Raw genomic sequence first — 121,896 nt, 5'->3', positions numbered from 1 at the left:
TCATTGTGCAATATATGAACAAGGCATTTCCAGTATTGTATCTGATGAAGCCTGTTCTGGTTATCAGTGTATATCAGTGACGTGCGGTGAGGTCATTGCCTGGGGAGGCACTGATCTCCCCGCACGGGACCCCCGACCCCCCCCCGCCCGCATACCATGCTATATGGTATATGCAGCGGCCGGGCACAGGCAGCAGGGCGTACATGCGCCCCCGGCGGACTCACCTCTCCTCGGCGGTGACAGCGGCGCCGGACTCCACGCTGTCGCGCTGCTGCATCCTACGCTGCTGCATGTGTGTGATTGGACAGCGGATCCATCACTGGATCCGCTGACCCAATCACATCTGGGGGCGTGCATTAATACTGGTGCCCCTGTCATTGCGGCACCAGTATGAGTGCCGCTTCCCCATTTATTTTCAATGGGCTTTTACAGCCCATTGCTGCACCCTTCCCCCTGCCGACCCCTACCCGCCCCCCCGCTGCCCGGTGTTTTAATGTTAACAGCGGGAGGCACCTCTCCCGCTGCCTCCCACCCTCACATGCAGCAGTGTAGGATGGTAGGAGGCAGGAAGAGAGGTAGAAATGATGAAAATAATAAAAGAAGATATATAAATATATCTTCTTTTTATTATTCACATCATTATGTCAGGGGAGGCACTGCCTCCCCTGACTGCACGTCCCTGGTGTATATGTTTGCTCTATGCTTCCTGTTATACAGTAAGGTACCTCTGCAGCCATTGTTCAGCATGTACAGTGAGTAAAGTCCCACTTCTGCAGTTCTCCAGAGTCCTGTTGTGATTTGCACACAGACCACTTTGCATGGTGTCAGAACACTGATGTCATGTTCGGGCTGATTCAGACTTGCTTGTAGAGCAGCGAATTTATGTGTAGACCCATAGGGCGAATTTTTCACTTGCCCAGACGCTCGCACAGTGATTGACATCCAGGGGGGCAATCCGGGGTGGACACCCAGTGTTTCATGGGCGGGCAAACAAAAACGGCGGGTATTCCCCAGGGAACGGAGGGTGTCAGTGCTGTGTGTGCGGGGGTATGGTGTCCCTGTATTAGGAGGGTGTCAGTGCTGTGTGTGCTGGGTCCCTGTACTAGGCGGTGCCAGTGCTGTGGGGTCCCTGTATTGGAGGGTGTCAGTGCTGTGTGCGGGAGTGTGGGGTCCCTGTATTGGGGGTTGTCAGTGCTGTGTGTGTGAGGTCCCTGTATTGGGGGTGTCAGTGCTGTGTGTGCGGGGTCCCTGTATTGGGGGGTGTCAGTGCTGTGTGTGCGGGGTCCCTGTATTGGGGGGTGTCAGTGCTGTGTGTGCGGTCCCTGTATTGGGGGGTGTCAGTGCTGTGTGTGCGGGGTCCCTGTATTGGAGGGTGTCAGTGCTGTGTGTGCGGGGTCCCTGTATTGGAGGGTGTCAGTGCTGTGTGTGCGGGGTCCCTGTATTGGAGGGTGTCAGTGCTGTGTGCGGGGGTATGGGGTCCCTGTATTGGGGGTTGTCAGTGCTGTGTGTGTGAGGTCCCTGTATTGGGGGGTGTCAGTGCTGTGTGTGTGAGGTCCCTGTATTGGGGGGTGTCAATGCTGTGAGTGCGGGACCCTGTATTGGGGGGGTGTCAGTGCTGTGGGGTCCCTGTATTGGAGGGTGTCAGTGCTGTGTGCGGGGGTATGGGGTCCCTGTATTGGGGGTTGTCAGTGCTGTGTGTGTGAGGTCCCTGTATTGGGGGGTGTCAGTGCTGTGTGTGTGTGGTCCCTGTATTGGGGGTGTCAGTGCTGTGTGTGCGGGGTCCCTGTATTGGGGGGTGTCAGTGCTGTGTGTACTGGGGTGCCAGTGCTGTGTGTGCGTTGTTGTGGGGTTGCTGTATTGGGGGGTGTCAATGCTGTGTGTGTGAGGTCCCTGTATTGGGGGTGTCAGTGCTGTGAGTGCGGGACCCTGTATTGAGGGGGTCAGTGCTGTGTGTGCGGGGGTATGGTGTCCCTGTATTAGGAGTGTGTCAGTGCTGTGTGTGCTGGGTCCCTGTATTGGGGGGTTTTAGTGCTGTGGGGTCCCTGTATTAGGGTTGTCAGTGCTGTGTGTGTGTGGGGATATGGGGTCCCTGTATTGGGTGTGTGTGGTCCCTGTATTGGGGGTGTCAGTGCTGTGTGTGCGGGGGTATGGGGTCCCTGTATTGGGGGGTGTCAGTGCTGTGTGTGCTGGGTCCCTGTATATGGGAGTGTCAATGCTGTGTGTGCGGGGTCCCTGTATTGGGGGGTGTCAGTGCTGTGTGCGTTGTTGTGGGGTTGCTGTATTGGGGGGTGTCAATGCTGTGTGTGTGAGGTCCCTGTATTGGGGGTGTCAGTGCTGTGAGTGCGGGACCCTGTATTGGGGGGGTGTCAGTGCTGTGGGGTCCCTGTATTGAGGGGGTCAGTGCTGTGTGTGCGGGGGTATGGTGTCCCTGTATTAGGAGGGTGTCAGTGCTGTGTGTGCTGGGTCCCTGTATTGGGGGGTTTCAGTGCTGTGGGGTCCCTGTATTAGGGTTGTCAGTGCTGTGTGTGTGGGGATATGGGGTCCCTGTATTGGGGGTGTGTGTGTGTGGTCCCTGTATTGGGGGTGTCAGTGCTGTGTGTGCGGGGGTATGGGGTCCCTGTATTGGGGGGTGGCGGTGCTGGGTGTGTGGGGTCCCTGTATTGGGGGGTGTTAGTGCTGTGGGGTCCCTGTATTGGGAATGTCAGTGCTGTGTGTGTGGGGGTATGGGGTCCCTGTATTGGGGGGTGTCAGTGCTGTGTGTGCGGGGGGTATGGGGTCCCTGTATTGGGGAGTGTTAGTGCTGTGTGTGCGGGGGCTCTTATTGAGGGGTGTCAGTGTTGTGTGTTCGGGGGTATGGAGTCCCTGTATTGGGGGGGGGGGGGGGGGTGTCAGTGCTGTGTGTGCGGGGTCCCTGTACTGGGAGTTGCCAGTGCTGTGGGGTCCCCGTGTTGGGGGGTGTAAGTGCTGTGGAGTGTGGGGTCCCTGTATTGGGGGTGTCAGTGCTGTGTGCGGGGGTATGGGGTCCCTGTATTGGGGGTTGTCAGTGCTGTGTGTGCGTGAGGTCCCTGTATTGGGGGTGTCAGTGCTGTGTGTGCGGGGTCCCTGTATTGGGGTGTGTCAGTGCTGTGTGTGTGTGGGGTCCCTGTATTGGGGGATGTGAGTGCTGTGAGGGTTTCCCTGTATTGGGAATGTCAGTGCTGTGTGTGTGGGGGGTCCCTGTATTGGGGGATTTGAGTGCTGTGAGGGTTTCCCTGTATTGGGAATGTCAGTGCTGTGTGTGCGGGAGTGTGGGGTCCCTGTATTGGGGGTGTCAGTGCTGTGTGTGAGGGGTCCCTGTATTGGGGGGTGTCAGTGCTGTGTGTGAGGGGTCCCTGTATATGGGAGTGTCAGTGCTGTGTGTGCGGGGTCCCTGTATTGGGGGGTGTCAGTGCTGTGTGTGCGGGGTCCCTGTATTGGGGGGTGTCAGTGCTGAGATGTGCCAGGAGAGGCACCAGTAGCACCAGCCAGGGCTGCCGGCTGCAGCGTAGCCGTACTGGGAGCACTGGGAGGAGGAGGGAGCTGCTGCTGGGATAATTCCGCTTCCGCTGGCGGCAGAGAGAGAGCAGCCTCCTCCCTGCACACACCCCGAAGCCATGGCTACGTCCCCCCAGAAGTCCCCTTCCACCCCAAAATCCCCGACCCCAAAATCTCCTCCCTCCAGGAAGAAAGATGACTCCTTCCTCGGGAAGCTCGGGGGAACCCTGGCCCGGAGGAAGAAGGCGAAGGAAGGTAACAGGCAGCCCCCACCCATCCCCACTAGATGTGTGTGTGTGTGTGTATATATATATATATATATATATATATATATATATGTATGTATATTTATAAATGCGTCACCCATCACCACTATAAGTGTGTATATATATATATATATATATATATGTTCCCTATGCCGATTGTATGTATGTATGTATGTATGTATGTATGTATGTATGTATGTGTGTGACCCCTCCGTAATTTATATACAACCTGTATGTATGTATATAAATATATATATATATATATATATTACACCAGCACTATCTATCTATCAGGATGCTGGGGTAGGGCGGTATATATAATATATAGTGTATATCAGAGAAATACTGCAGAGTTTATGGTCCCTGATGATCCCATGACAGGGAACACAGGTGTCACAGGTAACAACACCTGTAGGGCACTACACAGATGATGCACAGGAATGTGCTGCTCTGTATCCTCTCCCTGCATATGTGTGTGTTTATAAAGTATATATAGGGTTGTGCTGCTGTGGTATTACTGGGGTACCGGGTATATATAATATATAGTGTATTTCAAAGAAATACTGCAGACTTTATGTTCCCTGCTGATCCCATGATATTGTAGGTACCACAGGTAACAACAGCTGTAGGGCACTACACAGAGGATGCACAGGAATGTGCTGCTCTGTATCCTCTCCCTGTCTTCAGATCCTGCCCCCGGGGACATTGCACAGCGTGGGGTCTGTCCTGACCTGGCTGCCTCATTCTTTGCATCAGAACCCAGTGCCCGGTATACACTGTAGTGCCATGTGTGTGTGTGTGATGGGCACTCCCTCCCTCCTGGTATCCTGCTGTCTAGGGTTCCTGTGACTGATGTCACGTACCGCTGGATCTTCTGCTATGTTTGGGTGGGTGCAGTGACGCGCACTCTGTTCTGCATCACATCACCGTGCAGGAATGCTGGCTGAGAGCAGGGATCCCAGCTGCAGCCCGTCCCATTATAGAGGTCTGATCTGTGAGCAGAGTGCGAGCAGGACCCTCCTACCTCTCTGCCTGTTATTACTCAGTCTTGTTCTATCACTGTTATGTTCTCAGTTGTACAGCGCAACGGAATGTGCTGGCGCCACAGAAGTAACTGTTAATTATGTGGCTGAATAAGTGTTACACCAAAGTCCTGCACATACCGAGTGCCATGTGCCGTCACGGGCACCACCGATGGCATTGGTGTGGCAGCCGTGTGCAGTCATTAGGTCAGCCGTCTCTAGGTCGACAGTCAAACGGTGCACCACTATTGCTCGACACAAGCAAAAGGTTTTTCATGACCTTTTCCCATGTCAACATTTTGCTCTTGTCGGCCGTTTCACGATGTAGGTTTATGGCATGTCGACCTTCTACCTGTCAGCCTATGCTCTGTCAACCAAAAGATCCACACCTGTTGCACCAAGGTGCCCTCCTAGGTTCTGCTCATTGTAGATGAGTGCCAGCCATTGTGTGGAGGTGGTTACACGCGTTACATTACTGCCCTGGTTTGTGGACATTTCGCTCAGTCTGATCGCGCAGTGGCCCTTATTCAGATCTGATCACATTTGTTCTCAAAAACATGTGCACTGCAGGTGCGGCAGATGTAACCTGTATAGAGAGAGTTAGATTTGTGTGAGGTAGGCTGTGTACACACGGGGGGCGATTTTGTCTAATATCACGGGCAATATGGTCGCTGAGCGACCAAATTGCCCACGATGGGAGTGTGCACCGGCGATATATCGCCGGGTGTGCACTCCCGTTATATCCCCGTAGTGACCGCTGGTCGCAGGAACATGCTGATTTCCACTGCCGGGCTCCCCCGGCAGTTTCTTTTTCATCAGCGACCATCTCTGGTCGCTGATGCAAACGAGACACTGAGCGATATATCGCTTTTTATACGGGGCTTTATTTTGTTTCTGTGCAGGGTAAATACTAGCTGCATTATTTTTACACTGCAATTTAGATTTCAGTTTCAACACACCCCACCCAAATTTAACTCTCTCTGCACATGTTACATCTGCCCCACCTGCAGTGCACATGGTTTTGAGAACAAATTTGTACTGCGATCAGATCTGAATAAGGGCCAGTGGCCAGCTCTCATTCACATGTTGCTTCAAATTGGGCTCTGGGTTACCACATCACTACCCTGCAGGTCCTGCTTACCTACGTTGATAAGTTCCACTCTGGGAGAAAATCGGAGAGAAGCTGGTGGCCAGTTATTAAGGGAAATGATGGGGCTAATTGCATCAATAGGCTCCACCTCCTCGTGGGGAAAAAGCTGCGATTGGAGCTTATGTACATGGGGGTGGGGCTACAAGCTCGGAATCAGGATTTTCGCACTTCTGCGATGTCTACTGAATTAGGCCCATAGTTCCATCTGGAACTGGATCACTGGACACAGGATTTTTGGGGGGAGCTAAGTTAACTCTGCAATAACCTGGGTTGGATTGGCTATGTACGGGCTATGAGTGTCAGCTTTGCGGGTGACCCTCGCCTTCTCGTAAGCAAGTACCTCTGCCCTTCTCTGCTATTTATCCTGCGCTCACCTTGTATACTAGCACACCGATATCTGTGAATTCCCCCCAGTACATCAGTTATACTGAATAACCGTCACCCATAGGTCCCCAAAAGGGAGCCCTATCTGCTCCCCACTAGAGCCCCATGCACAATACCTACTGGTACCTTTTATTACTGGTATTAATTTTGAACATTATTAGAACATTCTCTTTAAGGCAGGGTGTAAAATTGTCGGGGAGCCCTGTGTCACATTGTACCTCTGTGCCTTTGTGTGCGTCAGGGAATCTGCGTTACTTGTCGCGTTTCTGCGTACACCCCTAATGGGGGTATTACACATGCATTTCACGCTCGGAGGATGCCGAGTGCGCTAGTACAACATGATTCTCCAAGGTGATGGCTTCTGTATAATATATATATTTGCAGAAGATATTTTAATGTCACACATGTTGACGTGCGGCCAGGTTGCTGAGAATTGGTGGCAGACACCTTTGGGCATTGGAGAGCTGTAAGGATTAGACGCAGTCTGGTCTGATGGGGAGGGGGGGGAGTGTAAGGGAAAGTGACACCTTGGCACAGCAATGTCGCACACCTCTAACTTCAGTAATTGGTGTCACATCAGATGGGGCGATGTCTATGCCCGGGACGGTGACGGACGTACAATTGTCCAGGTGACAAATATTTCTGATTACATTCTGAGTGACAATATGCTGGTCATCGTAATATCAGAGATTGGTCCGAGGTAGGCACAGGTGTTCCCATCCACATCGATTACTGATAACTGCGCCTGCCCTATTAAGCTGTCAATCAGCGCCAGCTCCTGCGTCAGCACAATGTGCCGATATATCTGTAGATGTATCGGCAGTCGGCTCCGCTGCACAGCCGACACGAGATGCCTGTAAACAATGTTGTTCACCGGCATATTGCTGACATACTGGCCGCCGGACCAGCGTTATATTGGCAGTTTAATTGAACCTCCGATATATATCGGTCAGTGTGTACTTGTTCTTCCTTCACGATTCAAGTAGACATAAAGGCAGAATATAATGTTGTGCCGAGTGCGGTGAGCCATATAAGCTCCATCTGACAGAATGGAGTGGATGATGCGGGGCGGCGATTGGCGATTCTATCAACATTGGGAGCTGCTCCATCTGTTGAGACACCAAAAGCCATGAAAAACTTGTGTCAACATTTTCCTGCGTTGGCCATTTCCATGTCAAGCTTTTCCATGTGTTGACTGTTGACCTAGACACAGACGAACTAAAGCTGTGTAACCACGGGGCGAATCTTCCAGGCGAATTTGAGTAGATCGTCAAAATCGGCTAGAAGGCTTGACAGCGGATGATATTGATACGCAGCCCCGAAGCAACATTACCGCCCGGCCAAATAGACTGTGCCATCCAGAACACTGTGACTAGATGCTACCTGTGTATTTGGCCGCAGCTCCCGGGGCTGGCAGGATGTAGTTCGACGTCTCTCTGACGGCTTAACGACATCTTGATACATACCGAGTAATTTTTCCTCTGTTCGTTCTAAAAAGTAACCAGGACTAACTCTTCACCAGGACTTACCTGTTCAGCCGATTTGGGGGCGGGCGCTGTTGTCATGTGACGTGATCCGCCTACCCTGGGGTGCATTTTGAAGGGTCTGCATTTTCATTTTTGTGGGCACGCCCATTAAATGCTGGGGGGGGGGGGGTGTCGTAATGCCCCCTGCCTGTCACTAAGGCAGAGAGCACCCCGGTGTCGAATTCAGACCACAGCGTTCCCCTTTGTTCCCAGTGCGGCCGCTGCCATCAATTACACCATACATCCCCTGTACAGCTCGGAGAAGATAGTAATACGTACCTTTATTGTTCTGTGTAAAATTCGGAGTATATTGTCTCTTTAACAAGCCTTTGGTTTTGTCTATCATGAAATAAGTGGCGAGGTGATTGCATCGCGCTCCCAAGCTCTGGCGTTCCATTGTGACACGTCTGATACATAAACGCACTTTGTGTAAAATGCCATTTGTGCCTTTGTTGAGGCTGCACTGAATGTTCATTGACTTTGTATTATTCCTGATTGAGAACAGAAAATTCTGTCTTTGTGTGTGAAACAACATTTAGAGGTGTCTGATAACCCCCCAGCCTTGCACAGGGGGGGGGGGGGGGGGGTGTCTGTTGCTAGAAAATAAAGGTAGTGCGCGCTTCCATTGTGTTGAGACCACCGTCCTTTGTGTGTGTGTGTGCGCGTGCACGCGAGCGGCATCTACTCCAAGGCTTCGTGTCATCGGGGGCAATAGAATAAATATTTTAAAAGCAGTATTGTTCCCTGTGCAGATTTGCGGGGGGAAGAGCGCGTCTGAAAGGGATCAATTAGCGATTGACAGGAGTCATGGACACCGGTCCAGAGAAAAGTGTAAACCGGCTCTGTGTTCGCTGCCTTGACAAACGACGGGTACGGTGAACTTCAGCAACTTTATTCTGTCATTGAACAAAGTTGGCAGTTCTTTGTTTTTTGCTTTTTTTTGTTTCCTTCACATTCTGTGTTTCTATACCTCTTGACAGTGGCGGATTCAGGGGAGGGGGTGGCGGCGGTGACTGAAACGCACATTATTTCAAATATATATATATATTTTTTTTTTACTTTTGTTCTCATTGTAGCTGGGTGGCACCAAACCAACATGAAGCCGATGCTGTCAACTCTCCCCTATGAGTGGTTTCAGCCCAGCTAAGCCTCATGCTTTCAGTGGTTGGCATGAAGTAGTGGTGTCCAGGGTGGCCCACGCCCAGCTACATACCTTTTAGGCTCCTTGTGGTACCTGGTCTCTCTGTGACATGTGGAAGCAGCCGAGCGGGTCTACCTCTCCGTTAGATCCCCTCTCTTTAAGAAAGTCAGCAGTCCCCATCGGAGGCAGCGGGGACCCCCGTTGCCACGGGGCGTGCGAGCATCTCGTGCACGCGTGCCCCCCTGATGGGAGCTGGGGATAGTTTTGCCAGCCCCTGCCTGAATGAGTGCCGCTCCATCTGTATACTACGCTATATAGGAAACTGTTAATAAAATAAAGGGGTTGTGGTCTCCTGATGCTCCCATAGAAATCTATAGAGCTGGGAAAGGTCCACACCCCTTGTTATGAAGCCACGCCCTGTTTCCCGGAGGGCACACGCAAAATTAACCCACAACCTTCGCCCATCATTTTGCCACCCCCATCATTTTGTTCTGCTGCTTAGTTTCACCCATTGATCTGTCCTTGGCCCTCTCATAATCTCCCGTTCCACCTCCTCTCTGGGAAACCCCCTCAGCTCCTGTTCAGTCTCCAGTTCCGCCTCTGCGCTGATGACATAACACCTCCCCTCCCCCTTTCAGGGCATTGCAGGGCTTTCTCCTCTACTGTCTTGTGTTCATTGACCGCCATCCTTTATTCCTCCCTCTTCCAAATATTTCCAGCTCCTCATCCAACATCTCTAGGATCAGGCCCAGTTTCCACCAAGAGCCTCATTGCCGCTCTCACCACCACCCACCTTGTCTACTGTAACCTGCCCCTCTCATGCCTTGCCAAGTTTCCATCGTGAACTCTACTGCTCGCTCTGCTGTCCTCTTGCATCATCAACACCACCAATGCTCCTACACATACCTCTATCCTGTCCCTCTTCCTCCGCCAACTCTTCGCCCCTTCCCTAGTAGTGTATAAGTTGTCCCGCAGGCTCCAGGGAACTGGTCAGTATATGGGGATCCCCCAGACACTCCACAAGCATAAGGGGGCATGCTGTAGCTGCCCTGGGTTTTGGTGTTAGGTCTTCAGGATTTAGCTGTTGCCTTCCTGAATTAGGTGAGGCCCATCCCTTATGTGTGCCTACTGGGTTTACTTACTGGTGTTGGGCCATCCTGAATATATTCATAGAAAAAAATGCTTTATTTAAAGCTTCCTTTATTTTATATTTTATTTCTGACCTTTCTATAACAAGTATATTTATTATTATAATATGCAAAACTGCTGCTCATTAACTTCATCTTTCCACCGCTGCACGTTCTGTGTCGGCTGCCCTCTCTGTGACCCGGGGAGGTGACGGTTACCTGCTAGTATGGGATTTCCATATGGTTTAAGAAAACCCTGTAAAAGTTTCTAGAGAAGCCATAAAACTCGATGCGAGGAAATGTTCCTGATGATTCACTTCCTGGTTATATGCAAATGTCTGTATAATTATTCTGTTCGTAAGAGGACTTGGGACACTCATTGTCATGCTGACATACTGCCATAAGATAATCAAGCAATTATCTTAATATATGAAAATAATATTGTTATAATATACAAGTAACTGGTAATAATTTATCAATAAAAATGTAAAATAAACATGTCACATAGCAATAATAATAAATAATCACAGCCACAATTCAGTGATTTTATTATCCAGTATATAAGCAGAGGCCCCTCCCCCTCACAGCTCTCATTGGCTGCCTGACATGAGGCAGCCTCACTTCTTCCTCAGCGAGCCAGCGCTGTGTCAGTACCTGTATCCAGCACCCCTAGTTCCCCATGCCATCCATTCACCTCACCTCCACTCATGGCACGAACCCACTCGCTGGAGAGCCACGGTTGGAGGGAGGCTGGAGAGACATGGGGGGGGGGCATGAGGCCGGAGAGACATGGGGGGGGGAAGAGGCCGGAGAGACATGGGGGGGCACGAGGCCGGAGAGACATGGGGGGGGCACGAGGCCGGAGAGACATGGGGGGGGGGACGAGGCCAGAGAGACATGGGGGGGGGCACGAGGCCGGAGAGACATGGAAGGGGCATGAGGCTGGAGAGACATGGAAGGGACATGAGGCTGGAAAGACATGGAAGGGGCATGAGGCTGGAGAGACATGGAAGGGGCATGAGGCTGGAGAGACATGGAAGGGTCCTGAGGCTGGAGAGACATGGAAGGGGCCTGAGGCTGGAGAGACATGGAAGGGGCCTGAGGCTGGAGAGAAATGGATGAAATGTGACTGAATAGACAAGAGGACATACTTGCCTACCTGACCCTCTCCATGCGGGAGAAAATGCTCTGTTTCTGGACTTCCCTGGTAATGTATGAATGCCAGCACCTGTGGGGCAACACCTTTACCCAGCTCCCCACAGGTGATGGCAATCATACATTACCAGGGAAGTCCAGAAACAGAGCATTTTCTCCCGCATGGAGGGGGTCAGGCAGGCAAGTATGCAAGAGGGGATTGAGGCTGGAGGAACATGGAGAGCATGTGGCTGGAGAGTTGAGGCATTTTGTAATATGAGGCTGGAGGAGTGTGAGGATGGAGAGATTTATAGGGGTGCATAAAGCTACAGAGACACAGGTGAAGGGAGGCTGGAGGGACATGGATGGCATGAGCCTGGAGAAGCATGGGTAGGCATGAGGCTGGAGGGACACGGGAGGCATGAGGCTAGAGGGACATGGAAGGGGGGTGGGGCGTGAGATTGGTGAGACACAGGTGGGGGGGTGAGCCTGTAGAGCACAATGAGGGATAGAACTGGAGAGACACAGAAGGGGTAAGTCTATATGGCGACCTCACTTTTAGCGACCCAGCGAATGACAAATACATTGTTATGTATACTAGGGCTTGGGCGTTCCCCTACTGTAGATTAAAGGTAGCGTATCGGTGGTCATTACTTGGTTAAGACCCAATGGGCTTGTAACACGTTGTTCGGGATTGGCTGTAGAAAGAACATGACGTACCCCCAGCTTCCTGAAGATGGTGCTAGATACTGTATTATGGAGAGCGCCTACAGTACTACAATATAGCACTCTTTCTCCAATAGATAAGGGTTATGTCTATGTGAGGATATGGCCCGTACAGATTCCATGTGCACCCTGCACAATTATTACCACAACCGCGGCGCAGGATGCTGCCTGATCGCCTGGGGTCTGTGGCATCATCATGGCAATGATTTGGTCTGCTTACTCTCATCTCACAGCACCACGCCGACGCCTGTTTTTTCGTTTTTGTAACATAAAACTGATTTTCTTTTCCCCCTTGTGCCATGAAGTCATTTCTCCTGGAAGTTTTCCTGTAACTGTTGCAAAATCCATCAGTGACGGGGAATTCTAGTCATTTGCATATAAAGTCTGACGTCCATTTCCAGTAGAGGCTGGAGTGACCCATTTCTACGCAGATCTACCAGAATTCCTGGCTCACCTTAAAACTCCTGTTCATGCAAAATAAAGCTCCATACACTATAAGGTAATGGGCCTTATTCTGGTTCACTCTCAGAGGCAAATTCCTTCTCAAATGGACAAAAACATATGCACTGCCGGGGGGCAGGTGTATCATGTGCAGAGAGTTAGATTTGGGTGAGTTATTTTGTTTCTGTGCAGGGAAAATACTGACTACTTTATTTCTACACTGCAATATAGATCTCACTTTGAAGTAAAAATCTAACTCTCTCTGCACATGTTATATCTGCCCCACCTGCAGTGCACATGGTTTTGTCCATTTGAGAAGGAATTTGCCTCTGAGAGTGAACCAGGAATAAGGCCCTCTCTGTCCAACCTGGCTGGTTGGAATGAAAAGCTGGAAATTTTGGGGAGCAAATGACAATTTACTATTTGCTCCTAAACATGGAAAAAAAGACTAAAATGGTCATTCCGCCCAATTTAGTTAAATCGATTTACACAAATGACTGCTTTCGTCCATTTTTCAGATTTTGGGAGCAAATGGTTGATTGTAATTTGTTCCCAGAAATTTTCAGATTTTCATTCCAGCCAGCCAGATCGGACAGATAATCTTATAATATTTATGGGCCTTAATTAAAACAAACAGACGCGTTTCATGCAGATTTCCTGTTATTTCCGCCCCCTTTCAGCATCCATAAATGGATGTTATTTGGAGCTATATTAAAAATAATTGGCTATCTGAAAAGCTCTCTCTCCTTACTTCAGTGTTATGATGCGTTCCCAGTGGTCAACGGATGATGGTGTTAATGTGCATTCTGAGACTAGGGGTGTGCTGAAGCCTTTTTGCTCATTACATGATTTGTCATGTGGCTGTGGTTGCCAATGGCAATCATCTGATGCTGAATTTATTGTTGTTAGCAGCTGGATTTACAACTACTTTCTTTAGCTGTTTTATGGGGATTAATACGAAATCCCGGCGGTCGGAATCCCCGGCGGTCAACATCCCAACGCCGAAATCCTGACAAGGGGGGGACGTGGAATGCCCCCCCTTGCGCACTCGCTGCTTTCACCACACAGCGGGCCCAGTGCCTCGCTACGCTCGGCACACTAATTTATTCTCCCTCTATGGGTGTTGTGGACACCCACAGTGGAACAAAGTGCCGGGATTTCAGTGGTCAGGATTCTGGCGTCGGGATCTTGACCGCTGGGATTCTGACCGCCGGGATTTCAACTGCATCCCGTTTTATGGGTGATGGTGTTCCTTTTGGCATCCAGCAGCTATCACAACCCATTCAGTTCCTCTTTCCTGCATGGGGTGTCGCTCTCTGCTCTGGTCTGAGATACAGGCCAGAGTGTGCTAGAAGCACCAGAACAGAGCGCAACATCCCAGGCAGGAAAGAGCAACAGCATCGGTTGTAAAAGGTGCTGGGTTCTAGAATGAATGTTGACATACTGGGGGAAATTTACTAAAGGAAATTTGTAAAAATATAGGTGTATTTGTATACAGAAATACACTTATTTTTGACATTTACTATCTCGAAAATACGGCAATTCGTAGTCGCATTGATGTGCTATCAATACGAATATGAATTGCCGTATTTTCGGGATAGTAAATGTCAAAAATAAGTGTATTTCTGGATACAAATACACCTATTTTTTACAAATTTCCTTTAGTAAATTTCCCCCACTGTATTAATGGTGACATCTGAAAATTGGCGACATCAAAAATGCCAACTTTGTTTTAATGTTTGTATTTGCTGTAGATAGAATTCAGTGTCGTCAGGTTAAATATCACCATTATAACCGTCGGCATAATGAATGACAACATTGTGAACATTGACAAAATATACCTCACCATTGAACTCTTTTGCAATGAACTGACCTGTCAGCTGACCTCTTCAGCTCATAAGTAGGTAGTTAGAATGATGCGGGACAGTAATCACAAGTATGTAGCAGATCATCTTACCATAAATTTTAAAAACAAGCAAATATATAAAAAATGTATGCGTGGTTTTATGGTGTATTTATGTACTAAGCATTGGCGAGAGATAACGTGCAAGAAGATAAAGTAGTAACCAGTCAGCTCCTATTTGTCATTTTTGTCATTTTTCAAAGACGCCCTATAACATGCCAGTTAGGAGCTGATAGGCTCCTGCTTTATCGCTGTGCACTTTATCTTTTACCGAAGCTTAGTACATAGACCCCAATGTCTGTGTGTCCATAGCAGTCTTGCACAGAAGTGGGCCGCTCTGGCTTTCAGACTTGCAAAAACATCCCGGGTTTTTGCACATGAACGCGCATCAACCCGGGATTTTGTGCAGTGTGAAAGGGTCTTGGTTGAATATCCCATGTTCAGTATTCCGGGATCTCTACCCAGGTCCTGACACGGGATGCGTGTGAACGGGTATTCCGGGTCAGCGTGACCCAGATCCCGTTCACTGCAGTGAAAATGCGTCGCTGGGAGGTGCTGACACCTCCCAGCGCCGCCCCGGCCAAGCCTCCAGATGATGCCACCCGCCCGACTTCATTCCGGGTCTGGTGACCAGTGTGAATTGGTACATTCCCGGGTAGTGTCTCGGGTTGCACCTGGGAACACAGTCCCGGGTATGACCCGGGACTGCGAATGTGAAAGGGGTATTACAGCTGTCGTTGAGACCCACATCAGATGTCACCAGTAGGCATTCTGGAAACTCTAGTTCGGCCACAGACGGCCCAGCCCTGGTATTATACTGTATCTGTAGTAATGCACCCCATCTGTGCCGCTTCCATGTGCTCCTGTTCCAGTTCCAGGAACTATGGGGAACAGCACCACCTCCTGCATTTACTGCTTTAGTGCAGCCTGGGGCCCAGTAACCCGAAACCCTTATCTGCAGGTCTGGGTCCTCGTCAGGGACTGGAATAATTCTCCCTCCCAGGCTGCACGCTATGGGAAATCTCCAGGTGACGTCCAGACATTGGCAGCGAGGGGTTAATAGCCTGGGAGTGTGCACTGTGTTCCAGATGGTGCATTACAGTAACACAGCTCATATTGTTTAGATTATCCCACTGCAAACACAGATCCTCCATTACCATTTATGGAAGTGAGTGCGGAAAATTGAGTGCAGATGTGAGTTCGCAGGATGACTGCTGGCTGGCCATCAAACCGGCCTCATCCACATGCAACGATCTTCCGAGATAAAAATAAATATTCCGGGCTGGGATGTCAGAAGGAAAACACAATAACAGCGTTTAAAGGAGAATTTCAGCTATTTTATGGAGTTTACTGTTTTTTATTTTTTGTTTGAGTTTTTTTTTTCCTCATTTTCAATTACGGCTGAATTCAGCTGTTTTGTTAAAGGAAAATGTTATCCTCGTCTGCAAATACTGTGTACTAAGAATAGCCGAATTCAGACCCGAGCACATAGCACATTTTGTTTGCAAATGGGCAAAACGATGCTGCACTGCAGGTGGGGCAGATGTAACATGTGCGGAGAGAGTTAAGGCTGGGCGATTTTTTTTTTTTCCACTTAAGCTGCTTTCAGCTCAAAAGCCGCCCAGTGTGTACGGCCCAGCGATGATGCAGATGAGCAAAGGGGTGGACGGCTTTACCTAGTGTCCTGCTATGGAAAGTTGTCCACCCCTGGGATATTCGCTTAGATGGGCAAAAATGGCTCTGTGTGTATGCGCTCCATCATCGCTGCCCAAAAACCCCCAGTGTGTATGCACCTTTAGATTTGGATGGGTTATTTTGTTTGTGTGCAGGGTAAATACTGGCTCCCTTATTTATACACTGCAATTTAGATATCAGTTTGAACACCCCTCTCCCAAATCTAATGGGGCATACAGACAGGGCGATTTCAGCATTTCTAAGCAATCTGAGTAGATTGCTTAGAAATGGAGCACGGATCACTCTGTGTGTATGCCCCTCAGCGATGGTGATGGTCGGTCCTGTGAGCCGTCGTATGCGCTGTCTTTTCTGCTAAACTCGCTGCATTTTTCCTATTCGCATAGGAAAAACGCTGATCCACGCGGAACGCTCAGCACTCCCTGCAGTTGCATCCCAGTTGTGCAGCGATGCCTGCTGAGCTATCAATGCGTTAGCATGTCACTCAGCACCGGCTCCCCCAAACCCTCGTGTTTGCAGGGCTTAACACTCCCTGCACATGTTGCATCTGCCCCACCTGCAAACTAAATGTGCCCTAAATAACCCCTTACAACCATATGATAGTAATGCACATTTGTTTATTAACGGACTAATGCCACAATTATATGGCAGCAGAGATTGGCCTTGAACTAACTACAAATATGAGAGGTGCTATCCTGCTGAGACTTGTAGTTCCACACAGAAAAAAAATCACTCTGTATTGTAAAGTACTGCTTCTAATTATAATAATTATAATGAACTCTAAAAGTAACATGGGGCACAATCAGCGTACTTGGTTTTGGTTACAAAATATTGCTCTCCGTTCCCCTCACCAGCGGCCGACGCCTCTGTGTCCCCTACCCGCCTCGCATCGTCCCCTGCCCGCCTCGCAGTGTCCCCCGCCTGCCTCGCAGCTTCCCCCGCCGGAAGGCTGCACATAAGATTTAGCAGTACTTGTCTAGTTTCACAGCGCCGTGCGTCTGAGTCCCCTTGCGGGGCTCCCTTCGCTCGCCCACACTGCGGGCTCGGTGGCTCGCTACGCTCGCCACGCTATTTAAAATCAACTCCATGCCAACATGGATAGTGGAGGTATGAACTATCCATGTTGGCATGGAGTTAAGTTACTTTTTTTAACATAGATTGTGGCGAGCGTAGAACCCGGAAGTAGCCTGGCGCCGTGAAACTACACAAGTACCGATTTAGCAAATCTTATGTGCAGCCGGTCCTACCTCCCGACTCCAATTCAATGCGCACGTGACCGCACATCGGGTCGGATGGGGTGTCTAGACATGCTATTTGGGTACACGCCTCAGCATCGATATCTTTCATATACACGGAGCTATTGAGCGATTGGTCGTATTAATCGCTCAGGAACGCCCAAATCTTTTGCCAAATCTATCTGTGTGCATGCATCTTATGGTCTTTCCTGCATGCAGATAGATCATAGACCATTTGTGTCATGTGTATGCACGATGAACAGTTCGGTAAAGCTGATTGGCTGGCTCCCACTCCCCTCCACCATCATTAAAGATCAATCGTTCAGGTATAATTGTTTGCACAGGAGTTGTGCGGAAATCGTTAACGAGATTGGATCATTTGCTAAATCTTTCTGTGTGTATGCATCTTAGCTGCACAATAAGAACTGATAATTCCTGTACTAAGGGCTTAAGGTGGATACAGACTGGGTGCCTAGATCAGATCTGATCGCTGGGTGGCTAATTGTATGAGCCCATCGAAATTATAAGTATACACCACCCGAACAGAGCGGAATCCCACCCTGTGCAAATCCTGCGATTTCCTTAGCACACCTTGTAAAAATTAGCTGGATTGATAATTAGCTGCAAATCCATACGCAAGCTGCTCGCCATGTAATGATTCCCCAGTGTGCGCAGTCTGTGTGTAGCCCAGGACTTACTCAGCAGCTGCCATAGAATCAGGCTAATCAAGGGCGGAGCTTATGTCACATGACTTCCCCTCACACACCTGGCCACGCCTGCATTATCCCTGACACTCCCAGATAACAGCCGCTCACCATGTAATGATTCCCCAGTGTGTGCAGTCTGTGGGTAGCCCAGGACTTACTCAGCGGCTGTGACAGAATCAGGCTGATCGGGGGCGGGGCTGACATCACATGACTTCCCCTCATACACCTGGGCACACCTGCATATTCCCTGACACTCCCAGATAACAGCCGCTCACCATGTAATGATTCCCCAGTGTGCGCAGTCTGTGCGTAGCCCAGGACTTAAGGTGGCCATACATCAGAAAGATATTGTACCCAATCATACAATCTCAATTGATTGTAAGATGGATTGTATGCAGATTGTGCGCACATCTTGTGTACAAAAATCATACAATCAATCATCAGATGGATTGTATGACTAATTGTATGATGGATTGTATGCAGATTGTGTGCACATCTTGTGTACACAATCATACAGCAGATGGATTGTATGACTGATTGTAAGATGGATTGTGTGTAGATTCGGTGTCCAAAAACCACCAAGGACTGCCGGGGATTTCAAGGGAAATTGTACACAATCATGAGCGCAATCGATCTTAAGATCGATCTTTCTGATGTATGGCCAGCTTTACTCAGCAGCTGTGATAGAATCAGGCTGATCAGGGGGCGGAGCTAACAACACATGACTTCCCCTCATACACCTGGCCACGCCTGCATATTCCCTGACACTCCCAGATAACAGCCGCTCACCATGTAATGATTCCCCAGTGTGCGCTGTCTGTGCGTAGCCCAGGACTTACTCAGCGGCTGTGATAGAATCAGGCTGATCGGGGGCGGGGCTGACATCACATGACTTCCCCTCACACACCTGGGCACACCTGCATATTCCCTGACACTCCCATATAACAGCCGCTCACCATGTAATGATCCCCCAGTGTGTGCAATCTGTGCGTAGCCCAGGACTTACTCAGCGGCTGTGACAGTATCAAGCTGATCGGGGGCGGGGCTGACATCACATGACACTCATCGACTGTCTTCCTCCACATACTCATCTCTATCTTTGGCCTCAAGCCTCTAGTTGTATGTTGATCAAGTCCTCAACGTACTTACATTTAAGCTGTAATGTGTATTGAACTGTGGCATTCATTTTACCTGTAATCTATTTCTGTTATTTATTTAATGTAATGTTGTTTTGTCTCCCTGTCCTGTTCCTTTGTACGGCGCTGCGGATCACTTGTGGCGCCTTATAAATAAAATTGTAATGATATATCATGCATATTGTTTAGTGTCTGTACGCACTATATCATTAATGTAGTGCGCTTCCTGGTAAAGCGGAACCTTCTCTATTCCAGGCTGGTTATCTGGTATCAGTGATAGCGATGAGCTGTGAGTCATTGTCCTATTATGACACCCGTAGGGCGGCCACGAGCGGCGCTTATGCTTTGTGCATGTGTGTACACACTCCTCAACCTTAATGGTTATTAATAAGAGAACAGAAGAATATAATAGATCCCGGATGGGGAGTCCTGACGTGTGATGGCAATTATTATATCATAACGATGTTGTGTCTTTATTGTGCCAGCTGATCTTATTATTAGACCCTTACTTTGCAACATTACCTAGTGTCTATGATGGTGCTGCTATGGGGCCCATTTATCGGATTCGGTATGAAATACCGACGGTCGAAATACCGACAGCTATTGACCGACGGTCAAAATACCGACATTTAAAATCCCGACAAGGTCAAAATACCGACATATAGAATATAGACAGGTGAAAAAGTCAACATGACTTTCAGTTGACAGGTCGCGAGGTCCACATGGGTTTTTTCACTGTTTTTTGACCCGAATGTCGACATGGACACAATTTGAAGTCAACCGCAGCCCCTTGCAGCGCTTACTTCGCTCGCAATGCTTCGGGCACGGTGGCTCGCTGTGCTCGGCACACTATTTTATTCTCCCACCATGCCCTGGTGCACGGGTGTCAAACACAAGGCCCGCGGGCCAAATCCGGCCCGCCAGACCTAGTCATGTGGCCCGCGCGAGGAGATAGCACGCTGGGGCAGTGTGTCTAAAACAGGAGTGCTGCGGGCCGGGTCCACGTCCGCGGCCGCCTTACCTGTTCCTCCACTGTCGGCGGCCATGTTCTTGTAGGCACATATGTATGCGGCTACAGAAACATGGCCGCCGGCCTCCACGGCTACGTGGAGGAGGGCCCGGCCGCCTGTTCCCTCTGATGCCCGGCAGTGACAGACACTGGGTGGGGACGTCATGACGATGACGCCGCCCGCCCATGCGTCTGTAGAGAAGTAGGAGCAGGCAGGGAAGCTGGACCGGGAGTCGGGAGCAGTGTGGCCACAGCAAGCAGTGAAGAAAAGCTGGAAGCCGCAGCAGCTGCAGGACAGACGGAGAAACAGTAAGTGAGGATGAGGATCACACTCACAATAAAAAATATATATATCTGCTGTTTCCTGAGGTGTCCCCGTGTATAATAATAATAATGCCATGACACCACAGGCTGCTCCTCCTGTATAATCATTTATGTGTCATGGCATTACTTTTATTATATTATACAGGGGGAGCAGTCTGTGGTGTCATGGCATTATTATTATACAGGGGGAGCAGCCTGTGGTGTCATGGCATTATAATTATACAGGGGGACCTGCAGATACAACCGGCCCTTTGAGGGTGACCAAACTGCTGATGCGGCCCCCGATGAATTTAAGTTTGACACCCCTGCCCTAGTGGATGGTAGGGCTTAAAATACTGCCTGTCGGCACATGTCGGGACAAAAAACAGTGAAAAAACCCATGTCGACCTGTCGCCCGAAAGTCATGTTTACTTTTTCACCTGTCTACATTCTATATGTCGGTATTTTGACCTTGTCGGGATTTTAAATGTCGGGATTTGGACCTTGTCGGGATTTTAAATGTCGGTATTTTGTCGGGAATTTGTCGGGAATTTGACCGCAGGTCAATGGTTGTCGGTATTTTGACCATCGGGATTTTGACTGCATCCCCATTTATCAAAGTATAATTGTGGCTATATCACCCAAAAATGCAACTAAGTACCCCCTCCCCATTCCACATTTGCATATTGCAATGCAATCTGGCCCAGATATCATTGAATATGCGATCCATCATAAATAGGCCCTTATGTCTGCTTTCACAGCTCGTTCAATAAAGTTTCCTTTGTTTGACTTCTCATCTCCTTAATGCCATTTTACAAGGAACCGCAAATGAATTGGGAACTTATGACATCATGAGAGGCAGGCTATGATGGAGTGTGTGGATCATAGGGTTGACGGTCTCTACTGTAGGTCAATCCCAAAAAACAACAACATTCACAAGGTCGACATTGGCAAAAGGAAAAAGGTAGACACATGAAAAGGGAGATTTTTATTGTTTTTTTGTGTCAATGTCGACACGGACTCCCAATAAGTGAAGCGTGTACCCTTGCATGGTTTGCATCACCAATTATTATAGTCCGTGTGGATCATAAAGCATGAAAAAGTCTGTTTTTTTCCCAAGGTCGACCTGTACATTTTAGATCACCCGGATCCCGTAAACCAGAGCATGTTGCTGACGGTTGACATTGATGCAGTATAATTGTAGCCACAAGGGGCTCCATCCCACTGGAATCATCTCTGCCCGCCGCACATCTACTATTGCACACAAACCGTGTATCATGCATGTATTCAGCAGAATGCTGCTGGCGCTCTTGTGACGTGGGTCGGCGTCTTGAGATGGCAGAGGAGGAAGCTGACTGGCTGCAGCAGGTCTTCCAGATGTGAATCTGTCCTCAGTGTAGCTGGCCCATGTGCGCTCTGAGTATACAGCTTACGCAGCAAATATATGATTACATTTCCTCAACCACTGAAGCCAGACTCGTGATTTTGACTCATCAGCAATAAAGAGGCTTGTAGTGGACATCAGACAAAGTCGTCTAAAAATAAAAACGATCTCTGTGTCCTGTGGGGCCTTCTGTCTGCAGACTGAGCTCTGTTAATGTTCCTAAAAGGGGAAGAACACTTATATATTAGTCTGTGTGTGCACAGGCCGGAACAGTGTAGCAACAGGTACAACATCTACTCCCGGCTCTTACCTGTACAGGGCTGTGCGGAGAAGGGACCAGGTGCACAATCACCCAATAGCCGGACCTCTGATATATCCAGACGGTTGGACAGCGCTATTCTATTTGCATGGTTGGATGATGACCACGTGCCTGGTCACGTCAGATTGTACCATCTGTCCCACCAAATAGGCATCTGATGTAATCTGAGCCAGAGGTCCTTTAAATCAGCCCAGTTGGCCATCACAGTTTCATGGTTTTCGCCTCTCAAGGTTTAATCTTCTAGGGGTGTTTGTTGTTGTCTCGTCCTGTTATCTGTCTGTCTGAGATGCCCATTACCCCATATATTTTCTGCATGGTACTGTATCATATGCAGGGCTGTAAGTAGCGTGGTGTGGAAGGTGCTCGGCACACAACACATTTGCCCTGTGCCTGCACCATCTGCAACTACACATGGCTGTCCACGTATGCATGTGCAGCTGCCTGCTGTAATGTATAATAGTAGCAGTGTGTCTGGTGTGTTCTGTACCGGACGCACCACTGCTAATATACATTACAGCAGACAATGCTGCAGTTGGCTGCCCTGTGTCCATCACCTCCCCATCCTAGTCTCCTACAGCATCTCAGGAGGGACTTCCACGAAGCACAGGACACATTCTGGGGCTGGCTGGCTGCAGCTGCTCAGCACAACAATTGTAATGGTCCTAATGTGTATAAGGATTTCTTATGCGGTGTAGCGTTTTACTCTACTGTGTGGTGTAATGGGAGTTCTACTATGTGGTCTAATGTGTATAAGGAGCACTACTGCGTGGCATAACATGTAGAAGGGATACTAGTTTGTGGCATACTGTGTATAAGGGGTACTGATGTCTAGTGTAATGTGTATAAAGTGCACTACTGTGTAGCATAACATATATAATGGGTACTGTGTGGTGTAATGTGTATAAGGGGTACTACTGTGTGGTGTAATGTGTATAAAGGGGTACTACTGTGTGGTGTAATGTGAATTGGTACTATTATGTGGCCACACCCCTTTCCGTGAAATATTTGGCACGCACCTTCAGCGCACAATGTCCTTCTTTTGAATTGCAGAAAGGGGGGGGGTACAATTCTCACTGCCACAGGTCACCAAAATGTCTAGTTATAGCCTGGATCATAAGGCATGGGTATGATGTAATTGACCACTGGAAGGGAAGGCAGGGAGATGCTGGGAAAGGCGATGCCATGCATCACGCCACCCCAAACTTAGGCATTAAGAGGGGGAGCTGCTCTCCCGGCCAACGATTTGTGAGTCTCCCAAGACCAATGAATGAATTACGAGATAACTGTGATGTGCAAATGTTTGGTGCCACCATTCTAGATTCCTTTTATATCTGATGTATAATTATTATTACTATTATTAATAACTATCATTTATTTAGTTCTGCTGTATACTGTAGCTATGTACAACCAAGGGAAGAAGCAGATGTAACATACATTGATTATCAGTAACAGTTGACTTCTCCTCGCTAGAACTCGCACTCTATGGTACGGATGGTATTATGGTTAGCATTCCTGCCTCACAGCACTGAGGTCATGGGTTTGTTTCCCATCATGACCCTGACTGTGCGAAGTTTGTATATTCTCCCCATGCTTGCGTGGGTTTCCTCCGGGTGCTCCGGTTTCCTCCCACAATCCAAAAATACAGGTAGGTTAAGTGGCTCCTGACAAAACTGCTGGCGGCGGAGCTGCTCTCAGGTTGTGCTGCTGGTAATACGCATTGTACCGATCGGTCTTCTGAGGCGAAGAATATATCACAGTGGAACCTTTTCACATCTGTTCCTGATCTATAATGGCTGCTGCCTGCTTGGGACCAATCTCAGACTACAAATCCCTTTATAAATGAGCATATTTTACCATTGTGAAAACTCCCGTCTGTCCCCACAGTGCACACCAGAGACTTTTGCTCTCAGATTAATAATGAAAGATGAGAGAGGAGAATCGGGAATCTTTGGCATGGTGCGCGAGCTAGGGCGGCTTGCGGTGCAGATTTGCTGAGTGAGGCAGGTTGGAACAAATGGAAAAGCTTTATTTCTGCACTTGGACGGTGTCGGATTTTAGTACAAGCACTTTCCCAGCTGGCTCCTTGGCAGTCGCGCTTTGTCCCGGTATACACGCGTGTATCGCTGGGTTTGGGATCATTACGGTAGTTATGAGCTCCACGTGGTGTCGGGTGGAATATTTTTGGCTGTATCACAAATAAATTTTAGTTTTAAAGACAACTTCTCTTTAAAGCCTGAAGCTTGTTCTGTGGATCTTGGCAGCTCCGTCACAAAGCCGCAGAAGTAGGAGAATTATCTGCTCTCTCATATACGCTGTGGATGCAGGTCCGTCCGTTGTATCATTTATTATATTGATGTATATAAGTATTTGGGACTGGGATGAGAACTGTATGCCGGCCAGATTTACTAACGGGGACCTCCACCACCAGATAATCTCTTACCCCAGGAGATATGCAAAACCAGGTCGCAACAACTGGGGGGCAGTTGTTGCAGCATCTCAGGGTGGTTCCCAGGTGCAAATCCTTGAGCATAATTTGCTTCTTAAGCCTAAGGGCCAGATGTACTAAGCTTCAAAAGTGATAAAATGAAGAGTGATAAACAGCCAGCCAATCAGCTCCTACCTGCCATGTCACAGGCTGGGTTTGAAAAATGAAAGGTAAGAGATGATTGGCTGGCTGTTTATCACTCTCCATGTTATCACTTTTGAAGCTTGATACATCTGGCCCAAAATGAGACCTAGAAACCGCTTTCCTGTACCTAGGCCTTTTCTGCCTTATTCTTATCTTTTCTGTAAAATCTACAAAGTTCACAATCCTTCTGTCCACCATCCGCTCTTATTGTCTCCTTCCTTATATTGCTTGGATTCTTCTGATTTCCTTTCACTGTAGCCAACACCTGATGTTCTCAGGTGTTCTAGGTCATCTCCTGACCTTGTCTCTCAGGCCTTGTTTTACAGTCACATCCTCTGAATCTCTGACTTTCTCAGGTGTTGTAGGTCCTCTCCTGGTCTCATCTCTCAGCCCTCGTTTTACATTCATGTCCTCCACTTCCCTGATGTTCTCAGGTGTTCTAGACCCTTTCCTGATCTAGTCTCCGAGCCCTTGTTCATGTCCTCCCGGACATTCTCAGGTGTTCTAGACCCTTTCCTGATCTTGACTCTCAGCCCTCTTTGTACATTCACTTCCTCGGTTCTCGTGTTCTAGGTCAGTGATGGCTAACCTTGACACTCCAGCTGTTGTTGAACTACACATCTCAGCATGCCCTGCTACAGTTTTACTATATGGCCATGCTAAAACTGATGCAAGGCAACCTGGGATGTGTAGTTCAACAACAGCTGGAGTGTCAAGGTTAGCCATCACTATTCTAGGTCCTCTCTGACCTTGTATTAGATTCACATCTTTTGCCATTGTGTCACAGTACAAAGTTCCCTTTTTTTCCTCTGTGCTCTGTGTAATACCTTTGATGTTACATTCCTAAAGGTCAGTATTTCTCAAAGCTGCCATTGGAGAGTTCTGGATCGGTTGCCTGGATTTGTGCCCTCAGCTGTGGCTAGAAAATTTGTCAGTCATGACATTCTCCAATGATTCTGCCTACGTGGAAGGGACATTAATATGCCCTATTGTAATTGTGACTCAGTACAGTATGTCGAGGACCTCTCCACCTGTAACCCAGACCACATGTGATGTGTGTGTGTGTGTGTGTATTGGGGGGGTTACAGAACATCTCTCCCATATTTCCAAGGTGTAAAATAAATGCCACTCTCTCCGATATAGCTTCTCCTGTACATGAAACGAGCCGGTATCCCGGGAGCCCGGCATCTGGCTCGTTTCAGAGGAAATCTCCTATAATAACAGATGACACTGATGGAGATTACAAGCAATAATTGCATTTTCTCCTTTGTAGACCAAAACCTTTTAAGCATGCATCGTTCGTTGTTGTTTTCTTATTAGGTTTGTTTCTGGAGCTGATACTGGACAGAATATTGAGTTCCCCTGATAGATGCGCCTGTCAGGATTGTATTATCTCTGCCGTCCTGTCACTAATGCTACGTTTTCCTGCATTCTCTAGTTCTTTCTGTAGACGTTGTCCCCTCTTGTACAGCAGAGTCTTCCTGAAGAGCATTGTGACATTAATATTCATCAAAGGCAACAAATGTACAGTATTTAAGTCCCTAAATCCAGGCACCCATTATAGCAGTGAACAAGCAGTGAGTGACTGACAGTCTTGTAGACTTGCTTTACGTTATGGTGTCATGGTGGACGCAAATTCGACAGAACCCTTGTATCGGCAATGTCACCACGATGTGTTACTGACAGTATAATCTTGCCCAAGACACAGCGCAAGTGCTGCGCCAACCGAGGGTGCGACTTAGTACACCAAGGTGCGACTAAGTATGGCTCCCATTCGTTCCTATGGCTGCACCCCTTCGATAGGCGCTGGCAGCTTGCCGCTAATAAGGTGCTCGGTGATAAAGATAAGTAGGGTTACATCTTTAGTAATTCAACCTGGCAGAGTTTGTGAAGTTTGAAAGTTTTCCTGAAGCCAGAAAGGCTTTGCTGGGTCCCCATTCCCAGCAATAGGGACTGTACTGCCAACACAATGTACCACCAATGCCATCTATAGTGTTCATTCTAGCACCCTGCCTCTTCAAACCACGCAAAGTTCCTGTTCCGTGCTTGGGATGTCGCTCTCTGCTGTGCTGCTTCAAGCACAGTGTTGACTGTATTTCAACACTGATATGCAGACCAGACCTGTGCTAGAAAGAGCACTACGATCTATAGGTGACATGGACGACCTTGAACTAATTTTACCGCTGCTTGACTCCTCGGGAAATAAAGGCCTTAGAAACAGATAGTCGGATAACCCGGAAGCATGTATTTTACTTTTTATGATTGAGATGTGAACGGTTTTGTGTTGGGGTGTACCGGAATTTATACAACTTATTGTGTAGCACATGATAAGGGATTCCATGGCGACCAGAGGTCTTACTCAGTCTCCATGGGCAGTAAAAGAGCATGTACTGAGAATGTAATTCATTATAGAGGACAAACAGGCGGCACTGGCCAGATGTCTATACATATAGCAGGCTTCCTGCCATCGTCTGCAGCGGGAGACAGAAGGCGAGTTGGGGAGAGGTGACCAAGGGACTGTGCAGTCCAGGAATACAAGAAGATGGGGTACTTGTGTATTATCACGGCGCCCGCAAAATCGGCCGAAAATCGCATGCAAAAATCGGATGCGATTTAGAGGCCGATTTTCAGCGATTTCCTACCGATTTGCATGCTATTCCATCCTTGCACACCCCCACTATCCAAGTCAGCCTGATGCGTGGCGAGCGGATGCGGTACGTGTCCTCCCGACCTGTTCATACCCCCACCATCCACGTCGGCGTGGAGTTGATTTTATAAAGCGTGGCGAGCGGACGCTTAAAAGTGATGTAGCTTAAGACGCGTACCTGGTGCCCTCTGGTCAGGGGTGCAGACGCGTACCTGGTGCCCTCTGGTCACGGGTGCAGAAGCGTACCTGGTGCCCTCTGGTCACGGGTGCAGAAGCCTACCTGTCGCTCTCTGGTCACCGGTGCAGACGCGTACCTTGCACTCTGGTCACAGGTGCAGATGATGCGTACCTGGCGCCCCAAAAGCAAACCCAGCTTAATACCCATTGCCTTCCTGCTCTCACGTCCCCTGTGTCCTTCTCTGGCCAGCACAGCGGCCATGTGACGCCGTTCCTGCGGATTATGAATGTATAATCACCCCGCACATCTCTCAGGAATCATTGATCTGTATTCTGGATGGGTTTGCTCGCCGCTTGTCCTCGGAGTGTCAGCAGCAGGAATATAACATTACACGTTATCTCTGGGCCCTGTTACGTCGCTGTACAGATTGTCCGTTGGTCTCCTGTGGCTTCATATTAAATTATAGAGGCAGCCTGTCAGTGCTTCCAGCGTGATACACTATACTGGCAGAGGATCTGCGCGCTCGCTGTGTATCTCCCGGACGGCCTTCGCTGAAGATCTGTGTAATCTCCGAGCGCATTGCTGTCCGCGGGCAAAGATGCCAGTGGCTGGGGCTACGTACAATGGGTTGTGGTGCGCTGTGTTCTAAAGGTAGGAGAACGTTGGCCTCGGAATGTTTTGCTTCTACGAGGGCGGGAGGCTGCTATATCAGAATAGAGGGGTTCCCTGATGGGGGGCTGTTGTATCGGTACTTGGGGGCATCTGGAGGACGCTGTTATACCAGTATGGAGGGCCCCCCATAATCTCCAATGCTTTTGAGGTTAGGGGGTGGCAGATGGCCCATGAAGACCTGAAATGACAGATGTACGCCGGTCCTGGCTGCTCCTGACAGATGGAGAGTAATCATTTAACGCCAGGTCTATCTAGATGCTGCTGCATTATCTACCAATCTCCAGCCAGATGCATTAATGTGTAGTACAGACAGCTGTGGGCGAGAAGCTCCTGTGCCTGGTGTAACAGAGGTGCCGACCACATAAATAATGCATGGTAGCAGGCACAGAGATTGGAGTAACCTGTATATCGTGTAATGTGCACAGGCAGAGGTTCTGGTTAGTACAAATCCTCCTGTCCCTGGTCATGTCCTTCCGGGTGCTGCTGTCACATATACTGCAGGGCAGTGCCAGGGAGCTGATGCCGTACAGTAGGGAGTGAGGCTGGGAGTGTAGGGAGCTCATGCCGTACAGTAGGGAGTGAGGCTGGGAGTGTACATGTTGTACAGTAGGAAGTGAGGCTGGGAGTGTAGGGAGCTCATGCCGTACAGTAGGGAGTGAGGCTGGGAGTGTAGGGAGCTCATGCCGTACAGTAGGGAGTGAGGCTGGGAGTGTAGGGAGCTCATGCCGTACAGTAGGGAGTGAGGCTGGGAGTGTAGGGAGGTCATGTTGTAAAGTAGGGAGTGAGGCTGGGAGTGTAGGGAGCTCATGTTGTACAGTAGGGAGTGAGGCTGGGAGTGTAGGGAGCTCATGCCGTACAGTAGGGAGTGAGGCTGGGAGTGTAGGGAGCTCATGCCGTACAGTAGGGAGTGAGGCTGGGAGTGTAGGGAGCTCATGCCGTACAGTAGGGAGTGAGGCTGGGAGTGTAGGGAGGTCATGTTGTACAGTAGGGAGTGAGGCTGGGCGTGTAGGGAGCTCATGCCGTAGAGTAGGGAGTGAGGCTGGGAGTGTAGGGAGCTCATGTCGTACAGTAGGGAGTGAGGCTGGGAGTGTAGGGAGCTCATGCCGTACAGTAGGGAGTGAGGCTGGGAGTGTAGGGAGCTCATGCCGTACAGTAGGGAGTGAGGCCGGGAGTGTAGGGAGCACATGTCATACAGTAGGGAGTGAGGCTGGGAGTGTAGGGAGCTCATGCCGTACAGTAGGGAGTGAGGCTGGGAGTGTAGGGAGGTCATGTTGTACAGTAGGGAGTGAGGCTGGGAGTGTAGGGAGGTCATGTTGTACAGTAGGGAGTGAGGCTGGGAGTGTAGGGAGCTCATGTTGTACAGTAGGGAGTGAGGCTGGGAGTGTAGGGAGGTCATGCCGTACAGTAGGGAGTGAGGCTGGGAGTGTAGGGAGGTCATGTTGTACAGTAGGGAGTGAGGCTGGGAGTGTAGGGAGCACATGTCATACAGTAGGGAGTGAGGCTGGGAGTGTAGGGAGCTCATGCCGTACAGTAGGGAGTGAGGCTGGGAGTGTAGGGAGCTCATGCCGTACAGTAGGGAGTGAGGCTGGGAGTGTAGGGAGCACATGTTGTCCAGTAGGGAGTGAGGCTGGGAGTGTAGGGAGCTCATGGTGTACAGTAGGGAGTGAGGCTGGGAGTGTAGGGAGCACATGTCATACAGTAGGGAGTGAGGCTGGGAGTGTAGGGAGCTCATGCCGTACAGTAGGGAGTGAGGCTGGGAATGTAGGGAGCACATGTTGTACAGTTGGGAGTGTAGGAGCACATGTCGTACAGTAGGGAGTGAGGCTGGGAGTGTAGGGAGCTCATGCTGTACAGTAGGGAGTGAGGCTGGGAGTGTAGGGAGCACATGTCGTACAGTTGGGAGTGAGGCTGGGAATGTATGTGTGTGTATACATATATGTGTGTGAGTGCATATGGATTGTTAGAGCAGACTCAGTGACGTGTGTGTGTGTACATATACTGTATGTGTGTGAGTGCATATGGATTGTTAGAGCAGACTCAGTGACGTGTGTGTGTGTGTGTGTGTACATACTGTATACTGTATGTGTGTGTATACATATGTGTGTGTGAGTGCATATGGATTGTTAGAGTAGACCCAGTGACGTGTGTGTACATATACTGTATGTGTGTGAGTGCATATAGATTGTTAGAGCAGACTCCGTGACGTGTGTGTACATATACTGTATGTGTGTGAGTGCATATAGATTGTTAGAGCAGGCTCAGTGACGTGTGTGTGCATATACTGTATGCATGTGAGTGCATATGGATTGTTAGAGCAGACTCAGTGACGTGTGTGTACATATACTGTATGTGTGTGTGAGTGCATATGGATTGTTAGAGTAGACCCAGTGACGTGTGTGTACATATACTGTATGTGTGTGAGTGCATATAGATTGTTAGAGCAGACTCCGTGACGTGTGTGTACATATACTGTATGTGTGTGAGTGCATATAGATTGTTAGAGCAGGCTCAGTGACGTGTGTGTACATATACTGTATGTGTGAGTGCATATGGATTGTTAGAGCAGACTCAGTGACGTGTGTGTACATATACTGTATGTGTGTGAGTGCATATGGATTGTTAGAGCAGACTCAGTGACGTGTGTGTACATATACTGTATGTGTGTGAGTGCATATGGATTGTTAGAGCAGACTCAGTGATGTGTGTGTACATATACTGTATGTGTGTGTGTGAGTGCATATGGATTGTTAGAGCAGACTCAGTGATGTGTGTGTACATATACTGTATGTGTGTGAGTGCATATGGATTGTTAGAGCAGACTCATTGACGTGTGTGTACATATACTGTATGTGTGTGTCAGTGCATATGGATTGTTAGAGCAGACTCAGTGATGTGCGTGTACATATATATGTGTGTGTGTGTGTGTGAGTGCATATGGATTGTTAGAGCAGACTCAGTGACATTTGTGTACATATACTGTATGTGTGTGAGTGCATATGGATTGTTAGAGCAGACTCAGTGATGTGTGTGTGTGTACATATACTGTATGCGTGTGAGTGCATATGGATTGTTAGAGCAGACTCAGTGACGTGTGTGTACATATACTGTATGTGTGTGAGTGCATATGGATTGTTAGAGCAGACTCAGTGACGTGTGTGTACATATACTGTATGTGTGAGTGCATATGGATTGTTAGAGCAGACTAAGTGACGTGTGTGTACATATACTGTATGTGTGTGAGTGCATATGGATTGTTAGAGCAGACTCAGTGACGTGTGTGTACATATACTGTATGTGTGTGAGTGCATATGGATTGTTAGAGCAGACTCAGTGACGTGTGTGTATATATACTGTATGTGTGTGAGTGCATATAGATTGTTAGAGCAGGCTCAGTGACGTGTGTGTACATATACTGTATGTGTGTGAGTGCATATGGATTGTTAGAGCAGACTCAGAGCCTTATTCTAGTTCACTCCTTCTGACAAAATCCTTCTTAGATGGACAAAACCATGTGCACTGCAGGGGGGGCAGATGTAACATGTGCAGAGAGAATTAGATTTGGGTGAGTTATTTTGTTTCTGTGCAGGGTAAATACTGGATGCTTTATTTTTACACTGCAAAATAGATCTCACTTTGAAGTAAAACCCCACCCAAATCTAATTCTCCCTGCACATGTTACATCTGCCCCACCTGCAGTGCACATGGTTTTGTCCATCTAAGAAGGATTTTGTCAGAAAGAGTGAACTAGAATAAGGCCCTCAGTGACGTGTGTGTACATATACTGTATGTGTGTGAGTGCATATAGATTGTTAGAGCAGACTCAGTGACGTGTGTGTACATATTACTGTATGTGTGTGAGTGCATATGGATTGTTAGAGCAGACTTAGTGACGTGTGTGTACATATACTGTATGTGTGTGAGTGCATATGGATTGTTAGAGCAGACTCAGTGATGTGTGTGTGTACATATACTGTATGTGTGTGAGTGCATATGGATTGTTAGAGCAGACTCAGTGATGTGTGTGTACATATACTGTATGTGTGTGAGTGCATATGGATTGTTAGAGCAGACTCAGTGACATGTGTGTACATATACTGTGTGTGTGTGCGAGTGCATATGGATTGTTAGAGCAGACTCAGTGACGTGTGTGTGTGTGTGTACATATACTGTATGTGTGTGAGTGCATATAGATTGTTAGAGCAGACTCAGTGATGTGTGTATACATATACTGTATGTGTGTGAGTGCATATGGATTGTTAGAGCAGACTCAGTGACGTGTGTGTACATATACTGTGTGTGTGTGTGTGTGTGTGTGTGTGAGTGCACATGGATTGTTAGAGCAGACTCAGTGACGTGTGTGTACATATACTGTATGTGTGAATGCATATGGATTGTTAGAGCAGACTCAGTGACGTGTGTGTACATATACTGTATGTGTGTGTGTGCATATGGATTGTTAGAGCAGACTCTGACGTGTGTGTACATATACTGTATGTTAGGGCTGTTTCACACAGTACGGTTCCTGCCGCACGGTGAAATCCCGTACGGCCAGGGAGCCGTGCCGCACTCAGCAGTTGTGAATGGACACTATTGTGTCCATTCACACGGGACGGCCACGGCCCGGCCGCACGGCTGCAGCCGGATCCCCCCACTGGAAGGGACGGCTGCCGGGCTGTGGCCATCCCTGCCATTATAAAATTCTGAGTGCGGCGCGGCTCCCTGACCGTACGGGATTTCACCGTGCGGCAGGAACCGTACTGTGTGAAACAGCCCTCAGTGCATATGGATTGTTAGAGCAGACTCTGACGTGTGTGTACATATACTGTATGTGTGAGTGCATATGGATTGTTAGAGCAGACTCAGTGACGTGTGAGTGCATATGGATTGTTAGAGCAGACTCAGTGACCTGTGTGTACATAAACTGTATGCGTGTGAGTGCATATTGATTGTTAGAGCAGACTCAGTGACGTGTGTGTACATATACTGTATGCGTGTGAGTGCATATGGATTGTTAGAGCAGACTCAGTGACCTGTGTGTACATATACTGTATGTGTGAGTGCATATGGATTGTTAGTGCAGACTCTGACGTGTGTGTACATATACTGTATGTGTGAGTGCATATGGATTGTTAGAGCAGACTCAGTGACGTGTGTGTGTGTGTACATATACTGTATGTGTGAGTGCATATGGATTGTTAGAGCAGACTCAGTGACGTGTGTGTACATATACTGTATGTGTGTGAGTGCATATGGATTGTTAGAGCAGACTCAGTGACATGTGTGTACATATACTGTATGTGTGTGAGTGCATATGGATTGTTAGAGCAGACTCAGTGACGTGTGTGTACATATACTGTATGTGTGAGTGCATATGGATTGTTAGAGCAGACTCAGTGACGTGTGTGTACATATACTGTATGCGTGTGAGTGCATATGGATTGTTGGAGCAGACTCAGTGACGTGTGTGTACATATACTGTATGTGTGTGAGTGCATATGGATTGTTAGAGCAGACTCAGTGACGTGTGTGTACATATACTGTATGTGTGTGAGTGCATATGGATTGTTAGAGCAGACTCAGTGACATGTGTGTACATATACTGTATGTGTGTGAGTGCATATGGATTGTTAGAGCAGACTCAGTGACATGTGTGTACATATACTGTATGTGTGTGAGTGCATATGGATTGTTAGAGCAGACTCAGTGACATGTGTGTACATATACTGTATGTGTGTGAGTACATATGGATTGTTAGAGCAGGCTCAGTGACGTGTGTGTACATATACTGTATGCGTGTGAGTGCATATGGATTGTTAGAGCAGACTCAGTGACGTGTGTGTACATATACTGTATGAGTGTGAGTGCATATGGATTCTTAGAGCAGACTCAGTGATGTGTGTGTACATATACTGTATGTGTGTGTGAGTGCATATGGTTTGTTAGAGCAGACTCAGTGACGTGTGTGTACATATACTGTATGCGTGTGTATACGTATGTGTGTGTGAGTGCATATGGATTGTTAGAGCAGACTCAGTGATGTGTGTATACATATACTGTATGTGTGTGAGTGCATATGGTTTGTTAGAGCAGACTCCGTGTTGTGTGTGTACATATACTGTATGTGTGTGAGTGCATATGGATTGTTAGAGCAGACTCCGTGTTGTGTGTGTACATATACTGTATGTGTGTGAGTGCATATGTTTTGTTAGAGCAGACTCAGTGACGTGTGTGTACATATACTGTATGAGTGTGAGTGCATATGGATTCTTAGAGCAGACTCAGTGATGTGTGTGTACATATACTGTATGTGTGTGTGAGTGCATATGGATTGTTAGAGCAGGCTCAGTGACGTGTGTACATATACTGTATGTGTGTGAGTGCATATGGATTCTTAGAGCAGACTCAGTGATGTGTGTGTACATATACTGTATGTGTGTGTGAGTGCATATGGATTGTTAGAGCAGACTCAGTGACGTGTGTGTACATATACTGTATGTATGTGTGTGAGTGCATATGGATTGTTAGAGCAGACTAAGTGACGTGTATTTATTATTTATCACCAGTTTCTTATATAGCGCAGCATATTCCGTTGCGCTTTACAAAAGGAGAGAGTGATACAACAAACTGGGTATTTACAGACAGTCAAAGGTATGAGGGCCCTGCTTGCAAGCTTACAATCTTTAGGGGTTAGTGTAGTACTGAGCGGTCCTGGAATAAGAGCTTCTCCCATCCTGAGCGCAGTTACATAACCCGCTGCAGAGCTGCCAGGCTGCTCCCATTGTGCAATGTTGCTAGGACACAGTAAGTGTATGATTATATAAGGGGATTACTGGGGCTGAGGGGCCTCATCCATGCACAGGCACTGGGGATAGTGTATGAACAGTAATGCACGCCTCATACCCCTTTTCCACTAGCAACCTGGGTCAGACCCGGGAATTTGTCGCCAGGTCAATGCCGGGTTGGACCTGGGTTTTAGACACAAAATGCACATGAAAATGCCCAGAAACTCCAATCAGCTCTGTTTTTCAAATATACCGTGTTGGGAGCGTTTCCACTGCCCCCGAATGGGAGCGTCCTGGGTCCAACCCTGGTAATTACCTGGGTTGGATTGCTGGGGAATCCAAACCGGGTTATTTGACATGGGATCATTTCCACTAGCAGAAAACCGCGGTTGATGTTCGTCTCTGCTGACATCACCGGGTTATTTCTGCTAGCGGAAAAGGCTATTAGTGACACTGGCTATGGAGAGGGATCCCTGCGCTGTTCCTGCATTGCGCTTAGGGATGCCAATCCCGGGGCATTTTTTCAATCCCGGGATTCGGGATTGAAAAATGCTCAATCCCGGGATTCCCGGGATCCCGGGATTGGCATCCCTAGTGCAGACAGACGCCTGAAATATGGCTATTTAATGGGAAATGCATCCATTATACCACCTACACGCATAGCGCTATTATTAGCTGCCTAAAACGCCCTGACCGCCCACTATTTACTTACATTTTGCAGAGTGGGCGGCCGGGCTGGTGCAGGGTGCTGCCGGGAGCAGGGTTGGGAGAGCTGTTGGGTTGGAGGCGGGGTGCTGGCCAGGAGCCAGGGCGGATGGGCGGGCTGTGCCCTGCGCAGCGTGACCTCGTCACGCTGTGCAGTGCTACGTTTCCGGGTATCGGAGAAGCCGGGCAGTGTCTGAGCGAGTGCTCAGACGCTGCCCGGAATTAGACGGGGCATGCGCCGTCTAATCCCGAAATCCCGGGATTGGAAACTCCAATCCCGGGATTGAAATCCCAGCGTTTTGGGGGCCAAATCCCGGGATCCCGCCGATCCCGGGATTGGCCACCCTAATTGCGCTGTTACTAGCGCAATCCACAATGGCTGTGCGCGGATCATTATACTGCCCCTCACCCACCAGTCAGCCATTCATTGTCACATACACCGGTATAAGATGTGAGTTGTCACTCAATGACAGCTGCTAGTTACTTCTGGCCTGCGGGACAGAGCCTGGTGGAATAAAAGTCCTTCAGGATAGCAGGACAGGGCCCAGTTCCCAAATGGCCCACTACATCTGTGGTTGGGATTCAATGTCTCATCTTACTGTATGTATTGGGGCAATGATATTAACAGCTTTGAGCCTATAGATCTGCATGTAATTTAATTACGACAGCGTTACACGGTGTTCATCTGCCTGGTCCGTAGCCAAGACAGAAATCAGCAGCGCACGTCCGTGCCACTTCTCACTAATGTGCGTCTGCGGTTGGATAATTGCACCTAATCCTCTCGTACACCATGTAGGAAGGACACTGGTTCCATGTTGTGAGTCAGGGTCGCTGGAAGGGTTATCTGCAGATGCTCTGTGTGTGTGTGTGTGACTATAATGACATCAGCCTGTGTTACCCGCCGGATACTGTCCCCGTCACACATACCCGCGGCATGTTGTAGTGCGGCTCAGGAAAGCAGACAGGTTTGCATATTTACTTGGCAGGGGATCAGCAGATAATGGAACGGGAGAGATGTTCTTGTACAGAATAATTTCCTGAAAATACTTTCAATTAAATGAGAATGTCTCCTGCTCTGTGAGGGAGCAGACGCAGGATGGGAAATACAGAGGAAATGGCATGGAGCGTTTGTAGATTACGGCAGGACACCTGCGTGATGGGCACTTAGCTTCCCTTAATGATGGCAGTCCCTGCCAGGGGCCGATTAAGGGGTCAGGACACCCCTAGGCACATTATTGGCTGCGGGTGTGGTATCTTCTCTCAGCGCTAACAGGCCCCAGTCTCACCCCACAGGCGAACCGGGTCAGGTAGACGAGCCAGTTTGTCTTGTATCCGGTCAGGTTGTCCGTCATCCAGCTGCAGTGACCACTATGGCCTGGTCCTGGGAGTAGCTGGCTTCCGGTAGCCCAACTGTTATTATTATTATAATTTAATTTATAAGGCGCCACAAGTGTTTCGCAGCGCCGTACAAAGGAACAATACAGAGAGACAAAACTGTTGGCCTGGAACCACTTGTTTTACCTCATGATTCCCCGGTGTGTCACCAGTTTCCACAAAAACGTGGACAATAGAGCCACGAAGGGAAAACAATAACATTGTGTCATAGAAGGAAGGCCGGTGTGCACCCATGTGTAATTCTCGTACAGTACGGTCAGTAAGGCCCTTTGGGATAGGCGCAGCGAGGCCGCCATTTTGCAGTCTCAATTTCTATTGAAATATATGCATGTCATGTAGAGCCTCTGAGTTCACTTGGACCCAGTCTCTCATGGATTAGTCTGGTCTCATGAATAACAGTTGGTGATGCTTCTGGCTTCTACCACAACAATGTGCCGCACAATGGCTGACACTGGGCCTGATTCAGGTTCGGATATTGGTGCTATTATCACGTTATGGGAAAACTGCGCGAGCACCGGATATGCACTGCACATGTGCAGTAGGTATCCTGCATCCTCACACACAGTGAGACGGACATTCTGCAGTCAACTAAGGGCTGGGAAAGGGACAGCGACGGGCTGTTTCTGAAACGGAGGCACATCGCTGACATTTTGTGGGAGTGCAGAGGCCAGAGTCTCAGTGGCCACAGTGACGGAGCTGTGGTGGCCGGCCTGTGTAACCTGAGGGTAGTCCCATAGAACAATCCCCGATGCAGGAGTGGATCACGCGGGCACGCAGGAGGCATCTGCCTGTACCAGACCCCTCGTGCTGCATTACTATGTCTGTGCCTCGCTGCTGCTTCCGAGGAAACCACAGCTGTGCTTAATCCAACTGCACCTGAATCAAGCCCCCTGTCCCCATAGACAATGCATTATACATTGTACTGTCCATGTGTCCTCACCTGTAGGAATATTAACCACTTGTAATGCTGTTTTTCTGTAGTGTCAGATCTCCAAGAAGAAGGCATCAATGCAATCAATCTACCACTTAATCCGATTCCTTTTGAATTGGACCCGGAGGACACCATGCTCGGTAAGTAATAGTCAGCGTGGCGCAGGTTAGATAGGCCAACCCTGGCCGCCAGACGCTGTGGCACACTAGTAACTACTGTGCACCAATCCTTAAGCGGATGAGCACTGCTGAAGGGTCGGGCAGGTGTGTGGCTTCACAGTGTGACCTCTAACATCACGCCGCATGTTTGCCGGGCATCATCTGATTCAAGCGCTGTTGGTGCTCAGTGCTGCCCAGGATAAATAAGTCAAAAGCAAGTGCGCAAATTGATCCTGAAGTCCCTATTATCCCCCATATTGGACCTAAATCCTGCTTAGCTGACTATAGTCCTTAGACACCATGCTGGGTACGGTATAGTCCTGCCAGCGCAGTGCGGACCCAGGGGATACCATGCTGTGTACGGTATAGTCATGCCAGCGCAGTGCGGACCCAGGGGACACCATGCTGGGTACGGTATAGTCCTGCCAGCGCAGTGCGGACCCAGGGGATACCATGCTGTGTACGGTATAGTCATGCCAGCGCAGTGCGGACCCAGGGTACACCATGGTGGGTACGGTATAGTTGCGCCAGCGCATCGCGGACCCAGGGGACACCATGCTGGGGTACAGTACAGTATAGTCGAGTCAGTGCAGCGTGGACCCTGGGGACACCATGCTGGGTACGGTATAGTTGCGCCAGCGCAGTGCGGACCCAGAGGACACCATGCTGGGTATGGTATAGTCGTGCCAGCAAAGCGCAGACCCAGGGGACACCATGGTGGGTACGGTATAGTTGCGCCAGCGCATCGCGGACCCAGGGGACACCATGCTGGGTACAGTACAGTATAGTCGAGTCCGTGCAGCGTGGACCCTGGGGACACCATGCTGAGTATGCTATAGTTGCGCCAGCGCAGTGCGGACCCAGGGGACACCATGCTGGGTACGGTATAGTCACGCCAGAGCAGTGCAGACCCAGGGGACACCATCCTGGGTATGGTATAGTCACGCCATGCAGTGCGGACCCAGGGGACACCATCCTGGGTATGGTATAGTCACGCCATTGCAGTGCGGACCCAGGGGACACCATGCTGGGTACGGTATAGTTGCGCCAGCACAGCGCGGACCCAGGGGACACCATGCTGGATACAATATAGTCGCGCCAGCGCAGTGCAGACCCAGGGGATACCATGCTGGGTATGGTATAGTTGTGCCAGTGCAGTGCGGACCCAGGGGGCACCATGCTGGGTAAGGTATAGTCGCGCCAGTGCAGTGCGGACCCAGGGGACACCATGCTGTGTAAGTTATAGCCATGTCAGTGCAGTTTGGACCCAGGGGACACCATGCTGTGTAAATTATAGCCATGTCAGTGCAGCCCGGACCCAGGGGACACCATACTGCGTAAGTTATAACCATGTCAGTGCAGTGCAGACCCAGGGGACACCATGCTGTGTAAATTATAGCCATGTCAGTGCAGCGCGGACCCAGGGGACACCATGCTGTGTAAATTATACCCATGTCAGTGCAGCCCGGACCCAGGGGACACCATGCTGTGTAAGTTATAGCCACGGCAGTGCAGTGCGGACCCAGGGGACACCATGCTGCGTAAGTTATAGCCACGTCAGTGCAGCGCCGACCCAGGGGACACCATGCTGCGTAAGTTATAGCCACGTCAGTGCAGCGCGGACCCGGGGGACACCATGCTGTGTAAGTTATAGCCACGGCAGTGCAGCGCGGACCCGGGGGACACCATGCTGCGTAAGTTATAGCCACGGCGGTTCAGTGCGGACCCAGGGGACACCATGCTGCGTAAGTTATAACCATGTCAGTGCAGTGCAGACCCAGGGGACACCATGCTGTGTAAATTATAGCCATGTCAGTGCAGCCCGGACCCAGGGGACACCATGCTGTGTAAGTTATAGCCACGGCAGTGCAGTGCGGACCCAGGGGACACCATGCTGCGTAAGTTATAGCCACGTCAGTGCAGCGCCGACCCAGGGGACACCATGCTGCGTAAGTTATAGCCACGTCAGTGCAGCGCGGACCCGGGGGACACCATGCTGTGTAAGTTATAGCCACGGCAGTGCAGCGCGGACCCGGGGGACACCATGCTGCGTAAGTTATAGCCACGGCGGTTCAGTGCGGACCCAGGGGACACCATGCTGTGTAAGTTATAGCCACGTCAGTGCAGCGCGGACCAAGGGGACACCATGCTGCGTAAGTTATAGCCACGTCAGTGCAGTACAGACCCAGGGGACACCATGCTGTGTAAGTTATAGCCACGTCAGTGCAGCGCGGACCCAGGGGACACCATGCTGTGTAAGTTATAGCCACGTCAGTGCAGTGCGGACCAAGGGGACACCATGCTGCGTAAGTTATAGCCACGTCAGTGCAGCGCGGACCAAGGGGACACCATGCTGCGTAAGTTATAGCCACGTCAGTGCAGCGCGGACCAAGGGGACACCATGCTGCGTAAGTTATAGCCACGTCACTGCAGCGCGGACCCAGGGGACACCATGCTGTGTAAGTTATAGCCACGTCAGTGCAGCGCGGACCAAGGGGACACCATGCTGCGTAAGTTATAGCCACGGCAGTGCAGCACGGACCCGGGGGACACCATGCTGCGTAAGTTATAGCCACGTCAGTGCAGCGCGGACCAAGGGGACACCATGCTGCGTAAGTTATAGCCACGTCAGTGCAGCGCGGACCCAGGGGACACCATGCTGCGTAAGTTATAGCCACGTCACTGCAGCGCGGACCCAGGGGACACCATGCTGTGTAAGTTATAGCCACGTCAGTGCAGCGCGGACCAAGGGGACACCATGCTGCGTAAGTTATAGCCACGTCAGTGCAGTGCAGACCCAGGGGACACCATGCTGTGTAAATTATAGCCACGTCAGTGCAGCGCGGACCCAGGGGACACCATGCTGTGTAAGTTATAGCCACGTCAGTGCAGCGCGGACCAAGGGGACACCATGCTGCGTAAGTTATAGCCACGTCAGTGCAGCGCGGACCCAGGGGACACCATGCTGTGTAAATTATAGCCACGGCAGTGCAGCGCGGACCCAGGGGACACCATGCTGTGTAAGTTATAGCCACGTCAGTGCAGCGCGGACCAAGGGGACACCATGCTGCGTAAGTTATAACCACGTCAGTGCAGCGCGGACCCAGGGGACACCATACTGCGTAAGTTATAGCCACGTCAGTGCAGCGCGGACCCAGGGGACACCATGCTGCGTAAGTTATAGCCACGTCAGTGCAGCGCTATCTGGTGTATCACATATCGCTTTTGTTTTCCAGAGGAGAATGAAGTGAGGACCATGATTGATCCCTTTTCCAGGAGCGACCCAAGATTACAGGAGCTCATGAAGGTAACCCACCCTACAGGATGTTACTTGTTCTGTATTATTCAAGAAGAACAGGAGCAGTGGCTCCTTTGTTTGAAAAAATGACAGTTAGGAGCTGGCTGGTACTTTATCTTGCTCCGATGCTTAGTGCATAGACCATGTGATTACGACATGCTTAGGGGGAAGTGTAACTTACCTGCAAGATAGCGAGATTCCGGTCTGTTCCCTCTATTCTTAAGGTGGCCATACAATAGTGCGATTTGGCCCCATTATACACGATTCCACCGAATCGGGCCAATCGCATGTGTTCTTGTGCGCATCAGGTTGGAGCCTCTAGATCACAAGAGTTTGAGTTTGAAAAAACTCAGGAGCCCGAGGTGTGCTCCCTACCACCAGTGCTGTGCCTAAACACGTGCAAAGGGGGCCGTGCGATCGAAGTGGGTCCGTCTCCCAAAGGAGACAGGGCCCCGTTTTTCCCCTAACCCCTCTCAACCATAAGGCCGAAGAGGGGAAAATAGGGAACGGTGGGTCCTCTTCGCCGAAGCTTAGAGAGACCCTCATTCCTCAACCCCCGGAAGGGTTTGTTTTTTGTAGTTTTGTCACGTTTTTTTGGGTAGTGTGGTCGACCCTTTCGGGCCTTCCATTGCCCCAAGGGTCCGAAGCTCTCGCCTTTTGGCGAGAGCTTCGTGCCCCCCGAGGACGACCCCGAGCCGCAAGGCGGAGGGAAGTCTACCGAGGGTCTCTCCAAACCTTCGGGTGCGGAGGACCCACCGTCCAGAGCTGCACGTGGATGCAGTAGTCGATCAACTATGGCACTAGTGGCGGGCTGCATGACCCGTGGGGTTCCGAAACACCCCCTTTTTAGGTCATTGAGGCCGTCAATGCCCCCAAACGGCATCAGACTGTCAATTACTGACAGTAATCGCAGAATCCTGTAATTCATGCAATGGTCAAACGTCTGCTATATACATTACTACTTGGTATTAAGGCCTGTAATTCCTATAGAATGCAGGGAATTACTAGCGGGTAGAACATAAACCTGTCTCCGCATATATCCACCACCCAGGGCTGCTCAGAATAACCCTCTATAAAGGAGACCGTTTATTGTACGCACTAACCTCTCTGTGTAGTGTCCGGCTGCCTGGATGCGGGGTGTCCTGTATGTGATACCGCTAATGCTGTCACTTTGTATATGCCCAGGTTCTGATCGACTGGATAAATGACGTGCTAGTGGGAGAGAGGATCATAGTGAAGGACCTTGCGGAGGATCTGTACGACGGGCAGGTTCTGCAGAAACTCTTTGGTAAGATGCAGATTGGGTGGGGAATGCACGTAGCTCCGGGACAGCTTAGAGAGAGGGCCGGGGGGGGGGGGGGATACTGCGCAGCACTTTGATGCAGATTCATCTCACTGCTTGCGTTACACGATGATGTCACGTCCTCGCTGCAAAATCTACTGTTACAGGAAATCTTTTCATGTTCATCTATCTGTTTTATCATGTATGTCTGCAATGTGTGTCAATACTTATACATTACACACTGTGCGTCTGTATCAGTACTGGCACATTCTATACTTGCGTATACATTGTGCGTCGGGGTCTGTATGTACACTGTTGGCATCAGTACAGGTACTTTATGCAATGCGGCAGTACAGGCACATTATACACTGCTGTGTCAGCGTCTGTACATTATGTATGGGGCATAAGCATCAGTAGAGCTACATTATACGTTGTGTAGACGTCCATACGGGCACATTATACATTGCTTCGACATCTGTACAGTCTACATTGTGTCGGCATCAGTAGAGGCGCATTTGACGCGTCAGTATCAGTACAGGCACATTCTACATTGTGTGTTGGCGTAAGTAACAACATTATGTGTTGGGTCCGCATCCATAAAGACACATTATACGCATGTCGCACATCAGCAGAGAGTTGGTTGTTGTCGGTGCGTTATACGGTATTGTAGCCTTCTCTGTATATAATGCGTCTCTGTGTTAATATAACACATGACGATATACTATGGAACAGCAACCTTTGTGTGACCTACACTATAAATATGTCCCCGGAGAATCATGCTTCATGTTTCATCTCTGATTTTCTCCGTATAAACATAATCTCCTTTCATGCTTGTGTTAGATCTTAGTGACCTTGTCTGCGGTTAATATGAAGCTCATTGATTTCCAATGCAGTATCTCCAACAGTGATGGAGGTAGAATATGCATCTCTGCTTGGAACCCTGTATATTCCGCTCGTCCCCTTCCATCTCTGTGTCATCGAGCAGTACGCTACGCACTGGCACTGCAGTGTCCCTTATTGCTGGTGCCTAGTTCCACTCTGTATATGAACCCCCCATCCCCCTGCATATCAGTACCCTGCAGGGTGTCCTTTGTGTGTGTCACTGACCTGAGTGGGACTGGGCATGAAAGACAGGGCTTGGCCTGTGATCAGATCCCATAGGCTCTGTCTGTCAAACACTGCTACTCCCATCTGTGAGGGTGCTACAGTTAGCAGGTCTCAGTGTTAATCATGCGTGCCCAGGCGGAGACTGACTCTCTTGTTACTGACTGCAGAGAAGCTGGAAGGGGAGAAGCTGAACGTCGCTGAAGTCACACAGTCAGAAATTGCCCAGAAACAAAAACTACAGACAGTGCTCGAAAAGATCAACGAGACCCTGAAGCTGGCGCCTCGGAACATTAAGTGGAACGTGGACTGTGAGTTCCCCCCACACTAATAACTGGCAGCAAAAAACCATTGTAGCTAATTATCCAGCTTCTGCAAGTCACCGGGATTTGCTTGTAATCTCCTGCTCAAGCTTTAGAAACACACTGAAGCTGCCCGTTTGTGTACTTGGCAGTGAATAACTGACCCTCTTTGCCAACATCTGTCACCATGGGGACAATCCGTGCTGCTACAGATGCAGAGGAAGATAAGTTATTCACTACTTACCTGATAAACCGCTGAAGGGCAATCCACATGTACACCCCGAACTTCAAAGAGGGCCACCCAACTAATACTAGGGGATACTGTGCCTAAAGATCCAGGTTTTTGGTTGTTAAACATTATCCAGATAGATACATACACTTACAAACACTCACTACTTAGACATTTTAATAACGCGGCCAAAGCCATCATCCCTACCTTATGCAAGTCCTCCATACCTCCCTCGATGAAACAGTGGCTAAAGAAAATTGACTACTTTTTGGATATGGAAGATCTGCTCTCCTTCTCCTCAGGTCAGTCCATTATCCCACTGGAAGACTATCGACTATGGCACAATTTTAAACTTACACCCACTTATAGGTCATATATGTCCACATAACCTTTACCCCTCACATCCTTTCCTTTCCTTTCTCTCTTTCCTCTCTTTTCTTTCCTTTTGTAGTTTATCTATTGATTTAATTGTAATGTAGACATATTACTGATTTCATCTTGTGGATTGAATGTTATGATCAATGATGTTGTCTACTGCTTCAATAAAAACAGTTTACGCAAAGAGGGCCACCCATTATCTTCTAGATTAAAAAAAAACAACCTGAACGCGTTCACATCAGTCATTCCAATATGCCCCCCACGAGCCTCCATACCCCTTGACACGGGCACCTCCCCCGTGTGTACCTGCTCTGCTGAGCCCCGCAGAGGAAGGAGCAGGCAGTACAGAGAGCATTTCAGTCTCACTTCCTCTGGATGTGCTGTGTAACCCGCTGCCTTGTGACATAGAAACCGCCTGCTATATACTGTACACATATTCTCTGCATTATAACATAGGCTACAGCAACAGTGTTTTTCTGAGCGCTAAACAGGAGATTTCAAGCAGAACGCCAGATCAGAATTTGTACTAGTACCCGGTATACTGTAATTGTTGATGTTTATGATATATATCTATTATCTTCCTGTTTTTTCTGAATCTTCCCTTTGTTTTTTAATGTTAAAAATGAAAAACTCCTTTTAAAATAGAATTAAAAAATATAGTCCCAGTATCTAGGACCGTAGTATCAGCAATTCTGGCTTTTTCTGCAATATACTTTGTCAGGTTTGAGCCTCCGACCAAACAGAATGGAAACAGCTATAAGTAAGAGATGCTTCATTGTAATACACGTTTAACGACACATTGGGGTTCTACTGAATTTGAGATGTTGCTATGGGCAACCAATCAGATACAATTTATAATCTTCTAGAAGGTGCTAAATTAATAAAAAGTACATGTACCCCATTAAGTTAAAGCATCATTAAAAAGTGAGCATTGAACCTGGTATATCCTGCCCAGTCCCCACCATAGGGGGCAGCGAGGGATGCGTGTGCATTTCTGTGGGGACCATGTCCTGCTGCCGCTCGGACGTTCTGCTGGCATACGGGTATGGATCATACGGTCGACACTAATAAGGTTGATAATCAATTGGTCAAAAGGTCAACAAGAAATAGGTCGACATGAGTTTTTCTCGTTTTAATTTTTTATGTCTACATAGGTGGGCACGGACACCATAGAAGTGTACCGCGTCCTCTCGCCATACTTTGGGCACAGTACGAGAGAACTCCTTTTCTAAAAATAAAAAAGTTAAAAATTCATGTCAACCTTTTTCACTTCTACATATTGACCGTTTTTACATTCAACAAATTCCGCTTTTCACCGGAGATAAAGATCCGGGCATCATTTGTAGTCCTTGTTCTGTAGTAATATAAGAAGTTTATAATAATAAGTACATTGGTGGAATTGCTTAGAGCCAGTAGCCAGTTGTATACTGGAAGATTAAAATGTCCAAGTCTCTGAGTGCCTTGTATGTTCCAGCCGTACACGCTAAATCCGTGGTCGCCATCCTCCATCTGCTGGTGGCACTATCCCAGTACTTCCGAGCCCCTATTCGGCTTCCGGATCATGTCTCCATACAGGTAGTGGTCGTACAGGTAAGTCACGCTTCATATTCTGACTCTTTATAATGCCAGCGACATATGTTTTTATAATCTGGTAACCGGTTTGTGAGTTTGGTGTCTGATATAGAATTTGGGTTCTAGTGTGACGACTGTAAAAGGTTTGATTTCTGCACAATACATTTTTCCTGGGCCTCCCCTTATAAATATTGGTTCTGGGGCTTTTATCATCGTCATGGTACATCCCTTGTACAGAAATCCATGCCCTGGTGTAAAACAGGTGAAATGATAAAGCCTAGCATGGCAGTTAGATGACCCTTCATCTATTAGTGTAGAGTTTGTACAGAGCATTCCTTCTCATGGCGTAGCTTCAGCAGGCCAGAATCTATGGGATGGAAGTAAGAAAATACTTCTAGTAATGATTAAATAAGAGTTCAGTGATCTTGGTTTGTGGTTTAGTCCAGCTACTGAGCATATTCACATTTCTATGTGGTCTGGAGTGAGTAGGTGACCAAAACAAATGTATGGCCCAGTACTGCCCCAACTTATGTACTGTATGATAGAGAAGTACCACTGTTCACGAGACAGCTCAGCTTTGCATATAACAGTACGGTCCAGCTGCTGGGTTACTATCCCTGAAAGTATTTTTTGCACATCCCTTTTCCATGACACCTGGCCAAACTGTGCCTCAAGATCTACCAACAGACCACCTAGCTGGTGCACAGGTGCAGTCATTACTAACCCAGACTACCTAGCTGGTCCACAGGTGTAGTCATTACTAACTGTTACATTTCCCTGACCAACTTGCTGGTGCACAGGTGCAGTCATTACTAACGGTCACATTCCCCAGATCACCTAGCTGGTCCACAGGTGTAGTCATTACTAACTGTTACATTTCCCTGACCAACTTGCTGGTGCACAGGTGCAGTCATTACTAACTGTCACATTCCCCAGATCACCTAGCTGGTGCACAGGTGGAGTCATTACTAACTGTCACATTTCCCAGACTACCTAGCTTGTCCACAGTTGTAGTCATTACTAACTGTTACATTTCCGTGATCAACTTGCTGGTGCACAGGTGCAGTCATTACTAACGGTCACATTTCCCAGAACACCTAGCTGGTGCACAGATGTAGTCATTACTAACTGTCACATTTCCCAAACCAACTTGCTGGTGCACAGGTGGAGTCATTACTAACAGTCACATTTCCCAGACCAACTTGCTGGTGCACAGGTGCAGTCATTACTAACGGTCACAATTCCCAGACCTCCTAGCTGGTGCACAGGTGGAGTCATTACTGTCACATTTCCCAGATCACCTAGCTGGTGCACAGTCATTGCTGTCACATTTCCCAGATCACCTAGCTGGTGCACATGTGACTCAGTGTCACATTTCAAACTTGTGCTTCATTCATTCCTAACTGACACATTCTACAGATCCACCAGTGGTCTGTAAAACATGAACTGTTGGTAGATCTTGAGACCTTTTTTGGCCACCCCTGATTTATAGGTTATGTGTGATAATTTGGTAAAACCGTAATTGTGCCTCTCTCCGGCAATGATTTATTTTCCATTACATAGAATCTTATTTGCAAAATGATATATCGTGCACAAGCAGCTATTGCTGATTAAAGTGATATGCAGCATGTCTATATTTAGTGTGAGACTACTGCTGAATCTGCTTAAGAAATGGAACGTTAAAGTGTGTTCCTGGAATACTTATGAGTGTTACCAGTGCTGTAAGTAACCTGTAAGGAATATGTTGCTGGTACGCAGTAGCACTTGCCCCCCGACCCAGAGTGTTACCAGTGCTGCAAGTAACCTGTAAGGAATATGTTGCAGTTACGCAGTAGCACTTGCCCCCCGACCCAGAGTGTTACCAGTGCTGCAAGTAACCTGTAAGAAATATGTTGCTGGTACGCAGTAGCACTTGCCCCCCGACCCAGAGTGTTACCAGTGCTGTAAGTAACCTGTAAGGAATATGTTGCTGGTACGCAGTAGCACTTGCCCCCCGACCCAGAGTGTTACCAGTGCTGCAAGTAACCTGTAAGGAATATGTTGCAGGTATGCAGTAGCACTTGCCCCCCGACCCAGATTGTTACCAGTGCTGCAAGTAACCTGTAATGAATATGTTGCAGGTCCGCAGTAGCACTTGCCCCCCGACCCAGAGTGTTACCAGTGCTGCAAGTAACCTGTAAGGAATATGTTGCAGGTACGCAGTAGCACTTGCCCCCTGACCCAGAGTTTTACCAGTGCTGCAAGTAACCTGTAAGGAATATGTTGCAGGTACGCAGTAGCACTTGCCCCCGACCCAGAGTGTTACCAGTGCTGCAAGTAACCTGTAAGGAATATGTTGCAGGTACGCAGTAGCACTTGCCCCCCGACCCAGAGTGTTACCAGTGCTGCAAGTAACCTGTAAGGAATATGTTGCAGGTACGCAGTAGCACTTGCCCCCCGACCCAGAGTTTTACCAGTGCTGCAAGTAACCTGTAAGGAATATGTTGCAGGTACGCAGTAGCACTTGCCCCCCGACCCAGAGTGTTACCAGTGCTGCAAGTAACCTGTAAGGAATATGTTGCAGGTACGCAGTAGCACGCTCCATAGGAAGGGGTTGGTTGACTCCTAAGGGTGGCCTCAGTCAGGGACGGATACAGGGGGAGGCGAGGTGGTACCTGGGCAGCGTGGGGTCCAGGCAGTTTGAAGTGCCCGGGGTCTGTGGGTGCAGCAGCGGAGCGGGCAGTCTGTAATGTCTCTCACTCAATCAGCGGCCGGCCTATCTTTTCAAACTCTGCTGCAGCGGTCCCCAGTGTCCGCTCACTCAGCGTTTCACAGACACTGTGGGCTGCCTGCTCCGCCGCTGCACCCACGGGCCCCGGGTGCTTCACGCTGTCTGAACCCCACGCTGCCCAGGTACCACCTACCTCCCCCTGTATCCGTCCCGGACTGCCTGCCGCGATGCTGCACCCACAACCCTGGGAGGTGGGGGGGGGGGGTTGTTGGGGCCGCTAGTAGGCCTGGAGCCGGCCCTGGCCCACAGCATGAAGTGTGGGGTGCCCAGCTTTCCCCAAAGCAGGAGCAAAGCCCCCCCCCCCCATTTCCTGTTTCCTGATGCCGCATCAACCACCTCCCCGCCAGCAGCCATGCATAAGCAACACAACAGGGGCTCCATGTGACTGTTATGCCCAGCACCAGTGGTAAGGTGCCCAATGTAGGCTATGTTGTATGTATACAGTATATGTATAGGGGAGATGCATATGTATGGAGATGGGATATGTATTGTTTATATGTATGGGGGGTGGGATGGGCTGTGTGTGTGTATGTGTGTATATATATGTGTGTGTGTGTGTGTGTATAGAGGTTAGGTGTGTGGCCTCATGTGTAATGGGCTTTACGGTGTGGCATCATGTGTAATGGGCATTACAGTGTGTGGCGTCATGTGTAATAAGCATTACGGTGTGTGGCATAAAATGGCTGTGTCCCTATTGTCATGTAGACTCTCCTCTAGCTTTGTGTGACCACGCCCCCACATGGCCACGCCCATTTTAATTGCGAACTATCAGTACCACCAAGAAAAATAGTCTACTTGCACCACTGAGTGTTACTCAGACCAGGACCACTTTAGCGGGAATGAAATAACGTTTTGACAGGGGGGGGGGGGGGGGGGGTTAGACATTTTTGCATTTGAACAAATCAGGTAAACAGGCGTCTTTGTGTCCTCCCGTCTAGAAGCTGGATGGAATGTTGCAGTCGCGCCAGATCCAGGAGGAAATCACCGGTGACACAGAGTGCGTAATCTGCATTTTAGACATTTGATTTTTAATGGAGTACAGATGTCTGTAAGGAACACAATCCATTGCACGATTACCGAGTGCTCCCAGCGCCTTCATACGACCCGGACTGGGCTGGGAACATGGAATTTAACCCTTGTGCAGAGATCTATGTTTATAGAAATGTAATAAGGGGGGCATTAAATAGAGAATGAGATACGTCCGTACATAATAACAGGAGATCTCTGCATCTATGGTGTCCATTCTAGCGGAACACTGCGTTAACCCTTTTAGTGCCAACCTTGCTGTGAGCGATCTGCAAAATATCCGCTAACAACGCCAGTCCCCTCACAGCGTCTGTTCTTTTACCATAAATACAGATACAGCCAAGTAAAATAATTGACGTTTAGTTAAATCTTTCACCTAATAAAAAGGCTGTGAGCGGCGCTGGCATTGTTAGCGGATATTTGAGGATCTCTCGCAGCTACGTTGGCAACCAAAGGGTTAAAGCATACACGCTGCACAGAATCCAGGGGGCTTTATCATCAGCCCTGACCAAGAGGGGGATCGGGGCCAAGAGGCCGTTATGCTGAAACAATCAAATTGGTGTCTTATTGTGTTTAGCCCATAGATATGGATCATAGCTGCCTTTCCCAAACCCGTTCCTCGATGCACCCCAACAATACAGGTTTTAACCCTTTGCAGTCCAAAATTTTTTTGCAATTCAATGTTTAAATTCATTGAATTTTTTTTTTCTTTCATTCAAAAATGGTCTACATTGACATTTAACTCTTCAGTAGTGGGTTTTTTTTTAGGGAGAGCGCTCTCCACTTGGTGAGTTTTTTGGGGGGAGCACTCCCTTTAAAAAAAACAAAAACACCACCGTCTCTCCTGGGGCCGGGCAGCGCCACTGAGCACTACATCAGCCGCGCTGCCCGGCCCTGCCCCCTGCAACCCGGCTATGTGCGGCGTGACGTTACAAGGTCACGTCGCACACAGCCGGGGGGAAGGAGGCGGGGCCGGTAACAGCCGTCATCTGAAGCTGAGCTCAGCCCTCATCTTAGCCCTCATCTCAGCGGCGCTGCCCAGCACTAGGTAGCGTAGACCCTGGTACTCCCAATACTTTTCTGGGTTTACCAGTCTGGGCACTGTAGCACAGCCAGGAAAATTCTCGGGAGTACCAGTGAAGAGGTTAAACGATGTTAATGTTCTTATTTTGAAGTGATTCACCATTGGATCTGCTACTAGCGCTAGGGCTGTTGAGCCTGTCCAGATGTTGGACCTGAAAGGGTTAAGCATATACATCATTAATGATCATAGTAATCATTCTAGCATCTTTTGAACCTGTGCAGCTCGTCTTCCATGCCTGGGGTTTTGCGCTCTGCAGTTGTGCTTCTAGCACAGTGTGGTTTGTAGTTCAACACTGATATGCAGATCAGACATGTGCTAGCAGCGCAACAGCAAAGAGCGACACCCCAGGCAGGGATGAGAAACTGCACGAGTTTTGAAAGAGGCAGAATGAACATTATATATATTATATTTACTAATTAAGTAATTTGTGCATAAGCCAGGATATCCTTAAACCTGGACTGCTACGTTCCCTCGAGTACCGAGTTTTGGAAGCACTGGGATAGACCAAAACAAATCAGATGCTTACTGCACAGATCTGTCTCTGGCGACACCTGAAGTGGGGAGACGCTGAATACCGGTTCCTTGGCGTCACACAAAGATCTGGACTAAACTGATTTATTTCACAAATTGGTAATGATGTCTCAGCGCAAAGTTGCTTTCTGGTGGCAAATGATGCAGCGTCCCTTAAATGAGAAGATGACAGCAAAACTAGGGTCTGCATATGACTAATGGTGGCGTCAGGTGTAGCGTTAATTATTAACGTGGACACTTTTTCTGTTTTGTTTCCGTAGAGCGTTATCCGGAAGACACGGTGAGTTTCTCACATGTAATAATGGCTACAGTATGTTATATGAATGTGTTGCTACCGGAGTCACCACGACTCTGGATATCTGGATGTATGCGTTGAAGAAACACAAATCTGTCCGCTGCGTCCAACATTAGTAGCGCATGTGTCAGTCAAGCTATAAGTGGCTCAGACCATCACATACTGTATGCTGCAAACAGGCCACTAATAACCTCCATTGAATTTAACAATCACTGATTGACCCTTATGTTGCCTTTGGTTAGAAAAAAAACTCCCAGAAAATGTACGTGTTTAGGGACGTGTTTTGTGAAATGTGAATTTGCTGTAAAGTTATGTGGTGTATTTTGCTCAGCGGTCTATCGCTCAGTGACCATATCGCACCGTCCACTGTTTTTTTCAGCAACTTTTCAGTTTTGACAAGTCAGCACCGAAAAGTCAAAATCGCAGAAGCATTGTTCTGCAATCTGTGACTATTAAGGGCCGGCTGCGGACTCTACTCACATAAAAAACCACGGGCGAAGGGGCTTTACAATAACTAATCTCTGTGTTCTTGATTTATTTATATATTTTTTTTGCTACGTAACAATTTAAAAAAAAAAAAAATTATTTTTTTAGAGAGAGATGCATTCGATACACTCTTTGACCACGCTCCGGATAAACTCAATGTGGTGAAAAAGGTTAGTTCTAACGTTTTATTCCATCTTTATGTATGTAAAATCCGCTGAGTGCACACAAGTGTCTGCTCCGTTCCCAGGACACATTGGGGGTAATTCAGAACTCATTGCACGGCAGTGAATGTGCAGCGGCCAGTAATCAGGTAAACGTCATCCTGCTATAGTGACATCCCACCTTTGCGAATTCATGTGCTCGCTCTGTGAATCGATGTGTACACTTTGCAAAGACATTGCAGCCCGTTGAATATGTGTAAGACCCATCAAATTATTTTTTCACTTGGCACCAGTCACCAGAGGCTCAGCATAGCCAGCGACTTACTCGGCATCTGCAAGGAATACAGGCATATCCGGCCTGGTGCTGACGTCACACACCCTCCCCTAATACAGGCATATCCGGCCTGGTGCTGACGTCACACACCCTCCCCTAATACAGGCATATCCGGCCTGGTGCTGACGTCACACACCCTCCACTAATACAGGCATATCCGGCCTGGTGCTGACGTCACACACCCTCCCCTAATACAGTCATATCTGGCCTGGTGCTGACGTCACACACCCTCCCCTAATACAGGCATATCCGGCCTGGTGCTGACATCACACACCCTCCCCTAATACAGGCATATCCAGCCTGGTGCTGACATCACACACCCTCCCCTAATACAGGCATATCCGGCCTGGTGCTGACATCACACACCCTCCCCTAATACAGGTATATCCGGCCTGGTGCTGACATCACACACCCTCCCCTAATACAGACATATCCGGCCTGGAGCTGACGTCACACACCCTCCCCTAATACAGGCATATCCGGCCTGGTGCTGACATCACACACCCTCCCCTAATACAGGTATATCCGGCCTGGTGCTGACATCACACACCCTCCCCTAATACAGGTATATCCGGCCTGGTGCTGACGTCACACACCCTCCCCTAATACAGGTATATCCGGCCTGGTGCTGACATAACACACCCTCCCCTAATACAGGCATATGCGGCCTGGAGCTGACGTCACACACCCTCCCCTAATACAGGCATTTCCGGCCTGGTGCTGACGTCACACACCCTCCCCTAATACAGGCATATACGCCCTGGTGCTGACGTTACACACCCTCCGCTAATACAGGTATATCCGACCTGGTGCTGACATCACACACCCTCCCCTAATACAGGCATTTCCGGCCTGGTGCTGACATCACACACCCTCCCCTAATACAGGTATATCCAGCCTGGTGCTGACGTCACACACCCTCCCCTAATACAGGTATATCTGGCCTGGTGCTGATGTCACACACCCTCCCCTAATACAGGCATATCCGGCCTGGTGCTGACGTCACACTACCTCCCCTAATACAGGCATGTCCGGCCTGGTGCTGACGTCACACACCCTCCCCTAATACAGGTATATCCGGCCTGGTGCTGACATCACATACCCTCCCCAATACAGGCATATCCAGCCTGGTGCAGATGTACACACCCTCCTCTAATACAGGCATATCCGGCCTGGTGCTGACGTCACACACCCTCCTCTAATACAGGCATATCCGACCTGGTGCTGACATCCCACACCCTCCCCTAATGCAGGCATATCCGGCCCGGTGCTGACATCACACACCCTCCCCTAATACAGGCATATCCGGCTTGGTGCTGACATCACACACCCTCCCCTAATACAGGCGTATCCGGCCTGGTGCTGACACCACACACCCTTCCCTAATACAGGTATATCCGGCCTGGTGCTCACGTCACACACCCTCCCCTAATACAGACATATCCGGCCTGGTGCTGACGTCACACACCCTCCCCTAATACAGGCATATCCGGCCTGGTGCTGACATCCCACACCCTCCCCTAATGCAGGCATATCCGGCCCGGTGCTGACATCACACACCCTCCCCTAATACAGACATATCCGGCCTGTTGCTCACGTCACACACCCTCCCCCAATACAGACATATCCGGCCTGTTGCTGATGTCACATACCCTCCCCTAATACAGGCATATCCGGCCTGTTGCTCACGTCACACACCCTCCCCTAATACAGACATATCCGGCCTGGTGCTGACATCACACACCCTCCCCTAATACAGGTATATCCGGCCTGGTGCTGACATCACACACCCTCCCCTAATACAGGTATATCCGGCCTGGTGCTGACATAACACACCCTCCCCTAATACAGGCATATGCGGCCTGGAGCTGACGTCACACACCCTCCCCTAATACAGGCATTTCCGGCCTGGTGCTGACGTCACACACCCTCCCCTAATACAGGCATATACGCCCTGGTGCTGACGTTACACACCCTCCGCTAATACAGGTATATCCGACCTGGTGCTGACATCACACACCCTCCCCTAATACAGGCATTTCCGGCCTGGTGCTGACATCACACACCCTCCCCTAATACAGGTATATCCAGCCTGGTGCTGACGTCACACACCCTCCCCTAATACAGGTATATCTGGCCTGGTGCTGATGTCACACACCCTCCCCTAATACAGGCATATCCGGCCTGGTGCTGACGTCACACTACCTCCCCTAATACAGGCATGACCGGCCTGGTGCTGACGTCACACACCCTCCCCTAATACAGGTATATCCGGCCTGGTGCTGACATCACATACCCTCCCCAATACAGGCATATCCAGCCTGGTGCAGATGTACACACCCTCCTCTAATACAGGCATATCCGGCCTGGTGCTGACGTCACACACCCTCCTCTAATACAGGCATATCCGACCTGGTGCTGACATCCCACACCCTCCCCTAATGCAGGCATATCCGGCCCGGTGCTGACATCACACACCCTCCCCTAATACAGGCATATCCGGCTTGGTGCTGACATCACACACCCTCCCCTAATACAGGCGTATCCGGCCTGGTGCTGACACCACACACCCTTCCCTAATACAGGTATATCCGGCCTGGTGCTCACGTCACACACCCTCCCCTAATACAGACATATCCGGCCTGGTGCTGACGTCACACACCCTCCCCTAATACAGGCATATCCGGCCTGGTGCTGACATCCCACACCCTCCCCTAATGCAGGCATATCCGGCCCGGTGCTGACATCACACACCCTCCCCTAATACAGACATATCCGGCCTGTTGCTCACGTCACACACCCTCCCCCAATACAGACATATCCGGCCTGTTGCTGATGTCACACACCCTCCCCTAATACAGGTATATCCGGCCTGTGCTGACATCACACACCCTCCCCTAATGCAGGCATATCCGGCCTGTGCTGACATCACACACCCTCCCCTAATACAGGTATATCCGGCCTGTGCTGACATCACACACCCTCCCCTAATACAGGCATATCCGGCCTGTTGCTCACGTCACACACCCTCCCCTAATACAGGCATATCCGGCCTGGTGCTGATGTCACATACCCTCCCCTAATACAGGCATATCTGGCGTGTTGCTGATGTCACACACCCTCCCATAATTCTTGGGCACATCTCATCTGCGTTTTCCCTGACACTCCCAGCGTTTTTTCTTCCGGTTTCCAATCCCAGACGCCTACTTCCCATCAATCATCTTGCGAATGGCGTGTAAACAGAAATAGTAGCAGAACTTCATTGTAAGCATCCTCTGCTTGAAACGCATAGTACCTAATGCAGAGGGAGGACTAGGCCAGATGCCTAGTATAACTCACACAAACCAAACGCATGCATGTGCAGTGTGTCCCTCTGGTTTGGGAGTTGCAGCAATATTTGCCTCATTTGTGTGATGTCCGCACTCTTCAGTGTAATTCTACTGGAATTACAGCCATATTATTATCTCCCACTGGATTTACTGCTGATAACTATTATTGCAGTTGGATTAAGATATCACCTATAACAGGCGAAGGGGGAGATTCTCTAAGAATCTCCGCCCCCCTTCGCCTCTCTTCGCAATTATAATTATCGCATATGCAGTAACATATGCGATAATTATAGCAAAGGACAGCTCTTGCGTTAAGAGCTGTCCTTTGCTGTGAGAGTCGCCGGGTCCCGGCGGCTCCCCCCTTCCCTCACACACCCGGCGCTGCTGCTGCGCCGGGCTCTCCTCCTCCCTGCACCCGGAAGAGGATCAGTGCAGGGAGGAGGTCACCGGTCCGGGCAGCACAGCTCTGTGCTGCCCGGACACAGGTGAGGAGGGGGGGGGGGGGCGGAGGGTTGCGGTAGAAGCCCATTGGCTTCTATGGGGCATCGCCAGATTTTTCTGGCTGCCCCCTGCCGCGGTAACCCGGCGGGGGATGCTTACAGCATCCCAAAATGCGGTAAAAACCCTGATAACGGGGTTTTTACCGCATTTTTCGCTTAGAGAATCTCCCCCCACATTGGGAATGTATACTGGGGATATGTTCGAGATGTGCCCTGTGAGGGGTAGCCTGTGACCCATCTGATACTTCGCAGTCACACCAAACCCTACTATAATGGGGGATTCATCAGACGGCGCGCGTCCTTTGCTTTACATGACATTTCTTTGCTATTTCCTTTGATCACTAGTTTTACAGCTATTCCATTGCAACAGAGAGAGTATTATTAATAGGAAACATAAATGATGTTTTATTATTAATCTCTGCAAGATTATAGTGCGGTTACCAAGGAGACCAGTCCAGACTGACCGACTGACTGACCAACTTGTCCTATGAGCTGACACTCAGTACTGAGGGGTAGATTTATTAAGTGGCGATCAGGGGAATATGCGCTATACCTGTGCGTTATGACAGGGGATAGCGCTTCCTCCGATGTATGACAGCCGCTGTGCAGGTGTTTAACAGGGCAGGAGGGTTATCGTCTCTGCGTTAGTTTCTATGTTGCGCTGTGCTCTTACCTAATGTATGAACGGTCACCTATCAACTTCGACAGCTGCAGGTGGTGATGCCCTATCCCCACAGCAGGGACAGTGATATCTCTGCTGTTGGCTTTGGGCTGTGCCAGATGCCGCGCATGCCCAGTCCAGCCAGCTGGGTTGAAGGAGACAGCGCATCAGTTAACACTGTCAGCAGGAGGAGGCTTTGCCGGAGGGGGGAGTTTGCGCTCTTCGGCAGGCAAGATGTTAATACATATGGACGTTCTCCCCTCCTGCTTTCCCTCGTTAATGAGGGGAAGCAGGAAGTGTTATAGTGGCGCGATAAGCTCCTCCGTAATAAATCTACCCCCCGAGTGACATCTACGGCAGGTGTCTATAACGCACCTAGCATCCGGAAGTCTTCTGTAGACACGCTACCAGCCCTTTGTGCAAATTAATGAGTCTACATTCATGGGACAGCATTGATTGATCTCTGGGTGCTGGGAATTTACGGTTTATCTTTTTCCCCATTTAGACTTTGATCACGTTTGTTAACAAGCACCTAAATAAGCTGAACCTGGAGGTGACCGAGCTAGAGACTCAGGTAGGACGGTCTACATTCATATTGGTGCCTGTGCTCAGTGGTTTCCACCTTCAGTATTATCCTAACCCAGCTGTTGTGAAACTACAAGTCCCATCAGGCCATGCCACAGTTTTGCTATTAGGGAATGCTAATACTATGGCAAGGCATGCTGTGATGTGTGGTTTTACAACAGCTGGAGGGCCATCGTTTGGCCGTGCCTGCTTAACCCATAGTTTAGGGCCGGATTAAGCCTGTGGGGGGGGGTTAAAATAAACATAAATATATATATTTATAAAATACCACATGAAAAGCCTGTGTTTGTCCCTCTGAACCTTACTCTGTAGGAGCCCTGACAGGCTCAGCACTGCCTCTAATTAAAAACCCTCCTATGACGAGGCTGCTGCTGCTGCAATCCTCCATAGGCCTGAGAAGCATATGATGAGCTCCACCAAGCAGAGCTCAGCACAATCCTCTCAGCCTCTGACCTCATATGCAAAGTCTCATGGGACTTAGTCAATTCCCAATAATGCACTGCACACTTGTGAAGTCAGTGTGCCTTGGCTCCCAATGCTGAGCACCATTAATCATTGTCACATTGGCAGATAGGTGAAGCTGCAGCACTACCCCACTCCCCAGTACAAAACCCCTGTGCCCCCTTAATCCGGCCCTGTCTGCATGCCTGAAACGCATATGTAAAATTGTTGTCAGCATTTGTATAACAGTAGAAGAAGGGGATGAGGGGAGGGCGCTCAGTGTATAATGTACATGTCTCTAGCAGAATACCGTGCACCCTACGTCTTCTCCCTACATCTAACACCGCTTCTCTTATGCGCAGTTTGCAGATGGAGTGTACCTGGTGCTACTGATGGGTCTCCTGGAGGGCTACTTCGTCCCCCTCTATAATTTCTTTCTGACACCAGACAGCTTTGAGCAAAAGGTAATTCTGTGCAGGGAGTTTGTGTAGCTGTAATCTGCGGGTGCTGTCATCATGTACCAGGATTACATTGCACCAGGGAGTGTGTGTAGCTGTAATCTGGGGGTGCTGGTGTCATGTACTGGGATTACATTGCACCAGGGAGTGTGTGTAGCTGTAATCTGGGGGTGCTGGTGTCATGTACCAGGATTACATTGCACCAGGGAGTGTGTGTAGCTGTAATCTGGGGGTGCTGTCATCATGTACCAGGATTACATTGCACCAGGGAGTTTGTGTAGCTGTAATCTGGGGGTGCTGGTGTCATGTACCAGGATTACATTGCACCAGGGAGTGTGTGTAGCTGTTATCTGGGGGTGCTGGTGTCATGTACCAGGATTACATTGCACCAGGGAGTTTGTGCAGCTGTAATCTGGGGGTGCTGTCATCATGTACCAGGATTACATTGCACCAGGGAGTGTGTGTAGCTTTAATCTGGGGGTGCTGGTGTCATGTACTGGGATTACATTGCACCAGGGAGTGTGTGTAGCTGTTATCTGGGGGTGCTGGTGTCATGTACCAGTATTACATTGCACCAGGGAGTGTGTGTAGCTGTAATCTGGGGGTGATGTCATCATGTGCCAGGATTACATTGCACCAGGGAGTGTGTGTAGCTTTAATTTGGGGGTGCTGGTGTCATGTACTGGGATTACATTGCACCAGGAAGTTTGTACAGCTGTAATCTGGGGTGCTGGTGTCATGTACAGGATTACATTGCACCAGGGAGTGTGTGTAGCTTTAATCTGGGGGTGCTGGTGTCATGTACTGGGATTACATTGCACCAGGGAGTGTGTGTAGCTGTTATCTGGGGGTGCTGGTGTCATGTACCAGTATTACATTGCACCAGGGAGTGTGTGTAGCTGTAATCTGGGGGTGATGTCATCATGTGCCAGGATTACATTGCACCAGGGAGTGTGTGTAGCTTTAATTTGGGGGTGCTGGTGTCATGTACTGGGATTACATTGCACCAGGAAGTTTGTACAGCTGTAATCTGGGGTGCTGGTGTCATGTACAGGATTACATTGCACCAGGGAGTTTGTACAGTATATTGACTGTTGACATAGGCATGGTCTGTCAGCCATCCGTATACCAAGTCAAAGTATTATTATGGCTGAGAGTGGCCTCAATGAGCAGTTATCTCCTGAAAGTGAAGGATTCCCATGTTATGGGCCGGTCAGTGTGTTTAATGTTACAGGAGAGAGAACTTTCTATTAACATAATAAAATGTCTTGGCACCACATGTTGGGTCTCTGTATATGAAATACTACATAGGTAGCATTTCATGTGCAGGTACAGTGGCTGTAACACACATAATATAGGCACGCTGTATATCTGAATATAGGAACGCTACATATCTAAAATCATCAGAAGTTGCTTGTGCGTCCTATTTGCATAGTTTTGCAAATAAGACCCATTTTAATGGAAAAGATTAAGTAAAAAAAACGCTCAGCGCTACGGGGCGGGCTGTTTAACAGGAGATTAGGACACATCTGTATTCCCGCGTCCAGAGCATTCGCGCAGCGAGAATCTCTCCATACCACGCTGCTTCTTAGGAAAACTAGGAACAAGCTCATATAAAATCAGTTTTCACGCAAATTGTTGTTGTGGTAGCACTTAATTAATGTGTATCCAACATGTTGAGCGCGACATCTGTTGCGGGCTTTGTGATGGCTCTTCTTGGCAGGAATGAAATGTAAATAAATAGTTCAGTGCTACAAAACAGAAACGTTTCTTATTCATTTCATAGGGATAGATATTAGGGCAGAGGCTTAGTCTTCGCATTTGCATAGAAGGCAAAGTGTTGGCGTGGTGGCACAGTGGTTGGCATCACAGCAGTACAGAAATACACAGGTCGTTATCTGGCATTGTTACAGCAAGGTTAATGCTGGTCTTTCCTAATTACCAGGTTCTCAACGTGTCCTTTTCATTTGAACTCATGCAAGACGGTGGCCTGGAGAAACCAAAGCCAAGGCCAGAAGGTTGGTGACCTCATACTGTGATGTCATCACTGCTAGTTATTGCTCTGTAAGTAACGCTCTGATGTTCTGTTTTACCCATAGACATCGTCAATTGTGACCTTAAATCCACCCTGAGGGTCCTCTACAACCTGTTCACCAAATACCGCAGTGTGGAATAAAGGAGGCGTCCTACCGGGAACAATGACGAATCACAGAACCACAGGGACATTTCTTTCAGTTTTAAATTTTTATTTAATGCTAAGAAAAAAAAGGGAACTTTTTTATATTTTTTTTATTTTGTATTGTGCAAGAAACTCTTGTGCTGAGAGTTGTAATAGGACCTAACAGGGAACAAGTTCAGGATCGTTACAGTGTTAACCGGGGCTGCAATAACTTAGGGTGGTGGCAGTTATATTAGCGTATACTCATCACAAGCGTTATGTAAAGTGCAGACTCAGTGACGTATCTGTTGTCCAGTTACTGCCAGGATGTGGCCAGCTCCATCGGAAGTCACATGTATGCGTGTTCCGGTCCTCGGGCTCATTTACATCGCATTTGTATGCGCACACGGTACCACTATTTTTGTGCTATGGGATCACCCCTGTTTTGTGCCTCTGCTAATATTACCTTCACTTTAAAGCTTCAGTATACTTTATAGCAGAGACAGACAGATGTCATATAAGCAGTACTGTTTATATGACATCATTAAAGATTACCAGTGCAGGCTGAGCTTGCGGACATTTTCACTCAAATATGATTGGCTGCGAGTTGCAGCAAGCGTCCTGATTTCAGCAATTTGTTAACAGCTAAACTTTAAAGAAAAATTGACACTTTAGCCACTTAATGGACTTTTTTTTTCATTAATTTTTTTGTCCCAAAACTGCAGAAATTAATTTTTATTTTATTTAATAAAGTTTCCAAAGTATTTTTAAAATACACACATGCACACACACCTACTGGGTGTAACAGATCCCCTCCGCTGCCAGTGTAAATAAATTAATAATTTTTTTATTATTATTATTTTGGTGGGAAGGGGGACTGAAAAACATTTTTGCTTTCCAAAAATGTTCCCAAAATTGACAAAAAAAAAAAAAATCTCTTCAAAAGATGATTATAAATTATAACAATATGTAAAAAATTAAAAACCTTTATTTTGCATTTTTTTAAGTATATATATTTTTTTTTTGGGGGGGGGGGGGGATTGGTTAATTAAGTGGTTAATGACTTATTAACAAGGCAATGAAATATTCATAGAACATTCCTGGATTACACAATTATCAAAAATCTGCTCCACCTGCAGATTGGAGATTTGTACATGTGGAATACTTTCCTGGTAGAACACTTTTTACGCGAAATATTTAAAGACGTGTCATTTATACGCCGCTGAATAACAGAACATTCCTTCCTTCCTTGGATTTATTTAACACATCATTTTATGGCTTTTGCTAAATTCTACTAATGAATAACTAGCAGGGGAATGTAATTAGCTGCTGTGGGCATTAGGATGGGGCAGTGCATATAAGAAACCTGCTCTGCGTGGCGTTAATCTGCCACGGATACATAATGCACACACCATTATACCAGGTAGACGCTAATCAGACTCTGTAATATCATTACTAACCCCTGCGAGGTCCTCTTGTGCATTCATTGTTACTCATGTTCCCGAATGAATAGGTGCTATATTTACACACATTACAGGCAAGCAATGTAGGGAAATACCATTTCAATAATAATACAATATTTTACCTATTGTGATAATTGTCAAGTAACCCTGCAAGAGGCGTCAGCTTGCCAACCGCCCGTCACGTTTGCCTTGGGTTTTTTGGCGATGGCGGCTTCAATTTCACACTTGATACTGAAATTATTTTTATAACCTTATATTTACAGCATATTTATTTTTTCTCGCTGCTCTTCATATAGGAACTGAGCAGTAAAATCAGCTGGCTTTCAGGGTAACCAGCATTGCTCATGGCTAGTGAGGGGCCATGTGACACAGTGTAACCAATCCACTTTCTTATTGCCTTGTAGAGTGTAAGCCTGTGAGCAGGGCCCTCTGACCTCTCTTTTATGACCAGTATCGTCTTATTACGGTTCTCTTACCAATTGTAAACTGCAGCGGAATGTACAAGTAATTTTATTATCAAAATTTAAAAATGTTCTCGGCTATAAAAGACATACTTTTGAATTGCGCTATGTCACGTAGTGCTTTTCTTGGCTCCCTCAATTTGGACATTGGCAATTTCTTGCCATGAGCAGGGTCCTGGCACTTAATATATCGGGGACTGCTGCCACATATTTTTGGCATTGCTGTAGGTGAAGGGATCGGACACAGTGGCTGGAAGGAGCAACCAAATGCATCCAATCAGAATCTGATAAAGTGCTATACATGGGAGAGGACAGTAACGTTATTGTCCATAAGAGCAAATCAGAAATCAGTTTTAAGTCAAACTTAAGCTGGGTACACACTAAAAGGGAACGAACCATTCTTAAAATCGTCCAGTGCCCGGTATATCGCTAGCGATGCTCGCCAAAAGCAGCATGGTTCCACTCCCCCCTCTGACGTCACTGCCGTCTAACGAGGTTGTGCTGGGTGCACATCGTCCCCGAGATCTACCAACAGTCCATGTTTTTCAAATAACAAAGCTGGTGCACAGGTGTAGTCATTACTGTCACATTCCCCAGGTCACCTAGCTGGTGCACAGGTGTGTGTAGTCATTACTGTCAAATTCCCCAGGTCACCTAGCTGGTGCACAGGTGTAGTCATTACTAACTGTCACATTCCCCAGGTCACCTAGCTGGTGCACAGGTGTAGTCATTACTGTCACATTCCCCAGGTCACCTAGCTAGCGCACAGGTGTAGTCATTACTAACTGTCACATTCCCCAGGTCACCTAGCTGGTGCACAGGTGTGTGTAGTCATTACTGTCAATTTCCCCAGGTCACCTAGCTGGTGCACAGGTGTAGTCATTACTAACTGTCACATTCCCCAGGTCACCTAGCTGGTGCACAGGTGTAGTCATTACTGTCACATTCTCCAGGTCACCTAGCTAGCGCACAGGTGTAGTCATTACTAACTGTCACATTCCCCAGGTCACCTAGCTGGTGCACAGCTGTAGTCATTACTGTCACATTCCCCAGGTCACCTGGCTGGTGCACAGGTGTAGTCATTACTGTCACATTCCCCAGGTCACCTAGCTGGTGCACAGGTGTAGTCATTACGGTCACATTCCCCAGGTCACCTAGCTAGCGCACAGGTGTAGTCATTACTGTCACATTCCCCAGGTCACCTAGCTAGCGCACAGGTGTAGTCATTACTAACTGTCACATTCCCCAGGTCACCTAGCTGGTGCACAGGTGTGTGTGTAGTCATTACTGTCAAATTCCCCAGGTCACCTAGCTGGTGCACAGGTGTAGTCATTACTAACTGTCACATTCCCCAGGTCACCTAGCTGGTGCACAGGTGTAGTCATTACTGTCACATTCCCCAGGTCACCTAGCTAGCGCACAGGTGTAGTCATTACTAACTGTCACATTCCCCAGGTCACCTAGCTGGTGCACAGCTGTAGTCATTACTGTCACATTCCCCAGGTCACCTGGCTGGTGCACAGGTGTAGTCATTACTGTCACATTCCCCAGGTCACCTAGCTGGTGCACAGGTGTAGTCATTACGGTCACATTCCCCAGGTCACCTAGCTGGTGCACAGGTGTAGTCATTACGGTCACATTCCCCAGGTCACCTAGCTGGTGCACAGGTGTAGTCATTACTGTCACATTCCCCAGGTCACCTAGCTGGTGCACAGGTGCAGTCATTACTAACTGTCACATTTCCCAGATCACCTAGCTGGTGCACAGGTGTAGTCATTACTAACTGTCACATTTCCCAGATCACCTAGCTGGTGCACACGTGTAGTCATTACTAACTGTCACATGTTCAAACCTGCTGCATTCATTCCCATTACATATTGTAGTGTAATCCAAATCTTCTGTAGTTCAAATAGCACAGTGTATAAAGTTCAAATTGCATAGCACATATGGTACAGCTGTACTGGCACCTAGCACACATCTCACTGTGTGCGCGCACCATTAGATCCACAGGTTGCCTAACACACATGAACTATTGGTAGATCTTGAGGACCGGTTTGGCCACCCCTGGTCTATTGTGTACCCAGCATTATTACCATGGATAATGCTGAGCTTACAAATCCACATTTTGGTCAAGCTGCTTGAAAACATCACCATGCTTTTGCTCATAGCAACCAATCAGATTGAGTCCATCATTTCCTAGGGTGCAATAGATAAATGTTAGACAGAATCTGATTGGTTGCTATGAGCAGCACCTCTTAATTTGTATAAGCTTTAGTAACTATGTACCCCTTAGAAATGCCGCAGGTGTTGTTTATAAAAGGTAAACGCAGCTGTAGCGGATATTATATCATACCCTCCAACATGGCACATTCCATTAGGTACACAATGCTCTGTTTCTGGACTTTCCTGCTAGTGGCAGTTGCAGAGGTGGGGCTGCAGCACAGTCCAATATTCAAATAGGGGAGCAACAGCTACTGCCACTCCAAACATCACTGTCCTGGACTCACTGGCAGTTGATGTGACCCCCGCTTTGAATTTTGGACTGTGGTGAAGTCCAACCTCTGTAACTGCCAATGGCAGGGAAGTCCAGGAACAGATCATTTTGTACCTAATGGAATGGGTCATGTTGGAGGGTATGTTATATATATATATATATATATATATATATATATATATATATATATATATATATATATATATATATATATATTAGTACTGCATGTAACACTATCACAGCTGCTGATTTGGAAGGATCACACGATTATACACTAAAGTTTTTTCTTTGTATTATTCTTATTGGTGCCAGAAGAGTCCGGAAGCTATTGTACTTTTAGCTGCAATTTTTTGCACAGATGTATCCAATGTTTTATTGTTTGTAGATGGAAGTATAGTTTATTAATACCCTTTTCACATTGACAAAATAAGGCGGGAAATTGCCGGGGTGATGACGTGTTGACCCGGGTCAAGGTGCAGTTTCAAAGCACCACAGCTAATATCCTGGATTGAACAACCAATTCGATTGGGTTATAAGAAGGGTTAAACCGGGGTCACCCTCTGTGTAATTGACGACCCAGGGTTAATGTGAAAGTGCTGGACCCGGGATTTTGATGTGAGACAATTATCCTGCAAGTAATTTAAATAGAGTTCCACTGCCCAATTTAAAGTGCACTCATTGGCCAGGAGTTAGCCAGTTCCTGATTGGATCTGATATTACCAATACAACAGCCAATAAATAAATTAAAAGTCAGTAACAAGTAACAAATAAAATAATTGGCTGCTGGCAATATTAGATCCAATACACATGAAAAGGATTCATTAAATGATCATTAAAAAGTAAAATAATTACAATTATAAAACTGAAAACCCACTTGCAGATCATTTAAGTTGTCATGGCCTCTGTTCTTGATCACGTGAGGTTTAATATTGAAGTAAAGCTTTTTGCTTGTTTTATTTGAAACACTAAAGTATAGCTCAACTTCCTGTGGTTTACCTTTCCGGACCAATTTGCACAGGAAGTGGCCAATATTTTCACAAAATGGCCACTGCCAGAAAATGGCCGAACTTGCAGTGTCGAGAAACTGCCATAAAGTGCTGAAGTATTTTTGTATTGTGCTGAGATCTGCTTCTTGCATTTCTATTTTTATGTTGCTGTTCGTATTATGAAGAAAGTATAAAAATTATATTTCTAACTTGATGTATCACATACTGTTTTTTTCACTCAAAATAAAAAGCTTTATTCATTGACGACAGTAGTCTTGTGTGATATCAGGCGGATTTGGGTATTACATTGTAATGGGATTCATTGGGAACCTTAAAGGAACGAATACCCCTTTCAGACATACGGCAAAATCCCGGGATTTTTTACGCGCAAGCGCACAATCCCGGGACAAGGGTATGTCTAAAAGGCTCTACCCGGGATTTTAGTCCTCTAAAATCCCGGGTCCTGCGCATCTGCAATGGACCCGGGATTTTTAAGAACCCGGGTTTGAACTGGGTCTAAAATAGTATGTCGGAAATGGGTATAATAGGTGGGATGTACTAACTGAAAATGTGTGGTTTAACAGCATTTTCAGATGCCTCCAAGCCCCACTGCCCAGGGCTTCGCTGTGGGGGGTTATAACCCCAGAGAAGCCTATGGACTTCTTTATGTGACCCCCATGCTGCCCCTGACCCCCCTCACCTCATCTTATGTCCAGACAGCCTCCTGCTGTACTGCCCGGACCAGTGACCACCTCCTCCCTAGAACCAGAGCATCCCCCTTCTGGATGTGGGGACGAGGAGGAGCCTGGCAGTCTTCTGAGCAGAAGGGCCCCTGGCTACAGAAGGAAGGGGAGAGGTGAGAGCTGCGGAAATCCGCTCATCTCCCACCGTCTTCTTCATAAAGGGCAGGACTTATCGCAAGAGCTGCCCTTTGCGATACTAATCGCATATGATACTACATATGCAATTACTGTCTTTGCGATGAGTGGCGGTATGTACAGCAGTTGCTTGGTACATTCCGCCCAATGTGTACATATATCTATGCTATGGAATTATACTGAATTGCTAAAGAATAAATAAAATTGCTGAGTGTGGACGGTGGGAGTAGTACCGGGAGGAGTAGTGAGAGTGTACCACCGAGTACTACAAGCGGTAATAGGGAAGGTGTGAGGGTGTAGCAGTGGGAGTAGTACAGGTGGGAGTAGGGGAGGTGTGAGGGTGTACCAGTGTGAGTAGTACAGGTGGGAGTAGGGGAGGTGTGAGGGTGTACCAGTGAGAGTACAGGTGGGAGTAGGGGAGGTGTGAGGGTGTACCAGTGTGAGTAGAAACAGGTGTGAGGGTGTACCAGTGTGAGTAGTACAGGTGGGAGTAGGGGAGGTGTGAGGGTGTACCAGTGTGAGTAGTACAGGTAGGAGTAGGGGAGGTGTGAGGGTGTACCAGTGTGAGTAGTACAGGTGGGAGTAGGGCGGATGTGAGGGTGTACCAGTGTGAGTAGTACAGGTGGGAGTAGGGGAGGTGTGAGGGTGTACCAGTGTGAGCAGTACAGGTGGGAGTAGGGGAGGTGTGAGGGTGTACCAGTGTGAGCAGTACAGGTGGGAATAGGGGAGGTGTGAGAGTGTACCAGTGTGAGTAGTACAGGTGGGAGTAAGGGAGGTGTGAGGCTGTACCAGTGTGAGCAGTACAGGTAGGAGTAGGGCGGATGTGAGGATGTACCAGTGTGAGTAAGGGAGGTGTGAGGGTGTACCAGTGTGAGTGGTACAGGTAGGAGTAGGGGAGGTGTGAGGGTGTACCAGTGCGTGTAGAACAGGTGGAAGTAGGGGAGGTGCGAGGGTGTACCAGTGGGAGTAGTACAGGTAGGAGTAGGGCGGATGTGAGGGTGTACCAGTGTGAGCAGGACAGGTGGGAGTAGTGGAGGTGTGAGCAGTACAGGTGGGAGTAGGGGAGGTGTGAGGGTGTACCAGTGTGAGTAGTACAGGTGGGAGTAGGGGAGGTGTGAGGGTGTACCAGTGAGAGTACAGGTGGGAGTAGGGTAGGTGTGAGGGTGTACCAGTGTGAGTAGAAACAGGTGTGAGGGTGTACCAGTGTGAGTAGTACAGGTGGGAGTAGGGGAGGTGTGAGGGTGTACCAGTGTGAGTAGTACAGGTAGGAGTAGGGGAGGTGTGAGGGTGTACCAGTGTGAGTAGTACAGGTGGGAGTAGGGCGGATGTGAGGGTGTACCAGTGTGAGTAGTACAGGTGGGAGTAGGGGAGGTGTGAGGGTGTACCAGTGTGAGCAGTACAGGTGGGAGTAGGGGAGGTGTGAGGGTGTACCAGTGTGAGCAGTACAGGTGGGAGTAGGGGAGGTGTGAGAGTGTACCAGTGTGAGCAGTACAGGTGGGAGTAAGGGAGGTGTGAGGCTGTACCAGTGTGAGCAGTACAGGTAGGAGTAGGGCGGATGTGAGGATGTACCAGTGTGAGTAAGGGAGGTGTGAGGGTGTACCAGTGTGAGTGGTACAGGTAGGAGTAGGGGAGGTGTGAGGGTGTACCAGTGCGTGTAGTACAGGTGGAAGTAGGGGAGGTGCGAGGGTGTACCAGTGGGAGTAGTACAGATAGGAGTAGGGCGGATGTGAGGGTGTACCAGTGTGAGCAGAACAGGTGGGAGTAGTGGAGGTGTGAGCAGTACAGGTGGGAGTAGGGGAGGTGTGAGGGTGTACCAGTGTGAGCAGTACAGGTGGGAGTAAGGGAGGTGTGAGGGTGTACCAGTGTGAGTGGTACAGGTAGTAGGGGAGGTGTGAGGATGTACCAGTGGGAGTAGTACAGGTGGGAGTAGGGGAGGTGTGAGGGTGTACCAGTGTGAGCAGTACAGGTGGGAGTAAGGGAGGTGTGAGGGTGTACCAGTGTGAGTAGTACAGGTGTGAGTAGGGGAGGTGTGAGGGTGTACAGGTGGGAGTAGTGTGGGTGTACCAGTGTGAGTAGTACAGGTAGGAGTAGGGGTGTGAGGGTGTACCAGTGTGAGTAGTACAGGGAGGTGTGAGGGTGTACCAGTGTGAGCAGTACAGGTGGGAGTAGGGGAGGTGTGAGGGTGTACCAGTGTGTGTAGTACAGGCAGGAGTAGGGGAGATGTGGGTAGTACAGGTGGGAGTAGGGGAGGTGTGAGGGTGTACCAGTGTGCGTAGTACAGGAGGGAGTAGGGGAGGTGTGAGTAGTACAGGTGGGAGTAGGGGAGGTGTGAAGGTGTACCAGTGTGAGTAGTACAGGTTGGAGTAGAGGAGGTGTGAGGGTGTACCAGTGTGTGTAGTACAGGTGGGAGTAGGGGAGGTGTGAGGGTGTACCAGTGTGCGTAGTACAGGAGGGAGTAGGGGAGGTGTGAGTAGTACAGGTGGGAGTAGGGGAGGTGTGAAGGTGTACCAGTGTGAGTATTTCAGGTGGGAGTAGGGGAGGTGTGAGGGTGCACCAGTGTGTGTAGTACAGGTGGGAGTAGGGGAGGTGTGAGGGTGTACCAGTGTGAGCAGTACAGGAGGGAGTAGGGGAGGTGTGAGTAGTACAGGTGGGAGTAGGGGAGGTGTGAAGGTGTACCAGTGTGAGTAGTACAGGTGGGAGTAGGGGAGGTGTGAGGGTGTACCAGTGTGAGTAGTACAGGTAGGAGTAGGGGAGGTGTGAGGGTGTACCAGTGTGAGTAGTACAGGTGGGAGTAGGGCGGATGTGAGGGTGTACCAGTGTGAGTAGTACAGGTGGGAGTAGGGGAGGTGTGAGGGTGTACCAGTGTGAGCAGTACAGGTGGGAGTAGGGGAGGTGTGAGGGTGTACCAGTGTGAGCAGTACAGGTGGGAGTAGGGGAGGTGTGAGAGTGTACCAGTGTGAGCAGTACAGGTGGGAGTAAGGGAGGTGTGAGGCTGTACCAGTGTGAGCAGTACAGGTAGGAGTAGGGCGGATGTGAGGATGTACCAGTGTGAGTAAGGGAGGTGTGAGGGTGTACCAGTGTGAGTGGTACAGGTAGGAGTAGGGGAGGTGTGAGGGTGTACCAGTGCGTGTAGTACAGGTGGAAGTAGGGGAGGTGCGAGGGTGTACCAGTGGGAGTAGTACAGATAGGAGTAGGGCGGATGTGAGGGTGTACCAGTGTGAGCAGAACAGGTGGGAGTAGTGGAGGTGTGAGCAGTACAGGTGGGAGTAGGGGAGGTGTGAGGGTGTACCAGTGTGAGCAGTACAGGTGGGAGTAAGGGAGGTGTGAGGGTGTACCAGTGTGAGTGGTACAGGTAGTAGGGGAGGTGTGAGGATGTACCAGTGGGAGTAGTACAGGTGGGAGTAGGGGAGGTGTGAGGGTGTACCAGTGTGAGCAGTACAGGTGGGAGTAAGGGAGGTGTGAGGGTGTACCAGTGTGAGTAGTACAGGTGTGAGTAGGGGAGGTGTGAGGGTGTACAGGTGGGAGTAGTGTGGGTGTACCAGTGTGAGTAGTACAGGTAGGAGTAGGGGTGTGAGGGTGTACCAGTGTGAGTAGTACAGGGAGGTGTGAGGGTGTACCAGTGTGAGCAGTACAGGTGGGAGTAGGGGAGGTGTGAGGGTGTACCAGTGTGTGTAGTACAGGCAGGAGTAGGGGAGATGTGGGTAGTACAGGTGGGAGTAGGGGAGGTGTGAGGGTGTACCAGTGTGCGTAGTACAGGAGGGAGTAGGGGAGGTGTGAGTAGTACAGGTGGGAGTAGGGGAGGTGTGAAGGTGTACCAGTGTGAGTAGTACAGGTTGGAGTAGAGGAGGTGTGAGGGTGTACCAGTGTGTGTAGTACAGGTGGGAGTAGGGGAGGTGTGAGGGTGTACCAGTGTGCGTAGTACAGGAGGGAGTAGGGGAGGTGTGAGTAGTACAGGTGGGAGTAGGGGAGGTGTGAAGGTGTACCAGTGTGAGTATTTCAGGTGGGAGTAGGGGAGGTGTGAGGGTGCACCAGTGTGTGTAGTACAGGTGGGAGTAGGGGAGGTGTGAGGGTGTACCAGTGTGAGCAGTACAGGAGGGAGTAGGGGAGGTGTGAGTAGTACAGGTGGGAGTAGGGGAGGTGTGAAGGTGTACCAGTGTGAGTAGTACAGGTGGGAGTAGGGGAGGTGTGAGGGTGTACCAGTGTGAGTAGTACAGGTGGGAGTAGGGGAGGTGTGAGGGTGTACCAGTGAGAGTACAGGTGGGAGTAGGGGAGGTGTGAGTAGTACAGGTGGGAGTAGGGGAGGTGTGAAGGTGTACCAGTGTGAGTAGTACAGGTAGGAGTAGGGGAGGTGTGAGGGTGCACCAGTGTGTGTGTAGTACAGGTGGGAGTAGGGGAGGTGTGAGGGTGTACCAGTGTGAGTAGTACAGGTAGGAGTAGGGGGATGCAGTTAAAATCTCGGCGGTTGGGATCTCGACCGCCGAAATCCCGACACTTTCTTCCTCCGTTGGAGGGAGAATAAATTAGCGTGCCGAGCGTAGCGAGGCACCGGGCCCGCTGCGTGGTGAGCGCAGCGAGTCCGCAAGGGGGGGCCATCCACGTCCCCCCCTTGTCGGGATTTCGGCAGTCGGGATTCCGGCGTCGGGATTTTGAACACCGGGATCCCGATCCGCCGGGATTTCATACTGAATCCAGAGTAGGGGGGGTGTGAAGGTGTACCAGTTTGAGTAGTACAGGTGGGAGTAGGGGAGGTGTGAGGGTGTACCAGTGGCTGTCCACGGTTGTGTATTATACTTATGCTGTTTATTTGTTCTGCCTACCACTTGTACAGAGCTGCACACACCTTTCAGAGCACAGTAAGTAAAGAAATATAATGTTACATGATACTGGATATTTCATATAGGAAAATATTTTTTATTATTTATATGCAACAAGTTGTAAATAGCTAAAACTCATTGATCAATGGACCTCTTGGTTTTTTAATGTAAAGCTGGGTACACATATGTACAATCGTCGGGCCGTTCTTCCGTTCTGCGGACGAACGGCCGTTCGATTGTATATATATGTACGCAGTCCCGATCCCTTCGTTGCGATCGATAAACGGCCAAAAACGCTCTTGGCCGTCCACAGTCAGTCGGTCGAAGGTTCTTTGCTGCTTAATATTCTTCCGACAGGACGGCTCCATATCGAAAGAAAAGTGACATGTGTACGCACGTTCGATCAATATGCAGCCCGTTCCTGCGATCATTCCTCCCAAAAGCAGCACGCCCATGTGGGTGTTGACTAGCTGCGTCATCCCTCCATCAGCGCAGCATGTAAACAACAGGAAGTCTTCTCCCCCGTACTTTCCGCGCCATGCTGTTAAAGAATATTCGTTGTGTGTGCATTCCTTTTCAAATAAATAATCGTTGTGTGTGCATTCCTGACAGATATAGTTAGTATATAGCCAGATCGGGAGAGTGTGTACGGTGGTACAATCTTTTTCTTGTGATTGTTTGGACGGGAGTACATCAGACGTCGCAAGTAAAATTGTACATATGTGTACGCGCAGATCGGTCGTATGTTTTGGACGGTCGAACGTGTATTCGGTCGATCGAACGGTCGCAAGAAAAATGAAATTGTACATATGTGTACCCAGCTTAAGTCGGCTACTTATAAACCCATTTCATTGTAATTTGTTAGTTTATGATTTACAGAGGAAGACACTTCTACCACAGATGAGGACAATAAAATCGTCACAACCAGAGAAAAGAGGCAAATGTAATTTCTTCATTGTGAATTTACAGTACCTGATATACAGCCAATTCCAGGGAACAATCCTGAACCCGCGCCAAAACACAGACTCCTAATTCCTTACTTGGTGAGTGTACAAGTTACTGCAGAAAGGAAGCTGTACTCGTTTTTTAATAAACGCCAGGAAGCGGCTTCATGACTGGCATAGAAACAAATGCAAGGTCATTATTTCCTACAGCGCTTGCGGTGCAGCACCGGAGTCAGTTCCCATTCTGAGTAGCTGGGAGTGCGGCAACTGTGAAGCAAGAGGTCACTGGCCGCCTCTACAAGGCTGTGCACTGGACTAAACAAGGTCTAATAGTAATGGAACATTCCTATTTTCCTCTACACATGCTGATTAGGATGCAGGACAATCGCATCTCAGGGACGTTTCTCTGCGGTTGGCAGTAATAAGGTCATCAATAGGTCAACAGGCCATAATTCGACACAGGAAAAGGTAGACATACCTTAGGTTAAAAGGGTCGACCTAAAAACAGTCGACATGCGTTTCACGTTTTTTGGGGGGGGGGGTTTTAAAAAAAAAAATTCAAAATACTTTAGTTAGATTTAGATTATAATACTTTGCTGAGCGTAGCGAGGTAGCCTGCACAATACATGGCGAACAAAAGCCGTGCAAGGGGTTGTGGTACACTTAGTGTTCATGTTGACCAATGTCGACATGGACACCAAAAAACATCAAAACTTCATGTCATCATTTTCAGGTAGACCTTATTTCATGTCGACCTATAGCATGTCATCCGTTTGACCATGTCGACAATAGTATTCCAACCTTATTACTGTAGACCAGGCATGTCCAAACTATGGCCCTCCAGCTGTTGTGAAACTACAAGTCCCATCATGCTTTGCCACAGTTTTGCTATTAAGGCATGCTAAAACTGTGGCAAGGCATGCTGGGATGTGTAGTTTCACAACAGCTGGAGAGCCACAGTTTGGACATGACTGCTGTAGACCCTATGACCCATACTCATCCAACTATCCTAATAAGGACGGTCCATCCTAATAAGGACGGTCCCAGCAGGCACTGCTCTCTCAGAACTACATCATTCTATAATATCACTGTAATGTAGTCTGGCAACAAATATTCTCCTAACCCTGGCTGAGTATGGAGGCAACAGATGTATCAGCATTCCAGTAGTATAAAATAGACACATCTAATCATTTCATCTGATGCTAAGCTATATGATCACTACAGATGTTACTGTTACACGTATCCATAAACCACAGCTTGTCCGCTAAATAGCTGCCGAAATATAAAAGCTGTCCAAATGTCAGGCTGACTCTGTTTCCTCACTTGTTAATGCAGAACAGCATGATACAGTCTCCTCTCCTGTCCAGCAAGCTGGGTCTATTCATCGTGTCCTGCTTTTCACAGTAAAGTCCCAAATGGTTCCCTTCTGGTGGTCTCAGAATACTTATATTTTATATTTACAGAGATCAAGCTGAATGTAGCTGGGTTGATGGAAGTAGAGGGAATACACAATAACTATTTAATTACATCTGTGCTGCTGGGGGATCCTGCTCCTCCCTCTATATGACTCTCAGTCTGTGGCTTCCTGCTGCCTCCATTCCTCTCCTCACATCATGTCACTGCCCCTATCACATGCAGCCCTGTCCTCACTAACACATCACTCAACTCCTGATATACTATGTGCTGCTGGGGACTCTGCTCCTCCCACTATATAACTCTCAGTCTGTGGCCTCCTTCTGCTCCCATTCCCCTCCTCACATCATGTCACTGCCCCTGTCACATGTAGCCCTGTCCTCACTGACACATCTCCATCTCCTGATATACTCTGTGCTGCTGGGGACCCTGCTCCTCCCACTATATAACTCTCAGTCTGTGGCCTCCTTCTGCTCCCATTCCCCTCCTCACATCATGTCACTGCCCCTGCCACATGTAGCCCTGTCCTCACTGACACATCCCTCATCTCCTGATGTAGTCTGTGCTGCTGGGGACCCTGCTCCTCTTACTATATAACTCTCAGTCTGTGGCTTCCTTCTGCCTCCATTCCCCTCCTCACATCATGTCACTGCCCCTGCCACATGCAGCCCTGTCCTCACTGACACATCCCTCATCTCCTGATGTAGTCTGTGCTGCTGGGGACCCTGCTCCTCCCACTATATAACTCTCAGTCTGTGGCTTCCTGCTGCCTCCATTCCCCTCCTCACATCATGTCACTGCCCCTGCCACATGCAGCCCTGTCCTCACTGACACATCACTCATCTCCTGATATACTATGTGCTGCTGAGGATCCTGCTCCTCCCACTATATAACTCTCAGCCTGTGTCTTCCTGATCCCTTTTTTCCTATTCGTACATCATGTAATTGCCTCTATCACATGTACATCACTCACTTCCTAGTATACTTCTGCTGGTGGACTCTTCACATCACACTGTCCCTGTCACTAAGGTTGTCACCTCTCCCGGATTTCGGGGATTCTCCCGTTTTCGGTGGCAACCCTCAAGGAGGCTTTTCCAGTCTCCTGGATTCCGGGTGTCTAAAAAAGCCTCCAGCCCTATTTGCCGCCTCTCCCCCGTCCCCAGTGCCCAGCTGTCACTTTCAGAGCCAGTGCTCCTGCTATGCCTGCCTCCGCAGCCTGACAGACGCACTCGTGAGATGAGGATGTCCTCATCTCGCGAGTATTAACCTGTAGCCTGCCGCTCGCTGTCTGGTGATGATGTGCTGCGCCTGCTAGCCTCTGGGAAATGTGGACCTCCCAGCATGCCCTGCCTCCGCCCTCCGCTGCCATCTGGCTGCCTGCGTGCTGGACTGGACACCGCGCTGACGCTGGCCGCCTGCTTGTAAGACGACCACTGGTGAGTTGACAGTGGACTTGAGCCTCCCTGCCAGCTGCCCCCACGGCTTGTCAATGGGTGATGCTGATGCTGCATTATCCTCACACACACTTGCTGCACAGCCAAAACTGCTGGAGGAGGACAGTGAAATGGGGTTAGCCAGTGCACAGTTCCCAAAGATGACATTGCACTGGTCATAAAATGGCCAGTCCATACGGGCACCACCACTCTTCCTCCTATTTGGTCATGGACCTTAGACTACTGCTTCCGCAGGGCTTTCAGTTTATTCACTACCTGTTGCCGGGTTTTGATGATGCCACGGGCAGACAGGATTTTGGCGATGTTATGATAAACTGTGGAGTCCTTTACTGTGCCGGTCACTTGCTTTTTAATCTCCTCCTCTCCTCTCACAGCCAGCAGCTCCAACACCTCCCCATCCCTCCAGTGCGACATCTCTGCTCTCCTCTGCGCAGCATGAAATGGATGTCACTTGTCACCTGATTACTTCCCTCAATGAGCTTGTTTTTTTGCATCTTGTGTGAAAAACCCGTGTCTAGGCTGTTCACACTGCCGTACGCCCATGTATTACCCAGGAAAATCCCTGCAAAAAACCTGTGTGTAATTCCCGGGGCATAACACCCGGGAATTTCACTAAGACCCTTTCACACAGAGACGCGACACAGGAAATTACAGCTTGCCCTGACAAAACCCGGGTTTGGCATTGAGAACGGGGTATAATAGAAATTGTTGTTGACCACATTGGAGAACACATAGAGAAACTATAGCAGTGGTTCCCAACCTGGGGTACTAGTACCCCTGGGGGTACTCTGCAGACCAGTTGGGGGTACTTGAAAATAATATTGGTAATGGTGGACGATGAAAAGGTCTTTTGATGGCTGAAGAAGACCCATTGCCATGGAGACAAACCATGTTGTGTCATATGCCTGAACAGCAATCCACTGGGAGCTTCCCATTCTGCCCTCAGACATCAGCAGTCATCTGCCCGGCACTGACAAAGGTGGAGGAAGCAGCGGCATTAATCCTACCGGTGTTAGCGGGAATCCGGGAGATATTACACAACCAGTGTCTAGACACAGAAGGGCACGATTCCTTGCTGTATACTACTCCTCCGCTCCTCCTTAATATAAGGACGTGCATAAGGATCCGCATACCGCTAAGTACTGTCCATATTTCAAAATGAGAGGAGGGGGTACTTATCAATGAAAAGCCTAATCAAGGGGTTACGGGAGAGAAAAAAGGTTGGGAACCACTGAACTATAGCATTCTTCAATTGATTTGAATTTCCTCAACCCACAAAGTGTTATTTTTAATTACATTTTTGTTACTATAATTGGCTAATGCAGTCTCAGCTGCGCTGTAACTTTTGTCTAATCGTGTCTACATTACGTAAAATAGAAATTCTCTACACGCAGCAGCAGGGACATAAATATCTCAGGTTATAAACAGAGAACGATAAATATACTAGTTACGTATTAATGCCTAATTTAATATACAAATGAGCAGCTTAATGTAGTTTGATATTTGGTAATAAATTTGGTCCATGAACTAATCCTTGGAGAGAGAGAGAGTGAGAGAGAGAGAAAGTTGGTGGAGAAAACGTACTAGCTCGTGTCATTTTTCAAACAGCCTATAGTGTGGCAGTTATGAGCCAAGTTAGCTGGTACTCGCCAAGGCTTAGTACCCCCACATTTAACCCCTTCCTGACAGAGCCTGTTTTTGCCTTCCTGACAGAGCCCTTTTTTTCAATTCTGACATGTCTCACTTAAGTGGGGATAACTTTTTTTTGCTTTTACTTATCCCAGTGATTTTGAGATTGTTTTTTCGTGACACATTGTACTTCAAGTTAGTGGTAAATTTTCGTCGATACAGTCTGTGTTTTTTTGTGAAAAATACCAAAATATCGTGAAAAAATGGAAAATTTAGCGATTTGCAAAATGTTAAATTTTCTGCTTGTGAGACAAATAATCTTACCACTCAAAATAGTGAATAACTAACATAGACCATATGTCTACTTTATGTTGACATCATTATTTCAACTTCCTTTTAATTTTTTGGGACACTAGGAGGCTTACAATATGAATAGCAAATTCTCAAATTTTCAAGAAAATTTCAAACACTGATTTTTTTAGGGACCAGTTCAGTTCTGATGTGACTTTGAGGGACTTGTATGTGAGACACCCCCATAAATGATGCCATTTCAAAAACTGCACCCCTCACAGTATTCAAAACAGCATTTTGGAAGTTTGTTAACCCTTTAGGTGTTTCACAGGAATTAAAACAAAGTGTAGGTGAAATTTCAAAATTTCTTTTTTTTTGCAGATTTGCAATTTTAATACATTTTTATAAGGAACACAGTACATTTTACTAGAGAAATGTGACTAAAAATTGATTCCCCCAATTCTTTTGTTTTCATAAATATCCTATATGTGGCCCTAGTGTGCACGGTGACCAAACCACAGGCTTCATAATAGAAGGAGCACCTACTTGATTTTGGAGCCTCCTTTTTATGAGATTATTTTTTAGGCACCATGTAGGTTTCTAGGCACCATAACATGCTAAAAGTTAAGAACCCCCCCACAAGTGACCCCATTTTGCAAACTACACCCCTCAGGGAATTCAGCTAGGGGTATAGTGTACATTTCAAACCCGCAGGGGTTTCACCAATTGTGGTACAACTGGGCAGTGAAAATGAAAAATTATTTTTTTTACACAAAAATGCAGTTCTGGCTCCAAATTTGTCATTTTCAGAAGGTATGAAGGAGAAAAAGCACCCCAAAATCTGTGCCCCAATTTCTCCCGAGTACAGCAATGCCTCACATGTGACCAAAAAATACCAGTTGGGTGCATGGCAGGACTCAAAAGGGAAGGAGTGATTTTTGGATTTTGCAGCTCAGATTCTGGTGGAATTTTGGTGGGTGCTATGTCGCATTAGCAAGACCCCCCAAGCACCAATACAGTGGAACCCCCCCACAAGTCACCCCATTTTGCAAACTACACCCCTCAGGGAATTCATCTAGGGGTATAGTGTACATTTCAAACCCCCAGGGGTTTCACCAATTTTGATACAAGTGGGCAGTGAAAATGAAAAATTACATTTTTTTACACAAAAATGCAGTTCTGGCTCAAAATTTTTCATTTTCAGAAGGTATGAAGGAGAAAAAGCACCCCAAAATCTGTGCCCCAATTTCTCCCGAGTACGGCAATGCCTCACATGTGACCAAAAAATACCAGTTGGGTGCATGGCAGGACTCAGAAGGGAAGGAGTGATTTTTGGATTTTGCAGCTCAGATTCTGGTGGAATGAATGGTGGGTGCTATGTTGCACCAATACAGTGGAACCCCCCCACAAGTCACCCCATTTTGCAAAGTACACCCCTCAGGGAATTCATCTAGGGGTATAGTGTACATTTCAAACCCCCAGGGGTTTCACCAATTTTGATACAAGTGGGCAGTGAAAATGAAAAATTACATTTTTTTACACAAAAATGCAGTTCTGGCTCACAATTTTTCATTTTCAGAAGGTATGAAGGAGAAAAAGCACCCCAAAATATGTGCCCCAATTTCTTCCGAGTACGGCAATGCCTCACATGTGACCAAAAAATACCAGTTGGGTGCATGGCAGGACTCAGAACGGAAGGAGTGATTTTTGGATTTTGCGGCTCAGATTCTGGTGGAATTTTGGTGGGTGCTATGTCGCATTAGCAAGACCCCCCAAGCACCAATACAGTGGAACCCCCCCACAAGTCACCCCATTTTGAAAACTACACCCCTCAGGGAATTCATCTAGGGGTATAGTGTACATTTAAAACCCCCAGGGGTTTCACCAATTTTGATACAAGTGGGCAGTGAAAAAGAAAAATTACATTTTTTACACAAAAATGCAGTTCTGGCTCCAAATTTTTCATTTTCAGAAGGTATGAAGGAGAAAAAGCACCCCAAAATCTGTGCCCCAATTTCTCCCGAGTACAGCAATGCCTCACATGTGACCAAAAAATACCAGTTGGGTGCATGGCAGGACTCAGAAGGGAAGGAGTGATTTTTGGATTTTGCAGCTCAGATTCTGGTGGAATTTTGGTGGGTGCTATGTCGCATTAGCAAGACCCCCCAAGCACCAATACAGTGGAACCCCCCCACAAGTCACCCCATTTTGAAAACTACACCCCTCAGGGAATTCATCTAGGGGTATAGTGTACATTTCAAACCCCCAGGGGTTTCACCAATTTTGATACAAGTGGGCAGTGAAAATGAAAAATTACATTTTTTTACACAAAAATGCAGTTCTGGCTCAAAATTTTTCATTTTCAGAAGGTATGAAGGAGAAAAAGCACCCCAAAATCTGTGCCCCAATTTCTCCCGAGTACGGCAATGCCTCACATGTGACCAAAAAATACCAGTTGGGTGCATGGCAGGACTCAGAAGGGAAGGAGTGATTTTTGGATTTTGCAGCTCAGATTCTGGTGGAATGAATGGTGGGTGCTATGTTGCACCAATACAGTGGAACCCCCCCACAAGTCACCCCATTTTGCAAAGTACACCCCTCAGGGAATTCATCTAGGGGTATAGTGTACATTTCAAACCCCCAGGGGTTTCACCAATTTTGATACAAGTGGGCAGTGAAAATGAAAAATTACATTTTTTTACACAAAAATGCAGTTCTGGCTCACAATTTTTCATTTTCAGAAGGTATGAAGGAGAAAAAGCACCCCAAAATATGTGCCCCAATTTCTTCCGAGTACGGCAATGCCTCACATGTGACCAAAAAATACCAGTTGGGTGCATGGCAGGACTCAGAACGGAAGGAGTGATTTTTGGATTTTGCGGCTCAGATTCTGGTGGAATTTTGGTGGGTGCTATGTCGCATTAGCAAGACCCCCCAAGCACCAATACAGTGGAACCCCCCCACAAGTCACCCCATTTTGAAAACTACACCCCTCAGGGAATTCATCTAGGGGTATAGTGTACATTTAAAACCCCCAGGGGTTTCACCAATTTTGATACAAGTGGGCAGTGAAAAAGAAAAATTACATTTTTTACACAAAAATGCAGTTCTGGCTCAAAATTTTTCATTTTCAGAAGGTATGAAGGAGAAAAAGCACCCCAAAATCTGTGCCCCAATTTCTCCCGAGTACGGCAATGCCTCACATGTGACCAAAAAATACCAGTTGGGTGCATGGCAGGACTCAGAAGGGAAGGAGTGATTTTTGGATTTTGCAGCTCAGATTCTGGTGGAATTTTGGTGGGTGCTATGTCGCATTAGCAAGACCCCCCAAGCACCAATACAGTGGAACCCCCCCACAAGTCACCCCATTTTGAAAACTACACCCCTCAGGGAATTCATCTAGGGGTATAGTGTACATTTCAAACCCCCAGGGGTTTCACCAATTTTGATACAAGTGGGCAGTGAAAATGAAAAATTACATTTTTTTACACAAAAATGCAGTTCTGGCTCAAAATTTTTCATTTTCAGAAGGTATGAAGGAGAAAAAGCACCCCAAAATCTGTGCCCCAATATCTCCCGAGTACGGCAATGCCTCACATGTGACCAAAAAATACCAGTTGGGTGCATGGCAGGACTCAGAACGGAAGGAGTGATTTTTGGATTTTGCAGCACACATTCTGGTGGAATGAATGGTGGGTGCTATGTTGCACCAATACAGTGGAACCCCCCCACAAGTCACCCCATTTTGCAAAGTACACCCCTCAGGGAATTCATCTAGGGGTATAGTGTACATTTCAAACCCCCAGGGGTTTCACCAATTTTGATACAAGTGGGCAGTGAAAATGAAAAATTACATTTTTTTACACAAAAATGCAGTTCTGGCTCACAATTTTTCATTTTCAGAAGGTATGAAGGAGAAAAAGCACCCCAAAATATGTGCCCCAATTTCTTCCGAGTACGGCAATGCCTCACATGTGACCAAAAAATACCAGTTGGGTGCATGGCAGGACTCAGAACGGAAGGAGTGATTTTTGGATTTTGTGGCTCAGATTCTGGTGGAATTTTGGTGGGTGCTATGTCGCATTAGCAAGACCCCCCAAGCACCAATACAGTGGAACCCCCCCACAAGTCACCCCATTTTGCAAACTACACCCCTCAGGGAATTCATCTAGGGGTATAGTGTACATTTCAAACCCCCAGGGGTTTCACCAATTTTGATACAAGTGGGCAGTGAACATGAAAAATTACATTTTTTACACAAAAATGCAGTTCTGGCTCAAAATTTTTCATTTTCAGAAGATATGAAGGAGAAAAAGCACCCCAAAATCTGTGCCCCAATTTCTCCCGAGTACGGCAATGCCTCACATGTGACCAAAAAATACCAGTTGGGTGCATGGCAGGACTCAAAAGGGAAGGAGTGATTTTTGGATTTTGCAGCTCAGATTCTGGTGGAATTTTGGTGGGTGCTATGTCGCATTAGCAAGACCCCCCAAGCACCAATACAGTAGAACCCCCCCACAAGTGACCCCATTTTGCAAACTACACCCCTCAGGGAATTCATCTAGGGGTATAGTGTACATTTAAAACCCCCAGGGGTTTCACCAATTTTGATACAAGTGGGCAGTGAAAAAGAAAAATTACATTTTTTACACAAAAATGCAGTTCTGGCTCAAAATTTTTCATTTTCAGAAGGTATGAAGGAGAAAAAGCACCCCAAAATCTGTGCCCCAATTTCTCCCGAGTACGGCAATGCCTCACATGTGACCAAAAAATACCAGTTGGGTGCATGGCAGGACTCAGAAGGGAAGGAGTGATTTTTGGATTTTGCAGCACAGATTCTGGTGGAATGAATGGTGGGTGCTATGTTGCACCAATACAGTGGAACCCCCCCACAAGTCACCCCATTTTGCAAACTACACCCCTCAGGGAATTCATCTAGGGGTATAGTGTACATTTCAAACCCCCAGGGGTTTCACCAATTTTGATACAAGTGGGCAGTGAAAATGAAAAATTACATTTTTTTACACAAAAATGCAGTTCTGGCTCAAAATATTTCATTTTCACAAGGAATGAAGGAGACAAAGCACCCCAAAATCTGTGCCCCAATTTCTCCCGAGTACGGCAATGCCTCATGTGTGACCAAAAAGTGGCAGGACTCAGAAGGGAAGGAGTGATATTTGGAGTTTGCAGCACAAATTCTGGTGGAATTTTGGTGGGTGCTATGTCGCATTAGCAAGACCCCCCAAGCACCAATACAGTGGAACCCCCCCACAAGTCACCCCATTTTGAAAACTACACCCCTCAGGGAATTCATCTAGGGGTATAGTGTACATTTAAAACCCCCAGGGGTTTCACCAATTTTGATACAAGTGGGCAGTGAAAAAGAAAAATTACATTTTTTACACAAAAATGCAGTTCTGGCTCAAAATTTTTCATTTTCAGAAGGTATGAAGGAGAAAAAGCACCCCAAAATCTGTGCCCCAATATCTCCCGAGTACGGCAATGCCTCACATGTGACCAAAAAATACCAGTTGGGTGCATGGCAGGACTCAGAAGGGAAGGAGTGATTTTTGGATTTTGCGGCTCAGATTCTGGTGGAATGAATGGTGGGTGCTATGTGGCATTAGCAAGACCCCCGAAGCACGGTGAAATTATGAACCTAATATTCCATAGATGTGTGGTATAATTTAAAACACTCCTTTATACATAGGCCGGGTTTGTCGGGGCAAGTGTCACACTGGAAAATAGTTTGCTTTCTTATTCCCTTTTTATAGCAAACTTTGCACCTTTTTTGTGTCCTGCCCTTTTTTCCAGTGGAGGGGATTTCATCAGGAAAATGCTGCCCTGGTACAATACGGGGGCCAGTACTAGAAGTACTGGGGCCCTCTGCCTGCTGGTTCCCAAATATTAGGCCCTTTATGACTTCCTCTTGAAAGTGCATAAATGTCCCCCTCTGGCCGGTAGAACGGAATAGCACGTAAGCGTTATACAGTGCCATCTGGATGATATACACGGCCACCTTCTTGTACCAGATTTTTGTTTTCCGCAGGGCACTGTACGGCTTCAGTACCTGATCTGAAAGATCCACTCCGCCCATGTACCTATTGTAATCCAGGATACAATTAGGTTTTGAGGTGTGGGTACTGGTACCTCGTACAGGGACGGAGGTGGTACTGTCTCCGTGAATTGTTGTCAGTATAAGGACATCCCTCTTGTCCTTATATTTGACCAACAACATATTTTCGGTGCATATTCCCCTGCTTTCACCCCTTCTCATTACTTGGGCAATGTGCGTTTTTGGGAGGCCTCTTTGGTTCTTGCGCACAGTACCGCAAGCTGCTGTACCTCTTGAACCAAGGGCCTTAAACAGGGGGATGCTAGTGTAAAAGTTATCCACATAGAGGTGATAACCTTTATCCAGGAAGGGGTGCACTAAATCCCAGACAATTTTCCCACTAACACCTACGAGGGAGGGGGGGCATTCTGGCGGTTGAATTCTTGAATCCTTCCCTTCATAAACCCTAAACCTGTGGGTGTACCCTGAGGTGCTTTCACACAGCTTATACATTTTTATGCCATACCTTGCCCTCTTACTGGGAAGGTACTGGCGGAATTTAACCCTTCCTTTAAAATGTATAAGGGACTCGTCGATACAAATAAATTTTTCAGGGATGTACACCTCTTCAAATTTGGCACTGAAATGATCAATGACCGGCCTGACTTTGAATAGCCGGTCAAAGGTGGGATCATCTCTGGGTGGGCACTGTGCATTATCGGTGTAATGTATGAATTTAAGAATTGTCTCAAATCGAGTCCGGGGCATGGCCATACGGTAAAATGGAGTACTGTACAGAACATCTGTACTCCAATATTGCCTAATTTCTGGCTTTTTTACTATGCCCATATGAAACACCAGACCCCAAAACGTCATCATCTCTACTGCATCTACAGGGGTCCACCTAGCAAATGATGACGTGGGGTTTTGAGCAATAAACTGCTGGGCATATAAATTAGTTTGGTCCACCATTAAATTTATAAAATCATCAGAGAAAAATAATTTGAAAAAGTCAATTTCTCTGAGACCTGTGGAATCAAATTGGATTCCTGGCATGCCCAAAAACTCAGGAACCTGGGGCTCAAAATTGTCTGGTGGTGGGGTCCATACTAGATCAATTATTGGGGGGGGAATCTCAGCTGATCTACGGGGGCGTCTTTGAGGGGGTCCCTCATCAGCAGAGGAGGAAGAGGAGCTTAAGGCAAATCCTTCAAATTCCCCGCTTGCATCACTGCCTGTGTCAGAGTCAGAAGCAAGCATGGCATATGCCTCCTCCACTGAATACATTCTCCTGGATGATTGGGAGGACATTTGGGAGGACATTTGGGAGGACATTTGGGATGCCATTTTTATTTTTGTGTTACCGGTAGTGAAATGTTTCAACACGTGTATAGTGTAGGGGGGGGCACAAACTTTATTTCAATCCGGGGGGTATGTAGTGTGTAGTGTGTATGTGGTGCAGAAAAAAAAAAAAATGCTTTATACCAATAAAAAAAAAAAAAATGAAGGGGTTAAAAAAAAAAAAAAATGAAGGGGTTAAAAAAAAAAAAAGGAAGGGGTTAAAAAAAAAAAAGGTCCTGCGCCAAAAATTGAGCACAGATGTTGGTCAGTAACGTCTGTCACTGAACAGCGCTCAAAGGCAACAGGAATTTGATCAAAAAAAAAAAAAAAATAGATCAACCCTGTGCCGAAAGAGATGATCAGTGATGTACGTCACTGATCAGCGCACAGCGGCCACAGGACACCCACAAAATCACAGTGTGTGTAAAAAAAAAAATTAAAAAAATACCCCACAGCACACACACAAAAAAAAAAGGTGATCAGTGATGCGACACTGATTACCAGTGAGGTGCAGCAGGTGCACAACCTTTGGTGCAACTGACAGGTATATATAAAAAAAAAAACCTCTGTACCCCCAAAAAAGTTGCTGATCACCTCAGATATAGTGATCAGCACAAAAGGCGGGGACAGCAGACACAAAATTTAGCACTCTCTATCACTATCTCTCTCTATCTCTCTATCTCTCACTATCTAACACTATCTAACACTCTATGACACTGCAGCAGCAGCACTCACAGGTATATCTATATATAAAAAAAAACCTGCGCCCCCAAAAAGTTACTGATCAGTTAATTTATACTGATCAGCACAAAAGGAGGGGGCAGCAGTCAGTTATATAAAAAATAGTAGCACAATCTGTCACTATCTCTCTCTATCTCTCTCTATCTCTCTCTCTCTATCTCTCTCTATCTCTCTATAACTATCACACTGCAGCAGCACAAAATATAGCACTCTGTCAGTAGGCCTCTCTCTCTATCTCTCTCTCTATCTCTCTCTCTCTATCTATAACTATATCACACTGCAGCAGCACAAAATATAGCACTCTCTGACACTATCTCTCTCTCTATCTCTCTCTATCTCTCTCTATCTCTCTCTATCTCTCTCTCTCTATCTCTCTCTATCTCTCTCTATCTATCTCTATCTATCTCTATCTATCTCTCTCTATCTATCTCTATCTATCTCTCTATCTATCTAGCTAATACTAATACAGTGCAGCAGCACAATATCACAGTATGGCACAATTATTGCACAGGATCCAGGAAGCAATCAGCAGCGATCAGGTAAGTATTGCAGCAAGTATTTCTGGTCAGTATGGCGGCAGGGGGGTACGGTGACCGCACTGCACGCTTTCCAGACCGGAATGGCGTCTGCAGTGCAGTCACCGTTAGTTTAAATCTCCCTCCTTGGCTGTGATTGGTCCGTCGGTCCGACGGACCAATCACGGCCTTTGGGGGCGGGCGGGGTGAGGTGGGGTGACACCAGTGTCACCCTTACACCCCGCGGTGATTGGTGCTGTACTTTACAGCACCAATCACCTCTGATCCCGTGTCACCGGCGAACGTTATTCGCCGGTGACACAGGAAAACGCTGTGAATGGCTGTTCACACTGAACAGCCAATCACAGCGATCGCCGACGGGGGGGCGGCATCGCAGCCCCCCCGGGGCATGCACGGACATGTCTGCTGTCAGGGACAGCAGACATGTTGAAACTGTCACCGCGTCTATAGACGCGGTGACAGTTTAAATCCATGACGTACATTTACGCCATGTGTCGGGAAGTGCTTCCCGACCATGACGTAAATGTACGTCAAATGTCGGGAAGGGGTTAATTATAAGAATTTTAGTATGGGGGTGCAGCGTCCGTTCATGCTTACTGCTCCCCTGTAGTAAAGCTACAGTCAGTAAAGACATTGAGTTTGTGTCTAATACACAAGTTTGTTCAACTATACACTCTGTAAAGCGCTGCGGAATATGTGTGCACTATATAAATAACTGGTAATAATAATATGTGGTTTCGATAAGGTTTCAATTTAAATATTATCTGCACAGCGCTGCCGAATATGTATGTGCTATATAAATAACTGGTAATATCTTCTGTACAGCGCTGCAGAATATGTGTGCGCTATATCATGGGTCTTCAAACTGTGGCCCTCCAGATGTTGTGAAACTACAAATCCCAGCATGCCTTGCCACAGTTTTGCTATAAGGGAGTGTTAAAACTGTGGCAAGGCATTCTGGGATTTGTAGTTTCACAACATCTGGAGGGCCACAGTTTGAAGACCAATGCTAGTGCGTCTCATTCTCATGGCTATCGGCAGAGGGCAGCCAGCTCAGGCAATAGGGGGCAGGCCTGGCAGCCATGTCACAAAAGGGGTGGAGCGGGGGCTATTAATTTTTGGATTGGAAAGGAGTGGATGTGGCCATTGCATTTACATCATCGTGGCCACCGGTATTTCAGGCATTATAAAGCGGGCAGCGTCATCCAGTCATGGGGTCAATTCGCGATTTCGCGTCATTAAACCGATGACCGGATGAGGGAAGGTTGCGGGAGGATGGCGCCATTGCGGGCCTTGCCAGGGGTCCAGGAGGCGGACCCCATTTTCTGGACTCTCCCTGCCATTTCGGGGGGGGGGGGGGGGTAGGCAAGTATGGAATCGGTGTAGTATTGCACCTCAGTACAGTGCCATTGCTTATTTGTATCCATTACTTATTATGACTGTGCATAATGCTGCACCAAAACTGAATTGCCATCGTAATGTTCCTGACTGAAACCATGAGATTGCGTGTGCACGGAGAACCAGATGTATTTACCGACACATCATGCATTATGTATTAATGATTAATCCACTCGTGTGGCAGTAAAAGGGCGACGGGAACATGTGTGGAATTTCACAGGCCCGGCATATCTCACGTTACCATTGTCCAATGATGGCCACACTTATTCAGCAGAAACAAAGCCGGCAGAATGGAACGCTCTTACATATTCATGTGGTCGGTGTGTAAATACGCTCTCCCCAGTAATTACACTGACCAAGGATCTGTCAGTCACACCCACACAGCCATACAATTTTTTTAAAGTGTTGAGCAATCAATTTATGTCGCTATGCAATACCGCCGACATGGAGCGACAGCAGCAGGAAGCTTGTACTGGGAGACTCCCCATTTTTGGGTAGTTCCCTGCACCCTTGGAAGAGCACTCCTCCTGTATCCCTCACACTTGTGAATAATAATGGCATTCTGTGCAGAGGGGGTGGGTAGGGTGACCAACTTTCCATAGGGCCAACCCGGGACAGGGGGTCGCGGGCTCGACACAGCATTACTGGGAGAGTGGGAGGGGACGCGGTCATGCGGCGGCCGAACTAACCAATGATGGGGAGGCGGTGACGCACACCGTGTAACAGCTTCCCCTCCCACACTCCAAGTCTAATGCTGTTCGGCCGGATAGAGCAGTGAGCTGCCCGGCACGTCACCAGGCAACAACACCAACAATTTAGTTAAAACGGGACTTTCTGCATCCCGGGATGGGTTTGGCCGGGACAAAGGATTTAGGAGGTCTAAATCAGGACAGTCCCGACCAAACCGGGACGGTTGGTCACTCTAGGGGTGGGGCCTAGTAATGCCATTTATGTCATGCAAATATGCACAATCACACTTGACTGACAGGGGAGGGGCCTAATGACACCTGTGTTCCAACTCCGCCCCCACCACAGCCCACCTGCTTGTCCTGTCTGGGCTTCTGCTGGTGAGGAAATTATGCAAGTATGTTTCACCTGCTGCTTCTACATGATGGTAAATCGGTCAGGGTGCGGCATAGCTGCCTACCCTCCTGCATTCTGCAGGAGACTCCCTGAAATAGCAGAAAACTCCCTCTCTCCCTCATTAGTCTAGCAATCTCCCTCATTTCACCTAGCTCACATTACACTGATACATTTTTTGGGAAAAAAAGGGGGGGGGGGGGGGAATGAGAGATAGATATATGTACATTTAATCATCAGCGCCATTTCCCAGCACTTTACCAAGTATAGTATCTCTTACTAACTGCTTTGGGGCTCATCTACATATGGATATAAGTAATTTTAAAAGATTCCTCTCAGATGTAGCAGTACACACCCACGCTTCTAGGTGACACTTTCACAATCTCTTTTCACAATCTCTCAATATATGGAACTAGACACGCCCTTTTGGTGGAGCATGACACGCCCCCTCAATGGGGCGCTGTGCAATATTCTACTACCAACTGTAATCTCCCTGAAACTAGTTTTCAAAAGTAGGCAAGTATGGGGTGCGGCAATGGGCTGGGATGTGATGTCACATCACAGCACCCAACTTTTTGAAAAATGGTGCAGTCTGCACAGTGTTGAACCCCCCTGGGACTCAGGGGCCAATGTGAGCCCATTATAGACATGCCACTTGTCTTTGTGTTACTACCCTGAGCAGCGGTGAATAGAATAGAGTGACTGGGGCCTAATCAGCCGCTCACAAGTACTGGACACGCCCCCACAGTTGAATAAACAGGGGCGTGTCTTGCAGATAATGTATTCCACAGGAAGCCACACCCTTTTTATCAAAACACAGGTCCCATTTTTTAAATTCTGTTTGGAGGTATGTGTTTGCAAGTTTATAAAATAAATAAATAATGACTTTGTCTGGAACATACCACGTTGCCATGTGAGGAGAACAAATACATTTATATTGTTTCTGTGCAGGGTAAATACTGGCTGCTTTTGCATGTAGCCTCCAAACTTTCAAGAGTTCCCTGAAACCTCTTCAAATTCCTGAACCGCCCACTTAACCTTCAAAAGCTTTCATTCTAATTACATCCCATCACAGAATCACAAGTGAAGTAATTAGCTCCACCTGCGGATCTTTTAAAATGTGTCAGTAAGTAATGAGTGCACCTGTGTACCTGCAGGGTGAGCTGGAAAATGTGAACTGTTGGTAGCTCTCGAGGACTGGAGTTGGCTACCCCTGCTATAGATAGTGCCTATACTGATGTCTCCTTCCTATTTCCATATAGATTGTAAGCTTGCGAGCAGGGCCCTCCAACCTCTATGTCTGTCTGTGATTGTAATTAAATAAATGTATCCCACAGATCATATACCGCTTTTCCAGTGACATAAAAATCCCAGGTTTTTGCACGTTACCGCGCACCAACCCGGGATTTTTGTCAGTGGAAATGGTAAAAAAAAATAAAAAGATCCAGGGATTTATACCCAGGATTCAAGTAGGGTATTAAGTGGGTAAAACCTGGGTACCCACCCGTTTGCTGCCTATCCGCCGCGGACAGTCCACCGGTGCTGCCCTGCATTTCCAGGTTTCCCTTTTTTTGTGGAAAAGAAATCAACCCAGGAAAACTGGGCAGTGAAATCAGGGTCATGGGAAGGTAGGGTTACCACCTAGTCCCTTTAATTCCGGACACATGTTAATTACACAGGTTCTGTGGCAGTTTAAAATCAGGTGAAGTGGAGTCTTGAAGTCAGCCAGCCACAGAACCTGTGTAATTAATATGTGTCCGGAATTAAAGGGACTAGGTGGTAACCCTATGGGAAGGAGAGACCCCAAAATCACGGGTCAAAATCACATTTGGGATTTTGGTGGAAAACATTATCTTTGTATTTATACTGCAATGTATTACCCACATTTATTACACAGAAATTGTGTGTGTGGGAGACATTGCTAATGCAGACTGAAGTCTTCCTCCTCATTTAAATTTTATCAAGCTGGCTTTGTGGACCTCAACATATTATGGGGCCCATGTATCAAGTAAGATTTACGGCTAAATCGTGTTTTCGGGGGTTAACCGCAAATATTATGTATCACTGAAATGTATTAAAGGGGACCGCAGCAGGAATCTCCGATCCCTGCTGCCATCCCCCCCTGCAGCGCCGCCGGCCGCATCCCCCATAGGTTTCTATGGGGGATGCGAAGCTGCCCGATGTATCAACATCGGGCAGCCCTGCTTCGCACCCCATGGCTATCGCCATTCTGATATGGCGATAGCCCATTGTAGCCTATGGCTACACATTGCACTGCTCGAGCAGGGCAGGGCGGTCAGAGAGGTCGGCGGGGGTCAGCGCATAACCGCGCATGCGCAGACCCCCCGGCTTCCGGGTCAGGGCTTCGCAGGGACGGGCTCCTTTCGGAGCCCTGTCCCTGCGCCCCCATAATGATAAATTGAGGCGATATCAGATGATACCGCAATGCGATGCCCGGCTATGTCCTCACGCCGGCATCGCTATATAATGATAAATGCGCCCCTTAATGTCTACATGTTTATATATCACACATGCATGCACGCACACACACACACACAGCAGCTGAACTGACATGGCTTTTAAGGAAAAAGTGTCTTGGAAGATCCCTAGACTGTAGGGAGGGAGGTCTCCTGTATGCCACCCTCTAACATTACTGGCTGAGACACAACCCCTGGTATATATTCCTTGTGTAAGGCTGTGAACTATCAGTTGTAAAGGTTACTTGGCAGCTGTGAAGAACATATTAGAGGCACCTGGCCGATGAGAGACCAGGCTATTTGTGTGCTGGCATGTCTGAGCAGAATGTTCTTAGTTCCCTCTGGAGGATAGAGACCTCGCTCATTCGCAGAATGATGTCCTAACAGCATGACATGAAATGCGATCCGTCTATTATATTACATATAAAATGCTATTGTACAGGAAATCTCAGCGGTTTCCACACACTACAGAGCCATCCCCTCATCCTGCTTTATAGTGTCATCCCTGCTCAGTGGCGTAAGTTCGTCCCATTAGCCCAGAGGCAAGATAAAAATTTGTGCCCCCCCAAATAGCTTAATCAGTAAGGTGTCTGTTTCCAATAAAATAGGTCATGGGTTCTAATACCGAGTGTGACACTTGCAAAAATGATGTTGGGAAGGGAAGTCAGCCACAGAAGTGATATAGATGGCTTTTAATTAACTGATTTAAACTTGCAGGGGAGGAGAGGTGCCCCCTTGGGAGCAGGATCCCGGCGGCAGATGACTCCATTGCCTCCCAGAGTTACACCTCTGTCCCTGCTCCTTCCTTACTGGAACTAGTGGGAAGTGTTGGTTCCAGGCATACAGTATATATACGTTTATTGTAATCATGTTCATGTCCCCCCGCGCCTTTCAAATCACGTGCAGTTCCTCTTTCCTGCCTGGGGTGTCACTCTCTGTTGTGGTGCTTCTAACACAGACTGATGTGTATTTCAGCACTGAAATGTAGACCATGCTGTGCTAGAAGGCAGGAAATAGGAACTGCACAGGTGATGACACGTGCAGCGTGCTAGAATGAACACTATAGTATGATCTGACAAATTCCATATACAGTATGGAAAAAACATTAATAAATTACAAAAGGAGGAGGGCCTTTCACATGAAATATTGAATTGACTGTACTCTTATTTTATCACTCTTTTTATTCTACAAAATACTTTATTATCTAGAGTCTGCCATTTTTATAACCATACTGTAGGTTACGGCACAGAACTGTCCTGTAAACTTTCAGCTCCTAACTGCCATGTTAGAGGCGGTGTTTGAAGTAAGGAACTGATTGGTTGGTACTTTATCACTCTTCGAGGCTCAGTACATTACATATGCCCTGCATTCAGGGGCATTTTATGAGTGGAGGCGGCCAGTGTGCACCCTCCTCCATCCGAGTCCCCTCCTCTCTGACACCAGCAGAGATGCCAGTACAGTCTGAACACTAGAGGGCTCCGACTAATGCACGTGTGCAGATTTGTGGGACATGGCACAGCTGCCACAGGACTCCGGAGTACGGATTTAAAAATAAAAATGGGTGCAGCCAGTGATAGATATCCCACAAGACAGGTGAGCCACGTGCCTAGGGGTGGAACACCAGGCTGATGGGGCCAGGCGATTCTTAAGATCATTAAGACTTATTTTTAAATATTTTATTTCACAACTGATGGGAATTGGAACCTGGGGGAATAATGGGCAGCCACTTGTGGACTGGGAGGTGATAAGGTTAGGTTGGGGCTACGTCGGTGGTCTTGAGGTATCCAGACTGGCCCTCAAAAGAAGGCAGCATTGACATGATTGGTGCAAGGGGGGTGGCCAATAATGTGCCCCTAAAGGCAGCCTGACTTCTCAATTTCCCCCATGGCGCACAGCACACACTGCACCCATTACCTGCATTCATAAACTGGGATGCTTAAACTATTCCCTAAAAATGCCAGTGTCCAGTGGCGTAACTACTGTAAGGCAGCCCCAGCTGCCACTTGGGGGAGCAAGCAGCAATGGGGTCTGTGTGGGCGCTGGCACCCGCTAGACTCACTGACTTGCTGCTGCCTGCCACTGCCCACTGACTGAGCACTGGAGGCAAGTCAGCCGCTGCGCGGGTGCAGCCATGGCAGAGATGACAAACCCCCACTGATTCAATTGACTGTACACAGAGCTGGCTATTGGCTACCGTGTACAGGATGGGCGGGCGGATGGGCGTGCTAGGGCGGCCTGGGATGCGTCGGAGCCAAGGTAAGCAGCAATGTCTGCTGGTCTCTCTTCCTCTCTCCTGCTTCTCCGTTATGCGTGTGACGTCATCACGTCACACGTTGGGGAGGAGCCCGGGGGGGGGCACAAACTTTTTGGAAGGGGGAAGAAAATTTATAGTTACGCCACTGCCAGTGTCGCTCACATTTGTTATATAAATTCAAATAAAAAATGTTGTGTAAAAAATATTATATTTCCTATATAAGATAACATTACAGGTCATTATGATGAATACAGATGTTTTCTTGGCAGTTTTCACATCTATTTTGACAAATTCACTTGCTACTCAAAGGGTAAAGAAGTCAGCCAAACCACCATCTGTCTCATTAAACGTCAGCTACTGTATACATCAAACTGGATGCAAAGCCCCTTGGTTACACCAGAAGTACCCCTAGATCTTGGGCATTGCCACATGACTCAGTGATTGTTTTCCACCACTCTGCCTGTTATTGACGCATCTTCAAACTGTTCCCAGATGGGAACAAAAGTCCGGTCAGTGGTATGTACACGAATACAAATACTAAAGATGAGCGGGTCCGGATCTCCGGGATTCGACAGATCCGAATATGTTGATCCGGGTCAGGATCCGAGACGGCTCGGGAGTTCCCGCCTGAATTCCGGACCGAAAACGAGGCAAAACGTCATCATCGCGCTTTTGGATTCTCACGGGATCTGGATTCTATATTAGACGCACGCGTGCCCCGCCATCTTCACTCCATTATAGGAGAGGGAAGAGGGTGGGTGGGAGATCTGTGCTCCGTCCTCTCTGCTCTTTGCTCCGTGCTCTGTGCCCTGTGCTGTGATTTATATTTTGTGTGATTTTTGTAAACTAGGTGCTGCAGTGCTCACACGCAGGGGCTGCAGTGCTGCTGACTGTACACTCAGTGTACAGGGGCTGCAGTGTCCATAATACAAGGGGCTGTGTCCAGTGTGTCAGGGGCTGTGTCCAGTGTCCAGGGCCTGTGTCCAGTGTCCAGGGGCTGTGTCCACTGTCCAGGGGCTGTGTCCATTGTCCAGGGTCTGTGTCCAGGGTGACGGGCTGTATCCAGTGTCCAGTGTAACAGGCTGTGTCCAGTGTGACGGCATATAGCCAGTGGCGTAACTATAGCTCCGCAGCCCCCACGGTGGCGGGAAGGCGCAGAGAAAGTTTGGGCGCCGGGGGTCTGCGGGGCTATAGTTACCCGCTGCTGTCTCTGCCGGTACCTGCCTGCCGTGCCCGGTGCCATCACGGTCCCAGACTCCCGTCTCTCCCAGCGCTGGCTAGTGGCTCCTGCTGCTATAATGAAAATGGACACTTAGAAAATGGCTGCCCCCATACTGCAGACAGTTTTCTGTCTGCAGTATGGGGGCAGCCATTTTCTAAGATACTTTTTATTATAGCAGCAGGAGCCACTAGCCAGCGCTGGGAGAGACGGGACCGTGATGGCACCGGGCATGGCAGGCAGGTACCAGCAGAGACAGCAGCGGGGGGGGCGGCGAGGGGAGGGGAAGTGGGGGCGCCCAAAAAAATTGCGGCGGGGGGGGGGGGGGCTCAAAATTCGTAGTTACGCCTCTGCATATATCCATTGTCCAGTGTGACCGCATATATCTAGTGTCCAGTGTGACGGACTATATCCAGTGTCCAGTGTAACGGGCTGTGTCCAGTGTCCAGTGTGACGGACTATATCCAGTGTCCAGTGTGACTGCATATATCTACTGTCCAGTGTGACGGACTATTATTTTAGAAACCAAAACCCCCAAGGGTGGTTTTGCCAAAACCAATCCAGATCCAAAACACGAAGGGAGATCCAGATCCAAAACCCGAAAAAGTGCCTGCCGCTCATCTCTAACAAATACCATTCAAATATTGTTTGCTGTTTAATCATCCAAAACAGTCTCCGACAATTTTTTTTCTGCTACATTTAGGGAAATGTGATTCTAATGTCCCGATACGCAGGTATGATCTGCCCCTTTTCTACATGATTTTGACTCATCAGTATGATAAATCAATTAAGTGTAAAATCGTACGTCATATACTTTCAATTAAGTGTCCGATGCACGGCCATGTGCTCATTAGTTCAGTTCCGGAGATTGTTACCGCTGCAATAAGGATACATTGTATCTCATGGCGGTGAATGGGATCGCATTTAACAAATCATTTTGTATAACATGTATCACATGCGATCCAGACGCCGGGGAAGTTGCTGCCTCGCATATGATACCTTGTCATACTTCCCTACTTTTTGAGTCTCCTCTCCAGGATAAGAGTCTCTGTAGCACTCCCAGGGGTGGGGGCAGTGCTTGATATCAGTAAGCCCTGCCCCATTAGAGTAAATACCGTGATTTGCGGCTCTTCGGGGGAGGGGCTACAATGGCACAATTTGCATCATTTTGGCCCTGCCCCCTCCCTGAAGAGCCATGAATGCCTGTATTTTACTGGCAGGGGAGGGGGCTGATATGAGTAGCCAGGAATGTGGGTGACTTGACCACCCTTCCGGGGGTGCGGGAGGTGGACCCAATTTTCAGGAGCCTCCCGGCCATTCTGGGGAGGGTAGATAAGTACGGATACCTCGGCCTAGTGTATAGGGCCCTTCAGAAACTAGATTTGTAATTTGCATTTAGATAACTCAACATAACAGGTATGATTACCGACTTTATTTGATGGACACAACCAACCAATCACCTCCTACCTGTCATTTTTCTAACACAGTCTTTGACATGACAGGTAGGAGCTGATTGGCTGGCTGTTTATCACTCTCCATTTGATCACTTTTGAAGCTTAGATCATCTGGCCCAATGAGCCTAACATTAGCGTTATGTTATGTTATGTTATGTTATGTTATGTTATGTTAGGCCTAACTTCACTTTGCAGGTTTAACTTAATCCTTTAAAGGAACACAAAAGAGTTAAACTTGTACATAACACTGTTTGGAGATGGTCTCGGAGCCAGGAAGATTAATGAAATGTTCATGAGAATATCTGGAAAGAGGCCACATTCCTATGGGAACATCACTGAACTGAGAGTTTATTGGCGCTTTAGGAGCAAATGTGTGGGAGACTCGGACTGGGCTGTAAATGATCAAGAGTTCTGCAGAAATGAACAACGTGTCAGAGGAGTAGAAATAGTATGTTTAGTGCTATGAACTCTGAAGGGAAGAAAAATAAACCCTGATGAAACGAGGGACTGTTGTAAACATGCGTTTTAAAACCAGACTTTTCACAAGCAAGTTGGGACTCCCAATATCCGAACACCCCCAAGCGTGCAGTGCTCAGGAAAATCGGCCCGGGGTTACGTCTATCAGACTGGGATACGGTCATTGGGTCACCAGCATGATGGTCAACAAGCATTAGGTAGACACCATTCGGTCGACATGACTTAAGGTTGACATGGGTTAGGTAGGCAGGGTCATTAGGTCATGGGTTTTTTACTGTTTTTCAAGGCCAAAATGTGCCGACAGGCGGTATTTCATGCCCTGCCATCCACTAGGGCGTGGTGGGAGAATAAAATAGTACCCGAAGCATGGCGAGCACAGCGAGCCATGCGAGGGGACGCGGTGCTACGTTTTAGTGTTTATGTTGACTGTGTTGACATTCCGGTTAAAAATGAAGGAAAAAAAACATGTAGACTTTTTCAATGTCGACCTTACCCATGTCGACCTTACCCAAGTCAACCTAATGACCCTGTCAACCTAAAGTCATGTCGACATTCCTGCATGTCAACCTTAACTCATGTCGACCTCAATGCATGTCGACCTAATGGTGTCAATCTAATGCTTGTCGACCATAATGCTGGTGACTTAATGGCCATACCCATCAGGCTGGACTACCTGATTGCTCCCATTTAAGATGTATTCAAATTTTAGGAGTCTGTGGAACAAAATTCATCTGTCCTCTGTATCTTTAATGGGTGCAGTGCTAGGAGGTAGACAGCCTGACCAGGCCCCAGTAATGCAGCAAAGGAATCAGTAGCAGAAAAAAATAAGTAATAATGCCACTGTATAGGTCATTGGTACGGCCTCATCTGGAATACTGTGTCCAGTTCTGGAGACCATATCTTCAGAAGGATATAAATACATTGGAGAGTGTACAAAGAAGGGCAACTAAAATGGTGCATGGCCTACATCACAAAACTTACCTGGAAAGACTAAAAGATCTTAACATGTATAGTTTGGAGCAGAGAAGGGAAAGGGGGGACATGATAGAAATCTTCAAATATATCAAGGGTTTTAACATAGTACAGGAGGGAAATTTTCTTCAAAGGAAAGAAGTAATAGAACACGAGGACATGCACTGAAACTGGAGGGAGGTAGGTTCAGTGGAAATGTTAGAAAGAATTACTTCACAGAAAGGGTAGTGGATAAGTGGAATAGCCTCCCATCAGAGGTGGTAGAGGCTAAGACAGTAGAACAATTTAAACATACCTGGGATAGGCATATTGATATCCTTACAAAGAAATAAGGATCAAAAAGGGTTGAGATTACCTGAAGGATACAAAAGGGGCAGACTAGATGGGCCAAATGGTTTTTATCTGCCATCAAATTCTATGTTTCTATAGTACCACCATGCCCCCAAAACAGGCCATTGCCCTGCCAGCCACTATGTGCCAACCAGGAGTAGTAAGTATGATATGCATGAGGGCGTGATTAATGGATCTAGGGAATCTGCATAAATAGAACTTAAGCTGACATACAAAATCCAACCTAGCACCCTGTCTTACCAATCAAATGTTGTGCCTGATTCACATGGGGACTTGCTAATATACCCCTCTAATCCAAGACAACCATTAGTTTCTGTGGCTGGCTATATTGAAGCATACATTTCACCTGGCTTTAATCCACCAACCTTTGTAACTTATAGGGGTCCAGAATTACAGGGACAACATGGCAAGCCTGCTTATATGTGAAATCAGAAGACAACACAGCTCCTGCGTGCATTAGTGATCTGAGCTGCGGCCTAGAGCTGGGTACACACTACTAGATATATATATATATATATATATCTGCAGATGGATCGTCCAGCGTGTTCTCCATACACGCTGCCTGATCTGTCGGGACCAGGCTTGCCTGCTTGTAAAGTCTCCTCTTTCCGGGAGAAGCCTGGAGAAGAGACATTCAGTAGCACGTTGGGGGGTGGGGCCTGTTCTTGATGTCATCAAGCCCCGTCCCAGCAGTGAAAATCCCCAAATTCATGGATATTCAAAGGGGGTGGGGGCTAAAATTGTGCATTTGCATCATTAGCCCCACCCCCTCCCCAGAATTGCTGTATTTAAATGCTGTAACAGAGAGATGTAGCGGGGGGGGGGGGGGGGGGGGAGGGGAGGGGAGGGGAGGGGGTAAGGCAGAATGCAGGAGGTTTGCTCACCTTTGGGGGGGAGGCTCGATGGCCGGGACGGTAGGCAACCCTGGCTGGGACTGTTATCATGAATGTATTACCATACACCCAACAGCTCCCAGTGCGGCTGTACGGGCGGTCGGCAGATCTCCCGTACACACAGCACGCCCCCCGGCTGGTGACGCCACTGGGCTCACCTATCTTTTACAGGCATATGGTCCTCCCTTAACAGCTGAGGATGTGGATTTACATCACTTCCGGGTAGCGCTCTAGACGCTGCCAGTGGCATAACAATAGCCCGGCAGACCCCGCGGGGGCTTGGAGGTACCTGGTAGCTGGGGATCTGCGAGGGCTGTTGCTACAGCCGTGCCAGGACCTGCAGATAGTTCTCTGCTATCCCGGCTTTTCCTGCCTCCACTGAAAATGACTCTACCAAAATGGCCGCCGTCTCTGAGAAGACAATTATTACAGATGCTAGAGGAGGCTTCGGCCCTTTTGGGAGGGTCCTTACGGAGTTCAGGAGCAATGGACCAGCATCAGTTTTCTGCCAGATTCTCAGCTGAACAAAACAAAGTTATAATAGTCTGCACTCTTACGGCATGGATTCATTTAACATCAACTGCTACTAGCTGACCAACAGCGATCCTCTCCGGAGATCCTGCATACATCCTCTGCTTCGGGAAGGCCTCAAGGGCAAGCGTGAGAAGAAACAGTGCATCAATTGTAGCCGTACTCTAGGGCCGCGGTCCTCTGCGGCAGCCCCCAAACACTAACGCGCTGTAGTGCACAGTCGGTTACTTGTGAGCGAGTTGTTTGACCTGCTTGAGATATGAATACATTCATCTTAAGTGGCCTTTTTTTTCTTCTTCTCCAGAGAGTCTTTTCAAATGAAAACCAAGCACTTCACATCTTACTACATTAGACGGTGACTGGTCTCTTGTTTGCGCACGCTGTCAGCTCGATTGTACAGACTATACAGTAAATGTCAGCTAGGCAGGCCAGATCTCAGATGCAGTCAGCTAGCCCGTAATTTTCAGCCGGCGCAAACAAGATTACATAGTCGGTAAAGTACTCGTCCGCTTCCTACATGTCATAATGATTCATGCTGGACTCGAGGAACATGCTGAAATGGAATCGCACCTAAGAAGGCACATGGAAACAGATGACAATGATGGCAATTGTACTTTTGTTTTTTCAAGGCTCCAAAGTGAATGAATAGAGGCGATGTGTTTGTGCATATGCTCTTGTTATTTATTTGTATAGTTATGTCAGTGAAAGCGATGCCCGGATGCCATTCGGAGCCGTAATTCAGCGCTGATTGGCAGAGGCAGCAATTACCGCTGTACGGCTGAGCAAAGATGTCAGGCGTAATTCTGCATTAACGCGCTCTATCTGAGCTTAGCCTGTGGGCCAACCCATGATCAGGTGTGTGTGTCCGACGGACCCGGCCAGTGTGATCAGCTGTGTGTGTCCGACGGACCCGGCCAGTGTGATCAGCTGTGTGTGTCCGACGGACCCGGCAAGTGTGATCAGCTGTGTGTGTCTGATGGAACCGGCCAGTGTGGTCAGCTGTGTGTGTCCCATGGACCCGGCCAGTGTGATCAGCTGTGTGTGTCCGATGGACCTGGCCAGTGTGATCAGCTGTGTGTGTCCGATGGACCCGGCCAGTGTGGTCAGCTGTGTGCGTCCGACAGACCCGGCCAGTGTGATCAGCTGTGTGTGTCCCATGGACCCGGCCAGTGTGATCAGCTGTGTGCGTCCGATGGACCCGGCCAGTGTGATCAGCTGTGTGTGTCCGACGGACCTGGCCAGTGTGATCAGCTGTGTGTGTCCGACGGACCCGGCCAGTGTGATCAGCTGTGTGTGTCCGCCGGACCTGGCCAGTGTGATCAGCTGTGTGTGTGTCCGATGGACCCGGCCAGTGTGATCAGCTGTGTGTGTCCGACGGACCTGGCCAGTGTGATTAGCTGTGTGTGTGTGTCCGATGGACCCGGCCAGTGTGTTCAGCTGTGTGTGTCTGATGGACCCGGCCAGTGTGGTCAGCTGTGTGCGTCCGACAGACCCGGCCAGTGTGATCAGCTGTGTGTGTGTCCGACGGACCCGGCCAGAGTGATCAGCTGTGTGCATCTGATGGACCCGGCCAGTGTGATCAGCTGTGTGTGTGTCCGATGGACCCGGCCAGTGTGATCAGCTGTGTGTGTCTGATGGACCCGGCCAGTGTGGTCAGCTGTGTGCGTCCGACGGACCCGGCCAGTGTGATCAGCTGTGTGCGTCCGACGGACCCAGCCAGTGTCATCAGCTGTGTGTGTCCGACGGACCCAGCCAGTGTGATCAGCTGTGTCTGTCCGACGGGCCCGGCCAGTGTGATCAGCTATGTGTGTCTGATGGACCCGGCCAGTGTGATCAGCTGTGTGTGTCTGATGGACCCGGCCAGTGTGGTCAGCTGTGTGTGTCTGATGGACCCGGCCAGTGTGGTCAGCTGTGTGTGTCCGACGGACCCGGGCAGTGTGGTCAGCTGTGTGCGTCCGACGGACCCGGCCAGTGTGATCAGCTGTGTGCGTCCGACGGACCCAGCCAGTGTGATCAGCTGTGTGTGTGTCCGATTGACCCGGCCAGTGTGATCAGCTGTGTGTGTCTGATGCACCCAGCCAGTGTGGTCAGCTGTGTGCGTCCGACAGACCCGGCCAGTGTGATCAGCTGTGTGCGTCCGATGGACCCGGCCAGTGTGATCAGCTGTGTGTGTCCGACGGACCCGGCCAGTGTGATCAGCTGTGTGCGTCCGACGGACCCGGCCAGTGTCATCAGCTGTGTGCGTCCAACGGACCCAGCCAGTGTGATCAGCTGTGTCTGTCCGACGGGCCCGGCCAGTGTGATCAGCTATGTGTGTCTGATGGACCCGGCCAGTGTGATCAGCTGTGTGTGTCTGATGGACCCGGCCAGTGTGGTCAGCTGTGTGTGTCTGATGGACCCGGCCAGTGTGGTCAGCTGTGTGCATCCGACAGACCCGGCCAGTGTGATCAGTTGTGTGTGTGTCCGACGGACCCGGCCAGTGTGATCAGCTGTGTGCATCTGATGGACCCGGCCAGTGTGATCAGCTGTGTGCGTGTCCGATGGACCCGGCCAGTGTGATCAGCTGTGTGTGTCTGATGCACCCAGCCAGTGTGGTCAGCTGTGTGCGTCCGAACGACCCGGCCAGTGTGATCAGCTGTGTGCGTCCGATGGACCCGGCCAGTGTGATCAGCTGTGTGTGTCCGATGGACCCGGCCAGTGTGATCAGCTGTGTGTGTCCGACGGACCCGGCCAGTGTGATTAGCTGTGTGTGTCCGACGGACCTGGCCAGTGTGATCAGCTGTGTGTGTGTCCGATGGACCCGGCCAGTGTGATCAGCTGTGTGTGTCTGATGGACCCGGCCAGTGTGGTCAGCTGTGTGCGTCCGACAGACCCGGCCAGTGTGATCAGCTGTGTGTGTCCTATAGACCCGGCCAGTGTGATCAGCTATGTGCGTCCGACAGACCCGGCCAGTGTGATCAGCTGTGTGCATCCGACGGACCCAGCCAGTGTGATCAGCTGTGTCTGTCCGACGGGCCCGGCCAGTGTGATCAGCTATGTGTGTCTGATGCACCCAGCCAGTGTGGTCAGCTGTGTGCGTCCGACAGACCCGGCCAGTGTGATCAGCTGTGTGTGTCCGACGGGCCCGGCCAGTGTGATCAGCTGTGTGCGGCCGATGGACCCGGCCAGTGTAATCAGCTGTGTGTGTCCGATGGACCCAGCCAGTGTGATCAGCTGTGTGTGTCCGATGGACCCGGCCAGTGTGATCAGCTGGGTGTGTCTGATGGCCCCGGCCAGTGTGATCAGCTGGGTGTGTCCGATGGCCCGGTCAGTGTGATCAGCTGGGTGTGTCCGATGGCCCCGGCCAGTGTGCTCAGCTGTGTGTGTCCAATAGACCTGGCCAGTGTGATCAGCTGTGTGCGTCTGATGTACCCGGGAAGTATGATCAGCTGTGTGCGTCTTATGGACCAGGACAGTGTGATCAGCTGTGTGTGTGTCTGATGGACCCGGCTAGTGTGATCAGCTGTGTGCGTCCGACGGACCCGGCCAGTGTGATCAGCTGTGTGTGTCTGACGGGCCCGGCCAGTGTGATCAGCTGTGCGTGTGTCTGGTGGACCAGGCCAGTGTGCTCAGCTGTGTGTGTCTGATGGACCCGGCTAGTGTGCTCAGCTGTGTGTGTCCAGTAGACCCGGCCAGTGTGATCAGCTGAGTGTGACATGGACCCAGCCAGTGTGATTAACTGTGTGCATCTGATGGACCCGGCCAGTGTGATCAGCTGTGTGTGTCCGATGGACCCGGCCAGTGTGATCAGCTGTGTGTGTCCGATGGACCTGGCCAGTGTGATCAGCTGTGTGTGACATGGACCCGGCCAGTGTGATCAGCTGTGTGTGTCCCATGGACCGGCCAGTGTGATCAGCAGTGTGTGTCCCATGGACCGGCCAGTGTGATCAGCTGTGTGCGTCCGATGGACCCGGCCAGTGTGATTAGCTGTGTGTGTCCCATGGACCCGGACAGTGTGTTCAGCTGTGTGTGTCCAATAGACCCAGCCAGTGTGTTCAGGCTGTTCAATGTGTTAAAAAAAAATCATACTCATCTGCCCAGGGACTGGTGATCAGTGCTCCAGTGAGGGCTGTTGGTCATCGGGGCTCTCTGCTGCTCCTGTGACCCCAGGTTTAGTAAAGCGAGGCCCACCAGGTGTTGGTAAGGGTGAGTAGGTGTGATGGGTCCTCGCAATGGGGAGGGGGTGTCAGCAGCTGTAGTAGTGGCGTCGATGTAGGGGGTTCTAGCGCATACCCATTTTATAGTTTTTCCTTAAAAATACCCCAATTTGGCTGTGGAGTGATCTTTCCCTGACAATAGTATCTGTCAGGTCCGGGTGGCACTGTGTTCCCGATTGTGACCGAAGTGGCTCAGCAGAGGCTGATGGGCAATGGAACTGCGGAGACTTGATATAGTAACGGTGCATAAACTGGAGATGAGAACTGATACACGGAGGGCACAGGTTAACAGGGAATTAACAAATACTCAAACAGAGGTGCAGAGTCTTAACCCACCGGTGGTCACCAGGGAGGAACTATGGATTTCTCCTTATTCAAACTGTGGGTACAGAGGATGTAATGAGAAACAGGTAGTTCAGTCTTTGGTAATGATATATAATGCAAATCGATAGTACTTGGCTGGTTATCAATGGTAGCCAGTGATTATTGTTCTGGTAACCCATGGTCGGTCTGGGAACCAATGACACTGGTTGTAACAGACTGGTTACCAATGGCCCACCTGGGAACCGATGGTACCTGCTGTTATTGGCCTGGGAACCGATGGTACAGGCCGGTATAAGACTAGGTACCGATGGTTGGTCGGGAACCATGTACAGGCTGGTATTGGACTGGGTACTGATGGACAGTCTGGGAACTGATGGAACAGGCTGGTCTGTGCTGAGGGTATCCTGGACTGGTCACAGAGACTTGCTGGTGGAAGCAGCTACTCCTCTGATGAGACAATCTGCATCCCGGTTCCCTCCCTGGGATGCAAATGCAAAATATTGAAATTGCAGTATTAAAATGCAAGCGCTTTGCAGAAGTGTGAAGCGCTGGCCTCTTTAGGGCAGCTCCCTACCAGGTCTGTCATTTTTCCCATCTCAGCAACCGCGTGTGATGCATGTCACTCAGTTGCCGCAACCCGCCCTGAAAACGTTGGGACATGCCTCCCTCTTTTGACTGCACTGCACCTACTCAACACCGCGTCAACACCCACCTATCATTGCGACAAAGGTCATGTGAGTGATTAGATGTGACTGCAGTTTAAGAGCTCGTGTATGCACCCTCCGGCGTGGGCCGAGGCACAGAAAAGCAAAGATCGCCTAACAGCAATTTCCGCTATTCTACAACTGAACCTGAGTCAGGCCCTACATACAATGCTACAACTCCTCTTGACGCATTACAGATGCTCATATTTTACTTGCCAATGGGGCTGCTACGGCGGAGGAGACTGACCATGTCTGACCTATTCCACAACAAGACATAGACCATTTCTTTTACCCACAAAGCGCAAAATGCTTATCTGTAAACAGTCTTCATTCACACAGAACAAAACTACCTCTGCTGATACCGAAAGGTTTAGTATCGCTCGTTTCTTCACTGCGTTACCCTTTGACATCAACATTTTTTTAATAGGATAGAATTCCAAAGAAGAAAACAAGTCTTTAATGGCGACGAACACTAGAGCGGGGAGAAAATGCCAGTCACGACCCTGGCTGATTAAAAATAAGTTGGGCTTTATTTTGTGGCTTGCATTGTAATGTTATCAGTGGCGGAGCTGTGCAAACCGAACATCAGGCCTATGGGGAAGGTGGGAAAAAGAATGTTACATATTCCGACTGTCTTCACCTTGATCTGCCAGACTGATAAATACAACACAATAGCATTTGCAGGCTTGCTGCTAACACCCACATATAAGTAATGTGTTGAACCCTCGTGAAAGAACGTGGAGGCAAATCTCACCCCTGTGATGTATAAGGTGCGCACAAAGCACAAGAATAACAATACCATTTTCTATGTTATATGTTTCAAGGACAAACATCTGTTTTAATGATGTGTTTTTAGTCTGTACCTGTACATAACCAGGCGCACTTAATGTTTCTCATATCGTGGTAATTAATGGGATGGGAAATGGAAACTGTGGGGCAGATGTATGAAGCAGTGGTAACGGAGGAGAAGTAATAAAGGGGGTTATTCTGATTCACTCGGAAAGGCACAATCACTCTCTAATGGACAAAACCATATGCACTGCAGGTGGGGCTGATGTAACATGTGCAGAGAGTTAGATTTGATATCTAGATTGCAGTGTAAACATAAAGCAGACAGTATTTACCCTGCACAGAAACAATAAACACCCAAATCTAACTCTCTGCACATGTTACATCTGCCCCACCTGCAGTGCACATGGTTTTGTCCATTAGAGAGTGATTGTGCTTTTCCGAGTGAATCAGAATAACCCCCAAAGTGCCTGGTACTTTATCACCGGCCAATCAGCTCCTGGCTGTTCCTTTTTAAACCCAGCCTGTAACTTAACAGTCAGGAGATGATTGAGGCCTGATTCAGACCTGCTAACAGGTCAGCGCTGTCCGCCACCCCCGGTCCCAATCGTGTGGGTTTGAGTATGTGTGAATACGTTGGTGCTGGCACATTGGTGGGCGGCAAGGGGGTGGGCATAAGGCAGACGCAGGGGACTGCCTAGTGTTTTATGGGCGTGCCCACAAAATGCATACCCCTGCGAACGTAGGAACGTAGGCGTGCCCATACAGCCTCGGGGTGGGCGGCTGACGTCACATGACATCGCCAGATAGTGGGTATCTGAAAAGTAAGTTTGACTTACTTTCCAGAGAGAAGGCTAGACATGGTTCCATGGTGAGTGACCATCAAATGATTTTTCCTCCTTGCAGCCGCATGTGAGTGGATGTGTAAGTGTACACTCGTATGCTAGTGCAGGGATTCGGCGGGCGGGAGGGAGTGCGTTCGACGGGGCCAGCATTTCCTGCTCGCTAGGCAGCAAATATACGCAGCCTTACGAGGTCTGAATCAGGCCCACTGTCTTTTATAACATTTCAAGATGTTGACTTCCCTGGGATTCAAACCCATCACCTGTGACATTTCAGATTGAATAAAAAAGAGCTCTCAAGTTAAGTGCATGAATGTGATATAAAGAGGATTTCTATCCAAATGTGTTTTCTTGCACTGTTCTATAAGTGCGTGTGTATAATATATAATGTTGGAAGGGGCATTATAGCATGGGTTTTCTCTGGGATCAGTTCTGTAATGCCACCTCCCTACTAGGTTATGCACCTTATGTCACTATTGGAAAAATGGAGTGGGGGGGGGGGGGCACTCCAATTGGCACAGGGAACCAAAGATCTAGTTATGGCTCCGATCACAAGACTTACGGTTCATCTTGATTTGCATAACTGCAGCACATACTGTATATGGCACCATTTATTCTTCCATTCTGGGATACCTCTTACAGGAGAAATGTAGGTGAAAGAGGAGGGGAGCTTGTGATACCCCCAACACAATGCTGCAAATCATGACTTCATGTAGAGCAGGGATGGGGAACCTCTGGCCCACCAGCTGTTGTTGAACTACACATCCCAGCATGCCCTGCAACCGTTTTAGCATGCCCATATAGCAAAACTGTAGCAGGGCATGCTGGGATGTATAGTTCAATAACAGCTGGAGGGCCGAAGGTTCCCCATCCCTGATGTAGAGGGTTAGCATTCGTAGAAAATCATGCCATCATGTCAGGCCCATGTCACTAGGAAGTGGGTATAGAAAACAGACAAACTGTACTAAAATAGGAACCTAATTTAATTCAAATAAAGATAAAATATTAAATAAATTTATACATAAATTAAAGTATAAAATATAAAAACAGCGTCAGTCAGAAGCAACAATAGCCAGCATTTTTAGTAGTATTATGGGTTAATACAAAGCATTTTAAGCTATGTCAGATGAAGTCCTTATAACAGTACTTAGGGCCTTATTCTGGTTGAGTCGGATGGTTCCGAATGCGGACGGATGGCCGATGGTTGGTGTTTGCGCATGTGCAGAGGCTTATCCGCATGTGCAAACGCCGCGCACGTCCAAATACGGCGTGAATTCTATGCCGAAAACGATCGGTTGTAGCAATCCGAACAGGGGGTGGAGAGGGGTGTGAAGGGCTGTTTGGGCTCATTACCATATGTGTACGCCCCGCGTTTCATGGGCATTCCCATGAAAACGCTGGACGTACGTATGATAATGCGGCCGTGATGCACGTGTGGGGGGCGGACATATTGCATATCCGGATGCCAGCTGCCCGCCCATACCCCTGCTTTTGCACTGAGAAATGCCCAAATGGTCTGGAGCATTCGGTGCAGCCTGACCACTCAGTCCAGCATTCGATGGTCAGCGGATGGGGGAGGTTCCCACAGATGGAGGAGGTGTGCTCATGAAAAAATCCGCTCGCGGTCCGTTCGGTCGGCATCTTACCGCTTTCGGACGGTGTGAGCGATCCATACGGAAGGCAGGGCTAAGAACACTCGGTTCCTGTCCGAAAACACGCATCCGAATGAACCAACCAGAATAAGGCCCTTAGTTGGTTAGTTGGTTAGTTGATGCATACAACAGACCCCAATGGGTGAAATTACAGATGGATGGATGGATTAGTGGGTATTTGTCCGTTAGTATAATTTTGAATAGAATGTCATAATGGGTGATTGTTAGTATATACCATGCATTATATTTACCACTTTTTCATCAGCAATTGTAGTAGCTGGCCTCAGCAAGGCAAAGTTATATGAGCACAGGTGGCCACCCGGATGGCTATTTTGTTGTAGATACAGCTCTCGGCTTGGTCAGCACTCCAATTGCCCTCTCTGTATCTGCCCACATGATGGTCAGCACTGGGTATAAGTACTGGTACCAGAAAAAATTCTAATGCATTTCTCCCAGACAGAGTCTACTGGATGCTCAGGCACAAGTGCTGTGCAGTGCAACACGGCCTTATTTGCGGAATAGCAACAAAAAACCTCTTGGCGCATGGCCAGCACTCCTGGTCGCTCTATGAGGACTGGCCCCCTGTCTCCCTGATTGGACACCATGGACATGCACACAACATCTATTCACCACTGCTCTGCTAAGTGCCAAAGCCACGGCCAGAGGAACCCCCCACCTGCTTCCACTGTCCACCACTGCTGCTCCAGGTGGGACAGTGGGTCAGCCACCCCAAAAATGGGACTGTCCCATGAAAATTGGGACAGTTGGGAGGTACTGTGTTGTGAAATGTTCCAAAGTCACCAGAATGCACCAATCACAAGGAAGCATTGAAGCTATTTGGAGACCAATAACAATTGGTGCTCGTACAGATGAAGATCCTATCAGCATCACACCAAATGTTCTACAAGGTCTTGTATAGATACATGGAAATCATGGAGGTTATGTAAAAAGAGCATTAAAGATGCCACACCTAAATATGGAACAAGATCAGAGAATATATGTATAGCAAGTAACGGTCAATGTTACATATAACATTCAACAAATAGTCGCTTATAAGGACATTTTTCTGCAGGTTTAGTGCAATGGACGTGGGTTCTATCAAGTTCTTCAGTCACCCTCATTAGTCTTCCTGTAGTCTGTAGAATGGTTAGGGTGACCAACTCATCCCTTTAATCCGGGACACATATTAATTACACAGGTTCTGTGGCAGTTTAAAACCAGGTGAAATGGAGTCTTGAGATGTGGCAGTTTAAAACCAGGTGAAAGCCAGCCACAGAACCTGTGTAATTAATATGTGTCCCGGATTAAAGGGATGAGTTGGTCACCCTAGGTATGGTGGTTATTTCATGTATGCTATTTGCCTACTTGTGAGCTACGGTTGCTATATAATTTTTAGCTCCAGGCATCAATCTCAGGACCAACCTATAAGACTTCTCCCATGCTGCATCCCAGATGGAACTCCTTGCCTAGGACTACCGGACTCTTCACCCCCAACCTACAATGCTACAAATGTTTCCTCTAAACTCTTGCAAGAAGACTGTGTATGGAATCTCTGTGGGCCAGAGCTATTTCTAGGGGGCGGACGAGCCATGTAATCACACAGGGCACCGCCAGGTCCGACCAGCAGTGGTCCATCATTAGATCTAGACAACGCATTCGACATTTCCAATGTGGTGCTAGTCAATCGGTCCAGCAGACAATCCATCTCTGCATGGCTGCTGGGCCTGTAGTTCTGGCTTTTTATGTTGATACGGGGGGTGCAGGGTGCAAAATCAGGTACAAAGTAGACTTTTCCAATGATGCTATGCCCCTTTAAGTGAAGCCACACCCATTGTCGTGAAGCCACACCCCCTTTTCTGCTGCATTTGATCACCTTAATTTTCTAAGTAGACTTATTGGGCTGTTTGGTATCTGATCTACCCCTCTCTGCCTGTTTCATAATCCATTGTAAAGCTAATTCATTATTACAGCTTCAGATGCTTTTCTGTGCCATAAAATCAATGCTATATGTTGGAAACCCACAGCAGTTCCAATATTATATAAGAGGAAACATCTGCACAATAACAATGTGGTTATTTTAAAGCGTGAAACTATTCCAGGTACTGCCTGATTACATTCAGCAGACAGTGGGATTCCTGCGCTGCATCTCAGCAGGCCTCTAACATGGGACATGCTTAGGGCCTGTAGAGTCAGGAACAATCCAGATAGAGAGACAGAATTTGCAGCATCCTAGACAAACTGCGTTGTCACAAATACTGGGCAGCGTTGTCTTGCACTATTTACAGTTGAAACTGGAGCAGACTGCCCCATCTCTAAATATATATTTCGCCCCATTTTATAGTTGCCCCACAAAGGACGCACTTTTGCCTGTGTGCAAAATGACACCTTCTAGATGTTTTATTACATTTAATCAATAAAGTAATGGTGAACTGGTGATGTATATGGACCTATAGATAAGACGCCAAGGCGATAAGATGGAAACAGTATGTATGTGTCAGGTTCAGGTGAACCGAGCTAGCCGGAAATGTCACTCATTTTAAAACACTGAAGGGGAAGTTGAAGATATTGATAACAGGGGAAATTTGAGGAGAGAAACATGGCAGGAGGCTAACCAACAAAGAAGAAAGTGAGAAAAGGTAGAGGGAGATAGGAGGATGGTTGGGAATATGATAAAAAGAATGAAGCTCAAACACCAAAGTGTGAGATGTAGGGCTCCCAAGTCGTATTGAAGGAACTCAAAGAATAATGCAGAATACCTTTGAAATTTTCCATCTGGCACGCACCAAATTATGCAAGTATAGATGGGGAAGAAGGATGACCCCCAGTCATTGACAAGGCTTCTCTGTATATTGGGAGTCCCTAGCGCTATATCTAGGTGGAGGGTGCGGCACCCAAAAAAAACACCATAAGCTAGAAAGCCCAGAACGGCACACCCTGGGCGCTAGGGACGCCCAATTGACAGAGAAGCTTTGACGGTGGCTTGGGGGCTTAGACATACATTTGCGCAAATAATGTGTAACTAATATCTCAGAATTCTATTATCATGTAGTGTTCTAGACTGGTTACTAATATCATTCAGTAAGCTGGTCCCCGGGTGGTGCCCCAATGGTCCCCTGACATCCACAGTGTCCCTTGACATCCACATCGACCATCGGAATCCTCTTTAGTGGCATTCCCAGTCCCCAGGTGCGCGGCTGCACGGTCATCTCACCGGTGTGCCCGAGCAATGCTTCCTTGGGACCAGGAATGCCGTGAAGAATCCGATGGCCGCCATGGACACCGGGGGACGAGGTAAGTATTAAAAAAGAGGTGGTGGTGGGGGGGACGCCAAAACAGAGGGTGGAAGAGTGAGGTAGTAGGTGCTTACTTAATGAGTTTTCTGATTGGTGATGGCCGAAAAGGGGACGAGCTTGGACGTTATGCAACGTCAGCCACCCGCATGCAGGCATCGTCATATGCGGGCATCGTTACATGCAGGCATCGTAACATGCGGGAACATCCGTGGTTTTATAGGGACACCCTTTAACCGCTGGACGTTCACGCTGCTGCCAACCTCCCTGTCCGGAGCGAACGACGAAGCCCCTTGGTCCCGGGGATTAAACATGCGCAGACCCTAAACAGCAAGTGAACGGGTCTGGATGGCCCCAGAATCTGATGCATCTCCCCTGGTATATAAAGCTATTTTGTGACTTCTTATAATAACAGCTATTTTATTATTATCATTTCTTTATATGGCACCACAAGGGTTCCGCAGCGTCTGACAATACATAGATGAGCAAAGAACAAAACAAGAAAATAGTGACTTACAGTACAAATGCAGACAGTTGGGTCTTGAGCTCCCATTTAAAGTTATCGTATAAGGCACTGATGACTTTATCTCTCTCAGTCACAATGATCATTTATATATGTCTAGTGTCCGTTTGTGTGTCTGCGAAACACTGCCATCTGTTGGAAGCGAGGCAATCACTAGGTAGCAGACTAGCTTTCGAAGCATTTGCCTAGAGCGGGCTAACTAGTATATAGATATGACGTTATATAGTTCCAACCAGTAGGTGATGCTGTCTGTATTTCTGCACCTCGAGAGGCTTCCACGTCTGGCTCTAGTCTTGGAAAACCCACTCCCACCAGGTAGAACCATGGAAACAAATTCCCTGAATATATGAAACTACATCCATATGTTTTACTGTGTATTTAAGGGAAAATAAAACAGTAATAAATAGGATAATTTTATCCTTCAAAGAAAAGTAAGATCAGAATCGCGAATTCCATGTTTGCATTAATGAATTCTGGAAAACTGTAAAGGATTAATCCTGTAAGACTTATATGGTTTTCATTAGCACTTGGACGGCTGCCATTCGCAAATCTCTCCACGTGGGATTTAATTATCTCCAGTATGAAGTTTTGCTTCAAAGTTAAAGGGTTTTTTTTACATTCTGGGAAAATAATTGTTGATTGTCCTGCCTCATTTTTTTTTTATTTCCTTACAATGGAAAAAGTGGAGGTTAGTATCTGTTGACTTGAAAGAGGAATACAATATCTCTAAGGAAACTAACACCAACTATTATACAGTATATATATATATATATATATATATGAAACAGCTGGCCCCTGTAGGGGTGACCAATACGCAGCACTCACGGGACTTTGCAAATAGTACTTTATTCAGACAATGTTTCGGGGGTCACCTGCCCCCGTCTTCAGGTAACAGTACACAAACACCCCATACCCCTCACCTTATATAGAAGGGCATAGCCACCAGCGGCATTGCGTTGCCAGGCAACCTGCGCATGAAGTGTGCCTGGGAACTGGGGTCACTCGGCTGGAATAAAAACAAAGTAAACAGTACAGTTACTGAGCTGCGATGGTATAGCAGCACTTGAGGTCATCATCTGCTAGATCATAGAGCTAACCAGAGGGCAAGTATTAAGGAATTTCATATGTATATACATAAATGACATCACAGTAAATCAAAAGCTGAAATCAGTGAAGAAAATCAGTGGTATCAAATAAACATTACAATAACGCATTCCAAGAAATGTGCTAGTTTAAACCATTGGAGGAAACTGTCCCCAAAGCGGAAAATCCAGTTGGCTTCCAGGTTTAGTAGGATCTTCTGGCGGTCTCCTCCTCTAGGTAGGGGGGGGGGGAGGGGTGACATGATCCACTATCATGTAAAGCAGTGAGGATAATGCATGTCCATATTTTTTGAAGTGGGATGCTACTGGCTGGTCATTAGGCTTGTCAGTCAGGGCAGCCTTGATACATTCCTTGAACTGTCTAGTCGTCATCCCGACGTAGTACAGTCCACAGGGGCATATAATGTTGTATATAATATATTTAGTACCGCAGGTCAATATATGATTTATTTTGTATTCCTTTTGGTTATGTGGGTGCTTGAACGAGTTGCCAGGAATTAGATATTGACAAGTCACACATTTAACACATTTGTAGCACCTAGGTGCTTTAACTCTCATATTGCCTGGTAGGCTGGTATCGTTATGTCGGGGTGGACTAGTTTATCTCTCAGGTTGCGTCCTCAACGATAACACACCACAGTGCTCGACTTGCCACTGGTAGTACTGGACTACATGCATCATAGGTCGTTGTCCAAGAGAACGTTTTCGTCGGATTGCGGATGGCTGGTTTTAAGAGAGAGCTTCTATCTAGTTTCAAGACCCTTTGTTTAGATCAGGCATGTCCAAACTGTGGCCCTCCAGCTGTAGTGAAACTACACATCCCAGCATGCCTTGCCATAGTTTTAGCATTCCCCAATAGCAAAACTGTGGCAAGGCATGATGGGACTTGTAGTTTGATAACAGCTTGAGGGCCATAGATTGGACATACCTGGTTTAGATGCTCTAAGCCAGGCATGTCCAACGTTGGCCCTCCAGATGTTTTGAAACTACACATCCCAGCATGCTTTGCCACAGTTTTGCTATTAGAGAATGCTAAAACTATTGCAAAGCATGCTGGGATGTGTAGTTTCAAAACATCTGGAGGGCCAACGTTGGACATGCCTGCTCTAAGCTTTCAAAGGATACCCACGGTCCTGGAATTTGGAGATAATAAAGTCCAATTGATCGGGGATGTCAGTTGGGTTGCTGCAAATGCGTGCTGCCCTCAACATTTGCGAGTAGGCAAGGCCTTTTTTGAGGGGTGGTGGCTGCTCAACAACAATAAAGTATTTCTGTCTGTACTTTTATAATAGATGTTGGTGGAAATTACCCCATTTTTCAGGAACACTGAAACATCTAAGAAATTGATGCATTCCCGACTCCAGTTGTAGGTCAGCTTGATAGGTCCCGGTTGTTGATTAATGATGTCCGCTTGCAGCAGGGCTCTCCTACCTCCAAGTCTGTCTGTTGTTACTCAGTTTGTTTTATCACTGTCTACTATTGTAAAGCGCAACGGAATCTGCTGCGCTATATAAGAAACTGTAAATAAATAAATATGACAAACAAATTGCTCAGGAGAACCCGCCCAAAACATAAATAGATCATCAATATAGCGACATAGCATGATGATGTATTTACTAAACTCGTTATTGGAAAAAAAAAAAAACAGTTTTTCTTGTGCCACCATAAAAACGTTGGCATAAGAGGGTGCCAAGGCAGAACCCATGGCACACCCCTCTTGCTGTAAATATAGCTGGCCATCAAAAAGAAAATAGTTCCTGGTGAACACTAATTCCAGTAACTGTAGAAAGAGCAATTTGTCAAACTTGAAGTTGTCACCCAAAGCATCCAGGAAGTTCTGCATAGCTAAAAGGCCCTGTTGGTGAGGAATGGACGTGTACAAAGCAGTAACATGGTTAATGTGATGCATATGCAATAAAGTCCAAATGCAATTTGACCTTGTGTGAATTCATCCATAAGCATAAAGTATGTTTTAAGTGTTATTTTATTGTTAACATTGGGCTGTCTGCAACTTGTAGGCACTGCATATATTTATTGGCTGTGCTCTTTCCATACCATCATTGCATTAGCCAAATCAATATGGACACCAGATAAACTAATTAAACAAATGTATTTAACTACAGAAAGATTACTTGCAACATTTATTACCCTACATCATTAACACAAACACAGAAGAACCTGTGTAATTGATCATATGCGGTCTCTCTCTCTCCTGTCAGGGGTTCCAACCATGGGGGATAATGAGAGCCATCAGCAGGGACTCCCAAGCGGCTACAGCAAATCACAATGATTACAGCTAATCACTGTCCTCGAAATGAAACTCCTCAGTGGCACCCCTGGCAGAATCTGAAGTACATGAGAGATTAAGAGTACAATGCAGGACAGCAGGAGATTCATGACTGAAACAGGAGCCTCAATAAGGATGCGGGATGCCTTCAGTTTGTGCATGAAACAGTGGTCCTTATTCTAGTTCATTCACAGAGGCAAATTCCTTCTCAAATGGACAAAACCATTTGCACTGCAGGGGGGCAGATGTAACATATGCAGAGAGTTAAGGGCCCCACATACGCAAAGATTTTTTCTCTTCTCCTCCACCGTCGGACGGACCGCCCCTACCATGTCTCGAGCTGGCTAATATAGCCAGCTCTAGGGGGCGGGGCAATGGCACGGCGAGCTGTGATTGGCTGGCTGCGGCCATTACGAAATTTTAATATTTTTGTTTTACATCTCCCACTGCCGCCGCAAGGAGAGGTGAGGTGAGGCGGAGTTCCATGGTGGGGGTGGCAGTGCTCCTGCTGGTGGGGGAGGGGGGTCAGGGGTGGCGGCGGATCTGTGGCGTCCGCAGTCGCTCTGCCCTGCTCATCTGCCCACAGCCACACATGCGGGAGATTAGCAGGAGCTTTCTAAGCGACTGCACTGCATTATCCGGTGGGTCCGTTCTGAATCTTGGGCAGATTCAGAACGGCGGCGCGCATGTAAATCGCTGTGTGGGCTATACACACAGCGATTTACATGTGTTTGTAGGCATTTTCTGAGTGATTTGTTAAAATCGCTCAGAAAATGCCTGAATATTGCGCTATATGTGGGGCCCATTAGTTTTGGGTGAGTTATTTTGTTTATGTGCAGGGAAAATACTGACTGCTTTATTTTTACACTGCAATATAAATCTCACTTTGAAGTAAAAACCCACCCAAATCTAAAGGCCGCCATACACTATGTGATTTGGCCCCGATTTCACCCGATCCAGATGGATCGGGCAGTGAAATCGGACCAAATCGCAGGTTTTGACACCCGGTCCGACCCGATGCGCGGTCCCGTGCGCATCGGGTCAGAGTCGGGACGTCGGACCGCCTGCACATAAATAAATCTTATGTGCAGCCGTGGGGACTCTGAGGACGCCGGCGAGGGAGGGGGACGGGAGACGCCGGGGAGGGAGGGGGGCGGCAGGGGGAGCCGGAGCAGGGAGCGGTCACTGAAAAAAAAAAAAAGCCCATACAATGAATGGGCAGCCTGTGATTGGCTGAGCGCTCTCTCAGCCTGTCAGCAATTGGCTGAGAGAGCGCTCAGCCAATCACAGGCTGCCCATTCATTGTATGGGCTTTTTTTTTTCAGTACTGACAGCTCCCGGCTCCCCCACGCCCGGCTCTATGTTACTGCCGCCTGTGTCCCCCGCAGCGTCTGCACTAATAGCAGCGTGCGTCCGTCCCCCCAGCCGCCTTGCAGCATCCCCCGCCCGCCACCTCGATGTCCCCGGCCCCCCTGCTCGCTCCACATTGCAGCTCCCCAGGAGTTGCAAATGATACATCGCATGCGATGTATCATTTGCAAAACTTGGCACATCAAGTGCCAAATCGTGTGTCCCCCTCCCGGGGAGCTGCAGGGGGAAATCAGGTCCGACTTGTCCTTAGGACAAGTCGGACTAATGTATGGGGGCCTTTATTCTATCTGCACGTTATATCTGCCCCACCTGCAGTGCACATGGTTCTGCCCATTTGAGAAGGAATTTACCTCTGCGAGTGAACTAGAATAAGGGCCAGTGTTACTAAAGTTCCATACACACTAGATCAGGGGTGTCCAAACTTTTTGCGACGAGGGCTAGATTTGGGGAAGTGTAAATGTGTGGGGGCCGACCATTCAGCCTGACATTCTTTGAATCATTAATCACATCAGAATGGTCCCCCACTTTGCTCCATTCACTCTATGTCCCGCAGCCTGCCCCTTCACTGTATTTCCCCCAGCCTGACCCTCCTTCACTGTATGTTCCCCACTCTGCACCCATTCACTCTGTTCCCCAGCCTGCCCCCTTCTCTTAAAGTCCATCAGTGCCTCCATTCATTGTATTTCCCCAAGCCTGACTCTCTTTCACTGTAAAACTCCCATTCACTATGTACCCCACTCTGCCCCCATTCACTGTATGTCCCCCAGCCTGCCCCTGCTCCCCCTTCTCTGAATGGCCATCACTGCCTCCATTCACTGTATGTCCCCCAGCCTGACCCTCCTTCACTGTATGTCCCCCACTCTGCCCCCTCCCTTCACTGTATGTTTCCCAGCCCCTTGTGTGAGCCAGAGGAAGGAGAGGCAAAGCAGGCACTGCAAGGACAGGAGATGCTTGGGCTTCCGCTGCTGCCCTCCTCCGCTCTGCAAGTTATGGGAGCAAGCTTCCCCCTTGCTGCCCCCCCTCCCAAAACACTGCTGTCACTGTGAATGTGGAGTAGGGTGATATATACGATTGCAGCAGCAGGGGTAGGACGCCAAACACATCTGACTGTGGCGGCCGGCACCTCCTCACTGCAGCAGACAGCAAGGTAAAGGCGCACTCGCCGGGACCCCACCTTTAGTGTCCTGTGCTGTGCTTCCCACATCTGATGCTCTGCCCGCTTCCAGCTGGAGGCTGCGGGCCGCTTGAAATGACAGCACGGCCCCGCAAATATCGCCAATATGTTAGCAATACATAGGTACACAGAACTTACTTCGGTTCCTTTGGAACAAACAATGAGGATGAGGATTTGCGCCTCAGTCGAGTTCCCATGCTTTTCTTATTATGTTATTTGGCTGAAGTGGTCTCTAGATAAGAGATGTGTCAAGCTGTTCCATGTCAGCAGTTCATGTAACCTTCCGTCTCCTCCACAGACTTCTCAATGGCTGCAAATGCGGGTCAAATATGTCACAGCGATGCCGCCTCTCCAGTTTTGCTCATTGTGTATGGACAGTGATGATGGGGAAAATCGGGGTGTGGTATAGGAGCCCGACAGTCGGGATACCGACAGTCATTAGCCCGACGTCGGGGTCACGACTGCACGGACACAGACAGCGTGGAGAGCACAACGAAGCCCCTTGCTGGGACAGTGGCTAGCTACGCTCGCCACCAAATCTATTCTCCCTCTATGGGGGTCGTGGAAGGGAGCATAGCCGTTGGCCGTCGGGTCCCCGAGTGTCAGGGTTTTAACAGTCGTGACTCCAATGTTGGTGTAATGACTGTCAGAATCCGACTGTCTGGCAGCCGTCCGACACCTGAAAATCGCTGGGCTGAACATTGCTCAGTGCATATACACTGAGCGATTTTCCCCCAGGATGATATGGAAAGCCGTCCACCCTGTCACTCATCTGCTGGTAATACCAACAGATGAGCGCCGGCGGCCAGCCGTCATGCGGGACCACACATCCACGCTCATCGCTAGCCTGTACACGCTGGGCTAATTTGTAGCTGAAAGCAACTCAAAAGACAAAACTGAGCATGAAGATTAAGGGAAGATTTGAATGATATTCTGCATTATTCAGACCTGATCACTGCGGCGCAACCTGCGATCAGACAGCGCCACCCAGACAGAGTGAAATCCTACGGCTTGCTGATCATCTGTAAATCCATTAGAAACTCTAATGATTTTTCCAGTGCAGTCTGTGCATAAACCAGATCTACTGGACCAGTGCAACAGATACAGGCTGATCAAGGCCGGAGCGGGATACGGTAATTAGGTCTACAACAACTAGTAGTAGTAATCAGATACTATCTCATATTCTAGAAGGTGCTAAATAAAAAAGAAATAGATTCTGATTGGTTGCCAATAGCAACATGCCACCTTCAATAGAACTCCCATTTTAGTAAATATACATCTATGAATTCTCGTTCCTCTTGATCTCCAATATTCCCCTGAGCGGTGTGTTGGTAAATAACAAACCATTGATTTATCTTCCTGTTTTTCTTGCTATTGTCTAGTTCCTATGGCTCTTGGTTTTATGGTCTGCACCAGATCCTGGGCTGACTGACTTAGAGACATACTTAATGAGCAGCTTAATATTGTATAGGTTTGGTTGCTCACTGCTGTTTCCACTTTATATAAAAACTCTACTACTGAGTCTAAAGGTCCATACACACTGGGCGACTATGCTCAGCGTGTATGGACAGTAATGATGAAAATCATCGCTGCGGGGAAAGCCGCTCAGTGCATAGACACTGAGCGGCTTTCCCCCTGCCCGGCGCCGATGGAGGGCAGCATTGCATAGCGGAGCGCTATGCAAAGCTGTCATGAAAGCCGCTCATCTGCTGTTATAACCTGCAGATGAACGGCTTTCCTGGCGATGTTGCGGGAGCGCGCAGCAGCGATCACTGCTCATCGCTGGGGCATACACACTGGGCGGCTTTGAGCTGAAAGCCGCTCAAACCTGCTGTTTTGAGCGATTTTTAGCTTAAAGTCGCCCAGTGTTTATGGGCCTTTAGAAAGGAACAAACGGGACAGCAATCTCTTGCCTTAAGCTGGGTACACATCTATACAATTCCTGTTTTATTGCAACCGTTCGACCGACCGTAGACGCATCGGACCGGCCACAAACAACAGCCAATACGCGCTTACGCACCTGTATAAATTTACTTGCGACGTCCGATGTACTCCCGTCCAAACAGTCACAAGAAAAAGATTGTACCACCGTACACACTCTCTCGATTTGGGCTTTTGACAAGATATATATAAACAAAAATTATCATAATGGGCTGGGTTAAGGGCACACCAAAACAAAGAGGCATGAGCACAGAACCTAAACAAAAGTGATATACATCAGTGCTGGCTGTGCAGAGAACATGTACATTCGTTCATTCGTTCCGTTTGTTTTCTACCACTTTCATCATGAGCTTGAGGAAAAGAAAGGTTCGTGCTTGCATTCTTGCTGCTATGGCCACAACATTTCAGTCTATATAAAAAATAAAAAAAAGAGGAGCAAGAATCGCAGCTGCTGGATCAGAGACTGGCTTCTGAGGCGAGACACCTTCTCCCATATGCCATTGGTACAGGAGATAAGGGAGAAAGACCCCCGATGACTTCAGGAATTATCTTTGTATGGATGACCCTACCTTCATGGAGCTGCTGGCACATTTAGACGCTTACCACCCGTATCTGACCATAGTCACCCTGCCTGTTGAGTACAATTTAGACACTTACCACCCGTATCTGACCAAAGTCACCCTGCCTGTTGAGTACAATTTAGACGCTTACCACCCGTATCTGACCATAGTCACCCTGCCGGCTGGATTTTAGACACGAACACCAAATAATATTTTTAAAGTAAAATCTTTTATTATAAACTTAACAAACTTGTAAACATTTAGAATATAAATATAAAAACGTTATAATAAATATAGAAAAACAACTATAAACTATCATTTTTTTTTTAAATGGCTGGTAATGGATGGGATCAGGATGATAAGTATCTGTATCCATCCCTGTTTGGGAGTGAGATGGTGTTTCCCCCAAACCCTGGAAGGGACCATTGTATGAAGCTGGTGGTATTGGCACTGGTGAAGGTACTCCAGTTTGTTGCTGCCATGGTTGCGTAGAAGTGTGATACTGGGGATAGTGGGGATAATGACCTGGCTGGTACATTTGGTGGTGTGGTACTGGGGCAGGGTTAATGGGTTGGAATGACATAGGGGGGTCATCAGTAAGGCGAGTTTTTTCGGGTAAGGGTCCCGACACTGGACCGGTACAGGGTGTCGCTCATGATCCGCTCAGCCTCTGCCCTTGTTGCAGGATCTAGTTTTTGCAGTTTTTTGGCAACTGCGTTCCCCACGTGGTCCTGCTCATCTTCATCCAGAATCTGCAGAGTCATAACTTCAGACGTATCCGCCGTCTGCCTTGGCCTTTTTTACGGCCTCTCCTTGATGGACCTTCAGGCTGCTGCGTGGCTTGCTGAGTGCTGGTTGTGGGTGTAGGCGTAGAGCAGAGGAGGGGTGAAGGCAGCTGTGACGCCACATCCTGTGTCGGTGAGCACTCCTCTTCCACAAATAGAGAAGGCTGTAAAACATAATTTAACAACAAAATCACTGATTTGTTTTTTAAAACCTCTTTACTTCTATATTTCAGTTCCCTACGACTACTGAGGAGTGGCAAGCTATTGCCCAAGATTTTAAGGATCTTTGGAATTTCCCCAATTGTGGTAGTGCCATCGATAGAAAGCATATCCGCATCATGCCCCCAGCTAATAGTGGCTCATTTTTCTACAATTATAAGGGCTTCTTTGGCATTGTTTTAATGGTTATGCCAAATATGAATTCATCTTTGTGGACATTGGCAAAACATTGGTTTCTGACGGTGGGGCTTTGGAAAAGACCATGTTCCATGACAAAGTTAAAAGCAATGGACTTCATTTACCAGAGCGGACACAGAATGTGCATGGTTTA

General features: G+C 48.2%; 1 protein-coding gene across 4 annotated transcripts; it reads left to right on the top strand.

Moving 5' to 3' along the window:
- Positions 1-3,496: 3,496 nt before the first annotated feature.
- Positions 3,497-66,867, top strand: PARVA (parvin alpha). 4 transcript variants are annotated; one of them, XR_014465413.1, is made up of 14 exons: positions 3,497-3,768; positions 38,108-38,197; positions 41,452-41,522; positions 42,699-42,801; positions 44,070-44,210; positions 46,283-46,398; positions 50,089-50,147; positions 52,052-52,071; positions 52,681-52,742; positions 58,063-58,131; positions 58,946-59,047; positions 60,987-61,059; positions 61,141-63,740; positions 63,793-66,867. XR_014465413.1 is itself a non-coding variant. In XM_083164097.1 (13 exons), the coding sequence occupies exons 1-13, from the start codon at positions 3,633-3,635 to the stop codon at positions 61,215-61,217; spliced, it is 1,119 nt and encodes a 372-aa protein (XP_083020223.1). In that variant the 5' UTR covers positions 3,497-3,632; the 3' UTR covers positions 61,218-66,867. The 4 variants fall into 4 exon arrangements, 2 of the variants coding, with proteins under 2 accessions (XP_083020223.1, XP_083020224.1); XR_014465414.1 differs by having other exon boundaries at positions 61,141-64,694; positions 64,891-66,867; XM_083164097.1 differs by having other exon boundaries at positions 61,141-66,867.
- The last annotated feature ends 55,029 nt before the right edge of the window (positions 66,868-121,896 follow it).

The sequence above is a fragment of the Crinia signifera genome, chromosome 11 (genome assembly GCF_055691185.1).
Source record: "Crinia signifera chromosome 11, ASM5569118v1, whole genome shotgun sequence".
Classification (NCBI taxonomy): domain Eukaryota; kingdom Metazoa; phylum Chordata; class Amphibia; order Anura; family Myobatrachidae; genus Crinia; species Crinia signifera.
Note: the sequence above shows the minus strand (reverse complement) of the source record. Positions and strands in the feature narration are given on the sequence as shown.

Coding starts and splice junctions, on each gene's coding strand:
- PARVA (XM_083164097.1), top strand. CDS start 3,633: ATGGCTACGTCCCCCCAGAAGTCCCCTTCCACCCCAAAATCCCCGACC. Junction 41,523..42,698: donor GATTACAGGAGCTCATGAAG/GTAACCCACCCT, acceptor GTATATGCCCAG/GTTCTGATCGACTGGATAAA. Junction 42,802..44,069: donor GGTTCTGCAGAAACTCTTTG/GTAAGATGCAGA, acceptor TACTGACTGCAG/AGAAGCTGGAAGGGGAGAAG.